Source organism: Mytilus edulis, chromosome 8 (genome assembly GCF_963676685.1).
Source record: "Mytilus edulis chromosome 8, xbMytEdul2.2, whole genome shotgun sequence".
NCBI lineage: Eukaryota > Metazoa > Mollusca > Bivalvia > Mytilida > Mytilidae > Mytilus > Mytilus edulis.
The window spans coordinates 24952896-25097074 of record NC_092351.1 but is presented as its reverse complement, the minus strand read 5'-3'; the positions used below and the strand labels follow the sequence as shown (position 1 = coordinate 25097074).

The 144179-nt window shown below is 32.3% G+C and overlaps 2 protein-coding genes and 1 long non-coding RNA gene across 6 annotated transcripts; all 3 read left to right on the top strand.

Moving 5' to 3' along the window:
* The first annotated feature begins 36921 nt into the window (after positions 1-36921).
* LOC139485165 (lactadherin-like) lies at positions 36922-111258 on the top strand. Of its 4 annotated transcripts, none has more exons than XM_071269392.1 (5): positions 36925-37208; positions 40175-40285; positions 44009-44045; positions 106124-106215; positions 111195-111253. In XM_071269392.1, coding segments are annotated over exons 1-5 (318 nt in total). In that variant the 5' UTR covers positions 36925-37132; the 3' UTR covers positions 111197-111253. The 4 variants fall into 4 exon arrangements, 2 of the variants coding, with proteins under 2 accessions (XP_071125493.1, XP_071125494.1); XR_011655266.1 differs by lacking the exons at positions 106124-106215; positions 111195-111253 and adding exons at positions 47627-47718; positions 52450-53518 and having other exon boundaries at positions 36955-37208; XM_071269393.1 differs by lacking the exons at positions 36925-37208; positions 40175-40285; positions 44009-44045 and adding exons at positions 95060-95216; positions 100004-100111; positions 102796-102835 and having other exon boundaries at positions 111195-111258.
* Positions 72542-82898, top strand: LOC139485166 (uncharacterized). Its single transcript, XR_011655268.1, has 4 exons — positions 72542-72622; positions 80210-80240; positions 81754-81852; positions 82688-82898. It is a non-coding gene; the product is annotated as an uncharacterized lncRNA (long non-coding RNA).
* A 1365-nt stretch (positions 111259-112623) lies between the features above and the next one.
* LOC139484012 (golgin subfamily A member 6-like protein 7) lies at positions 112624-113577 on the top strand. Its single transcript, XM_071267734.1, has one exon. The coding sequence runs from the start codon at positions 112624-112626 to the stop codon at positions 113575-113577; it is 954 nt and encodes a 317-aa protein (XP_071123835.1).
* Positions 113578-144179: the final 30602 nt, after the last annotated feature.

The following is a 144179-nucleotide window of genomic DNA, read 5'->3' as shown; positions in this document are numbered from 1 at the left end:
TTTTAACTAATCATTTTCCTAGAAATGTATAGGAGGTAAGATAAAAGGAGTCCCATTTACCATGATATATCATCTAGCCACGTCTCATTCATTACGGCTGAACAGAAATGCTGTAACCCGCTATCTACGATTAGAGTTAACTGATACATGAATCAAAGACTTACTACTTTCGATGACAGAAACAAATCCAACACAGTACAGACTACGTTAGGCTTTATCCGCTCAAATACTCGCGTCAACATACACTCCAAATCCCAGTATGGATGGGAGAGTGTTATGCCGACTGGCTGTATCCTAGGTGTTAGATAATGGACCTCCATTTCACTGTCTCACGACTCTGGTCCTGATAATGCTTCCCGTCATCATTATTACTACGTCCAAGACTCGTCGGCCACTTGTCTTTGTATTTTTTGTATTTTATCCATCTGAAGAGTTAAGCCTTTTCAACTGATTTTTATAGTTCGTTCTTATGTTGCGCTGTTATGCCACCATCTCAGGTTAGGGAGAGGGTTGGGATCTCGCTAATATGTTTAACCCGCCACATACTGTATGTATGGACCTGTCCCAAGTCAGGGGTCTGTACTTCACATGCTGTCGTTAGTTTCTGTGTCACATATTTGTTTTGTTTTCTTTCTTTGTACATAAAATTAATAGGCCGTAAGTTTTCATGTTTGAATTGTTTTACATTGTCATTTCGGGGCCTTTCATTGCTGACTATGCGGTATGAGCTTTGCTCATTGTTGGAGGTAGTCCGGTGACCTATAGTTGTTAATTTCTGTGTCTCTTTGTCTCTTTTGGAGTGTTGTCTCATTGGAAATCATACCACATCTATTATATATATATTTTTTTAAATACTATCACAGAACTCATCAAGACGAGATTTAAAAACAATATTTTAAAAAGAGACTTTCGTATGACCTATGTTGAGTTCAATTCACAAAAATGTGTTATTATGAAAAATTTTGTATGAACGGGAATGTTATTTTTTCGATGAATTTTTGTTGTTGGCAAAAGACATTGACAGTGAAAGAGCATAAAATCTGTTTCTCTACAAATATAAAACTTTTTTTTAAATATCGGCATTGCAATTGTTCGATGTTCGATTTGTACTATTCAAAATTTAGAATGGAAATGGGGAATGTGTCAAAGAGATAACAACCCGACCAAAGAGCAGGCAATAGCCGAAGGACACCAATGGGTATTTAATGCAGCGAGACAATTTGTATGAAATGAATTTTAAATATGTACCTTCTTTTTATATGCAACAGTGACCGACGCGTTATTGCTATTGAATCATAGGTACAAAGTTCAAAAGTGTTGTAAAAAATATAACCAGCTAAATCGTACAATGTATGCTGCATTCAGATCCAAATAAAAACGTTTTGTATAATAAACAAAAACTTAGAATACTTTATTAAACGTATCATCAGAGACAAGAAATTTATCTTATAAAACATGTACTGATATTTCTCTACATATACATGCATGGACATTAAAATACCAGTCGTATCAATTCTAGTCAGTACACGCATCACCTTGTTCCTTAAAGCACACAACATAAGCCGCTTAATAGGAGATTGCTTCGTCTACCTCACAAATGGTTGGACATTAAAAAAACTTATAACACGCATGGAAGACCAGTTACCATAAAAGCTGTGCTGAAATACGAGATTAGTGTTAAAAGTTGGGATGCTGTAGTCTACATAATTTATTTTGCTTTATTTTCATTGTTTTATAAAATTGATGGAGGACCAATACCAGGTGAGATATTTTATAATTAAGTAAGATATTTACCTTTTTTTTTATTACCACTTCTTAATTATTTGCACATAGTGCACTACTTACACAGAATTTGTACAAATATAATACGAAATTCTATTTAATATTATATTTTAAATTACTTGTCCTATCACGAAATGTCTACAGTACGTGCAATAATAAAAATCTAAATTTATTTTCGGAGACATTTCAGCGTGTGCACGGTTGTTTTTACAATAGAAACGTTCCCATCATTAATAGAGATAACAAGAATAAGAGCTTAGATAGTATTCAAAAGAGACTTTTCATAATTACTCTAAAACACAGTCTTTGATTGGATAATAAACATATTCCTCTGATATCAGTCGTGGTAACCATGATTGGTAATAATAACCTTTTTGCTCAAATGAAAGATTGGATAAAGCAAAAGTTAGCGCTAATGCACTGCAATGCGCTACAGCCAAATATTGATTGGAAACCATATACTTTAACCTATCTAATCATTTTGATCATTTACCTTATTTTTCTGTGAAAAGATTCATTTTATTGAATTTCTCAAGTTTTGGGAACCATGATTAGTTAGTAGATGTGCATGTATTAATAAGATTTTTTTCCCCATCATCAAATAGTTGAAAAATAATCAAGTAGAAAAAATATTCGAAAGAAAAAAATGAATTCTAAAAAATATAATTTCTTAGAATAACCAATCAAAACATGTACAATGTTCTTCTTTTAGAAAATTATTTGACGATAATTATACAACTTTAACTATTATAGATTTTTGGACAGTTCAATAATATTTTGTGTTGAAGGTCGTACTTTGATCTATTATACTAATGGATTACCTGTTACACGTTGTGACTTAGATGTAGAGTTGTCTCATGACGCTCATATTACATCTTCATATCTATATTGACAACGCCATGGCTAAAAAAAAGATTGATAGACAAACACCAGTACAAGCACCTGAACACTATTCACAACACAAAAAAACAACAACAAACAAACAAACCCCAAAAGCTAAGGGTGATCACAGGTGCTCTGAAAGGATAAACATATCCTGCTCCACATGTTTTAAATTACTCATACTGATAAAAACACACATATATAAATAAAATATGCATGAATATATACTTTTTTTGTTACATGATACTAGATTTAACATTGGGACTGTTTCGTTTTGTCAGCAGCAATAAAAAGTTCTAAGAATTTATACCAAACACAAACGACACTCATCTCAAAGAAGTGAGATACACACATCAAACATGCTTTTTAAGATGGACATTATATTGATGTGGTTTGTATCATATCAAATTTGGCAAAATTCAAATTAGGTTTCATTACAGTAACTGTTTAGCTATCTGGGCCCAGTTTCACGAAGCTGTCTTAGGACTAAGACATGTCTTAGGATGGTCTTACGACATATCTTAGTCCTAAGTGGGTTTCACAAAGCGGTCCTAAATTAGGACATCTCTTAAAGTTGGTCATAAAGTTAGGACAACGCGAGAGGTGTCTTATGATGGTCTTAGGATAGTTATACGTTTAGTTATATAAATTACACTCATTTTTTATATTAATTTTGAAAAAAAATATCTTATTATTATCTAATTATCTATTCTCCTGTTCCTGCTTAAAACATATATACATTGACGGATTATCAGGATTTGTCAACAATGAAAATTCGATGTATTGATATAAAAATTGCACGATTTTATCTCTTAACCTTTTATAACCAATAAAGTCGAAATTGAATTCAACTCACTTGTACCAAAACAATGTCATAATTTTATATTCTTTTTTTTTAATTTTGCATTGAAAATTTCATATTTATATTGATGTATTGTTTAAAGATAATTTATATATAAATTACTTTTATTTTTTTATATTCATTTTGCAAATTATGTCATTATATTAATCAATACGTTTAGAATAATTTATGGTAAGACATACTACATTTACATGATTTTTTCCGTAGATCATATTTTTATTTGAAAATTTAAAGAACTTGCGACAGGTTTAGGATGTCTTAGCTAAGATCATCCTAAGACAGCTTCGAGACGAAGTCTGAGATATGTCCTAGGATAGTCATAAGAGGATCATAAGACATGTCCTAAGATATGTCTTATGACATGTCTTAGGATAGCTTCGTGAAACCGGCCCCTGGTGTATGCCGAGAATTATAAACATAAGCCTTAGAACCCCATACCCTTTGTAAGCTTTGAAAGACACTATGGTAACTAAATGCCAAACAAACCAAAAGCAGAGTACCATCAACCTGAATTTAATAATAGAAATAAACGAAAAAGTTATGCCTGAACGATAACCAATTTTTCTGATAGACGGGAGATAATTCAATTTGATTCATTATCGCAGAATTTGTACGTGTAATATGTAGCATGGTGTCATTTCAAGTGGGTTGACGTAATTAGAGATGAATTCATAACAGGAGGCGCCTACCTTCTTGACGTAACCAATCACGCTCCATGGACGTCAAGTTGGTTAATTATTCCCTATTCCCTATTCGTTACCTATTCCCTATTCCCTATTCGTTACCTATTCGTTACTTATTCCCTATCGTTACTTATTCCCTATTCCTTATTCGTGACTTATTCGATTTTTAATATCCTTCCCCCTTTTTAATTGTTTATACTCTTATATCTGGTAATAGTTCTAAATTTGTTGAGGTAAAATGATCTTTTTATGACCTATTTATGTGTGTTTGTGCTCAACCGATCCTTTTACTTTATGTTCGATACTCATTTGTTCCTTCTTTGATTTTTATACGTTCTACCTTTTAACTGCTTTATGTCCGTATGTTTGAAGATGGATCTTGGTTCGAAGCGATGAAATCACCGTGTTAGCGCTTGTTTAAAAAAAGAAGATGTGGTATGATTGCCAATAAGACAACACCCCACAATAGACCAAAATGACACAGAAATTATCAACTATAGGTCACTGTACGGCTTTCAACAATGAGCATAGCCAAACCGTGTAGTCACCTATAAAAGGTCCAGACATGACAATCTCAAACAATTCAAACAACAAAACTAACGGCCGTATTTCATATACAAAAAAATAAACGGAAAACAAATATGTTACACAAAAACAAACGATAACTACTTAATTTCAGGCTTTTGTCTAGGGACAGGCACATACTAACATAATGTGGTGGGGTCAAACATGTTAGCAGGGTGTACATCGTTTCGGAGCATGCTATTACCTTGTTTAATTCGTTCCATCACTCGCTTATAATTCGCTAATAATACGTGTATCATACGTTGCACCTTTTAAAACACGATTTTCAATTGTTTTGTTTTCTCTGGTGGTAGATTTGGGTTCTTAGAGGTGATATAACTCTATTATCGCGTATGTACCCGTTCCAGCGCTCGGATAATACCCTGTTACTTATAGGTTCCTTATTCGCTTTTAATGCGCGGGGTATACGTTGCACCTTGAAATAAATCGTTTTTTAATTGTGTTCATGTCTCTGGTGGTAACAATGTGTTCTTAGAGATGAAATGACCCTATTAGAGCGCATGTACCCGTTCCAGCGCTCGGTTAATACCCTGTTACCTATTCGTTACCTATTCACTTATCATACGTTTGTTGTACGTTGCACCTTTTAGAAAAGGATTTTCAATTGTGTCCATGTCTCTGATGGTAACAATGTGTTCTTAGAGATGAAAAGACCCTATTAGAGCGCATGTACCCGTTCCAGCGCTCGGTTAATACCCTGTTACCTATTCGTTACCTATTCACTTATCATACGTTTGTTTTACGTTGCACCTTTTAGAAAAGGATTTTCAATTGTGTCTATGTCTCTGGTGGTAACAATGTGTTCTTAGAGATGAAATGACCCTATTAGAGCGCATGTACCCGTTCCAGCGCTCGGTTAATACCCTGTTACCTATTCGTTACCTATTCACTTATCATACGTTTGTTGTACGTTGCACCTTTTTGAAAAGGATTTTCAATTATGTCCATGTCTCTGGAGGTAACAATGTGATCTTATAGATGAAATGACCCTATTAGAGCGCATGTACCCGGTCCAGCGCTCGGTTAATTCCCTGTTACCTATTCGTTACCTATTCGTTACCTATTCACTTATCATACGTTTGTTGTACGTTGCACCTTTTAGAAAAGGATTTTCAATTGTGTCCATGTCTCTGGTGGTAACAATGTGTTCTTAGAGATGAAATGACCCTATTAGAGCGCATGTACCCGTTCCAGCGCTCGGTTAATACCCTGTTACCTATTCGTATCTATTCGTTACCTATTCACTTATCATACGTTTGTTGTACGTTGCACCTTTAAGAACAGGATTTTCAATTATGTCCATGTCTCTGGTGGTAACAATGTGTTCTTAGAGATGAAATGACCCTATTAGAGCGCATGTACCCGTTCCAGCGCTCGGTTAATACCCTGTTACCTATTCGTTACCTATTCGTTACCTATTCACTTATCATACGTTTGTTGTACGTTGCACCTTTTAGAACAGGATTTTCAATTATGTCCATGTCTCTGGTGGTACATGTAACAATGTGTTCTTAGAGATAAAATGACCCTATTAGCGCTCATGTACCCGTTCCAGCGCTCGATTAATACCCTGTTACCTATTCGTTACCTATTCGTTACCTATTCACTTATCATACGTTTGTTGTACGTTGCACCTTTTAGAACAGGATTTTCAATTATGTCCATGTCTCTGGTGGTAACAATGTGTTCTTAGAGATGAAACGACCCTATTAGAGCGCATATACCCGTTCCAGCGCTCGGTTAATACCCTGTTACCTATTCGTTACATATTCACGTATCATACGTTTGTTGTACGTTGCACCTTTTAGAAAAGGATTTTCAATTTTGTCCATGTCTCTGGTGGTAACAATGTGTTCTTAGAGATGAAACGACCCTATTAGAGCGCATGTACCCGTTCCAGCGCTCGGTTAATACCCTGTTACCTATTCGTTACCTATTCGTTACCTTTTCGTTACCTATTCACTTATCATACGTTTGTTGTACGTTGCACCTTTTAGAAAGGGATTTCAATTATGTCCATGTCTCTGGTGGTAACAATGTGTTGTTAGAGATGAAATGACCCTATTAGCGCGCATGTACCCGTTCCAGCGCTCGGTTAATACCCTGTACCCTATTCGTTACCTATTCACTTATCATACGTTTGTTGTACGTTGCACCGTTTATAAAAGGATTTTCAATTGTGTCCATGTCTCTGGTGGTAACAATGTGTTCTTAGAGATGAAATTACCCTATTAGCGCGCATGTACCCGTTCCAGCGCTCGGTTATTGCCCTGTTACCTATTCGTTACCTATTCACTTATCATATGTTTGTTGTATGTTGCACCTTTTAGAAAAGGATTTTCAATTGTGTCCATGTCTCTGGTGGTAACAATGTGTTCTTAGAGATGAACTGACCCTATTAGCGCGTATGTACCCGTTCCAGCGCTCGGATAATACCCTGTTACTTATTCGTTCCTTACTCGCTTTTAATGCGAAGGGTATACGTTGCACCTTAAAATAAATCGTTTTTTAATTGTGTGCATGTCTCTGGTGGTAACTATGTGTTCTTAGAGATGAAATAACCCTATTAGCGCGTATGTACCCGTTCCAGCCAAACATATTTCTTACTTAAAGTGCAACGCATAACACACGTTTTAAAAGCGAGTAAGGAACGAATAAGTAACAGGGTATCACTGAGTCGAGCGCTGAAACGGGAAGATATGTTCTATTAGAGTTATTTCACCTCTAAGAACCGACAGTTACCACCAGAGACACACACATATTTCTTTTTTTAAAGTGCAACGCATAACACACGTTTTATAAGCGAATAAGAAACTAATAAGTAACAGGGTATCAGTGTTGCGCTGAAACGGGTACATATGCGCTAATAGGGGGTTTTCACTTCAGAGAACACACAATTACCGCCAGAGACATGAAAGCAATTAAAAATCGATTTAGTCCAAGGTGCAACGTATACCACGCGTATTTAAAGCGAATAACGAACGAATAAGTAACAGGGTATCAGTGTAGCGCTGGAACGGGTACATGCGCGCTAATAGGGTCATTTAATCTCTAAGAACACATTGCTACCACCAGAGACATGAACACAATTAAAAAACGATTTATTTCAAGGTGCAACGTATACCCCGCGCATTAAAAGCGAATAAGGAACGAATAAGTAACAGGGTATTATCCGAGCGCTGGAACGAGTACATACGCGCTAATAGGGGTATTTCATCTATAAGAACACATTATTACCACCAGAGATATGAACTTAATTATAAATCTTTTTCTAAAAGGTGCAACGTACAACAAACGTATTATAAGTGAATAGGTAACGAATAGGTAACAGGGTATAAACCGAGCGCTGGAACGGGTACATGCGCGCTAATAGGGTCATTTCATCTCTAAGAACACATAGTTACCACCAGAGACATGGACACAATTGAAAATCCTTTTCTAAAAGGTGCAACGTACAACAAACGTATGATAAGTGAATAGGTAACAAATAGGTAACGAATAGGTAACAGGGTATTAACCGAGCGCTGGAACGGGTACATGCGCGCTAATAGGGTCATTTAATCTCTAAGAACACATTGTTACCACCAGAGTCATGGACACAATTGAAAATCCTTTTCTAAAAGGTGCAACGTACAACAAACGTATGATAAGTGAATAGGTAACGAATAGGTAACGAATAGGTAAAAGGGTATTAACCGAGCGCTGGAACGGGTACATGCGCTCTGATAGGGTCATTTCATCTCTAAGAACACATTGTTACCGCCAGAGACATGGACACAATTGAAAATCCCTTTCTAAAAGGTGCAACGTACAACAAACGTATGATAATTGAATAGGTAACGAATAGGTAACGAATAGGTAACAGGGTATTAACCGAGCGCTGGAACGGGTACATGCGCGCTAATAGGGTAATTTCATCTCTAAGAACACATTGTTACCACCAGAGACATGGACACAATTGAAAATTCTTTTCTAAAAGGTGCAACGTACAACAAACGTATGATAAGTGAATAGGTAACGAAAAGGTAACGAATAAGTAACAGGGTATTAAGCGAGCGCTGGAACGGGTACATGCGCTCTAATAGGGTCATTTCATCTCTAAGAACACATTGTTACCACCAGAGACATGAACACAATTGAAAATCCTTTTCTAAAAGGTGCAACGTACAACAAACGTATGATAAGTGAATAGGTAACGAATAGGTAACGAATAGGTAACGAATAGGTAACAGTGTATTAACCGAGCGCTGGAACGGGTACATGCGCGCTAATAGGGTCATTTCATCTCTAAGAACACATTGTTACCACCAGAGACATGGACATAATTGAAAATCCTGTTCTAAAAGGTGCAACGTACAAAAAACGTATTATAAGTGAATAGGTAACGAATAGGTAACAGGGTATAAACCGAGCGCTGGAACGGGTACATGCGCGCTCATAGGGTCATTTCATCTCTAAGAACACATAGTTACCACCAGAGACATGGACATAATTGAAAATCCTTTTTTAAAAGGTGCAACGTACAACAAGCGTAACTATGATAAGTGAATAGGTAACGAATAGGTAACAGGGTATTAACCGAGCGCTGGATCGGGTAAATGCGCTCTAATAGGGTCATTTCATCTCTAAGAACACATTGTTACCACCAGAGACATGGACACAATTGAAAATCCTTTTCTAAAAGGTGCAACGTACAACAAACGTGTGATAAGTGAAAAGGTAACGAATAGGTAACAAATAGGTAACAGGGTATCAACCGAGCGCTGGAACGGGTACATTCGCTGTAATAGGATCATTTCATCTCTAAGAACACATTATTACCACCAGAGATATGAACTTAATTATAAATCCTTTTCTAAAAGGTGCAACGTACAACAAACGTATTATAAGTAAATAGGTAACGAATAGGTAACAGGGTATTAACCGAGCGCTGGAACGGGTACATGCGCGCTAATAGGGTCATTTCATCTCTAAGAACACATTGTTACCACCAGAGACATGGTCACAATTGAAAATCCTTTTCTTAAAGGTGCAACGGACAACAAACGTATGATAAGTGAATAGGTAACGAATAGGTAACGTATAGGTAACAGGGTATTAAACTAGCGCTGGAACGGGTACATGCGCGCTAATAGGGTCATTTCATCTCTAAGAACACATTGTTACCACCAGAGACATGGACACAATTGAAAATCCTTTTCTAAAAGGTCCAACGTACAACAAACGTATGATAAGTGAATAGGTAACGAAAAGGTAACGAATAGGTAACAGGGTATTAACCGAGCGCTGGAACGGGTACATGCGCGCTAATAGGGTAATTTCATCTCTAAGAACACATTGTTACCACCAGAGACATGGACACAATTGAAAATCCTTTTCTAAAAAGTGCAACGTACAACAAACGTATGATAAGTGAATAGGTAACGAATAGGTAACAGGGTATTAACCGAGCGCTGGAACGGGTACATGCGCTCTAATAGGGTCATTTCATCTCTAAGAACACATTGTTACCACCAGAGACATGGACACAATTGAAAATCCTTTTCTAAAAGGTGCAACGTACAACAAACGTATGATAAGTGAATAGGTAACGAATAAGTAAAGAAAAGGTAACAGGGTATTTACCGAGCGCTGGAACGGGTACATGCGCTTTAAAATGGGTCATTTCATCTCTAAGAACACATTGTTACCACCAGAGACATGGACACAATTGAAATTCCTTTTCTAAAAGGTGCAACGTACAACAAACGTATTAAAAGCGAATAAGTAACGAATAGGTAACGAATAGGTAACAGGGTATTAACCGAGCGCTGGAACGGGTACATGCGCGCTAATAGGGTAATTTCATCTCTAAGAACACATTGTTACCACCAGAGACATGGACACAATTGAAAATCCTTTTCTAAAAGGTGCAACGTACAACAAACGTATGATAAGTGAATAGGTAACGAATAGGTAACGAATAGGTAACAGGGTATTAACCGAGCGCTGGAACAGGTACATGCGCTCTAATAGGGTCATTTCATCTCTAAGAACACATTGTTACCACCAGAGACATGGACACAATTGAAAATCCTGTTCTAAAAGGTGCAACGTACAACAAACGTATGATAAGTGAATAGGTAACGAATAGGTAACGAATAAGTAACAGGGTATTAACCGAGCGCTGGAACGGGTACATGCGCTCTAATAGGGTCATTTCATCTCTAAGAACACATTGTTACCACCAGAGACATGGACACAATTGAAAATCCTTTTCTAAAAGGTGCAACGTACAACAAACGTATGATAAGTGAATAGGTAACGAATAGGTAACGAATAGGTAACGAATAGGTAACAGTGTATTAACCGAGCGCTGGAACGGGTACATGCGCGCTAATAGGGTCATTTCATCTCTAAGGACACATTGTTACCACCAGAGACATGGACATAATTGAAAATCCTGTTCTAAAAGGTGCAACGTACAAAAAACGTATTATAAGTGAATAGGTAACGAATAGGTAACAGGGTATAAACCGAGCGCTGGAACGGGTACATGCGCGCTCATAGGGTCATTTCATCTCTAAGAACACATAGTTACCACCAGAGACATGGACATAATTGAAAATCCTTTTTTAAAAGGTGCAACGTACAACAAGCGTAACTATGATAAGTGAATAGGTAACGAATAGGTAACGAATAGGTAACAGGGTATTAACCGAGCGCTGGATCGGGTAAATGCGCTCTAATAGGGTCATTTCATCTCTAAGAACACATTGTTACCACCAGAGACATGGACACAATTGAAAATCCTTTTCTAAAAGGTGCAACGTACAACAAACGTGTGATAAGTGAAAAGGTAACGAATAGGTAACAAATAGGTAACAGGGTATCAACCGAGCGCTGGAACGGGTACATTCGCTGTAATAGGATCATTTCATCTCTAAGAACACATTATTACCACCAGAGATATGAACTTAATTATAAATCCTTTTCTAAAAGGTGCAACGTACAACAAACGTATTATAAGTAAATAGGTAACGAATAGGTAACAGGGTATTAACCGAGCGCTGGAACGGGTACATGCGCGCTAATAGGGTCATTTCATCTCTAAGAACACATTGTTACCACCAGAGACATGGTCACAATTGAAAATCCTTTTCTTAAAGGTGCAACGGACAACAAACGTATGATAAGTGAATAGGTAACGAATAGGTAACGTATAGGTAACAGGGTATTAAACTAGCGCTGGAACGGGTACATGCGCGCTAATAGGGTCATTTTATCTCTAAGAACACATTGTTACCACCAGAGACATGGACACAATTGAAAATCCTTTTCTAAAAGGTCCAACGTACAACAAACGTATGATAAGTGAATAGGTAACGAAAAGGTAACGAATAGGTAACAGGGTATTAACCGAGCGCTGGAACGGGTACATGCGCGCTAATAGGGTAATTTCATCTCTAAGAACACATTGTTACCACCAGAGACATGGACACAATTGAAAATCCTTTTCTAAAAAGTGCAACGTACAACAAACGTATGATAAGTGAATAGGTAACGAATAGGTAACAGGGTATTAACCGAGCGCTGGAACGGGTACATGCGCTCTAATAGGGTCATTTCATCTCTAAGAACACATTGTTACCACCAGAGACATGGACACAATTGAAAATCCTTTTCTAAAAGGTGCAACGTACAACAAACGTATGATAAGTGAATAGGTAACGAATAAGTAAAGAAAAGGTAACAGGGTATTTACCGAGCGCTGGAACGGGTACATGCGCTCTAAAATGGGTCATTTCATCTCTAAGAACACATTGTTACCACCAGAGACATGGACACAATTGAAATTCCTTTTCTAAAAGGTGCAACGTACAACAAACGTATTAAAAGCGAATAAGTAACGAATAGGTAACGAATAGGTAACAGGGTATTAACCGAGCGCTGGAACGGGTACATGCGCGCTAATAGGGTAATTTCATCTCTAAGAACACATTGTTACCACCAGAGACATGGACACAATTGAAAATCCTTTTCTAAAAGGTGCAACGTACAACAAACGTATGATAAGTGAATAGGTAACGAATAGGTAACGAATAGGTAACAGGGTATTAACCGAGCGCTGGAACGGGTACATGCGCTCTAATAGGGTCATTTCATCTCTAAGAACACATTGTTACCACCAGAGACATGGACATAATTGAAAATCCTGTTCTAAAAGGTGCATCGTACAACAAACGTATGATAAGTGAATAGGTAACGAATAGGTAACGAATAGGTTACAGGGTATTAACCGAGCGCTGGAACGGGTACATGCGCTCTAATAGGGTAATTTTATCTCTAAGAACACATTGTTACCACCAGAGACATGGACACAATTGAAAATCCTTTTCTAAAAGGTGCAACGTACAACAAACGTATGATAAGTGAATAGATAACGAATATGTAACGAATAGGTAACAGGGTATAAACCGAGCGATGTAACGGGTACATGCGCTCTAATAGGGTCATTTCATCTCTAAGATAACCTTGTTACCACCAGAGACATGGACACAATTGAAAATCCTTTTCTAAAAGGTGCAACGTACAACAAACGTATGATAAGTGAATAGGTAACGAATAGGTAACGAATAGGTAACAGGGTATTAACCGAGCGCTGGAACGGGTACATGCGCTCTAATAGAGTCATTTCATCTCTAAGAACACATTGTTACCACCAGAGACATGGACACAATTGAAAATCCTTTTCTAAAAGGTACAACGTACAACAAACGTATGATAAGTGAATAGGTAACGAATAGGTAACGAATAGGTAACGAATAGGTAACAGTGTATTAACCGAGCGCTGGAACGGGTACATGCGCGCTAATAGGGTCATTTCATCTCTAAGAACACATTGTTACCACCAGAGACATGAACACAATTAAAAAACGATTTATTTCAAGGTGCAACGTATACCCCGCGCATTAAAAGCGAATAAGGAACCTATAAGTAACAGGGTATTATCCGAGCGCTGGAACGGGTATATACGCGATAATAGAGTTATATCACCTCTAAGAACCCAAATCTACCACCAGAAACAACAAAACAATTGAAAATCATGTTTTAAAAGGTGCAACGTATGATACACGTATTATAAGCGAATTATAAGCGAGTGATGGAACGAATTAAACAAGGTAATAGCATGCTCCGAAACGATGTACACCCTGCTAACATGTTTAACCCCGCCACATTATGTTAATATGTGCCTGTCCCTAGACAAGAGCCTGAAATTAAGTAGTTATCGTTTGATTTTGTGTTACATATTTGTTTTCCGTTTATTTTGTTGTATATGAAATACGGTCGTTAGTTTTGTTGTTTGAATTGTTTGAGATTGTCATGTCTGGACCTTTTATAGGTGACTACACGGTTTGGCTATGCTCATTGTTGAAAGCCGTACAGTGACCTATAGTTGATAATTTCTGTGTCATTTTGGTCTATTGTGGGGTGTTGTCTTATTGGCAATCATACCACATCTTCTTTTTTTAAACAAGCGCTAACACGGTGATTTCATCGCTTCGAACCAAGATCCATCTTCAAACATACGGACATAAAGCAGTTAAAAGGTAGAACGTATAAAATCAAAGAAGGAACAAATGAGTATCGAACATAAAGTAAAAGGATCGGTTGAGCACAAACACATATAAATAGGTCATAAAAAGATCATTTAACCTCAACAAATTTAGAACTATTACCAGATATAAGAGTATAAACAATTAAAAAGGGGGAAGGATATTAAAAATCGAATAAGTAACGAATAAGGAATAGGGAATAAGTAACGAATAGGTAACGATAGGGAATAGGGAATAAGTAACGAATAGGTAACGAATAGGGAATAGGGAATATGTAACGAATAGGTTACGAATAGGGAATAGGGAATAGGTAACGAATAGGTAACGAATAGGGAATAGGGAATAGGTAACGAATAGGTAACGAATAGGGAAGAGGGAATAGGTAACGAATAGGTAACGAATAGGGAAGAGGGAATAGGTAACGAATAGGTAACGAATAGGGAATAGGGAATAGGTAACGAATAGGTAACGAATAGGGAATAGGGAATAGGTAACGAATAGGTAACGAATAAGGAATAGGGAATAGGTAACGAATAGGTAACGAATAGGGAATAAGTAACCAAATTGATGTCCATTCACGCTCCGTGTATTTCCAGACTCCGCTATCATATTTTAGTATTGCTATTTCGAGCGGTAAAGTTAATTGTACAATGTCATGTATATTAATTCATATAATATGAAAAAGAAGAGGTGGTATGATTGCCAATGAAACAACTGTCCACAAGAGACCAAAATGACACAGACATTAACAACTATACATGTAGATCACTGTACGGACTTCAACAATGAGCAAAGCCAATACCGCATAGTCAGCCATAAAAGGCCCCGATATGACAATGTAAAACAATTCCTACGAGAAATACTGTTTATTAGGACCGAAAACATGAATATTGTAAATAACTATGATAACTGTATAAAATGATAAATGTATCTATTCATTAACAGTTAAGGTTGAAGAGGAAGGTTTGTCAAAAGGGTAAGAATACTTTATATAGACGTACATAATTGTAAAACAGTGTGTATATTGTAGTATTAAGAAAGTATAACACTCTCCATGAAAGTCTCTATTAGTAAAAGTAAACCATAACAGGTCAAAGGACGACCTTTAACATGAAGTCGTGGATCGCAACGAACAGCAAGTTAAAAAGGGCTCCACACATGACTAGTATAAACCCATTCAAACAAGAAAACCAACGGTCTAATATAAAAATGAGAAACGAGAACAACATCAACAAACGACTATCACTGAACATCAGGTTCATGACTAAGGACAGTACAAACAAATCCAGTCGCGTGTGATACGGTGCTTTTTGTCCGCGATTTGCTTTTTGTCCGCTTTTGCTTTTTGTCCGATTATTTTGCTTTTTGTCCGATACTTTTGCTTTTTGTCCGTTGCTTTTTGTCCGTTTTGCTTTTTGTCCGATAATTTTGCTTTTTGTCCGATACTTTTGCTTTTTGTCCGTTGCATTTTGTCCGTTTTGCTTTTTGTCCGATAATTTTGCTTTTTGTCCGACACTTTTGCTTTTTGTCCGTTGCTTTTTGTCCGTTTTGCTTTTTAGCTCACCTGGACCATAGGACTAAGTGAGCTTTTCTCATTTTCTCATTATTCGTCGTCGTCATTAATTTTTACAAAAATCTTCTCTTCTGAAACTACTGGCAAAATTAAAGCAAACATGGCCAAAATCATCCTTAGGGTATTTAGTTTCAAAAAAGTATCCGATGACCCCGCCCAATAATTAAGATGGCCGCAATGTCTAAAAGAAGAGCATCGCATAAAATGTAGATTTTGGCTTATATATCTGAAACAAAACCATAGAGACAATCTAACAAGGGATAAGAACATTTCGCCTCATAAAATAATGTGGACCAGTCAGAACTTTTCATGTGGGACAATATGAGCTCTTAATTTAAAAAAAAGTGGGACAATCGGGAATAAGCCCTACAGACTTGAGCAATTCTAAAATAAACACTGTTGATGTATCTCTTTTAAATTTTCTATTAAAAAGTGTTTTACATTTACGAATGCACTATATTGTATCTGTATCTAAAATATTAAACGCATTTATTTCGTGATAGAAATTAAGTAAATGCTTAAGTAACCATTTTATTACTTTTCCCCCTCTTTTCGAGTTTTTCAAACAAAAATAAACTACTTTGTTGAAAATGCTGTTGTGTTAACCAAAGTTTCCTTAATCTTATTACTTGAATAACCTCGAACTTCCTCGTCATTTGGATATAGTTGCTAAATAATTCCGAAATGTATGGATTAATACAGTTTATCTAAATAAATAGCTACACATGTATTACGTAAACTTTGTGATAGTGTTCCAAAAATGAAGTTTGTTTGTTTGTTATAGTTGTTGGAAATAGGACGAAAATATTACCAGACTTAAACAAGTTTTTTTTTAACTGAAATGTTGCAAAATATTTTGGAGCGACTGTCAATCGGCCATTCGCATATAAGTGCAAATGGTGACTATATATTATTAGCGGGAAGAAGAAACTGTGCGTTTACGCAATAACATGTCGTAAATGTGTGCACTTCCACATGTAGCAAACGCCGACACCATTTAACATAATGATAAAACTATTCAAACGAGAAAACCATTGATTTACAAAACACTATACGACAAACAAATACAGAAACAAACAACAACTATTGAATTACAGATTGAAACTCCGTTCCTGACTTATTCGTATGATTATCATATATAATATTTAGCGCGGTTAAACATCAATTTAGAATTTCAATAACGAAACCATCACTCAAGGATTATTTGATTTGATAAATTTCTAAACTATTCTAAAGTTTCGAGCATATAAAAAAGAAGATGTGGTATGATTGCCAATGAGACAACTATCCACAAAAGACCAAAATGACACAAACATTAACAACTATAGGTCACCGTACGACCTTCAACAATGAGCAAAGCCCATACCGCATAGTCAGCTATAAAGGCCCCGATAAGACAATGAAAAACAATTCAAACGAGAAAACTAACGGCCTTATTTAAGTAAAAAAATGAACGAAAAACAAATATGTAACACATAAACAAACGACAACCACTGAATTACAGGCTCCTGACTTGGGACAGGCACAGATTTAAATAATGTGCCGGAGTTAAACATATTAGCGGGATCCCAACCCTCCCCCTAGCTAGGACAGTGGTATAAAAGTACAACATAAGAACGAACTATAAAAATCAGTTGAAAAAGGCTTAACTCATCAGATAGACACAAATACAAGTGGACGTGGCCGGGTACTTAATACATCCTGACACAAAAAGTCACAATGAATAGATCTGAGAGTACTTGCAGTTATCTGACAACTATTTCAAAGCCACTAACAACTAATAAAAAGTCATGCCTCTGAGACTTAACGTTCGTTTAAGTCTTTGAATATCCCATGTATTCTACAAATTGGTGTACGTACACCATTGCTCACACGTTTGAGGATGACAGACTAACTTACGACCAGAATGAATAAGAATTAGTCTATATAACAAGATCTAAAATATTTCTAGTGTAAAAGACTTTAACCTCGCCACATTATTTATGTATGTGCCTGTACCAAGTCAGGAGCCTGTATATTCAGTGGTTGTCGTTTGTTTATGTGTTACATATTTGTTTTTTCATTTATTTTTTTGACATAAATAAGGCCGTTAGTTTTCTCGTTTGAATTGTTTTACATTGTCTTATCGGGGCCTTTTATAGCTGACTATGCTGTATGGGCTTTCCTCATTGTTGAAGGCCGTATGGTGACCTAATGCTGTTAATGTCTGTGTCATTTTGGTCTTTTGTGGATAGTTGTCTCATTTGCAATAATACCACATCTTCTTTTTTATAAGAATGCCAACTCCTCACACGTACAATTATTACTTCATTTTCTTTTTTTCACTCATCTAATTATTATATCTATTTTAATTCAATATTGTATCCATATAAATGTATATGAACGCTTACATATATATAATTATTGCGATATCATATATAAGAGAGAGGCAAAGTGTACCAAAGGATAATCACACTAAAAAGGGTTGAAACAAACCAACAAAGCCGCAGCTGAATGAAAAACAACAAGATACACAACAGTCCACAAAACAAATGGTCCGAGAACACAATTAATTCGTAGTGCATTTCTTTTAGAACATAAATGAAAATTAAAAAAATCCCACCTGCGCTTTCTCAATGAAACTTTTACAGTGTGTTGTACTAATTTTGGGACAAATTATATCAAAATTATAGAAAACTTCATCGCGTCTAACTCAAAATATGGACAATTTTGTGTTTAGGGTGTCTTGAAATCTTTTGACAGCTTCCGAAGTGCTAATTTTTAACCTTTTTCAGCTGGACCAAATCACTACTTTCCTGTAAAATTCTGGACCCAAATTTTTTTACAGTGTAATTTCACCCCCCCCCCCCACCCTACTTACAATGTGAGGCATTAAACAAGGAGAAATAAATTTGGAAGGGGTATAAAAATTATTGGCAAGTAACCCACTGTTATCACTAGGGACTAATAACGAAAATCAAGGGACGACAATTGTGGTCTCGGACGAAATCATTGAAATTTAAAATCTGAGCAACAAGAACCAATGCAACTGTGATGATGTATGGTTAACTGGAAGAGTAAGATAATCCTGCTCCGTCCATTAAGTTTTAAAAAGTCATGTATTAAACTCAAACTCTCGAACACGTTGTCTTGGAAGATCTTTATTCCAAGGGGGTCCTTAATAGTTGCTTTTTGATAATCCTATAAGGAGTTTATAATTTAACTCCTTGCGAACACTTTCATAAGGAACGAAAATTCCCATCTGCATCTTTTTGAAAAGATTGCAAATATTGTTTAAATTAAATAGGGTATCCCATTTCAAACCCAGCGTCTCGGAAAATCTCATTTTAGGGCACTAGACAATGATTAAATGTAGTAATTCGATAATAATACATGGATTTCTCGCGAAAACATCGTTAAGGCGAAATTTAAAGTTTGTCTTGGCTGATTGAAGAAATTTCACAATAAAAACTGAAACGCAAAAACGCAAAAACGCATAAAGATGTTTATTTAGGACAATAACTTATATAAAACAACAGCAGAAATACATATATTGTATCACCAATGGAGGTTGTAAAATACTGTAGGTGATACTTAAACGTAATGTTCTATTTATTTTATTTTTTTTGCCGTTAAGGGGACTGGAGGGTATTAATTCATTATTTTTTAAATATACATGTAGGATTTTGCTTGTTTTTCTATAGATGAACTTTTATCATATACTAAATAGAAAAATCAAATAAAAACATGGGTTATCGTTCACTTAAGCTCACAGTCTGCCCTCGAAAGAAGCAACCATTTTTATTAAGGTATTTTTTTAAGTTGAACTAATAGGAGAAATAGAGAGATATATATATCGAAATAAAAAAAGAACTAAATTACAGAAATCGATTTAATTTTACAACATTTTTTGTAATTCTTTAGTTTTATATTCATAAAGTCATTGTCTAATTATTATGTGTCATTTTATTACTGTCCTTTTAGAAAAAGAATGTCCAATGACACTACATGCCCGCCAATGATCTGACTAACAATTTGTTCAGACACAGACCCATTACAGACTTAACCTTAAGATCATATCAAATTAATTTTTACATTCTCATCCCCATCCGTTCCAACCAATTAGGTGGTTTATATTTTTTATGTATTTTTACAAAGTTCTTTGGAATCTGTAATGAAAATACGTAAAAATAAAATATAAGAGTCCAACTCAACCCAATATTTTCAATTTAGGTGGATGAGAATCTATCAATTAACTTGATCTGGCCTTACCCTAACTTTGGGTCTTTAGCATTGACTTTTTATTACAAAAGACAAAGTCAATGAGTCTTGACTTTACGACCCAAGCATCAACTTTGCATCAAACAATCCACATCATAAGCTATCTATGTACAAAGCTGCTTGATGATATCATAATTCTTATATCAAAAACTTAAACCTGAAACTTAACCTGGTTTTTCAACATTGAAATTCTATTAAGAAAGACAAAGTCAACGTGTACCTTAACCTTGCAAGGACAGACGCATAGACAGAAGAACTTTACGCCCAGTTTGCCTTGCAGGCATAGATATATAGTTCAAAGAAAACATGACACTATTTTAACCAACAAGATTGTGTATGGCCTTTGTTTCTACTGCCGATTTTATCCAATTTTAATGGCATATACATTGCCCAGTAATAATATTATAATGTTTTATGTCCAATACCATTTTAATTCTTTCAACTTTACTTATCACAAGATTAAAATGTACTATCTCCAAACTTGAAATATGAAATTGCCGAAATAATATATACTTTATCAGATTTCTGTAAAGGACAATTTAATCAGATGTGTTGGAACTAGTATTACGCATACTTTTTGCATAGCTCTTGTTTTATATGACTGGATATCAGACTGTCCAACTTTAAATGCCATTTTCTCAGTTTTAGAAAGAGTAGACATAAAACATTATAATATTAACACGACGACATGTAGATTAAAATGATACACATGTAGATGAAAATCTGAATGGTTTTTCACTAGTAATTTTTAGGGCACTTTATAGCTTGCTGTTCGGTGTGAGCCAAGGCTCTGTGTTGAAGACCGTACTTTGACCTATAAAGGTTTACTTTTATAAATTGTGATTTGGATGGAGAGTTGTCTCATTGTCACTCATACCACATCTTTTTATATTCATTAAAGGCTTGAAACTTGATAAGCTGAGTTTACAGTGACCTTGATGATGAGATCATGACCAGATTATCGCTTTCGCAGCACTATCAACAAAACAGACGATCTCGTCTTCATAGATCTGTACATCATCAAACCATTAACATATTTTTCATACATCCCTTTCCCTTCCCTCTCACACGGATAGCAATGAAAGCTAAAAAAAAATTGTGATTTGGATGGACGAACGAACAAACAAACAAACAAAAAACCAACGAAGAATGGATATAAAAAAAGTAAATTAATTACAATGATTCAAATTGGAACAATATAACAATTTATTGTGGCTTAGATATCAGTATACATATAAATGTGAATTTTATAGAAATCACCAATTATGTTTAAATTTCATATTTACTAGAAATTTCGAAACTTAATTTAGTAAATCAGAAATTTATATAAAACATTATATTTGTAAACATAAAATTCAATTCACAGTGAAATGTTTAAATCAGAAAATTAAAGAAATTAGTGTATGCTTTAAATTTCTAATTTAACTAAATTTACTTAATAAATTTTCCGCTATTTCAAATATTTATTTTAAAGACATTTCCGGCAATTATTTTCTTTTTAGATTCAAACAAAATTAAAGTCTACTTTATTGGTAAAATAAAATCTAGAGTAAATGAGGTCTAAATTAGATATCTACACATTGTTTAAACTAATGCAAAAATTTTGAAATTTTAAAATTATATTACTTTAAATATGGATTTAATTTACACCGGATGATTTCATGCATCGTCATTAAATTTTGTTAGTTCCAAATTCTAGCACCATGAAAACCACGGGTGATCCTTTTAAATTAGTTTGAAGGTGAGAATTTTCTGTCATATTGAACAAGTTAATGGGCGATGATATAATATTCGTGTTCGCATAAAAAGAAACACTTGTTCGTAAGACTATTAAAAACAAATAAACCTTGCAAGAAACATTTAACTTGGAATTTTCCATGTGAAATGGCTTAGATAAAAAAAAACATCAAATAAACTTTTTTTGCATGACAGTTATTTTAGTATTTGTTTGCGTTGGTTATAAAGGTATATCGTCAAGCGTACATATTATTACACCACTTAGTACCTTAGTGTCCTTAGTAAACCTTGTAAATGACAATTCAATAAATTATTCTACAAACTTCTTTTTAATAATATTTAATCGCTAACTTAATAATTACCCAAGGCAACATTATACAATTATCGACTTTTGATGAGGTGGATACTATACATTTATTTCCCGTGCCTGAGGGAGATGTGAAGAATTTTTCACCCAAGAAAAATCATATTTCACTAGGGCATCGCCCGAGGGAAATTTGACTTTTTGAGGGTGAACAAATTCATATCTCCCTAAACTAAGGGAAAGTAATGTTTTATTCCACTGCCTATACTTTTGTTTTATTTCTGAACACAAGATATTAGTTTACATTTTTTTCTTATCCGTTTGTTTTTATACGCCCGTCAAAATTTGACGGGACGTATTATGGTATACAAATGTCCGGTGTCCGTCCGTCCGTCCGTCCGTCCGTCCGTCTGTCTGTCTGTCCGTCCGTCTGTCTGTCCGGCGTAAACATGTCGCACCGTAACTTGAGAACGACTTATCAAAATTTCATGAAACTTAACATAGTGGTTTCTTATGATGGTCAAATGATCTGTATACTTTTTGGTGAAAATAAGATTAAAACTTTTTGAGTTACGGCACTTTGTAACTAAAACAGGGGTGTGTTTTTTTCACATGTCGCACCGTATCTCAAAAACGATTCTTGATTATGGCTTAAAACTTTAAACACTTCTTAGTTATATTAATCTTAATATCTGTATACTTTTTGGTGATGATTCAAAATTTTATTTTTGAGTTATTGAGTATTTTGTAAAAAAGGGGGAGGTTTTTTTTACATGTCGCACCATATCTCAAAAACCATTTCTGATTATTACTTCAAACTTTACACATGTCTTTGTTATATTAATCTTAAGATCTGTATACTTTTTGGTGATGATTCAAAATTTGGTTTTTGAGTTATTAAGTATTTTGTAAAAAAGGGGGAGGTTTTTTTTACATCTTGTGCCGTATCTCAAAAACAATTTATGATTATTGCTTAAAACTTTACACACTTCTTTGTTATATTAATCTAAAGATCTGTATACTTTTTGGTTTTGATTCAAAATTTTATTTTAGTGATATTTAGTTTTTTGTAAAAAAAAAACAGTGTTGGGGTTTCACATGTCCCGCCGTGTCTCAAAAACAATATATGGTTATTGCTTAAAACTTTCTCAGAAACTATTTATGATTATTGCATAAAACTTCCACACAAGACGTCGGGCGTATCATGCGCTCATGGCGCAGCTGTTTATTATAACTAAACAGAACATGGCAATGAAAATGATCATTACCGATTAAAAGTTAATTATTCATTCTTTTCTGTTTTTTTTTAAGATCTGAAATAATTTTTAGAAACCAAATAACTATACTATCTTAATAAAAACGATCGAAACGTTTTAAAACATTAACCGAGGGTAACGTCACACAAGGCAATCCCGATGTTCAGAGGGGGAATCTGATACTCAAAGGGGAATATGAAGTTTTGTTCGACGTCACGTGGGATAGTTTCAACCAATCAAATATTGATTTCGCTATCAAAATCAACATGCAGTGGAATAAAATGATTTGTCATCCTCAGAGATATGATATTCACCGAGTCCAACGGCCGAGGGTGAATGTCATATATCTGAGGTTGATAAATCATTGTATCAACTGAAATCAAAAGTCAACAATTGTTTTATAAGATGACTTTTTATCCCTCTCCAATTTTCTAGTATTTGCTCAAGATACCTTTGAAATTGTTCCCTGTTTTTATACTTGATATATCATCTGACTTTAATAAGTTGGAATACTGAATAAAGTTTACTAAAAAAATACACCGAAAACAAGAAGAAAAGAAAAAAAAATGAGAATTTGCATGACGAAGTTGCCTTGGAATATCTATGGTTAGGGACACGTTTGCTGTTCCAAATTTTATACTAATCTCTCTAATTTTTCCGCGTTGAACATAATGCTTTATCAGATAAGTCTCCGTATGCTTTGAGTCAATGAGAAAAAAGATTTTTTAAGTCATATAATAACACTTAAGGTGGTATGGGAGTATAAATTAAAAATGATAGAATTTGTTCATACTTTGCCAAAACGTAGTATATATTGTGATATGTTCAACAATATAATCAAAATGATAGGTCACCGAGCTTTTTCTCAAGCTGCATGTTGTAAAAAAAATGACACATTTTGAAATGGATTATACAAGAAAAAATAATACTACATGTATGTATCGTCTACAGTGTAAATGTTATACACAGTATGTTTTTAAGTCAGAACAGCCATTTTACAAACGTATGAACAGTCATTGTAGTGACTATGCATGTAAGCCAAACCTTGAAAGTTCCTCTCAGTCCTCAATTGAGACCCCTGACAAGTATTATCAAAAGATACCAGGCTTATGATTTTGAATGCCAGACGACTCAACATTTAATCTCGAATCAAAAACATCATAATGCTAAAAAAGTACGAAATTAAAGAGCATAAATGTGCAGCAACTTGCAGTTTAATTTTCCCTGAATGCAAATTGTAGAGGACGTCTTCATAGCTTTATATCAAAATATTTATTACTAGTACCCTCCAAACACAATTGTTCTGTCGAAAAAGATATGTCTCTATCCTAAGACATAAGACATAAGACATAAAGCTTTATTTAGAGTCGGTATAAGCAAGCAATTACAAACATAAGCTCTGAAGAGCTTTTAAAACCGACATAACAACAAATAAAACAAAACATACATATCGAGTCATGCACACAACATTAAACATATAAAGCAAGAGTTCAATCAGTATATAAACATGCAGCACAAAAGTTCTTTAAGCATCTTACAAGTTTAACACATACTGGTACATGCAATTATGAGATAAAAACACAAAAGCACAAATGAAATGGTTTGCACATAAAAAGCATAAAAGCACATTAAGTTTCTAAAATTAGCACAAAAGCAGCAGAAGCACTATAGTAAAGATATTAGAATAAATTTGCCATGCTGAAAATAAAGCAACAAAACAAAAAAAAAATAAGCAGAGATTAACTGGTTTTGCAGGCAAAGCATTGGCATGAGCTGCCAGACCAAGAATTTATCAAGTTCTTGAATGGATTTAAAGATGATTGCTTACGAAGCTCATCTGGCAGCTCATTCCAAAGCCTAGCACCTGCATACCTGAAAGATTGTAGGCCATATGCAGTTGTTCTTACATGTGGTAGATCTGCTGTATTCTGGTATCTGAAAGAGTAAGTGTTTTCCTTTAAGTGAATCAAATCATGGAGATAAACAGGACAATCTTTATTTATAATTTTGAAAACTTCAATCGCCAAAGATCGCATTCTTCTTACTTTTAAAGATGGTAATTTTGATTTGCAGAGTAGATCTTCATAACTTGCTGAATGGTCTTCGTAGATAAACCTTAGTGCTCTCTCTTGGATTTTCTCTATCTTTTTTGTATTTACCTCCCCACAAAAGTGCCAAACTAGTGGGCAGTAATTAAAGTTGGACATTATGAAAGAATAATAAATTGTTAATTTTCCGAGTTTAGTCAGGTGTTTACCTATTCTTTTTAATACATTTAATTGTTTGGATGCTTTTTTACATATTATAGAGACATGTTCATTGAAATTTAGTTTAAAATCTATTGTTACACCTAGCAGTTTAACGTTATCTTCACACTCTATTTCATTACCTTCTAATTTAAATTTTAGGTTTTTGTCTTTAGTTTTTTTACCTACAGCTATTGCCTGAAATTTTTCTGGATTTGCTTTCATTTTATTTATTGAGAACCAGTTTATCAAAATTTTACTTTCTTCTTCTAAAGTTTTAATTAATTTATCTAAATCGTTATCTGCGTATGAAAGGGTGTTGTCATCTGCATAATTATAGAGTTCACTTTTATGAATAAAATAGAAAATGTCATTTAAAAAAATATTAAATAATGTTGGCCCTAATATTGACCCTTGTGGCACCCCTTTAAACATTGTTTGCCAATAGCTTGAATTAGTACCTACTTTAACACACTGTTTTCTATTAGTTAAATAGCTTTCCAAAAGTTTAAGAGATGTGGCAGACACACCATAAGATTTTAATTTTAGTAGGAGGAGGTCATGGGGTAGGCAGTCAAAAGCCTTGGACAAGTCCATTAATATAGCTGCTACATATTTATTCTGATCTAAAGCCTTTTTCCAATCTTCAATTATTTTTAATAAAGCGGTTTGGCATCCATATCCTTTTCGAAAAGCTGACAGAAAAATGTGGAAAAATGAATTAAAATATTCAACAAGTTGATTTTCTATAGACCTCTCAAAATTTTTTGAAATCATGGGCAATATACTTACAGGTCTATAGTTTCCTTTATCAAGAGTGTTTGATTTTTTATGCAGGGGTATTACTTGTGCTTCTTTTAATTTATCTGGGAAAACAGCTGATTCAAATGATTTATTTATTATTTTAGAAATTGGATTGGATATTTCAGATTCGGATAATTTTAGTATTTTTGAAGATATTCCATCTTTTCCTGTTGCCTTTTTGATGTTAATTTTATTGATTTGTTTTTTAACAAACTCTGGATCTACTGGGCTAAAATTTAGTTCTTCTTTTTCTGGTTTATTTTCTTTTATAATTTTAATACTTGGATGATGTTCATCTATTACAGTATCTATTGAGCCGATATCTTTGGCAACATTTATAAAAAAATTATTAAATAATTCAGCTACTTCATTTTGATTGTTAATTATCTTATTTTCTTCACAAAGGATTAGGTCTTTTGAAAAATGTGAACCTTTGTTTGTTAGGAAAGGCTTGATTGTTGGCCAAAAATCTTTGCTGTTAGGTCCTCCTATGCATCTTTCCATGAAATAGTTTCTGATGGATTTCTTTTTAATTTTATTTACTAGATTTCTTTGTTTTCTGTAGCATTCCCAATTTGTTTTATTTTTAAAATTTTGAAATTTGTTGTATGCCATTCTTTTTTTTATATATTTCCCTTCGTAAAGTTTGATTCATGAATGGTGCTGGTTTGTTGATGGCTTTCTTTTTTTTCATAGGTATGTGTTTGTCTATAACCTCCATGAAAGTAGTTTCGAATGTTTCATATGCTTTATTTACATCTGCTGATTTTTCTATTATATCAGTTAAGTTTTTTCCATTTAAATCTGTCAAAAAAAGTTCATGATCAAAGTGTTTGAAACTTCTGTAATTTATGAAACCTTTATTAATTTTTGGTAGTTTGCCTTTAATTTGAGTGGAAATAATGTTATGAACATCACTCAGACCACAGTTGAAATTTAAAACATTTTGACAATAAGTTGTTTGGTTTGTAAGAATAACATCATTTAATGTGGCAGGGGCATGTTTTGTGAAACAAGTTGGTTTTTTTACCAAATTTGTGAAATCAAAAATATCACAGATGTCAATTAAGGGGGTACATTTTTGCTGTGAGAGCATGTTATAATTTAAGTCACCAAGTAGAAGAAAATTATCATACATAGTTGATAATTTATCACATGTACATATAAATTCATTTTTAAAAGTATCATCTTTTATTGAAGGAGGTCTATAAAGTCCTGCAATTAACCATTTTCTATTATTAATATGCATTTCTACCATAATCGATTCAGTAAATTTAAGTTCAAATTTGTCTTTTCTGTCGCATGCTATGTCAGATCTAACATACATAACTAGTCCACCGCCATGAGATGTTCGGTCTTTCCTCCAGAAGTGGAAATTGTCGACTTTAAATAAAGCGTCTGGAAAAGAGTCATCTATTTTTGTTTCTGCTATAATTAGCATATCTACGGTATTTTTACATAGAAGTTCTTTAATGGAACAGAATTTGTACCTTAGGCTGTTGATATTAAGGTATGCACACGAAAATGTATCAGGGTGTTTCCTTCGTGCCTCATTAAGTTCTGAAAAGATATCATACTGATGTTCATCTCCCGAGTCACTGTTTACAATATTTATTGTCCCATTTTGTGAACTCCCGGATAGGTTAAAACTGGTACTACAGCTCTGGCTAAAGGTGTCATTAAAAATCCTTGTTCCCGGTACACTGTCACGAGATATAGTTGTGTAATTATGTGTATTATACTGAATATTGCGATCGGGAACCAGTCAAACATGTCACCAGTCAGGAGCCTTTTATTCAGTGGTTGCTGTTTGATGCTGTATATCATATCTGTGTTTGTTTTATTGTTTTTACATTAATCTCGTGTGTATTGTTTTACATTTTATAGTTTTGTATTCGGTATGAGTTTTGCTCATTGTCGAAGGCCGTACGAGGAACCTATAGTTGCTAATCTTCTACTGCATTTGGTCTTTGGTGGAGAAGTGTCACATTGGCGATCATATGACATCTACTTATTTTTGTTTTGTTTACTGTATGTCTAAAACATTCCGAGGAAGCGTAAAACCAACGTTGTCATTTCACCATTATACGCGATGTTCTGTCATGCGTTTTAGTTGTATAAAAATAGATTTGACCATGCATTGGATGTTATACGACATTTTTTAACATGATCATGAGTCTGTTTAATTTTCAAATTTTAAATGTGAGGCTTTCCGAGCTTATAATACTTAAAATGTAACTGCCGAGAGTGGAGAAATGTCTTATTTCACGAAATTAAAAGACATTTTTGCAAGCAATATCTTTTTTTTCAATGAATTATTCTTTCAAAGTGACTTCAGCAGACATGGTCGCCTTTTTTCATCAAAGAAGAGCAAGAACATTTGACGTCATAATTGAATTTTGACCAATGAAGAACTGATACACTTTCGTTTGGTCATGAAAAAATCCCCCGTTGGTAAAAATATGAATCGGGTATAGAAAAATTCTTAAAAATTAACGTCCATGAGACATTTAGATTTCTTATAACCTTTGACAAGTGACCTCTAGATAACAAACCTGGATAGTCACTATATAATGCCTTGTAGCATCACAAATGTTGTAACGGCTACCAGAGGTCTTAATGAATAGAAATAACAATGCAATGGTTTTCTCTTTCACAAAAGAGCAGTTTCTAGTACGTAAAACATTGAGATAATAAAATGTAATCTTTCTGCTAACTTTTAATTAACTATTAAGAAAGTATCACCAATGTAATACGTCAATTCAATTCCAGAATCAGTAATACTAGAAGCCCGAAGACTATATCCATTCAATACGTTATCAGGGTCATACATGTATCCATGGACATTAACTTAACAAGGTGAATATATGACCATAATGACCATGGCGGGTCACAATTTTAATATATAAATATGTACTATATATTAGTGTTACGAATTTACAGTTAAGAAGATTATAATATTTCTACAGTTGTATATTTTTCGAAACCTCTTTGAATTTCCCATTTGATCTCTTTATCATTGAAAACGGCATTAAAAATCATCCCTTTATCCTTGGTTGCTATCAAACGCTTTACCTGTATAATTGTTGCTAGGGTGCTCTCTTCGAGGTCCGCGTTCGAAGTATAAATAGTGGGTAGCTATTCAGTTCAAATCGTCATTTGTACCAAAGACAGCAGACAATGAACATCGGAAAGGAAGTGGTTTGTAGCAGGCAGAAGGTTTAGTTTAAGTGAAGTGAAGGTTTGGAACCTGCGGACAGAATTTAGAAAGGGCTGAGACTGTTGATTCGGTACAGGTTGTCCAAACAGGGCTTGTGCTAAGGTTTTGCGTCTCACATCTCTCACTATTACAGTGAGTGTTTGCTGACATACCATGCCTTAGTGCTTCTCTGTTGATCAGACAGTTATAGACATGTTTATTTAATAAAGTTTCATACGAAAAATTAAACCATACTGGCAGTTCCAAACATTTAGGTGTCAGACTAGTTCCAAACATTTAGGTTGCAGACCAGTTCCAAACATTTAGGTTGCAGACCAGTTCCAAACATTTCGGTTTCAGACTGGCAGTTCCAAACATTTAGGTCTCAGACTAGTTCCAAACATTTAGGTTTCAGACAATAGTTCCAAACCGTCAGACCAGTTTCATACATTTGGGTTTCAGACCCGTTCCATACATTTATGTTTCAGACCAGTTTCATACATTTATGTTTCAAACCAGTTCCATACATTAAGTTTCAGACTATAGTTTCAAACAGTTGGTTTTAAACAGTATTGGACTGAAAGGGTTTTCAACAGTTTTAATTCAACAAGTTCGGGTTAGGTTGATAGGTGTTGAAATTCGTTTTATGTAGTATAGTATTTGTTTCATTTTTGATAGTGATAGTGTAAACTTTTTATTGACTTTAGAACTTTTGAATTGCTTTTCAAATCCCAGGAAACTGGTACGAACCCGAGGATTACAATATCTAAACGTCTCCGCCCGGTTACACGTCACATTAGTTAATATTATATAAAAATGGGTACATTGTTTTAGAGAAACATAGCACCACACCCCTACCAAAAAAAAATCGAAGTTAACCCCTCAACCCAGATTAAATTTGATAATTCCAAGATTAAAGTTGGAAATAGCAAGATTAAAGTTGACAATTTGAAAAAAAAAAAATAAAAAAAAAGGATGACCTTAATACGCTTTCGTAATAAATGAAATTACATGAGTAAATGCCAAAAGTATCATCCTTCGTCAATCATAGACCGAAACTCCCAAATAACATAAAGAAAAATCGTCAAAAACTTAACACGAATGTTATTGATATAACAACATAAAATTATCAGAATTTGATAAACGATACACAAAATCTGTCTTTTGTATATACATATTTTAATAACTAGATTCTTCCGTTGGAAAACTAGGTTATTATAAGAGATTTGTTGTTGTTTGCTTAACCTCCAGTGTTAAATATTTCATGCATATTTAATCTTTACGAAAAAGCGATGATTTCCATTTTTCCATTGGGAACGTTCCATTTCAGTGAAGCGACTTTCCAGCTGTAGTAGTATAGGGCTCGGGTTTCCTTTCCTATTTTCGTGATAGAGGGTTTCTACTTGCAAGGACGCTGTGTTACCAAGGGTTTCAAATGGTAAAGTTGGATGTATCCCTATGAAGGTGTGACGGACCCTTTGTCTTGTTTCAATTGGTTCGTGTTCTTAACAAACTTTCTAAAATAGCTTTCAGTAGTATATTAAAGTGTAAAGTGCAATCTTTTTTGGCTTTCGTAAGAGCGGGGAATCATGATAAATTAATACAGGATTTTTTAGTTTTGAATTTTGAATTTTGAATTTTGAATTTTGAATTTTGAATTTTGAATTTTGAATTTTGAATTTTGAATGATCCTTCTCGGCTTTCGTAAGATCGAAAGAAGAAGACAAATCACAAATAGTTAAAATTGTACTGGATTACTTATCTATCCATTTAAATGTGTGACCTGTATCATTAAAATCAATACGATATTAACAAGTAAAGCGATGCAATTTACATATTGAAGAACTTAACCACAGTCCTAATTTAGAACTGTTGCTGTATATAAATCGGAGTGAATTAGTCTTAAAAATGTAGTTATAGATTATTAAAATGAATTTTACTAAAGTGTTACTAGCTTTGAAATCTAATAAATTCTTATGCAATAGAAAACATGTAATAATATTATGACATATATCACTGTATTAGTTTGTTGAAAATATATTAATAAAACGGTTACATTTGATTTTTTATGGTTTTTGTGTTGTGGGGCTGATGTCTCTCTATTGACATATACCTCGAATCCAACGTTCTACTATATATGAAATATGCTAGATACAGAGTAATAGCAATACGTTATTATAGCAAAAATACCAAACTCCAAAGACAATTCCACACGAAAATTCCTTACAACAAGGCAAAATCAAAATCGGAAACACATCGAACGAATGAAAATAATTCTGTATTATTGTGGTTGTCGTTTGTTGCTGTACATTTTAAATATTTTTGTACTGTACTATTATATTGTGTTTGTATATAAGGCAGCCTATTACATTTTTCGATTGAACTGTTAAAGATTTGACATGTCTGGGCCTTTTTGTATACATATTAGCTGACTGTGCACTTTTTATTTTGCTCCTTGTTGAAGTATTGGTGTGAGAAAAAGTATTTTTAAAAGATAATTCTAATTGAATATAATAAAATTTGGAATGGATATGCGGAATGTGTCAAAGAGACAAAAAATTGACCGAAGAGCAGAAAACAGCCAAAGGCCACCAATTGGTCTTTAACACAGCGAGAAAATCCCTCACCCAGAGGCGTTCTTCAGCTGGCCCCTGAATAAAAATGTTTACTAGTTCAGTGATAGTTGACGTCAAACTCAACTCTGAGTTATATAAATAAACTAAACTTAAAAATCATACAAGATTAACAAAGGTCAGAGGCTCCTGACTTGGGACTGGCGCAAAAATGCGTCTAGTTAAAACATGTTTTGTGAGATCTCGTGCTATGCTAAAAAAACACACACACAGCAATACGCACAGTTAATATCAGTTTAAAAAAAAGTCTTAGTCAAATATCAGAATAGGTAACACAAGAAACTAAGCAAAATGACAATGATACGTAAATTAACAAACTTTTTAATGTTTATAAGCAATTAATGACATGTCAGCTCCACACTTCAATTAAACTGATTGAGAGATAATGACATTATCATGTCCAAATCAAACACAATTCCTCTCGTTAGCTGTTGCAAGTTATCTTTTTTTTGTTACATTGCTGTAGTTTGCGCTTTGTTAAACATACCGTCAACCTATAAAAACGATCGTTTACTATTTGAGACCCACAAACTAAGGATAGTTAACTGCGTTCCGAATACACCACTGACACAATATACCGTATTTGTTAAATCAACAATTAATTTTTTGAAAAGTTTTTTTCTTCAATCTACAAACTAGTTTTGTCCTGTTATACCCAAGTCCTACCTTCCTAACCTTTTAAAGAATAATACCAATTTCTAGCAGATAATTTGTTTCTTATACATTCTAAAAATATAAATATAGTGATACCATTCAATTTAAAACATATTTTTTAATATTTGAAATTGTCGGTATTAGTTTTTGTCATTTTATCTCATTTAATATGATTATTTTTCAAATGCTGACAGCATAAAGATTCAGTTAACAACGTCTGAAATTTTCACAAAACGACATTCGTATTGCTTTTCAATCTGAAATCATTCCGCATGCATTAACATTAACTTTTCAAAAGATGTAATTAAAAACCATATCTGTAATGACAATTACAAAAGGAATTAAAATATTTTTTTTAATATACTAGATGGTTATTTAATTAAGCGTCTGTCGTATTTATCTGTCTTCTGTGAGTCAATAATTATACTATGCGTCATGGGAGAGCGAATAGTTAAAATGTTTAAATTCAAGAATTTGCCTTGGGACCGGCAAAAGAAGAAAGAATAAGGCGGTATTAAGAGCAAGAAGTGCAGCGATTAAAAAAGAAGATAAAGTTTTAGTTAAAAAAGTTGCTTTCGATGAGAAACATAAATTTGCTGAGGACGAACCATATATAATTATTTCAGAACTAAATTTAGAAATACAAGATTTCTTTAAAAAAAAAAGAAAATGGAGAAGGCAGATTAAGAACACTCAATTGAAATCTACTCTACCTATTGTCCTTCTGCCATTGTGACAAAATAATCATAAATTCTCTACCGCTACCTGCAATATAGAGTGAGGATAACCAAACGCTGTTATACTTATAAGAACACATCATTTGACATAAATACCTTCCATGTTGGAATTTGAAGAATAAATTAATTCTAACGAACAATCAGTTATTTTCTTTGCAATATAGTATGACTTTGTCTGCTTTTGTTAGTACTCAATACTCAATGTCTCAATACTGTCCTTCTTTTACAAATTGCCTGAAACTGAACAGGCAATTTGTATAATTTTTTAAAAACATTCAGTCATTTTGCAAAGATGATTAGTATTTTCAATAATTTTGTATAATAACTTTCAAGGTTATGCATTTTATAAATTGCCTGAAAAAAATCGGTCATTTTACAAAATGCTGAAATTTAGAAAATGCCTATATATGTAACTAAAGGAGATTATTTCGTTTAAGACATAAAAGTTGTTAATTCAAATAAAGGACAATAGCATCCCATTTTACAAGAAATAAATTTGAAAAAAGGTCCTCATTTCATGTAAGATGCTTTCAAAAAAACAACCAAAAAACAAATACGTGAAAAAGAGATCTCCAACATAAAATTAAAGTTGTTTGAATGTTGGAGAAATTAACATTTTGCATTTGATTATTTAAGTATGAATCCGTTGATATGTCTAATTTGGTATGTCACATACGGGGAAGGGAATCTGATGTTTGCTTTAATCTAGAACTCTATAATTTTACTACAGAAATTGACCAACATAAATTAAGTTTCACTTATATACATGCGAAAAACAAATCGTTCGCCTGTTGCTAGTTTTTTGCTATTTCTTGAAGAGGATGTTCTTTTGGCCACTTCTTACGATTTATATTTTTTCATTACTTGTTCGTTATTCTTGTCGTTTTAGATTGTAGTTAACTTATTCTATCAATACGTGTGTCTGGTTAGTCAGCATTTTCTGAATTCTTTCAATAATACAACTTTAACTTAACTGTACCTGTAGAATGCTTAAAAGAGAACAACCAAATCCTCATTGATACGGTAATTCTGTTGATGATATTTTAAATTTAAATACGTTACCTAATCTCTGAATACCAAAGGATAATACATAAATATGTCAAAACTAAAAAGATCTACACTTACACTGACAATATTTGAAGTCAGTTTGTAATCGGTATTAATTTTCATTTTATATTCAATGACCTAAAACATACTGCTTATGTAAATATGAACTGTTATAATTTAGAAAACTTTTAAGGTAAAATTATTGACCCCGATCTATATGTATTAGTTATTAGTTTTAATAATTAATTTTATCTATCTTTTAATGACTGCATCGCTCTATATCGGTGCCCTCTGTGTATTGTTTTAGTTGTGTTTATGTTTGTTTAACCGATCTTTTCAGTAAAATCATTCATTACTAATTTTTGACAATTTGATTTGATATACATTTTTTTCTTATATTTGGGATGGGTTGAGTGGTATAAAAATGATTTACTCCACCTGATCCTTTTTTGTTGGTCCCAAATGAAGAGCATGAATTCAATGGGTTTTGTTTTCATTTTCCCGTAATGCAGAGTATAATTATTGACCGAAGAAGACAGATAAATACATAGAAATGAACTACTACTAGTATTTGTTAAAGAAGAATACAATTTTTTTTAATTTAAATTCAATTTGAACATGCAATTACGTTTACACATATGGTGTTCTATGACATCTTTTGAAAGGTTAACCTAACGGAAAAGATAAAATCACAAAGCAAAAACATACGACAATACGAATAAAGTATTCTAGACTGTTGAGAGCGACGGGTAATTACTGTGTAATTTGTGAACATAATAAAATGGTAATGAGACGAAATAACTAAAATCACTACTGATAACGTTATGTATTTAAATAGGATTTATAGAATAGACTGGTGTCACTAGATTTATATCACTCAACAATAATGCGTAAAGATATTGGTAGGATTCATCCAATGCTGGGTAGTAAGCCCTAGAGTATTGGAAATAAAAGTTTGAAAGTTAAAAACAACTTTCGAAAAATAGGATGTTGATTTAATAAAAAAAAAGCTTAATTGTTCCATAATGTGAGCGGAATGTGGTTTATTCGTGTTAGTTTCTGTTGTATATTCATTTTAATGACCTGTTTTTTTTTTTTACACATAACCGGATCATGCTAATAGTTAAACTGAATATTGTTTAGCAAATTAAGCATTTTTTGTATTATTTTATTGGCATTGATATTTTCGTTGGTTAAATAATGAAAAAGCAATTCAATATTTAGACAATTGTATTGTGTTATCCCCTTCACCCTAAAGGTTGCATTTCTGTAAATATTGACAATGCAATTTCCCATAGGAACTCCTTTTACGGCTAAAAATGTACCACTTTTACTATGAAGTTTTGAAAAAAATCTTATCCTAGAATTTAAAGTTTATATGCACCACAATTTTTTTCAAAGGTCAAAATATAGGGTTGTGCGGCATATTTTCAACGTTTATATGCCCTGAACTTCGCAGAGTTTAAACTAACACTAATTTTCTTAACTATCCCTACATCGAATGAAAGGTTACCACAGATTTCAATGTAAACAATATGCACATGTTTATTTACTGGTAATATTCCCAAGTTATGTCTCTGTGAGATGGAACACAGAGAGCATAACTGGGAACCAGTATGCAAACAAAATTAATTTTCTATGAATATTCAAGATCTCCCCAAAAGAGGCGTGTTTTGAAAAAACATCTGTATTTACAAAGTGTAACCTATACGCTAACTTAGTCCAATGAGAGCCTTGGTTAGTATTACAAAATAAAATTGTAAGGTCAAGATAAATCATCCCTCAAATGGGTCACACGTATGATTCGTCAAGCTTTCTGACCTTTCGTTAAATTTAAAAAAAAACGCTCTTAGCTATCAAAAATTTTAATTTTATTAATGATTTTGACAAAATGGACACCTCAGTGTATACCTATTGGTAATTGGTGCTAATTTGATAAAAGATACTGTTTTTAAACTGAAGTGTATTAACAGATACATAATATAATTTGAGTGATATGATTACTATTTTTATATATATATATATTTGTAATGTGACCGATCTATTAATGAAATTTAAAAAACAACCGTTCTGCCTTGTTTAAACATGTAGGCATTATCATTAAAAACTGGTTTTCTAACGTAACAAAGTTTAGTGGAGACCAATGAACAAGAAGGATTATGCATGATCAATTATAGTTCCAAAATACATAGGCGTGTGTAAAAGTGGACTTGTCGATTGTTAATATAAATGTTCATTAATATTACTGTGCATTAATATAACAGTGCATTTATATAACCGTGCAAAGTTGGGATGTATAACATGTACATTTTATATTTTGTCTTATGTTCAGTTCATTTGAGAATGGCTGGAGGCGGTGCACCAGCTGGTAAGATATTTAAAACAAATATTTCCTATTGCAATAAGTTTTTTTGTTTTTGGTAAGTATTTACACATATTAACATCATTAACATTCTATGTGTTTATATCGTTAACATATAAATCATTTAGTTTTTGAAAAGACACAAATGAAATCATTCTTCAAAATAAATAATTCTGATCAAAAACAGAATATTTAATGTAAAAAAAAGGGATTCCTAGTTTTTTTTTCTAGTGGAGGTCAAAACAAAAACAAAAAGCCCCATCTATTTATTGAATATCAATCTTATTTTGGCACACAATTGATTTTTTTTATGTTATTAAGAATACATTCAAAGATTATAGCTTACACAGAGAACAAACTTACAGGCAAAAGGATTGGAAGTGTGTAAAGCTAAAACACAAAAACATGATATCTTAACTAATAGATATTACAACAAAACGTAGGCATATCCAACATGACCTTACTCAAATCACACATAAAATGGAACCCGCCTCAGGAAAATTGTAAGATTTTGAATAACTTGAACGTATTATATGCAAATCTACAGATAACAATATTTATGTCGAATGTAGAGTAAAACAGATTTGCATAAACACTGTATTAAAAAAAATACAAATATGACCATTTTTCATATTAGTTTTACAGATGGTTGTAATATATTTTGCGCTGTTAGATGTGTACAATGGCCAAGGTTAATTGAAATATCAAACTCTTAATCCAACCATGACACACCGTAAGTAATTCTGTATGTGCAAACACTAGAGTGTTAGTCGTCTGTTGCTGTCCGCCATTTTTGTTTTTCAGTCATTATTGACGTATAGATCAGACCGTAGTTTTTGTGATACATCGCTTCTATACAATATTGATTTTGCCCAGTCCAAACGACCATACGCGTCAATACTTGTCAAATGATATTTGGCTAAAAGTTGGCTCGGTTCACATTATATCTCGTCTCCTGTATACATATACACATGTGAAAAATGTTGTCTAAAATTTCTCTATTGTAATTCATTTACTGTTCCGTTACACCGTGAATATTTATCAAAGGTACCAGGCTTATAATTTGATACGCCTGACGCGCGTTTCGTCAGTATAATTCCAGCGTCACACATTGGCGTATAGACCGAAGTGCGACGTATAGAGAAAATTGTGCACCAGACATTTAGAAAAAATTGACTAAGTCCGTAAACATTAGGTGAACGCACGAGGAACGCTAAGCAATCGTTAGACGCGCGTTGCAAAAGTTGAAAGTTAGTCGAAATGCAGAGGTATACGCTTGGTGAACTCCAGTACATTTTTATGCAGCATAAAACTTGTCATCTAGTTCTAGCGTCTGTCAAGCCTCCTTGCTACACAATCGTACTACATAAGTTGCAAGCAAAACGCTACAGATACGTTTGAGACACGTTTATGGCACTTTGCATACGCCTCAAGATCGTTCGACTTTTACTTGGAGTTTTACTTAGACGTATGCGGGGCATGGTTGTAACATACACCTGTCGTAGTTTCAGCGCTCCGTAAACGTATAAAACGCACCCGTGGCGCATAAAAAACGTATTGTGACATTCAAGGAAATGTGCTGTGACATTTCAAGATAAAGGCATATGTCCGTAAATTTACAAGACCATGCTATCCAGAAGTAGTTCAAACACCACATAAATACGCGTCCAGGAGACGCCGAAAGCACGGATAATCGTCCCAGGTACGCGTCTCATATACGTTAAAGGGACGTTTTTCTTCCGTCGCGTGCATTTATCTGGGTTAGACAAATGCCAGACAAACGCCAGCAACATAGCTTTAACACCCGATAAACGCTTCTCGTATGCTTTACGTTTAAAGCTCGTTGTTCACACGATACTGATATAACTGACAAATTGACCGCGTCCAAAATAACTAGCATATTGGCAGTGTACACGGTTTTTGACCACACTTGGCGTACGTCGGTGTTAAATGCTGATGTGTGACGCCGGTATAAGACTCATCAGTAACACTAAGATTAAAACAGTTAGAAAGCCAAAACAATTATAAAGTGGAGAAGCAATGTGGACCCAAAATACTATTAAGTTGTGACAACTACGACTACGGTAATCTATTAATATTCTTAGTATTTCGAATAATTCATCCTTTTACAAATAGTTAGTTTATATGACCATATAATTGATATCCATGTCAACATTGACTACTTATATGGTATTTTTCATTTAGTTACACTCCAAATACTATAAGAATTTAATTTTAATAACAAGTGAAACTGGGGTGTAAACAGTATAACTATTATCTTATTACTTCTTGCTATCGTAACACATAGTTCGGTTGATAGCGTTTTCATTTGTGAAATGTTATTTCTATACATTGAACTTTTGATAGCACAAAATCTCTTTCATTAATGAAGTGTGCGATATCAGTAGCGAAAACATCTATATATGAAGTATAAAGAGTTGAACAAATGGCATCCTTTAATTGAATTAAGATGACAGTTAAAGGTACAGCCAATGATACTAATCATTGTCAATAGCTAAAAAAAAGAATTTAAACTCGTTTCAAAATAAATCAAGAAGGTCTTTCGTGCTGGAGTGAAACATGCCAGTTAATTCTGCTATCTTATTTGCTACCGAAACATGGGATATGAGTCTATGTCCCCTGATATGGAATACAAAGATAAAAAGTGTAATTAGCAATTAAAATACTAGTAGAAAAATCCAGATTGACAGTGTATAATATATTTGTTTAATCGGAGTTCGCAGGAGATCTGGGGTCATATGCCCTGTAAGTTCCGTATCTCCGGAGATATCAACACTGATAGAAAACATGAGCCGATATCCCCTTTCAAGATCCTAAATAAAATTATATATATGTTTCGGTTTATATCTGGTTAGTGTTTATCAAGAGTGATGTTGTGTCCAAATCTTTAGGGAAATAAACCAGAGATCTTTCCTGTGTCGTAGCTTCTTAAATGGTATACATTATTTCAGATCCATGTTCTCCCAATCCCTGCCTTAACGGTGGTACATGTACTGGAGTGACGTCCTCGTCATATACATGCGCATGCGCTACGGGGTATACAGGTTCAATATGTAACACAGGTAAGTTATGACTTTGTTAATTTTTGGCTGAAAAATCATACAAAATGCAGGTAGTTTTAATATTTGGCATTGAGTTTTTTTTATGCCCCACTTACGATAGTAGAGAGGCATTATGTTTTCTGGTCTGTGCATCCGTTCGTTCGTCCGTCTGTCCCGCTTCAGGTTAAAGTTTTGGTCAAGGTAGTTTATGATAAAGTTGAATTTCAATCAATTTGAAACTTAGTACACATGTGCTCTATGATAGGATTTTTCTAATTTTAATGCCAAATTAGAGTTTTTACCCTAATTTCATGGTTCACTGAACATATAAAAAGGAGGGTGCAAAATTCAGGTTGAAGTTTTTGATCAAGGTAGTTTTTGATGAAGTTAAAGTCCAATCATCTTGAAACTTAGTATACATGTTCCCTATGTTATGATCTTTATAAATTAAATGCCAAATTCGAGTTTTAACCCCAAATTCATTGTCCACTAAACATAGAAAATGATAGTGCGAGTTGGGCATCCGTGTACTAAGGACACATTCTTGTTTGAGTTGGTTTAAAAAAGAGGGACAAAAGATACCAGTCAAACTCAAAGTTGAAAATAAACTGACAACGCCATGGCTAAATATAAAAAGGCAAACAGATAAATAATAGTACTGAAGACACAACATAGAAAAACTAAGCAACACGAACCCCACTAAAAACTGGGTCACCGGATCTAAGTCTTGTTCAACTGATTTTTTTTTATAGCTGTTACATTAATGTTAGAGATTAGGGGTTTTGGAGTGCTAAAAAACATATTTGATCACGCCATATGCTTAATGCGCTGTTCTTAGCTCAGAGTTTGTCGTTGGTTCATGTTTGTAATATTTGCTTTGTTGTTAATAGTCTTGTTATAGATGACGCCGTTATTTTCGCGATTGAATTGTTCTCATTTGTACGGGGCCTTTTATAGTCGACTAAACGGTATTGGTTTTCTGTTTGATGAAAGCCGTATAGTTGTTGATAATTACGTACATCCACTTCATTTCAAATTTAGTGGATAATATCTAATGGACGATCACACTAAATCTCCTCCTTTCCTACTTTGAATTAAGATCTTGATGAAGCAACCTAAGTCGCATTCTTCTTGCCATATTCTTAAATATTTAACTTCTCTGTCTATTACACTTAGTCTAGTACTTCGCATTATAATATTAAGACATATTGAACATTTAACAGGCTATTATTTGAACTTGGAATTATTTTTAATTATGGAATTTGCATAATTTCTTGTGTTTAAAATTTTTAATAAATTCATTGTTTATTTGGTATTATGATCTTTTGAGCGGTTAATAACACTTTCCATACAATGTATTTTGGTTAGATAGTGTTGTGCGCGGCACAGTACAGTCTATTGAAAATATACTATTTTCTTTGTTATAGAAAGTGTTGTGCGAAGCACAGAACATTTCAGTACAGAATCAGCATGGAATTTATTAAAATAACAAGAAATCAATCAAATTCCGTAATTAAAAATAATTCCAAGTTCAAATAATAGCCTGTTATTTGTTGTAATTTTGTAGCTAAAATTCCGTACCCGTTTCTAATCCTAAGGATTAAAATTATTACTCGGTTTGTTCTAACTGCAGTAATATATGGAGCAGGTTCTGCTGACGCATCTGGAGCACCTTATATCAACCTACAGATTCAGGTGTAGTTCGTGTTGCTCAGTCTTTAGTTTTATATGTTATGTTTTGTTTACTATTGTTTGTTTGTAAGTCTTTTTTCCCCTTTTTAGACATGGAGTTGTCAGTTAATTTTTGACTCATGAGTATAAATATCTTTCTGACATCTTTCGCTTCTATTTGTAAGAATTTATCAGTTTTTGTTTTGTTTCACTGAAAGAATGGCCAACGTTGTCACAATAATCTTTCTTATGAAAAGTACTAATCATATTTTGTAAACTCCGATTAATAGGAAATAACATATGAAACTAGTACCATCAACATGATATTCCTCTATTGCACCAACTAAGAAAGCATATTTCAATACATTACAAACACAATAACAGAAGAACCAAGTTTTGTGAATGTTATCGGCAGGAAATTAATCTTAAACAAATATCTTTTCCGCCGTTATGTATTTTGTTTGTCAAATGTTGTGAATATCAGGTCAAATACGACTTTGCTGTTTATTTTTCAAAATGACAGGTTTGGATGCGAAACAAGTTACGAGTGTGAACTGATTCGGATTTTAATTGTGTTCCGCTTAAAGTAATTTATAATAGATTTGTGTTTCCTATTTGTTTTCATGACATTGTCAGTTTGATATTCGAATAGATTATCTTACAATGTGAACCTTACTAATTTGGTGATGCGTTTCATTAGTTAATCAAATTTCGGAAAAAAATGTACGAGGTAGTGACTGCGACATATATCAATGGCCATAGATGTCACAAAATGTTAAGTATTGATCAATCAAACCTTATCACAAATTTAATGAAATATTTTAACTTACTGATAAACTCAACAATGACGAAATGACAAACAACAAAACAAATTTATACATTTTAAAACGGAAATTGAGCAACAAAAACAACATCAACAATTACATACTTATTAACGCCAATTCTATGAAAACGGGGTATAATAATGCATAATGATGGTAAAATGAAGAAAACGGCGAAACGACAAATAACAGTGCACGTAAACCTATAGATAGAGGAACACAAACGGGCTACCAAAAAGGTGAAAACTCATGTGTTCTAAAAATAGTCAGCAGATCTTACTTTATTTGTGATTCCCGTCTTGTCAAGTTCGGTGATAACACAGACTGTTCAATGAAGGGATTAGTATAAAAAATTATAAACGTTGTATATATACTGCTGTTCAAAAGTCATCAATCGATTGACAAAATCCGGGTAACCAACATTTAACCAATGGAAACACATCAACTATTACAGAATAACAACACATCAAAATAAATACTGAAGTGCAAACATACACGGAAACTTTATTTTTGAAAACATCTGCGATATTCCTGACTTCGTACTTGCCTTTTTAAGAAAAATATTTGGGTTGAATATTGTTTTGTGGTTAGACAAACCTACGGCTCCTATGACAATGTTACAAATACCGATAACAAACTACGTGACAGGAATACAGTAAAAACAAACGGAAGAACACATAGCACAGAGAAACGCATATATCATATAATAATACATTACAACATGTAAACCGCAGAAAAGCAATATTTGTCTTCTTTTCAAGACAGGACAGGACACCACTTACAGTGACATATTTTTGTGACGTATACTCATTCTTAAATTACATACAAGTATATGAAACGAGAAAAAGTTCATAAGTATTCTCACCAAACTACATCAAAATAATTATCATTATTATGAAGGGTCTTGAAAGGATATTTTTAAGATTCAGGCTATAATTCTTCATAATTATTTGGACTGTGACCACGTCATAATCAATTGAACTAAAACTAAAACAATTCTTAAGCGGATCTCCAAAGGAAACATCATAATTAAATACATATTTTGTTTTCAATTTAATATTATTATTTCTTTTTCTGTTATTCCGTACTATCATGTTTAGAATGTTTTGTTAACCTTATTCTACATGTATTCCTTGAATTGTACGATACTGTAACAATAGGCATGCTATATTTTATGATATCAATCAATGTACAATAACTATGTCAATGTTACACTATTACAATTATCTTATATTTTTGTTTAATGAAACAGTGCAAATGAGTGAGGAAGATACAGGTCTATCCAATGGGTAAGAAAAATTGATATTCACATGAAAGGTTATAATTTTGTGTTAAGAATTTATTTGATAACTATTCTTTATATAAGAATAATATATCAAATGAATTCTTTGTTTATAGTACTATATAGGTATACAGAGGCATTAAGATTTGAAACAAGCTGTCGAGAAATTTAAGTTGTTGGGAAAAAAAATAAGTTTAATTATAGACTCTTAATGTTAGATGGGAGTATTAATGGCAGTACAATTCATTTGTTTGGTTTTGCGAAAAGTATACATTTGCAGTAACGACTGACAGTCATTAACAAAACTCACGTGCCATATGTAAACTAGAAGCTCTAAAGAACCTATATCGTCCACATAGGTCCCAAAGCCTCCTCAATTATGGACACTCAATTGTGGACTCGAAAAGAAGTCCTGAAAGAAAAAGCGTTTTTGATGATATTGTTTTTCTGATAATTTTTAATTTTAAATGTTTCTCTCTATCTGAATCGTATAGGAAAAATCACAAAAAGGGTAAAATTCGTCATTTAATTTTTGTTCTTTCTGGAATTCTGTATATTTGTGACTCTAATATTTCAAGGTGAAAATTTATTAATTTGTAGATATTATCTAGTGAAACATGATTGCTATTAAAGTGTGTCTGCAGCTTTTATAGTTTTCAAATCATTGGCAAATTTAAAACACTAAAAATGTGACAATCTCATCTATAAAAAAACATTTTTCAATTAAGATCTTGACTTGTTTATATCTATATATATTAATTTCAAGATAACTAGCAAAACTGAAACAATTTTCTTATAGAACAATTACTCCTTTACAATAAACTATTGAGCCATGAGTTCAAAGTTGTAAAATTACCAAGGTCAACACGAGGTGGTTGACGATTATGTTATATCCGTTTTACAAACGAATACGGATATGTTCAAATTATTGTTATCACAATACCGTCCTCTCTTCCTCGAATATGAATTACCGAATACGAATTATCATTGAGTTTGTACAAACGTCAACAACATTACGGGTGTCACATATAAATTAGGATCTTCTAACTACTTTGGAATACGTCGCCTCTCCTCTATAAGATGTCTGACAGTTTTGGTAGCACTTTTGACTAGGTGGGCTTATAATATTTCTCAAGGGAATAATTTATAAGGCTACAAATCTGATCCATTCGAATGCCCTTAATTTTGCCACTGCATGTTAAGCAATCTGATTTTTTTTATTCTTTTGTTTCATTAGTTAGAATTGTCAAGTTGGTCTGTCCTGAACTTGCTAGTCACATTGCCTTCTAGCTTTGTGCAATTAATGGTTCGATTTATGTATAGTTTGTATATTCCTAACAAAGCTACGTTCCAATATTAGCACGATTACCAATTTGTTAACAAACAAGTGGCTACTAGGTGTTTTAGTATTTAGGTTTATTAACCACATTTGAATTTGTTTAAAGCTACGTTCTAATATCAACACTTAATAATTTATGTATTTAGTTATGAAGTTTTATTTGTAATTCTAGTCGGATATTGTTTGTGTCGGATCGTTTGTAGTTGTGATTCCTTTTTTTTATAGCTTACCTGGCCCGAAGAGCCAAGTGAGCTTTTCTCATAACTTGGCGTCCGTCGTCCGTCGTCTGGCGTTGTCCGTCGTACGGCGTCGTCCGTCGTCGTCGTTGTCGTTAACTTTTTACATTTTGAACTTCTTCTAGAGAACCACTGAATGGAATAAAACTAAACATGGCATGAATGTTCCTTATGAGGTGCTGACCAAGTGTTGTTACTTTGTAGCCGATCCATCATCCAAGATGGCCGCCAGCAGGGTTCTTAGTTTAACATAGGACCCTATTGGAAATGCATTCAAATGACTTCTTTTTGAGAACCACTGAAAAGAATGAAATCAAACATGGCATGAATGTTCCTTATGATATATTGACCAAGTGTTGTTAATTTGTAGCCGATCCATCATCCAAGATGGCCGCCAGCGGGGGACTTAGTTTAACATGAGACCCAATGGGAAATACATACAAATGTCTTCTTTTAGAGAACCACTGAAAGGAATGAAATCAAACATGGCATGAATGTTCTTTATGAGATATTGACCAAATGTTGTTACTTTGTAGCCAATCCATCATTCAAGATGGCTTCCAGCAGGGGACTTGGTTAAACATAGAACCACTGAATTGAATGAAAGCAAACATAGCATAAATGTTCCTTTCTTAATAAGGTGCTGGCCAAGTGTTGTTACTTTGTAGCCAAATTTTTTTTTTTTTTGTGATTTCAAAATCCAAGTAGAATCAGGTGAGCGATACAGGCTCACGAGAGCCTCTAGTTTTATGTTGTATTCGTATGATACAGTAAAGATGATTAATCACCAAGTTCATTTGTATGATTTAAGTTAAAAGTAATTATGTGCACTGGATTTTAATTTTTTAAACAGTTTGATTTTGGAAGAAAGGTCGATAGAGTTAGTTGCACTATTATTAACACAATTCTATATTAATATTCATGTACTTGTTATAAAATACATCATACTACATAATTATAAACCTATTCTTGATTAATATCCATTTTTGTAAAATTTACCTGTGACGTTATTTTTTGTAGCTTTCATATTTCGTGTGAATACAATACGTGATTCTATTAATTTTTTGTGTACTGTCCTCAATTAATTTTAGTTTTTCGTTGTTGTTCTGTGGTTAGCATGTCGAAGGGTATTATTATATTATTTATTTAAGTGTTTGTCTGTCTTGGGTGTTCTTGCATTTATCAGTACTATATTCCCGTCATGTAATGTTTTTATTTTAGCTGTATATTTAACATTGCCATAAAGCGCAGAGGTTTGGCTATCCATAAATTCAGGTTCCAGCCACCATTTCTTTCTTAAAAATACCATATTCCAAGTCAGAAATATGACAATTGTTATCTAATAATTCGTATAGTGCATTGTCGTTTGTTTTTTTGTTGCACCTCAGTGTTCTGTAGTTTCGTTGTTTTCGTCTTTTAGTTGATGTGTTTTCTGCGGGTTTAGTCTTTAATCCGGATTTGTTTTTCTCTCAATCGATTGATGACTTTTGAAAACCGGTATACTTCTGTTGCTTTCATTAATAATTTTTAACAAGCATGTGGCTACAAGGTTTTTTAGTATTTAGGTTTAATTAACCATATTTAAATTTGTTTTATGTTTAACTGAATTGTTTTCATTCTACAGAACTCTAAACACGCCACCAAACTCGTTTGTTCTAGAATATGCTCATAGTTTAATGCCGTACAATGACCTGTTCTTGCTAGCTTCTACGCTACGACATTTGGTCTTTGTTGAAAAGTTGTCTCCCTGTCAATTTTTGTTATATGTATAGCAGATATATGACATCGAATCAATTTGTTTAAAGATAAAATTAAATAATCAAAATCAAGATACAAAATAAAAATCCATATTATAAATTAAACACAAGAAATTGCTTTTATAAATATACTTCAGCTTGATAGATATTTCGTTCCCTTATATGTATATATATATCGCATTTGTGGTGATTGTACCTGAGAAATATTTAGTAACTGAGTGATTATTGTTTACAAACCTATATTTTCATTTTGTAGAGAAATTGCTTGAATAGTAGTTGGAAGCATTGCCGGTGTTGCTTTAATTGCAGTCGGTGGTATAATTATTTGGAAATGCCTTTTGAAAAAATGTAAGCATATATAAATTAATAAGATATGGTTTGATTGCAAACGAGACTACTCTCAACAAAAAATCAGATGATTTAGAAATCAACAACTTCATTTCAACGTACGACCTTCAACAATGAGTAAAAACAATGAGTAAAAACCAAGATTATAGTCAGCTATAAAAGGCTCCAAGATGGCAATTGTAAAAAAAATCAAACGAGAAAACGAACAGTCTGATTTATACATAACACTGTGAACGAAAAACGAAAATGATACACAGCACCACACGACAACCATTATTACAGACCCATGACTTGGGAAAGGCAAATACAGCGTGTGACGGAGTTATTAGATCGATCCAAAGCAGAAATATATCTGACAAAAACACAGAGTAGACGTAGCAGGGTACTGATACATCCCCACAATATAAATACTACAAGTACATGTCTGCGACTTATCGCAGTCACTGACAGGTAGTTGAAAGCCCAAAACAGCTGATAAATAAATCATGCATTCAAGACTAAGATACACATACATGACGATATAAAGTCTATTTTGCTATTTTAAATACAGTAAACACTTTGCTGCAACGACTTTGGATATCTAAAAAGCATATTTCACGAAAAACATGTTTTGGAATGAAAGATCGATCAATGATTTCATACGCAATCGAATAAATTGAAAAATAAAATAAAATCTACGAAAGAGCGCAAATACATACATCATTGAATCCCATGCAGCTTAGATTAACATTACACGTTTCATCATCCCCTTGACCTAACGCACTTAAATAACACGCATATTAAGTTTCTAAAAAAGATATTAAAGGTATCAAAATCTGCCTAATATATGTTTATGAAGTAATTTAATTGTATATAAATACTTTTGACACAGTGATTTCAAATTTTTCCAAATTCATTTCGACATAATTTTGTCAAAAGGAAAATGGAATCACCCAAAGTGTTTAAATTAATGTGCAAACCCATGGCCATCAGATAACAGCATTGCTTTATAAAGTTGCATACATTTTCCTGAACCTCCTATATTTTGTTTTATGTCTAGAGACGGATAACGTTTATTATAATTAGTCCTAAAAATAAATTGTCGATAAAGGAACATGTACCACACTAGCATATTTCAAATTCAATCCAAAGTAAAATCTCAAAAATACTGAACTCTGAGGAAAATTCAAAACGGAAAGTCCCTTATCAATGTCTGAACTTCGTACACATTTTACGAAAGAGTCAAACAACTGAAAAAGTAACAACATAAAGTGAGTGCGTGACATTCATTATAAATGTTATGCTCATACATTATATAGATATAGGGAGATGTGGTGTGAGTGCCAATGAGACAACTCTCCATCCAAATAACAATTCATAAAAGTAAACCATAATAGGCTTACTTGTTTGTTCGTTGAATTACAATCGAAAAGAAATAGTTCGAATGAGGTCCAATTATTAAATTAAATTTAAAAGTAACTTTGATGTTTCTATTGTACAATTGAAACCGAAAATCTTAAAAGTGATAACATTTTAATCAATATATAATATATATAATCATTACATATGGTGGATACATCTTTTTTTCTAAAAAAAACCCCAAGAATTATACAACTCTATTATTAAAACTTATACTGTTTGCCTATTTCAATAACAGTAATATACACTTTTTTCAATATTTTTTACTGTCAATTTGCAAATATATATACATTTTTTAAACTTTAAACTGATGGTACTCTTATCTTATCGATATTAAATGTTTCCTCGATTGTGAAAACAAAATTGATCAAACATTTTAAAATTGTATGCGTATGGCTTTACCCTTATCAGATGCCCTCGTTGCGAAAATTAGAAAACAAGGATGTATATGATCCAAAATAGTTTAAGAGATATATGACCAACAAGGGACTAAAAATGTGCAATTATATTAATTAAGGTGAACTTATTATGAAGGAGTTGGAATTCAATTTTATAATAACAATTCATAGATTCATTAATGTATAGATCAATGCTTTGTATACATCATTTCGGCACCAAATTACTAAGTTGATACCACTTATGGGGACTGGTAGTCTATCAGCAGCGGTAAACGTTATAATAATCATCTGACGTCGAAAAAATATATTGAGTTACTTATTCGATTAAGAATATTTCCAAATATAAGTGGCTGCCAGTAAGCAATAAAAAACGTGTATTATAACGAGTATATATTAAAATACTATTATGCGTGTGTAGTTCGATAATATTACTGGATCTTCCATCACTGTATTGGATACCTAAACTACATAAGTGTCCTTACAAACAACGGTATATTGCTGGGTCTTCCAAGTGCTCCACGAAACCTCTTTCTAAATTATTAACATCTATTTTATCAGCAATCAAAGACGGGCTTCAAAGTTATTGTGAAACTGCCTATTCTAGAGGTGGCGTAAATCAGATGTGGATACTTAAAAATTCAAAAGATCTTTTAGAGTACATACAATCTAGCTCTCTTTCATCTTGTAACAGTATTAAAACATTTGACTTTTCTACTCTGTACACAAGTATTCAACATTCCAAACTAAAAGACAAATTGTAAGAGTTGGTATTACTTTGCTTCATAAAAAAGAATGGCCAACGTAGATACAAGTATCTTGTCTTAGGGAGGGATAAACCCTATTTGTAAAGAATCACTCTGATTCAAACAAAAAATTCTCTGAAACTGATATTATCAAGATGCTTGATTTCTTGATTGACAACATATTTGTTACGTTCGGAGGACGTGTTTTTCAACAGACTGTCGGCATTCCAATGGGAACAAACTGTGCCCCTCTACTCGCCGACTTGTTTCTTTATTATTATGAGGCTGACTTCATGCAGGAACTTCTTAGGAAGAAAGATAAGAAGTTAGCAATATCCTTTAACTCTACTTTCCGCTATATAGATGATGTTCTTTCACTAAACAATTCAAAATTTGGTGACTATGTGGAACGCATCTATCCAATCGAACTAGAGATATAGGATACTACAGATACAGTTAAGTCGGCTTCATATCTTGACTTACATCTAGAAATTGACAATGAGGGTGGGTTGAAAACAAAACTTAAACGACAAAAGAGATGATTTCAGCTTTCCAATTGTGAACTTTCCATTTCTAAGTAGCAACATTCCAGCAGCACCTGCATACGGGGTATATATCTCCCAATTGATACGATATTCCCGTGCTTGCATTTCCTATCATGATTTTCTTGATAGAGGTTTGCTGCTCACAAGGAAGCTATTAAACCAAGAGTTCCAAATGGTGAAGTTGAAATCATCCCTTCGTAAATTTTACGGACGTCATCACGAGTTGGTTGACCGTTATGGAATAACCGTTTCACAAATGATATCGGATATGTTCCTTACGTCGTAACTACAATCCCCTTCCCTTTCATGAATTTGACCTACCGAATTAGACTATTTACCGGATTTGTAATCACATAAGCAACACGACGGGTGCCACATGTGGAGCAGGATCTGCTTACCCTTCCGGAGCACCTGAGATCACCCCTAGTTTTTGGTGGGGTTCGTGTTGTTTATTCTTTAGTTTTCTATGTTGTGTCGTGTGTACTATTGTTTTTCTGTTTGTCTTTTTCATTTTTAGCCATGGCGTTGTCAGTTTGTTTTAGATTTATGAGTTTGACTGTCCCTTTGGTATCTTTCGTCCCTCTTTTATAACAAATTACATCAATGGAGGATAATTTATAAGCAAGCTTTTTTGCTAAATATAAAATAGAAGATGTGGTGTGATTGCCAATGAGAAAACTATCCACAAAAGACTAAATGACAAATAAATTAACAACTATAGGTCGTTGTACGGCCTTCAACAAAGTCCATACCGCATAGTCAGCTATAAGAGGCCCTAAAATGACAAATGTAAAACAATTCAAACGAGAAAATTAACGGCCTAAAATGTGTACAAAAAAGAACAAAAAACAAAGTTGTTACAAATCAAAACAAATTAAAACAAACGGCAAGTACAGATCTGAGAATATTCGCAGTTACTGACAGCTAGTTCAAAGACACTACTAACAATTAAAAACAATCATGCATCTAAGACGAAATTATCAATCATGTACAAATTCAAAATCCAATGAATTTAGTGTAAAGACGTCGTAAACTGTCAGAGAAAAACATGACATTGTGCAATGCCAAGATATAGGTATCGACAGATTGTAGATCCATGAATGTGTATGTCTATATAACAATAATATTTAATTTGTTTGTATTCACTGTTAACAAAATCAATGATAATAATAATGAAAACAATGTTCAATGATCTAATTACAGTGTAGAATTTATTTCCTTTTATAATACATTTGATGTGTTTGAGCTTTTGATTTTGCCATTTGATTAGGGACTTTCTATTTTCCTCGGAGAGTTCAGTTTTTTGTGGTTTTACAATTTTTTCCAGGATCGTTTCTACATTTACGGACACGGCAAACAACATCATTTAGTTGGCATGTGCACGAAACAATAACAGTTACTGTACAAATTAAGGAATGCTCAAACGTTTTGCAAATCAGATATTACACTGAAACACACATTTTGGAAATAATCTACGTAAAAGCGTTATAAACAGTATGCGAAACTTTTAAACAAATGTATTTAGAAAAATATTTCAAATAAATCAACATTTATACATACAAATACTTTTGAGTGTATCAAAATTGGTATAAGTTAACAAAACAAAAAAGTAAATATAAATAACAATATTGTTTTTCTTTATTTCAGAATCAACACAACCAAATTGAAATGAACAGCAGATATCAACAGATATATATGTGACAACTATATATATATATATATATCTTCCCATAATGTATATATTTCCAAAGTTGTTCATTTTGTTTCTTCTTTTCCCCTTATGGTATATATACATTTGTGATCACTTATAATGTTGTTTATATTTACATGTCTCATGGTACCTGAATTATTTAAGAAATAATTCATGGGGGCTTGAATATATCGTGATTTCACCACGGGTTGGCCCTTTATGACAAATATTTTACCCCTGAGCGATAGCGAGGGGTAAAATATCGGCATAAAGGGACAACCCGTGGTAAAATCTAGATATATTCAAGCCCCCATGTATTATTTCGATTCTGATAGGACACATACGGCAATTCTTTTGGATCGAAGCGCTCTAGGTGTAGGCAAATATTTGCCGTTCCCATAAATAAACGCACTAAAAAACTAGCGTAAAAGAACGGAGCAAACTGCATTAGTGACATGCTTAAACTATTTAAAATAATGTATTTAGACATTTTTTGATGAATTTGAATGATAATTTATTTATATGTCTTATATGATGTACAATAAAGGGCTTTTGCCACATTTTAGCATCATTTGTGTATGTTTCCTTGTGATGATTTTCGGATTCACAAGCGTGTATTTTCCCGTAAAATGCTTACATTCTAACGTCATTGTTCTATGACGTCGGGTATCTCGTTCATAAAAAAGCATATGACGTGGGAGTACAATCGGAACAGCACTGGCAATATATTCATATTTTACCACGGGTGTGTACTCAAAGCGTTTGAAGGACGTCATGTTAGAATGACAATTAACTACTAACACACTTTTATATAATATTTTGTTTTATAATAAACACTACAGATATTTATTTGTTTGCATGTGTTCATGACTTGCATGCAATAATCGAATGTAGTTCAACTATTTTGAAAACAGATGTTTACTAATGATGTATACCTTGCACATGTAATGTAGAGAGAGCTTTATACTTGTTATCTATTGTTCAATCCCTTTCATATCATAATGAATAAAATATATTAAAAATTAAGTCTTCATCTTTGAAAACATATATTCCATAACGGTAATCCAACTCATGGTGCGTTCCTTTCATAAATGAAGTCTGAAATATATCCATAATAAATGCACCGTATCAAAGGCATATAAGAGAACACCTACTTATAAACTGTTACGCGTCGCTCACTATGTATAGAGACATGCATAATAAATCTAAATTAAAAAAAAAGGAATTATTAAAGCTTACTTTGATAAATTTTAAACTAACTTCATTTCAACAAGAGTAAATCACATGTTCTAAAATAGAGCTACAAAAAAAAAAAAAAAAAAAATGCCCTGCTCTGTAGATTTTCTTTCATAAATGGAGTCTGAAACATATCAATAATAAATGCACCGTATAAACTGTTACGCGTCGCATACTTTGTTTAGAGACATGCATGCTAAATCTAAATTAAAAGACAAATTGAAAAAAAAAAGGAATTCTTAAAAAACTTAATTTGACAAATTTTAAACTAACTTCGTTTCAACAAGTTTAAATTACATGTTCTAAAATAGAGCTAAGAATTGTTTGTATTTTAGTAAATTTAATTCTTTGAAATTTTATACAAATACGCTATTGAGCATTACTAAGAGCCAATATGTACAATAATTTTGTATTTTATAAATTAGTGCCTTCAATAAATAAAAGTCGTCATAGAACAGTCTCATTTTCATACCGATATTCGAAATGACTCGTTTCGTTGCCATTACCAAAAATATTTCATAATAACAGTGTACGTAACTATGGGAGCCAAGGGCAAAAAGGGGAAAAATCTATGCCCGCTCCCATTTTTAGACAAAAATTAAAACTAAAAAATGAAAATGAAAGAGAACAATCACTTAATTTAAGATTATTACACTACATAGAAAATAGGTTTTTTTTCTTGTCACTTTCAGAAGTTTGCCTCCCCCCTTTTACACACACAAACTTTTTTCAAACTTATTCATTCTTATAAATGGCATATTTCTATACGAAGGTATACACAGACAGACGTGCCGCCGGAATAATCTCAGATATACAGCGGAGGGGGCATTAATTGTAACGCTTGTCCGTCTGTACGTCCATACGTTTACAATTTGGAAGTTTCCACAATTCAACTTTATTTTGCCTCAAACAAATACTATGAAACTTATACACAATGCTAATTACCACCAAACTGAGATCAAGTTAAAATTTGGCTGGCATCACTTTCACCGTTCAAGCCCATTTATAAATGGAAAAAATGTTAAATTTGTCGTGTACGCGCTCTAACTTTATTTGCCTCAACCAAATGTTATGAAAGTTACATACAATGCTTATTACCAATTCAACAATGAGCAACCCCATACCACATAGCAAATCATATAAAACCCCGATGTCATTATATGAGAAAGAAGACTGCTTCAAATTCCATCAGCACCACTGAAGCAAATTGTACATATGATACATATGCGGATAATCAGCATGTTCCAGAGAGGTAAACAGCCGGTAAAAACATAAATTAAATCTGGTACTCCAGGAATATATTCGCATAGGAGTATTTTCACCTAATTTGACACAATGCTTCTTCTTTTTATCTTTATTATACACAAAGTTTCTGTAGCCTGTTGTACTCGTCGTTTAATTGCTATTTTCATGATTTTAAAAGGGAAATGATAACTTTATTTGGAAATGTTATTTTTAGTGCAAATCTTTTTTTTTGTTACTACCAGAAAGTTTTCTTGTGAATTTTTAACTTACTTAGTGTCTTTGCTAAAACAGAACCAACATTGAAAGATCAAGTTTTCAGTGTTTACTTAAAAGGTAATATTTTGACACTAGATTACCAATGACAGCAATGAAAAAATCCGAAAACCCTTGGTAAAATTGATATCCAGGAACATTGCAAAACATTTTCACTAGTTTCAAAGGCTGTTTCGGGTTAAAGAAATAACAGAAATAAATTAATAAATAATCATTTAAAAAAAACAGTTGAAATTTTATATAACAATCGAATATAGTATGTCAAAACTAGGTAAGCATCTTCTACAATGAAAGAAAATTTGTCTTTTCGAACACAATGCGAAATGCTTAATTTCTTACAGCATAAAACTCTCAAGGTGTTCCCTGTGTGGATAAACAAAAACCTACGCTATGATCTCCATTCTTCGCCTGCCTATTCTCTAATTTTACACCTGACAATAATTCTAATTCACTACACCGAAAAGTGGACGATGTTTTGTGTTGTATAAATGAGGATGGTGCACATTCTGTATGTGCCTGTCCCTAGACTATTTCGGAGTCATTTCAGTCTCTTGTGGAGAGTTGTCTTATTGGCAATCATACCGCATCTTCTTATTTTTATATTATGAAAGATTCGCAAGTCATGAAAAGAAGAAGAACAAAAATCGAATAAGGATTGAAGTGACACTCGATATCTCTCTCTCCCTGAGTAAAAGTGATAACAAGTAATGTTTCACTTGTCTGACATAATGTCGGCACATATCCTTTGAAAAGTATTATAATGTTTGTCTGTGCACTATTATATTATTAATCTAGGGTATATTTTATCAGATCAGTTGATCAGATTATTAATAAGATAATATTTATTAGGTCTTTCCACCTTTCCGTGTGGAAAAACCTATCGATTTTGTTCTGTTCTTCCGCCTAATTTTTTTCTTGCGGTGTAAAATTTTTCAAAAGATGTCGCTTAGTTTTTTTGTATATGATATCATACAGTTTATACGCTTATGAAACTGACCCTGTTTAACCGAAAATTTTTCTTTGTAAGAGTTATCTTCCCAAACACTGTTTTTCTTGTTATCAGATCTGCTCCGCAACCGTAAAAGAAAGCGACAAATTTATTTTCCAAATTGCTCGTTATATCCTCAGGATATTGGTTTTATTTTGACCGAAGCTTTACGAAGACTCCATATGAGAGTTATTTCCCCTTTTATGTTGAAATAAATGAAATAAATTTGTAACTGGAAAACCATAAGTGATAGAGGTCTAGGGTCTATTGATTTGAGGTCCTTGGTCCAAAAAAATGAAAATGAGGTCAAGGTCAAAGGTCATGATTAAAGTTTTGATTTTGGCTTGTTGCAACTAAAATTTTCAATTACAAACGCGTTTTGCAGGATCTCGATATTGACGACTTCAAGTCTAAACCTCCTGATTGCACTTGTGCTAGTTCCCAATTCACATATAATCCCGCTGGCCACGTTATTACCGGTGACCTTAACATTGTTAATAACACTTCTCTACGAAACGTGTTATCGAAAGGTCCGAAGTATCGTGAGCCTAAATCCATCAATTGGAAATACAACTTTAAAATTTTGATGGATTCAGTCGAGGATTATGCCAGGCAATGGGCTAAGCGCGAGAAGGAAGACGTAGACACTCTATCCGAATGGATAAAGGCAGTGAGGTCCTTAATACAAATCAGAATTAAGAAACTGAATGGGTCCATCAATGCCCATGCTACGTCAATTTTTAAAGACCCAAATGTTGCTAAACACCTATCCGACCTACATGATAAATATGTTGTTGTCCCCGCAGACAAAGCCCCAAATAACATCGTTTTTGTCTGTAAAAGTCATTACATTAATTGCTTGATAAACGAATTAGGTATAGACAATTCACTTGGAAACTCAACATATACCCTCACGACACTTACCAAAGAGGAAATCCTGGATAATCATAGGTCTGTTCTTTGTTCCTTTGGTATTTCAACCAAAGATGAAGAACTGGATCTTCCATCACTGTATTGGATACCTAAACTACATAAGTGTCCTTACAAACAGCGGTATATTGCTGGGTCTTCCAAGTGCTCCACAAAACCTCTTTCTAAATTATTAACATCCATTTTATCAGCAATCAAAGACGGGCTTCAAAGTTATTGTGAAACTGCCTATTCTAGAGGTGGCGTGAATCAGATGTGGATACTTAAAAATTCCAAAGATCTTTTAGAGTACATACAATCTAACTCTCTTTCATCTTGTAACAGTATTAAAACATTTGACTTCTCTACTCTTTACACAAGTATTCCACATTCCAAACTTAAAGACAAATTAAAAGAGTTGGTATTACTTTGCTTCATAAAAAAGAATGGCCAACGTAGATACAAGTATCTTGTCTTAGGGAGGGATAAATCCTACTTTGTAAAGAATCACTCTGATTCAAACAAAAAATTCTCTGAAACCGATATTATCAAGATGCTTGATTTCTTGATTGACAACATATTTGTTACGTTCGGAGGACGTGTTTTTCAACAGACTGTCGGCATACCAATGGGAACAAACTGTGCCCCTCTACTTGCTGACTTGTTTCTTTATTATTATGAGGCTGACTTCATGCAGGAACTTCTTAGGAAGAAAGATAAGAAGTTAGCAATATCCTTTAACTCTACTTTCCGCTATATAGATGACGTTCTTTCACTAAACAATTCAAAATTTGGTGACTATGTGGAACGCATCTATCCCATTGAACTGGAGATAAAGGATACTACAGATACAGTTAAGTCAGCTTCATATCTTGACTTACATCTAGAAATTGACAATGAGGGTCGGTTGAAGACAAAACTTTACGACAAAAGAGATGATTTCAGCTTTCCAATTGTGAACTTTCCATTTCTTAGTAGCAACATTCCAGCAGCACCTGCATACGGGGTATATATCTCTCAATTGATACGATATTCCCGTGCTTGCATTTCCTATCATGATTTTCTTGATAGAGGGTTACTGCTCACAAGGAAGCTATTAAATCAAGAGTTCCAAATGGTGAAGTTGAAATCATCCCTTCGTAAATTTTACGGACGCCATCACGAGTTGGTTGACCGTTATGGAATAACCATTTCACAAATGATATCGGATATGTTCCTCACGTCGTAACTACAATCCCCTTCCCTTTCATGAATTTGACCTACCGAATTAGACTATTTACCGGATTTGTAATCACATAAGCAACACGACGGGTGCCGCATGTGGAGCAGGATCTGCTTACCCTTCCGGAGCACCTGAGATCACCCCTAGTTTTTGGTGGGGTTCGTGTTGTTTATTCTTTAGTTTTCTATGTTGTGTCATGTGTACTATTGTTTTTCTGTTTGTCTTTTTCATTTTTAGCCATGGCGTTGTCAGTTTGTTTTAGATTTATGAGTTTGACTGTCCCTTTGGTATCTTTCGTCCCTCTTTTATCTACTATTTTCAGAAATCATATAAGATATCGACAAAATATTTTCACAAAATTGTTAGTTACGACATGTCGTAACACATAAATCTTAGTCGAAAGGGTACTTAGTCATTTGACGCGAGTTTTCCCCCTTTTTATATCTAATATCATACGCATGGCAATATATATAACTCATTAACAATATAAAGTAGAGGACTAGAGTCTTTTGATTTGAGGTCCTTGGTTTTATGACCTTGAAATTGAGCTCAAGGTGATATGCTTATTTAACGTTCTAGATTTTGTCCTTTGCTTTTACCTCATATGTTCACATGATAAAGCCATGGGACTTTTTGCTATAGGTTGTAAGCAATGTGACCTTTAAAAAGACAACCGGAAGTGACATTTTGTAAACCGGAAGTAGCTATTTTTTGTACTAAATCAATGTAAAAGTATATAAAACCATATATTTTTGAAATCAGTGTCAAGTAAACTATCAAACAATACCGGAAGTAAACTTTTTGAACCGGAAGTAAAAGATTATCTCCCTTTTTTATATAGAAACCATATATTTTTGAAATCAGCGTACAATAAGCTGTCATTTGACGCTGAAACTGACATTTAAAATCAAATTTTAATATTTTCATTTTTAAATAGATTCTTACTGGTGGAAAGACCTTTGATTGTTCTCTGAACAATTGGTTTTTAATTGTGTTTGGATTGCAACTGCAATAAAACATGATTTTGCGAGTTTTGAATTCAGAATTATGAATGATCCTTCTCTGCTTTCGTAAATTTCGGCCATCAATCATTTCAGATAAAATTCTGTACAAATTTAAAGCCATGTTTTAACTTTTAACAAAGAATAAGTCTGTTATCAATATTGCCATTTCCTTTTATTTTGAAAAGTTTGAATTCAGTTTCACCATAAACTAGTAAATTACCACGAGATCATTCTTCCTTAGGGAACGACCAATTGATACTCTGAGGAGGGTATGGGTTAAGAGGTTTTCTTTGCGGATTGGCCTTTCATTTTCATCTGTTGCAATGCATGCTTTTTTTTTAGGCGGCTTGGCCACCTGAATATATATTTCACTTTTAATACTTGCATAAATGCACTATTACCCTGCATTTTGTGTTGCAGAGTATCAATAACACCTCCCCCCAGCACCCATGAAAATCAAACGGTTGTCCCATTATTGTTTGAATAATATATAAATGATTCATTTTTAAACATGATTTGATAGATATGTGCCATGTGTATATGATTTGTAATTTGTTATTTGTTTTGCCTTATTATTTGTTGTGTCCTATTATTTGTTTAATATCAGACAAGATCATTGCACATGACTTCTGGATTTGGATTATATTGGTGGTTACATAAATAGCATTGATCTGTAAATTTTGCATGGCCCTAATTGAACAGAACTACGAAGGAGATTTACGAAAATATAAAAACAATACTCTAATCGAGTTCGCAATTTTTTTTTGTCGTACAAATTGGAGAGGAGATTAGAATTTAAATAAAGAAATAGCACAACATATTTTCTGATCTGTTCTTTTCGGATGCGAATCCAACTTTACTACACTATATATTTATTTTGAAAACATATTGGGCAGTGTATTTTTTTCATTTTTTGTTGTTGTTGTTGTTGTTGCTCTCTTTGCTTTTGCTATTGTGTTGCATACAACTACATATTATATTCTGTTTTACTGATGAGAGAAAAAAAAATGTTGATCAGAACGTGAGCATATCAAATATGTAACACCTTTTACATATAACTAATTGGAATGTGATTTGTTAAAGTAGAACCAAATTAAATGTATTTACGTTATTATTACTACATGCATGAGGGTGTATGGAATAATTTCTCGTGTCTTTCTCATGTAAATACAAAAAAGTAATTATTTCAGAGTTTTAGATTTAGGAGATAACTGTATTGTATTTTAAGCTCCGACGGCATCAATTGGGGATTTGATGGTCGCAAATAAAGTTTACTGGCGACGCGTTAGCGGAGACAGTAAACGGGTATTTGCGACCATCAAATCCCCAATTGATGCCGTCGGAGCTTAAAATACAATATTGTTATCTCTATTCTAATGAAACTGACAGAAAACAACGTTAAAACATGTATTTAAAATCTGTCATATGCCGTCTGCGCTTGCGCGTACGTCCCATATCATCAATTGTCAATTGATGCCATGTAAGAAAGTGACGTTATCCAATCAAAATGAACGTTACAATCGTTGTTGCATTAGAATGCAAAATATACTTCTGGCGTATTGGAACTATGGTGCAGTTGTGCAGCTCGAGGGTGATGTTTATCGTTGTAATTTGAGTGATCTTGTTTGCTCATTCTCGTTCTTGTGACAGTGGTGATGTAGCATTTTTTGTATATTATTTTAGGTGCATGATCCTTAGTCTTCTGGTTAATCAAATTGCTTTGCAGCGACTTTGTGTCGGTATCTTTTTAAAGGTGAATATAAAATATGTGTAATAAAATGCAGCTTTTATTTGACATGTTAGTGGAGGGAAACAATAACGAATAATGACTTAAAGACATGTGAGGTGGAAAGATCAACATGATACACATGTAGATTAAAATGATACACATGTAGATGAAAATCTGAATGGTTTTTCACTAGTAATTTTTAGGGCACTTTATAGCTTGCTGTTCGGTGTGAGCCAAGGCTCTGTGTTGAAGACCGTACTTTGACCTATAAAAGTTTACTTTTATAAATTGTGATTTGGATGGAGAGTTGTCTAATTGTCACTCATACCACATTTTTTTATATTTATTAAAGGCTTGAAACTTTATAAGATGAGTTTACAGCGACCTTGATGATGAGATCATGTCCAGATTGTCGCTTTCGCAGCACTATCAACAAAACAGACAATCTCGTCTTCATAGATCTGTACATCATCAAACCATTAACATATTTTTCATACATCCTTTTCCCTTCCCTCTCACACGGATAGCAATGAAAGCTAAAAACAAAAAAAACAAAAAAAAACAAAAAAACTAACTAACGAACGAACAAACAAACAAACAAAAAACCAACGAAGAATGGATATAAAAAAAGTAAGTTAATTACAATGATTCAAATTGGAACAATATAACAATTTATTGTGGCTTAGATATCAGTATACATATAAATGTGATTTTTTTAGAAATCACCAATGTTTAAATTTCAAATTTACTAAAAATTTCGAAACTTAATTTAGTAAATCAGAAATTAATATAAAATCTAAAGTAAATGAAGTCTAAATTAGATATCTACACATTGTTTAAACTAATGCAAAATTTTGAAATTTTAAAATTATATTACTTTAAATATGGATTTAATTTCCTATTAAATACACCGGATGATTTCATGCATCGTCATTAAATTTTGTTACTTCCAAATTCTAGCACCATGAAAACCACGGGTGATCCTTTTAAATTAGTTTGAAGGTGAAAATTTTCTGTCATATTGAACAAGTTAATGGGCGATGATATAATATTCGTGTTCGCATAAAAAGAAACACTTGGTCGTAAGACTATTAAAAACAAATAAATCTTGCAAAAAACATTTAACTTGGAATTTTCCATGTGAAATGGCTTAGATAAAAAAACATCAAATAAACTTTCTTTGCATGATAGTTATGTTAGTATTTGTTTGCGTTGGTTATAAAGGTATATCGTCAAGCGTACAGAATATATTATTACACCACTTAGTACCTTAGTGTCCTTAGTAAACCTTGTAAATGACAAATCAATAAATTATTCTACAAACTTCTTTTTAATAATATTAATCGCTAACTTAATAATTACCCAAGGCAACATTATACAATTATCGACTTTTGATGAGGTGGATACTATACATTTATTTCCCGTGCCTGAGGGAGATGTGAAGAATTTTTCACCCAAGAAAAATCATATTTCACAAGGGCATCGCCCGAGGGAAATTTGGCTTTTTGAGGGTGAACAAATCTTCATATCTCCCTAAGCCAAGGGAAAGTAATGTTTTATTCCACTGCCTATACTTTTGTTTTATTTCTGAACACAAGATATTAGTTTACATTTTTTTCTTATCCGTTTGTTTTTATACGCCCGTCAAAATTTGACGGGACGTATTATGGTATACAAATGTCCGGTGTCCGTCCGTCCGCCCGTCCGTCTGTCTGTCCGGCGTAAACATGTCGCACCGTAACTTGAGAACGACTTATCCAAATTTCATGAAACTTAACATAGTTGTTTCTTATGATGGTCAAATGATCTGTATACTTTTTGGTGAAAATAAGATTAAAACTTTTTGAGTTACGGCACTTTGTAACTAAAACAGGGGTGTGTTTTTTTCACATGTCTCACCGTATCTCAAAAACGATTCTTGATTATGGCTTAAAACTTTAAACACTTCTTAGTTATATTAATCTTAATATCTGTATACTTTTTGGTGATGATTCAAAATTTTATTTTTGAGTTGTTGGGTATTTTGTAAAAAAAGGGGGAGGGTTTTTTTACATGTCGCACCATATCTCAAAAACGATTTCTGATTATTGCTTCAAACTTTACACATGTCTTTGTTATATTAATTTTAAGATCTGTATACGTTTTGGTGATGATTCAAAATTTGATTTTTGAGTTATTGAGTATCTTGTAAAAAAGGGGGAGGTTTTTTTTACATGTTGTGCCGTATCTCAAAAACAATTTATGATTATTGCTTAAAACTTTACATACTTCTTTGTTATATTAATCTAAAGATCTGTATACTTTTTGGGTTTGATTCAAAATTTTATTTTAGTGATATTTAGTTTTTTGTAAAAAAAAAACAGGGTTGGGGGTTTCATATGTCCCGCCGTGTCTCAAAAACAATATATGGTTATTGCTTAAATGTTTCTCAGAAACTATTTATGATTATTGCATAAAACTTCCACACAAGATGTCGGGCGTATCATGCGCTCATGGCGCAGCTGTTTAGTATAACTAAACAGAACATGGCAATGATAATCAGTACCGATTAAAAGTTAATAATTCATTCTTTTCAGGGTTTTCTTAAGATCTGAAATAATTTTTAGAAACCAAATAACTATAGTATCTAAATAAAAACGATCGAAACGTTTTAAAACATTAACCGCGGGTAACGTCACACAAGGCAATCCCGATGTTCAGAGGGGGAATCTGAAGTTTTGTTCGACGTCACGTGGGATAGTTTCAACCAATCAAATATTGATTTCGCTATCAAAATCAACATTCAGTGGAATAAAATGATTTGTCATCCTCAGAGATATGATATTCACCGAGTCCAACGGCCGAGGGTGAATGTCATATATCTGAGGTTGATAAATCATTGTATCAACTGAAATCAAAAGTCAACAATTGTTTTATAAGATGACTTTTTATCCCTCTCCAATTTTCTAGTATTTGCTCAAAGATACCTTTGAAATTGTTCCCTGTTTTTATACTTGATATATCATCTGACTTTAATAAGTTGGAATACTGAATAAAGTTTACTAAAAAAAATACACCGAAAACAAGAAGAAAAGAAAAAAAAACCGAGAATTTGCATGACGAAGTTGCCTTGGAATATCTATGGTTAGGGACACGTTAGCTGTTCCAAATTTTATACTAATCTCTCTAATTTTTCCGCGTTGAACATAATGCTTTATCAGATAAGTCTCCGTATGCTTTGAGTCAATGAGAAAAAAGATTTTTAAGTCATATAATAACACTTAAGGTGGTATGGGAGTATAAATTAAAAATGATAGAATTTGTTCATACTTTGCCAAAACGTAGTATATATTGTGATATGTTCAACAATATAATCAAAATGATAGGTCACCGAGCTTTTTCTCAAGCTGCATGTTGTGAAAAAAATGACACATTTTGAAATGGATTATACAAGAAAAAATAATACTACATGTATGTATCGTCTACAGTGTAAATGTTATACACAGTATGTTTTTAAGTCAGAACAGTCATTTTACAAACGTATGAACAGTCATTGTAGTGACTATGCATGTAAGCCAAACCTTCCTCTCAGTCGTCAATTGAGACCCCTGACAAGTATTATCAAAATATACCAGGCTTATGATTTTGAATGCCAGACGACTCAACATTTAATCTCGAATCAAAAATATCATAATGCTAAAAAAGTACGAAATTAAAGAGCATAAATGTGCAGCAACTTGCAGTTTAATTTTCCCTGAATGCAAATTGTAGAGGACGTCTTCATAGCTTTATATCAAAATATTTATTACTAGTACCCTCCAAACACAATTGTTCTGTCGAAAAAGACATGTCTCTATCCTTGTTCCCGGTACACTGTCACGAGATATAGTTGTGTAATTATGTTTAATATACTGAATATTGCGATCGGGTACCAGTCAAACATGTCACCAGTCAGGAGCCTTTTATTCAGTGGTTGTCGTTTGATGCTGTATATCATATCTGTGTTTGTTTTATTGTTTTTACATTAATCTCGTTTGTATTGTTTTACATTTTATAGTTTGGTATTCGGTATGAGTTTTGCTCATTGTCGAAGGCCGTACGAGGAACCTATAGATGCTAATCTTCTACTTCATTTTGTCTTTGGTGGAGAAGTGTCACATTGGCGATCATATGACATCTACTTATTTTTGTTTTGTTTACTGTATGTCTAAAACATTCCGATGACAAGGAAGCGTAAAACCAACGTTGTCATTTCACCATTATACGCGATGTTCTGTCATGCGTTTTAGTTGTATAAAAATAGATTTGGCCATGCATTGGATGTTATACGACATTTTTCAACATGATCATGAGTCTGTTTAATTTTCAAATTTTAAATGTGAGGCTTTCCGAGCTTATAATATTTAAAATGTAACTGCCGAGAGTGGAGAAATGTCTTATTTCACGAAATTGAAATACATTTTTGCAAGCAATATCTTTTTTTTCAATGAATTATTCTTTCAAAGTGACTTCAGCAGACATGGTCGCCTTTTTCATCAAAGAAGAGCAAGAACATTTGACGTCATAATTGAATTTTGATCACTGAAGAACTGATACACTTTCGTTTGGTCATGAAAAAATCCCCCGTTGGCCGGTAAAAATATGAATCGGGTATAGAAAAATTCTTAAAAATTAACGTCCATGAGACATTTAGATTTCTTATAACCTTTGACAAGTGACCTCTAGATTACAAACCTGGATAGCCACTATATAATGCCTTGTAGCATCACAAATGTTATAACGGCTACCAGGGGTCTTAATGAATAGAAATAACAATGCAATGGTTTTCTTTTTCACAAAAGAGCAGTTTCTAGTACGTAAAACATTGAGATAATAAAATGTAATCTTTCTGCTAACTTTTAATTAACTATTAAGAAAGTATCACCAATGTAATGCGTCAATTCAATTCCAGAATCAGTAATACTAGAAGCCCGAAGACTTTATATTCATTCAATACGTTATCAGGGTCATACATGTATCCATGGACATTAACTTAACAAGGTGAATATATGACCATAATGACCATGGCGGGTCACAATTTGAATATATAAATATGTACTATATATTAGTTAATATTATATAAAAATGGGTACATTGTTTTAGAGAAACATAGCACCACACCCCTACCAAAAAAAAATCGAAGTTAACCCCTCCACCCAGATTAAATTTGATAATTCCAAGATTAAAGTTGGAAATTGCAAGATTAAAGTTGATAATTTCAAGGTTAAAGTCGACAATTTGAAAAAAAAAAAAAATGAAAAAAAAGGATGACCTTAATACGCTTTCGTAATAAATGAAATTACATGAGTAAATGCCAAAAGTATCATTCTTCGTCAATCATAGACCGTAACTCCCAAATAACATAAAGAAAAATCGTCAAAAACTTAACACGAATTTTGTTGATATAACAACATAAAATTATCAGAATTTGATAAACGATACACAAAATCTGTCTTTTGTATATACATATTGTAATAACTAGATTCTTCCGTTGGAAAACTAGGTTATTATAAGAGATTTGTTGTTGTTTGCTTAACCTCCAGTGGTAAATATTTCATGCATATTTAATCTTTACGAAAAAGCGATGATTTCAATTTTTCCATTGTGAACGTTCCATTTCAGTGAAGCGACTTTCCAGCTGTAGTAGTATAGGGCTCGGGTTTCCTTTCCTATTTTCGTGATAGAGGGTTACTACTTGCAAGGACGCTGTGTTACCAAGGGTTTCAAATGGTAAAGTTGGATGTATCCCTATGAAGGTGTAACGGACCCTTTGTCTTGTTTCAATGGGTTCGTGTTCTTAACAAACTTTCTAAAATAGTTTCAGTAGTATATTAAAGTGTAAAGTGTGATCTTTTTTGGCTTTCGTAAGCGCGGGGAATCATGATAAATTAATATAGGATTTTTGAGTTTTGAATTTTGAATTTTGAATTTTGAATTTTGAATGATCCTTCTCGGCTTTCGTACGAAAGCCGGAAAGGATCATTCAAAATTCAAAATTCAAAATTACGAAAGCCGGGAAGGATCATTCAAAATTCAAAATTCAAAATTACGAAAGCCGGGAAGGATCATTCAAAATTCAAAATTCAAAATTCAAAAAGTCATGATTCCCCGCGCTTACGAAAGCCAAAAAAGATCGCACTTTCTTTACACTTTAATATACTGCTGAAAGCTATTTTAGAAAGCTTGTTAAGAACACGAACCAATTGAAACAAGGCGAAGGGTTCGTTACACCTTCATATGGATACAACCAACTTTACCATTTGAAACCCTTGGTAACACAGAGTCCTTGCAAGTAGCAACCCTCTATCAAGAAAATAGGAAAGGAAACCCGAGCCCTATACTACTACAGCTGGAAAGTCGCTTCACTGATATGGAACGTTCACAAATTGAAATCATCGCTTTTTCGTAAAGTTTAAATATCCATGAAATATTTGCCACTGGAGGTTAAACAAACAACAACAAATCTCTTATTATTGTTATTTGGGAGTTACGGTCTATGATTGACGAAAGATGATACTTTTGGCATTTACTTATGCAATTCCATTTATTACGAAAGCGTAATAGGGTCATCCTTTTTCATTTCATTGTCGACTTTAATCTTGGAATTATCAACTTTAATCTTGCAGTTTCCAACTTTAATCTTGGAATTATCAGTTTTAATCAGGGTGGAGGGGTTAACTTCGATTTTTTTTTTGGTAGGGTTGTGCTATGTTTGTCTAAAACAATGTACCCATTTTCATATAATAACAACTAATATATATATGTCGTATATATATTTATATATAAAAATTGTGACCCGCCATGACACTTCCAGGCTTATGGAGGTAGAACGTCATTGTTAGAAAAATTATAAACATGATAAATATCGAGATTCAATAAAATACGTATGGCTTCTTTTTTGCGGACGCCGAACTATACGTTATATATAAGTTTTGAAGAAGTTTTACTTTATCGTTTGAAGTGGAAAATATTTGAATCTACATTTTAAATTGATACACAAAAAATCCAAATTCTCTGCTCTATAGATTTTATTTCATAAATGGAGTCTGCAATATATCCACCACAAATGCACCGTATTAAATTTATATATCAAAACACTTAGTTACAAACTGTTACGCGTCGCATACTATGTATAGAGACATGCATAATAAATCTCAAATAAAAGAAGGAATTCTTAAAGCTTATTTTGACAAATTTTAAACTAACTTCATTTCAACATGTTCTAAAATAGAGCTACAAAAAAAAATAAATAAAAAAATGCTCTGCTCTATAGATTTTCTTTCATAAATAGAATCTCAAATATATCCATAATAAATGCACCGTATCAAATACATATATGAGAACACCAAGACTAATAAACTGTTACGCGTCGCATACATTGTTTAGAGAAATGCATAATGAATCTAAATTAAAAGACAAATTTTATTCAAATACGCTACTGAACATTACTAAGAGCAAATAAATACAATAATTTTGTATTTGAAAAATTAGTGCCTTCAATAAATAAAAGTCGTCATAGAACAGTCTCATTAATTTTCATACCGGTTTTCGAAATGACTCGTTTCATTGCAATTACAAAAAATATGTCATAATAACAGTGTACGTATAGGAGGCAGGGGCAATAGGGGACAAAACTATGTCCCCTCCCATTTTAGGACACAAATTGACTCTAAAAAATTAAAATGAACAATTACTAAATTTAAGATTATTACACTACATAGAAAATATATTTTTTTTCTTGTCACTTTCAGAAGTTTGCCTCCCCATTTTCCACACACAAACTTTTTTCAAACTTATTCATTCTTATAAATAGCATATTTCTATACGAAGGTATACACAGACAGACGTGCCGCCGGAATAATTTCAGCTACGGCGGAGGGGGCATAAATTTTAACGTTTGTTCGTCTGTACGTCCGTACGTATTCATGGGAAAATTTACAACTTGGAAGTTTCCGCAATTTAACTTTATTTTGCCTCAAACAAATACTATGAAACTTATACACAATGCTAATTACCACCAAACTGAGATCAAGTTAAAACTTGGCTGGCATTACTTTCACCGTTCAAGCCCATTTATAAATGGAAAAAAATGTTAAGTTTGTCGTCTACGCGCTCAAACTTTATTTGCCTCAACCAAATGTTATGAAAGTTACATACAATGCTTAGTACCACTTCAACAATGAGCAAACCCCATACCACATAGCAAATCATATAAAACCCCGATATCATTATATGAAAAAGAGGACTGCTTCAAATGCCATCAGCACCACTGAACCAAAATGTACGTTTAGTCTTAGTTGCATGATTTTTTTTATTAATTGTTAGTGGCTTTGGACTAGCTGCAAGATAACTGCGAGTACTCTCAGATCTGTTCATTGTGTCTTTTTGTGTCGAGATGTATAAGTACCGGGCCACGTCCACTTGTATTTTTGTCCATCTGATGAGTTAAGCCTTTTTCAACTGATTTTTAAAGTTCGTTCTTATGTTGTACTGTTATACCACTGTCCCAGGTTAGGGGGAGGTTTGGGATCCCGCTAACATGTTTAACCCCGCCATATTATTTATGTATGTGCCTGTCCCAAGTCAGGAGCCTGTAATTCAGTGGTGCCGCAATGATTATTAGACAAAATATCCATTCCATTCTTCAAAATTGGCTATTTCTTAATTTTCACGCGTATTTTGGCATCTAGGTCCTCCATAGCCCCTCTAATTGTCATTGCGGCACATACTGTTTATAACCATTTTGTTCCTCTATTAATAGGCTTTCAAATGACGTATAAAGTTTTCCTTAATTATGGGTCGCAGCAGTCCATTCCATTTTTCAAAATAAGCTATTTCTTAATGTTCACGCGTTTTTCAAAAAAAGTATTTAGGTCCTTCGTCACTACTCTTATATGCGTTAGTTTAAACAGTATTTATTAATGAAAAATTACAAGAATGAAATATTACAATGTTACATGAAGTTCAAATATGGGATTCGGAAACAAGTTTGGAAAAAAATATATAAATCCGTCTCCCATTTATTATGGCAATTAGGTCCTTCTTAACCCATCTAATGGTCATTGCGGCACAATCGACATGTTATATATAATCTGGTGATGAGGAACAGCAAAGGTAAAGTGAAAATAAAAAAGGACAACATAAAGCATTTTATTATTTTATATAGATATAGGAAGTTGTGGTATGAGTGCCATATATATGTTTTGGTATTCAGGTCGTCCTTACATTCAACCAAGGATGTTTTGTTAAAGATAGTTGGAGAAACCCACTAGTTTACCCTCCAAAAGTAAATAAATAAATAAAGTTAAAAAATTCAAAGAGTGTTTTGATTTTTTTCTGATATTAATTTGAATATTAATTTTGTTAGATAACACCAGAATGACGAATTCAGAAATACGGGATATAGTATCACAGTATCACAATATTACATTATTCACTTTTTAACTTGAAAACTGAAACATAAACTATTTCATAATTCATTATTCATCACTTAACATTGCATAGTTAATAATGAACTATTTCATTATTCATTATTGAATTTTGAATAATGGAAAGTGAATAATGGACGTACTTAAGCGCGGTGACAATTCAGAGTGTGCACGGTTGTTTTTACAATAAATACGTTCCCATCAGTAACAGAGATAACAAGAATAAGAGCTTAGATAGAATTCAAAAGAGACTTTTGATAATGACTCTAAAACACAGTTTTTGATTGCTTATAAACATATTCCTCTGATATCAGTCGTGGTAACCATAATGAAAGCACTATACACTATACAAGATGTCAATAAGAGGCTTTTCATTATAATGCTAAATATAAAGGTGTCATACCACCAATTAAAAGTCCCTATCTGTTTAACCAATTTTTACAATTTTCACAGCTTTCTAAATATTTTACCTTAAGTTTACCTTCATAGAAACCAGGTATAATATCCCGAATCGTACATGTATCAGCTTTCTACATGCCAATTTTCAACAGATGTTTAAAATCATATAAAAAAGAAAAGGTCTTTCGAATAGAGGTACCACTTAAAATAACCCCTGGTTTTCTGGAAATCTTAAATTAGTATACTATGGAGTGCATTAATCCTCAATTTTGAATGCAAACTCATAAACAAGTAAATTTTAGCTCAAAATGGTCTTAATATATTTCTCTTTCACCAAAAGTTTCATTTCTGCCAATTTGTTGGTTAGTTTAAGTAAACAATGACATCAAATGCACTATTTTTTGTCCGAGTAGGCCTACTTTATACGTTCTAAATTTGCGGGAGTAATTGGTGGTATAACACCTAAACAAACGAGATCACAAAACGTAAAAGGCAGCACTGTCCCTCTGGTATCTTTCGTCTTTCTTTTACACTAAAGTAAAACCAAGAGGTTGTTTGACACAAGATATGTAAGCAATGCCTTGGATTTACGCATGTATACTAAATAGAGTCTTATTTACAATGTCGCAATGAGTATTTTATTTTTTCTCCATTTTATGCTACCTGTTAAAGCCCCAGTCACACTGTCACGTTTTACTACGTTTTAAAATGCTATGTTTCAACTACTTTTTGAATAAAAATGTCCCGTTGTTTTAAAAGCTAGGTTTATTAGGTTTGTGCTACGTTCTTATCACATTTTGATACATTTGTACGTGTAGACATACGTTTCCACCGCGCATTGATACGCTTCGATACGTAGTAAGCACGTTGTGTTACATTCCGCTAAGCTTTGATACGTATTTACTAGGTTTCTACTTCTTTTCAATTTTCGCTACGTTTGTTGTTGAATTTTCAAAACATACGGGGCAGGTCCCGTTTCAAACAAGGGATCACTACGTTTCGTTACATTTCGTTACATATATTCCCGTTTTGCTATGCTTTCAAAACGTAGTAAAACGTAGCTCCTGAAACGTGACAGTGTGGCTTGGGCTTAAAATGACGTAATGAAATATAACATTTTGGCTCAAATGAAAAATTGGATCTAGCAAAAATTTGTGCCTATGCACTGCAATGCGCAACAGCCAAATATTGACTGGAATCCATGTACTTTAATCTCTCTAACCATTTTGTGTTCATTTACCTTATTTTTCTGAGTAATAGTAATAGTTAATACATGTAATAATAATAACAAAAATCTTATCAATGAATAGTTGAAAAATAATCAAATAGAATAAATATTCGAAAGAAAAAGAAACGAATTCTAAAGAATTTATAATTTCTTAGAAGAACGAATCAAAACATTCATGTACAATGTTCTTCTTTTGATCTATTATTTGACGATATCTATAGAACTTTATATAGACTTTTGGACAGTTCAATAATATTTGTAAAACAAAGTCTAACATTCTTATTTAACACGGGTTAATTTCAGCAATATAGTCATATTAAAAATCTCTCAATTATAATAGGTCCATGTTTCGCCACGCCCTTCCAAAATGGTGGCTCTTGTACGGAACCGACATCATCGACATACACGTGTTCCTGTGATTCAGGGTATACCGGTACAAATTGTGAAACAGGTGAGCTATAATTAATTTATTCATATTTTCATTTTTTGCTTTTCTTCGTGTGTTGTGATTTCTAGTTGTTTTCGTTGTTGAAATGACATGTTTTCCAACAGAATTTAAGATACGAAAATTGATGGAAGAAAATACTGAATACCACCAAGTCTGGATTCCTGACTCCATATTCTCAAAATCGTAAGTGGACTTCCAATCCGAACGTAGTAAAGTGAAGCTTGTAAAAACGAAAATGATTTACCATTTAGAATACCACCGTCAAATATATTGAAAAAACTAAAGAACGATATCTTTTGTTATCAAATGGGATTAACTTTGAATATTATGTTTTTATTTAAATAGAGTATAGTCGTTCAAGCTGACAGATTTTGATACATTCAAACTGTCATTTATTGAACATAAAGAAGTTCTATATATATCTTTATACTGCCAAACCCACAGGCACTAGTACGTGTTTCCATCCATGGGAAGTCGATCTTCCTATGGAAAGAAACAAGTGCCAGAAGTCAAACCTTTGCAGTCGAAATGGTATACAGCTGGAAGTGCATGACATCAATAAATTCAGACATACATACAGATCAAAATATGTGTACTACCCAGGTTTTACTGACTGTATTTAGACAGTAGCGGAATGTTGTAAAATGTCGCTATTTAAGAAACAAAAGTGTTTGATTGAGTGCTGTTTGCCTATCTTCTACAATGTAGTTGTAAATATTTATAGCATTTGAAAATCGTATAACATAAGTAATATGACAGGTGTAGAATTTCCTTTTCAAACAAAATTAAGTCAGGTCGGAGTAAAAATGGAATAAAATGGTCCAGAGTTATTCAGATTCTCAAACGGCGAAAAAAAACCCCGATGCATTCTAATTCAAGAAGACATTTATACAAAATCATGATTTAAATAAAGATCATACTTCATTTAATCAAGGATTGTGTTGTGTACGTCAACTCAAGTAAGAAAACTACAAATGTGCTTTGTATCTTTTGCCTGTTTTTTTTAAACTTTAACTTGACCTTAAGAAGTACCTTAAAGATATTCAAGTAAAACGCATGTTCAGAAAGGAATAGCAATATGGTGTTAATAAGGCTAAAATCATCAACAACACAAAATACCTATAAAAAAAAGAATTATCACATCCCTTTAAGGAACTTTTGAAAATTCTAATGTCATGCTTTGTTGTTATTTATTTTTTTATCTGGTTTCAAGCATCAGGAAACACAGCTACCGTAGTCGTAAACATTTCATGTTCACTCACTATCGTCCAGGTTTTGCCAACTTGTGCAACACACATTTAAAAAGAGGCGAAAGATATCACAGGGACATTCAAACTTATCAGTCGAAAACAAACTGTTCAGGAGCCTGCTGTACAGGAGTGAGGCCCCTTATGGGGGGGGGGGGGGTCCTAGTAATCACATAATCACCATTTTTTTGCCAATATAATCACATAATCATTAAATATTTGCTTATCTTTAGTAATCAAATAATCATAAACTAAAAATACAGTCCTAGGTAATCAAATAATCATGAAATATTTGGCTTAATAATCAAATAATCATTAAAAAAACGGCCAAGTAATCACATAATCAAAAACCCCATGAGGGCCCTCAGGAGTTGTCGTTTGTTAGTAGAGTTCGTCAATGTTTCTCGTTTCTTGTTTTTATATAGATTAGAACGTTAGTTAGTCTGTTAGAATTGTTTTTATAACAAAAGTAATTTTGGGGCCCTTCATAGCTTGCTGTTCTGTGGGAGCCAAGTCTTCGTATTGAAGGTCGTACTTTGATCTCTTATACTTATTGCTTACAGTTAACACATTGTGACTTGGATGTAAAGTTGTCTCATTGACGCTCATATTACATCTTCATATCTATATTTGAAAACGCAATTGCTAACAGACAAGCACCAGTACAAGGAGCAGTACACAAATCACAAAAAAAAAAAAAAAAACAACCCAAAAAGCTTAGAGTGATTTCAGATGTTCTGAAAAGATATGCCAATCCTGTTCTACATGTTTTAATTTACTTACACTGATAATAAAGAACACAAATATAAATAAAATTTGCGTTGCCTCATCTAGCATTAATATTTGATATATACATTTTTTTGATACATGATACAAGATTTAACATTGGGACTGCTTCGTTTTGTAAGCAGCAATAAAAAATTCTTAGAATTTATACCAAACACAAACTTACTCATCTCAAAGAAGTGAGATACACACATCAAACATGCTTTTAAAATGGACATTATTGATGTGGTTTGTATCAAGAGACATATCAAATTTGGTTAAATACAAATTAGGTTTCATTACTGTTTAGCTAATTGGCTTGTGCCGAGAATTAAAAACATAAAAAAGCCTTAGAACCCCATTCCCTTTGTAAGCTTTGGAAGACACAGTGGTAACTTAATGCGAAACAAATCAAATTCAGAGAACCATTAAACTGAATACATAACACATTAACGAATAATCTATGACTGAACGATAACCAATTTTTTCTGATTGACGGGAGATAATCCAATTTGATTCATTATCCAAACCAGGAGGCAAAGTTAACCTTGAATGGGTTTTGCTATTATCTTATGTCCTTTTTGAATATAAAACTTTTCACATGTTTCGGGTCTTATACATCCTTGGCCATTGTTTTATTTGGCTTTCAGCCTTCACATTAAGGGAAATTCTAAAACAGTTTTGGACACTGACAATTTACCGTTTTATTGTCATTTTCCGTAAAAATGAAGCTGCAAGTCAGGAGCCTCTGGCCTTTGTTAGTCTTGTGCTATTTTTAATTTTAGATTCTTGTGTACAATTTGAGGTTTAGTATGGCGTTCATTATCACTGACATAGTATATATATATATATTTGTTTAGGGGCCAGCTGAAGGACGCATCCGGGTGCGGGAATTTCTCGCTGCATTGATGACCTGTTGGTGACCTTCTGCTTTTGTCTGTTCTATGGTTGGGTTGTTGTGTCTTTGACACATTCTCCATTTTCATTCTCAATTTTATTATATGTATGCCTTCTTGGATCGATCCGTTAGAAAAGTATGGCATAGTGTCGAATGCACAGACATTTTTTATGAGAAGGAAGAATACTGATGATGGATACAAGGCGAACTACACTTGTACAGAGGCAGAAGACAATATGTAAAGAAACAAATCACACATCACGAGTTTAAAAATCCTCTTCATTGAAACTGTGCAAAAACAAAAAGTGAGGAAAATAAACAGCTTATGAAATACACAAAAGAAAACTAAAGACTGAGCCCCCTCCCAAAAAAAAAAAATAAATAAAAAACAACTAAACAAACAAAAAACAAACTAAAAACAAAATCAAATTCTGAGATAAAAATCATATTCACGGGAGATGTCTCAATTGAGATAAAGAGGGCGGAATTATAACTAAGACTATTGTTGTAAGTCGAACGTCATCTGTGAAACATCTTTTCCGTAAGGGTCAAGCTCCTCCTGGTTGTTTCTACGTTTTAAAAAGCTCATAACATTTGCGCGCTTTTGAAATAATTGTTTTTATATTTGCGCGCATTTATTATAGGTAATACAGGTTAATATAATAGATAATTCGTACAAATATGTCTTTAGTTGTTGTCTTGAACATTTTCATCGTTTTCAATATACATATATTTTATATTAATTACTAAAAGAAATACTTATTAAGCAAAAATTAGAAACCACTTAATTTCTCAAGGCAGACATATTTCTTCTCCGTAGTGAGAAGGTGACTTCGACTAAAACAAGGGATCGTAGTTTAAACGTTACGTTTGTTACGCTTTAATGTTATGGTAATGGCGGAAATGAAATTCGCCGGTTTAAAAGAGGAAATGATGGAACTGAAATAACCAGAATTGGACATATTAGATTAGGTTTTTTTATGGGTAAACTTCCCCTTATATGCATGCATTACACTTTCTGAAGATCCATATAGTTGTGCCAAATGCGGTACAAAAAATTAGGCCAACGATAGATTTTCAAATGTTATAATGCCTTTTTGAATAAATGAAGCAAGAAACAAAAAACTTCAAGGGAATAAAGTAAAATCGAATAGTTTGTGTATTTTACCACAAAGGAATCAGTATTAATTCTACCTACCCAAATCTACCTAAGTGTTTCCAAACGCAGGAGATCAGCTTGCTCCTCTATATTTGGCTCTATTTCACTGTCACTATCACTGTTGATTACTGTGCTACCTCCGATCGTGAAGCTGTAATCTACTGTGTAGTCATAAATCATAGGAGCCTCTGGCCTTTGTTAGTCTTGTACTATTTTTAATTTTAGATTCTTGTGTACAATTTGAGGTTTAGTATGGCGTTCATTATCACTGACATAGTATATATATATATTTGTTTAGGGGCCAGCTGAAGGACGCATCCGGGTGCGGGAATTTCTCGCTGCATTGATGACCTGTTGGTGACCTTCTGCTTTTTTCTGTTCTATGGTTGGGTTGTTGTCTCTTTGACACATTCTCCATTTTCATTCTCAATTTTATTATATGTATGCCTTCTTGGTTCGATCCGTTAGAAAAGTATGGCATAGTGTCGAATGCACAGACATCTTTAATGAGAAGGAAGAATATTGATAATGGATACGAGGCGAACTACATTTGTACAGAGGCAGAAGACAATATTTAAAGGAAAAAATCACACATCATGAGTTTAAAAATCCTCTACATTGAAACTGTGCAAAAACAAAAAGTTAGGAAAATAAACAGCTTATGAAATACACAAAAGAAAACTAAAGACTGAGCCCCCTCCCAAAAAAAAACCAAAAAACAAAAACAACTAAACAAACAAAAAACAAACAACAACAAAATCAAATTCTGAGATAAATTTCATATTCACGGGAGATGTCTCAATTGAGATAAAGAGGGCGAAATTATAACTAAGACTATTGTTGTAAGTCGAACGTCATCTGTGAAACATCTTTTCCGTAAGGGTCAAGCTCCTCCTGGTTGTTTCTGCGTTTAAAAAGCTCATAACATTTGCGCGCTTTTGAAATAAATGTTTTTATGTTTGCGCGCATTTATTATAGGTTATACAGGTTAATATAATAGATAATTCGTACAAATATGTCTTTAGTTGTTGTCTTGAACATTTTCATCGTTTTCAATATATATATATTTTATATTAATTACTAAAAGAAATACTTATTAAGCAAAAATTAGAAACCACTTAATTTCTCAAGGCAGACATATTTCTTCTCCGTAGTGAGAAGGTGACTTCGACTAAAACAAGGGATCGTAGTTTAAACGTAACGTTTGTTACGCTTTAATGTTATGGTAATGGCGGAAATGAAATTCGCCGGTTTAAAAGAGGAAATGATGGAACTGAAATAACCAGAATTGGACATATTAGATTAGGTTTTTTTATGGGTAAACTTCCCCTTATATGCATGCATTACACTTTCTGAAGATCCATATAGTTGTGCCAAATGCGGTACAAAAAATTAGGCCAACGATAGATTTTCAAATGTTATAATGCCTTTTTGAATAAATGAAGCAAGAAACAAAAAACTTCAAGGGAATAAAGTGAAATCGAATAGTTTGTGTATTTTACCACAAAGGAATCAGTATTAATTCTACCTACCCAAATCTACCTAAGTGTTTCCAAACGCAGGAAATCAGCTTGCTCCTCTATATTTGGCTCTATTTCACTGTCACTATCACTGTTGATTACTGTGCTACCTCCGATCGTGAAGTTGTAATCTACTGTGTAGTCATAAATCATAGGATGTTCTTTCCAATATTTATTTAGTCTTCGTTCGGGTGTTTTAACGTTTTTGGCAGTTACAAATGTCTCAGGAAAACTGTGTCAGACTTCCACTACTCTGTTGGTAAAATAATACTTTCTAACATCCAGCCTACTCCTGTTCTTGACTAACTTCAATGAATGCCCTTTTGTTGTTGAACTACTTAATGTGAAAATACCACCTTGATGCCCTTTCATCATAGATGTAATTGAGAATCTTGTACTTCTCGATCATCTCGCCTCGTAGTCTACGATATCTAAGTAATGGTAATTTCAAGAGTTTTAATCTGTCTTCGTATGATAGATCATTCAAGTTTGGAAGCATTTTTGTAGCCCGTCTTTGTACGTTTTCAACTGATTCAATATCCTTTTTCTTATACGGACTCTAAACACTGCCATTTCTCACATTATGCCATTGTGAGTAATTTCCATTAACTTGTACTCTTTTCTTTCTACCATGTAAGAAGCTCTAGACCCAGTTACATGCTTGGTTACTAATTCCATTAGATCTAAGCTTGTTAATTAAACGCTTATATGGAACCTTATCGAAGGCCTTCATAAAATCAGTGTAGATAGCATCAATAGATCCTCCATTATCTAGAATTTCAGTCTAATGGTCTAGTACTTTTAATAGTTGTAATCCTGTTGATCGTACCCCGATAAATCCAAATTGTTTATCACTAAATAGGCCATATTTGTTCATATGGTCAACAATTCTCTTTCTTATTAATTTTTCCATGATCTTGCATATAATACTTGTAAGGCTAACTGGTCTGTAGTTCGACGCAAGTTTTATCTCCCTTTTAAACAACGCTGTTATCTGACCAATTTTCCAACCTTCTGGTACAATACCGGATGAAAATGAACTACTGAAAATGATACAAAGTGGAATGTCAATTATATCTGCAAGTTCATATAAAACTTTAGGATGTACCTGCATGGTCAGGCCCTGGTGACTTTGACGTATTTAAGTTTTTTAGTAATTTGTTAATTTTCTTTGGTTTAAAGACTTCATCACTAGACGGTTCATCGTATCTTTTTAAAAAGTTTCATCCTCATCATCTTCTTAAGTAAATACACTTGTGAAAAATTTAGCAAGTATTTCAGCCTATCAGTATCATTGCTTGCAATAAACGTTTTGCCATCTCTTTTATCGTGAAGTTCAGAAATACCACTTTTCGACTTTCTCTTTGAGGTAATATTTGACCAAAAAGTTTTACAATTTGTCTTTGCTGATTCAGCAATGTCTGTTTCACGGTTTTTACGTTCTCTAATTACAGTTGATTTTGCCTTGTTCTTAGCTTTAGTATACTCCCTATAACTATCATTGTCTCTCTTATTTGAATACTTTTCCCATGCTATGTTTTTTCCTTATTACTCTTTTAGCTTCTACACTTACAGGTTCTTTATTATACTGCTTTTTCTATATTTTCGTTTTAAGAATATAGTTGTTCATTGCTATTTGTAATCTAAAGGACACCTGTTTTCGTTGTATTCAATCTTTATGCATACCAGAAGATAATTATAGTTATTTGACCTGTTTACCGATGGTGCCCTATTTCTAGGGTGTCATTTCAAGTGGGTTTACGTAATTACAGATAAATGCATTACCTTAGGCTCTTACCTTCTTGACGTACCCAGTCGCGCTCCGTTCATTTCCAGCCTCTGTTATCATATTTACGTATTGATATTGCTAGCGTTTAATTGTACAATGTCATAAATATTGATACAAATAAAACTTTTTGTTGGAACCGACGATCATGAATTTTGTAAATTACTATGATTACATTATAAAATGTTCATTTACATCTATCTATTCATTAACAGTTAAAGTTGAAGAGGAAGGTTTGTCAAAAGGGTAAGCATACGAAAGAATAACACTCTCCACCCAAGTCAAATTTTTGTAAAAGTAAACCATTATAGGTCAAAGGACGACCTTCAACACGGAGCCGTGGATCACACCGGATAGTAAGCTATAAAGGGCACCACAAATGACTAATGTAAAACCATTCAAACAGGAAAACCAACGGTCTAAAGTATATAAAAACGAGAAACGAGAACCACATCAACAAGCGACAACCATTAAACACCAAGTTCGTGACTTGGGATAGTAGCAAACAAATACATCGGATTTGAAGGTTTTATATGGCGCCAATCTTCACCTTAACTTAAGACAGTTGTGTAACAATACGGCTTAAAGTGTCACGGAATAGAAGTTCCTTCATAATAGAAGTTCCAAAAGAAAAACATATTATGGCAAATTATTTCCACAGGAACAAAAATTACAGTATATGTTCCTAACGGAATAAATGGTATATATAATATTTGTTCCAACAGGAACTGATATAATGACATATTTTATTACAAAGTTTCCATTTGAACTTCTGTTAGGCGGAACAAATACAAATAATTGTAAAGGCTCAACTCATCAAAGTACTAACAGATTTTAGACAAAAGATGGACCATGAAAACCAAATTACCAAATAGATAAATTATAAACCACAAAAACATATGATCAAAGCCAAAACCCAAATGAAATAATTATGCAAAACAACCGATCACTTATAACCACTCAGAAAGAGCTTGTTGAGAAGGATATTTAACGTGCAAACAGCGTGGTACTCGCTGAAAACGGGAGCTCGGAGTCCAGAATCTAAAGTTTAACATGGGTATGAACTCCTACCATGGCAGCACAATTCATACGATCTAGAATCTGGTTGGTTATGTGGGTGTATAAAAGCGTCAGATTTTGAAATGGGAATTAAAACCACACAAGAAAAACAAATCCGTTTTGGGTGGGTAATGTATCTAAAGCTACATCAAACACCTCTCAATTGTCCTGGAATATTTTACATATCTACGTTTACGAGACCGAACAAATAAGAAAATTGAAATCAAGATGACAACTAATTCGCTAAAAGATAAATATATGCAGGCATTATTACCAATGTTATTTCAACTGATCGGGCGGAGCTTATGTTTTAATTTGAATAAGGACAGTCTATTTGAAGATGTGTGTGATAAGAATGATTGCTGTTATAATTATTACTGATTTCTAATCACCTTTCACTGTCATGAAAGAAATTTACAAAACAATGACTGGACTTTATTGATGAGTTTATTCTAAAACACCTATCTGTAGATGGACTGGTTTATTGTGAGCGAATCGGTTAAACTCCGCCCAGTCAAGTGAAATAAATCGAGTAGTACTTGTTCAGTTTTCTTGTGCTTTTTATATACTATCAACTTAAACGATATACGTTTTTATTGTTGCAAAATATCTCCAAACCTGCAATACGTGTCTTACTTGTTAGGACATGACCAACATTGAGAGTGATAAACATCCACAAGCCTTAAGCTTCTATTTGTAGAGAAATAGCTGGGATTGTTGTTGGATGCGTTGCCGGCTTTGCTCTAATTGCAGTTGTCAGCATAATTGTTATTTGGAAATGCTCTGGCAAAAAAAGAAGGTAGTAATTTCTATAAATACTGCAATAAAATCAACAATGGTATATAATTGCACAATTTAGTCCCCTTTTATCTTTTATAACAATTGTTTTGGAAGTGGTCTGAGAAATTCGTGTGATTTCACAAAGCACACAGGTGCTTATGAAAGGACAGTCAATTATTAACTCAAACAATAATGAATTAAAATAAGAATGCTATTGAACTTAGGCGAATAGCTGTCTCATTGGCAACCATGAACAAAACCAAAACAAGATATTCCAATTTCCTATCTAAAAATAACTCTCACATACAAAAAAAACAAAAAAAAAAAAAAAAAAACCACACACACACACAACGGTTTATACGTTGTTGACTTGTCTTGTGTATGATTTAAACGGGAAACAATTATAAATTAATTTGTAATATTATTAAATACCACTACATATGTATAATTAAAAGAATATTGACATGTTGCAACTATATTTTCAGTTAGAACCTCTACCTTTTGTCCTTCGAAATTTGACGCCATTTCGATTTTCTTCTGTCGGAATCTTCTCTGTAAAACTCACCTTGATTTGACACCACTTAAGAAGTTTTCTCCGCAATATTAATAAATCTTGTCTTTTTCGGTCTACGCTAATTACGAGTAGAATAAATCGCGACTTGAATGTGTTTATATAATTGATGTAGTATCTGTCAAAACAAGTCACTATTATGGTTTGAAACAGTTTAAAACTGTCAAAGTACTCTAACATCAATACATGTTATTGCATTTGTAAAAACCAGTGCAAACATGCATTACACAGATCATACCAATAAACATCAACTATCAAATGGATTTGATTTCGTTTTCTTCAGCGACAACATAACCGGAATAAAGTAGTGCATGATGTACGTTACACAGCAATCATTTGAAGAATTAACCGAAGATCGACAGAAGAAGACAAATCACAAATAGTTAAAATTGTACTGGATTACTTATTTATCAGTTTATCAATTGACCTGTATCATTAAAATCAGTACGATTCTAATAAGTAAAATTATACAAATTTACAAAATAACTATACCACAGCCCTGATTTTAAACTCTTTCTGTATATAAAACGGATAGAATTAGTTAAAAATGTAGTTATAGATTCTATAAAATGTATATTGTACTTAATTGTAAATCATTTTAAATTTAATAACTTAGACTTCTCATGCAATAGAAAACATGTAATAATACTATGATGTATATCACTGTATCAGTTTGCAGCTCGAAAATATATCAATAAAACGGTGACATTTGATGTTTTATGCTTTTCCTATTGTAGGGCTATCAAACAAATGGAAAATAATTCTGTATTACTGTGGATTTATTTATTTTCGTGGTTACCAATTTTCGTTGATTGAGAAAAACTTGCATTTTCGTGAATATTTGATTTCGTGGTTTTGCTAAAATCTGCATACAAGCTTATAGAAAAATTGAAATTCGTTGAACATTTGAATTCGTGGTTCACCTGTATCAACGAAATTCACGAAAATTGGTATCCCACGAATGATAGTGAATCCACAGTATTGTGGTTGTCGTCCGTTGCTGTACATTTTTTTGGTACTATAATATTGTTTTTATAAAACAGGCCATTACTTTTTTCTATTGAACTGTTTAAAATTTGTCATGTCGGGGCCTTTAACATTTTTGTATACAATATAGCTGACTGTGCAAAATCGATTTTGCTCTTTGTTGAACACCGACCATGCAAGGGCTGTATAGCCAGTCAAGGTCGTTAAAAACTTCCATTTGTGTCTTTGTTGAAGTATTGTTGTGAGAAAAAGTATTTTTGAAGTTTTTTGTTAATTGAATATAATAAAATTGAGAATGGAAATAAATGCGGAATGTATCAAAAATATAACAACCCTACCAAAGAGCAGAAAACAGCCAAAGGCTAACAATGGGTCTTCAACAGATCAAGACAATCCCGTATCCTGAGGGGTTTTTCAGCTGGCCCCTCAATAAATTTGATTATTAGTTCAGTAATAGCGGACGTCAAACTCAACTCTGAATTATATAAATAAACTAAAATTAAAAATCATACAAGATTTACAAAGGCCAGTGGCTCCTGACTTGGGACAGGCGCAAAACAAAATTCTGTCTAGTTTAAGTCTGTTTTGTGAGATCTCATGCTATGCTAAAAAACACACAGCAATACACACGGTTAATCTCAATTTAAAAGAAGTGCGAGTCCAATGTCAGAATAGGTAACACAGGAAACTAAGCAAAATGACAATGATACATAAATTAACAAAGGTCTATTAGCAGTTAACGACATGACAGCTCCAGACTTCAATTAATCTGATTGAAAGAATTATGTCATTAAGCATAATTCCTCTAGCAAACAATCATAAAACATATAAAAAGAACATCACCCGTATTATCTATATTTAAGATATTCAGTCAATCTGTCATTATTTTTGTCCCGCTGATTTAAGTTATCCTTTTTTTGTTGCATTGCTTTAGTTTGTACTTGGTTAAATATACCGCCAACCTATAAAAACGATCATTTACTATTTGAGACCAACAACTAAGACGAGTTTACCGCGTTCCGAATACACCAATGACACAAATTGAATATACCGTGTTTTTTAAATCAACAATTAATGTTTTGAAAAGTTTGTTTTTCAACCTACTAACTTGTTTTGTCCTTTAATCAAGTGCTATCTTCCTAAGCTTTTGATGACTTTTAATGCAATAGAAGACATGTAATAATACTATGCCATATATACATGTATCCCTGTTTCAGTTTGTAGCTAGTAAATATATTTATAAAACTGTTACATTTGATGTTTAATGGTTTTCGTATTGTAGGGCTGATATCTCTCTATTGACATATACCTCGAACATAACGTTTTATTATACAAGAAATTTGTTAGATCCAGAGTAAACGTAATAGCTAAACGTGAATATAGCAAAAATTCCAAACTCTAAGGAAAATTCGAAACGGAAATTCTTTATAACAAAACAAGATCAAAGGCGGAAACACATCAAACGAATGGAAATTAATTCTGTATTATTGTGGTTGTCGTTTGTTGCTGTATATTTTATATCTTTTTGTACTATAATATTGTGTTTTGTATATAATGCAGCCCATTACATTTATCGATTGAACTGTTTAAGATTTGTCATGTCGGGGCTTTTTTACATTTTTACATACATTATAGCTGACTGTGCACTTTGGGTTTTGCTCTTTGTTGAAGTATTGGTGTGAGAAAAAGTTTTTTTTAAAAGATTTTCCAAATGAATATAATAAAATCGAGAATGGAAATGCGGAATGTGCCAAAGAGATAACAAATCGATCGAAGAGCAGAAAACAGCCAAAGGCCACTTCAACACAGCGAGAGAATCCCGCACCCTGAGGCGTTCTTCAGCTTGACCCTAAATAAAAATGAGAACTTGCTCAGCGATAGTGGACGTCAAACTCAACTCTGAATTATATAAATCAACTAAAATTAAAAATCATACAAGTCTAACAATGACCAGAGGCTCCTGAGTTGGGACAGGCGCAAAAATGCGTCTTGTTTAAACATTTTTTTGTGAGATCTCATGCTATGCTAAAAAAAATAAAAAAAAACACACACAGCAATACATACAGTTAATCTCAGTTTAAAAGAAGTCCGAGTCCAATATCAGAATAGGTAACAAAGGAAACTAAACAAAATGACAATGATACATAATATATTAGCAGTTAACGACATGACAGCTCCAGACTTCAATTAAACTGTTTGAAAGATTTAGATCTTCAGCATGCGCATATTAAGCATAAGCTCTCTAGCAAACTATCATAAAACATTAAAAAAAGAACATAACTCTTATTTTCAATATTTAAGATTTTCCGTCAATCTGTCATTATTTTCTTCCCCTGATGCCAGTTATCTTTTTTGTTGCACTGCTTCAGTTTGTACTTGGTCAAGCATACCGTTAACCTATAAAAACGATCATGTATTATTAGAGACCCAAAACTAAGACGAGTTAACCGCGTTCAGAATACACCACTGACACAAATTGAATATACCGTATTTGTTAAATCAACAATTAATGTTTTGGAAAATTTTTTTTCAACCTACTAACTTGTTTTGTCCTTTATCCAAGTGCTATCTTCCTAGGCTTTTGATGGAAAATGCCAATATTTATCTGATCATTTGTTTCTTATATATTCTAGAGATATACATCTAGTGATCTCAGTCAATTTAAAACATATTTGTTAATATTTGAAGTTGTCGGCATTAGTTTATCATTTTATCTCATTTAAATATGATTATTTTTTAAATATTGATACATGTAGCATAATGATTTAGCTGACAACGTCTCAAAATTTTACAAAACGACATTCGTATTGCTTTATAATCTAAAAATTCCAGATGCATTAACTTTTCAAAAGATGTAGTTAATAACCATATATATAATGACTAGTACACATGAAATTAAAATAATTTTGAATAAAGACGGTTCTTTAATAAGTCGTATGTCGTATTTATTTGTTTTTTTATAATTCAGTAATTATACTTTGCATCAAGGGAGAGCGATTCGTTACTTAATGATATTTCAATATGACATGATATGTTTTCGTATTGCCTTAATTGATATAGTTTTGTCATTACTTAATATTCACGGCCGACACTCGGCTAACCGAGAGATTGGTCGGTTAATCTATATTGAGTATGCGGCTATATCGGTGGTTGGTCTGTTAATCGGGTTGGCTAAAGTCTGTTAATCAGTTGTTATCGAGAAAATCATTGAAAGTCCAGCATATTTCATTGTATTACTTTCTAAATATATTTTCATCATAAAAAGTAATCATGTCTAACAAAACAATTCGATGTACTGAATTCAGTGGTGTAATTATTATTTTTCTAGCTTCGATGTACGATCTATAAAATGAAAAGACGGGTTACTCATCAATAAATTTATACACATTTTACACAAATAAAATTTACACAAAATGACACATTGGTTAAATTTTCTTGCATTCAATATTTTAAACATCGAAAAAAGAAAGGCATTATGTATGTTAACCATATTGATATCATTGTGTGAAAAATCTACACGAAAATCTGTATTTTGGTGACATAAATTAGTCTTTATTTAAAACCTGGTCTGTTAATGGGTCGGATGTATAAAACCCGGTCTGTTAATTGGTCTGTTAATTGGTCTGTTAATCAATGGCAATACAAGTATAATTTTATTGCTATATGGGGCATTATCGGACCAAATGAGTAGGCTCAAGACGAGCGGCTAACATATACGAAAACAACTCATGATCAATGAAACATAACATATACGGAAACAACACATGAAATTGAAAAATGATAAAATTGTTTCAAAAAGAGGAATATTAAAGTAATATCAATTACATCCAAGAATGATCGCATATATCATGTTGATTCTGTTTAAATGTCATGAATGACACAAATTTGTTATCTACACTGGTAACCAGTAAACGTTGTTATGAAACTAAACATCAGTAAGTAAAATATATTGGGATGACAAAATATGAAAAATAAAAGAATGAAAAATGAGTAAGAAAAATAAAATGTAGAAAAAAATGACATAACAATTTAAAGAATACAGAAATAAACAATACCCCCAATCCGGACCCTCATGGTATACACGAGAATCTGGATGGAAACGCAGAATACAGAATAATATATAAGGACAGTAGAGAGTAATACATTGCTAAAAACGAGAGAAAAATAATACTTGTTTACGAATACACACATGAAATACCGATGGCTGTTGAAACAGTAACGGATTGCGATGTACTTATATTGGTGACAAATTCTATAGCTTACATGCGGACAACTATTGTGGCAGATTAATGGCATTTTGAGTTTTAGCGCTTTAGCGTTTTCGCCTTACATATTCTATATGGCAAAAACGCGAAATTGCAAAGTCGAAAACGCGAAAACGCGAAACCGATTTCTCGTTTTCGACTTCGCGTTTTCATGTTTTTGACTTCGCGATTTCGCCTTTTCACGATTTCGCGTTTTCGCCCTATAGAATGTGAAAGGCGAAATCGCGAAAACGCGAAATGGACTAGTACTTCACCGGCCACCATAGACAACTGTAGTTCTCCTCTGCACTTATGTAGAAAGGAACTAAACGGAATAAAATGAATTGAAACTTAAAATAACCAAATGTAGCTGCATTCGCTCCTTTCCGTTTACTTCTTTAGAGTAATTTGTAAACAACATACTTATGATTAAGTAATATAAGAAAAGAACCAATTGGATGATGCTGACGAATTAAGGTTCAGTGACAAATATCATGTTCATATGTGAACGAGAACACGTTATATGTACCCGGAATTGAGAACGTGCTACTTCGAACAGACAGCAAACATTAAGGCTGATTGAAAATGTCAATAAAAAATTCATGCATATTCCAGAGGCCAATCCATATCACACTGTATTGAAGTGACACACCCTACAATAAAATGAAAAGAAAGTCAAAATAAAAATGATCTTTCTAGGATACTGTGGCACCGTATTGTCATTTTTGTTTACTCAGGAACATCTCATTCTTAAATTTTTCAAGGGGAAAATATAAAGGTAGGAAAAATTATTGTCGCGGTTGAATAACTCTTAACTGACACAATTTCAATTGTCCAACCCATTAACAGACTTTATTCCCATAATTTTCACTAAAACGTGGTATTATTCACGTTATTTTACAATTATAAAATATTTACTAATGTCAATTTATTTTTTAGAACCACAGTACTATTTTTTGTCCTTTATTGTAATGATGTTTAAATTTGTTTGCTTCGCCTTTTATGCGTATATGCATAAATACTACATACTTGCGCGACGCCTTTTAGTTTTACTGAAAACTGCACAGACTAAGAAATGTTTTTACAAGTGCAAAATGTTCTATGATAGATATCATTTTGTCAGACACTTTTCATTTTTTTTATTTGGTTCTTATAACATGCCAAAAATCTATATATTTAATAGAGTTTTAAATTAAATTAAGCGTTTTACACTTAACAAACGTATAACCAACCCGATTAACAGACCAATCGCCCATATAGCCGCATACTCAATATAGATTAAGCGACCAATCTCTCGGTAAGCCGAGTGTCGGCCGTGATGTTGTTTTGTCATAACTATTATTTAATGTGTTCGTGTCATTAGAAAATGTGGTTTAAACATTACTTGATATGTGAGTGATTTTACGTAATGTAGTTGTTTCATTACATGATGTGGTTTTGTTATTTCGTGATGATGATTTTCATATTCCTTGTATGGATTGAACATTACGTAATGATGTTTCAAAATATGACGATTTTAATTGCACTAAATGATGTGTTAGTTACAGTATTTGATGTGGGCCTGTCATTCATTGATATGGTTATCACATTACTTTATGAAGTAAAACCGCGTGAACATTTCGGTAAAAATATGTTCTATTTGTTGACCGATTTCCATATGTCGCTTGTGTAATGTGCTTTAATTAGGTAAGCATCGCTATCCATTGAGTTTAAGTTCAAATTTAAGTTAGAGTTGTTGTTCTGAGTTATTCGTATGAAAACGGGAATGTCACACAATATGGACTAGTCATTACTAAATGATATTTTGATATTACATGACATGGTTTAGTATTGCCTTAAGTGATATAGTTTTATCATTACTTAATATGGCTTTGGCACACAAGAACAAGAAAACAAGTACTAAAATATTGACAGTAATTCGGACAAAAGGGGATACCCTCAAACAATAGGTCCTGTCGTTTTTCTGAGTTCTCAAATAGAAGCAATATTATAATGAATTCTTAAAATATTCCACTGATCCCTGCGTCTCGCCTGATATTGCTGCTGTCAGTGTAAAGGCGTAATGTTGACTGTTCATTTATTGGAAACAAAAAAAAAACAAAATTCAAAAGATAACTCCTATACAAGTTTTATAACAAATCATTGCAGCTTACAAATTGATCATGTCAAACAGTTTAATTCGGTAAAACTTAATGCAAAAAAAAAACCACCTTTATATAGAAATAAAAAACTGTGGTATTATTGCCAATGAGACAAATGGGTAATATAAATTTATCGGGGTGCTTCAAAAGGGTACGCAGATTATGCTCAATGTGTGGCATCCGTCGTTTTGTTAGTGAAAATACAAATCCAGTGATTTAGTTTTATTGGTAAGTTACATTCTAGGAAAAGATGACGGGATTGAAACAACACCTTATCATGCAATGGAATATGGAATGACGGAAATATTTACCCGTACTTTACTATTTATGTTAGGAACGTTTGGACCAAATCAAAAACTAAATAGGAAATTACATGTAGGATCACTTGTTCATGTGTATAACTGTACAAAACATGAATCAACTTATCAATCACCATACCTTTTTAATGTTTGACAAAGAACCGCAATTACCCATAGATGAAGCTTTTGAACAAGTTACAGAAAAACAACAAAAACCGCAAACAAAATCTTGACAGGCATTAAGAGAAAGGTTAGTAAAGGCTTATGAATAAGCAGCTGCCTACTCTACAAATGCTTAGGCGAAACAAAAGGAAGGATATGATTTAAGAGCATGAAGTGCAGCGATTGAAAATGGAGATACAGTTTTAGTTAGAAAAGTTTGGTTTCGACGAGAAACATAAATTTGCTGAGGACGAACCATATATAATTATATCAGAACCGATCGCGAATTTAGAAATACCAGATTTCGATGTAAAAAAAGAAAAGGAGAAGGCAGATTAAGAACTCTCTATCAAAATCTACTCTATTTATTGTCCTTCTGCCGTTTTGACAAAATAATCATAAATTCTCTATCGATACCTGAAATATAGAGTGAGGATAACCAAACGTTGTTTCACTTAAAAGAACACATCATTTGACATACAAACCTCCAATGCTGCATTTCGAAAAATAAATAAATTATAAACGAACAATTAGTTATTTTCTTTGCAATATATTATGACTTTGTCCACTTTTGTCTTATGTGTCTCAATAATGTCTTTCTTCTACAAATTGCCTGAAACTGAACAGGTAATTTGTATAACCTTTTTTTACTTAATTTCAGTCATTTTCCAAACATGATAAGTATTATTTACAAAATGCTAAATTTTAGAAAATGTTTATACGTGTAAATAGTTGAGATTATATCGTTTTAGACCTACAGGTGGTTAATTTTGAAATAAACCAACAAAAGTATACCAATGCACAAAAAATAAATTTTACAAAAATCCTCATGTCGTGTAAGATGCTTTTGCGAAAAATGACATAAACAGGAGACATCTGACACAAAATGTTTTTTTTTTTTAATTTTTTTTTTTGAATATTGGAGAAATTCACATTTTGCATTTGATCATGTTAGTATGAATCCGGTGATATGCTTAATTTGGTATGTCACATACGGGGAAGGGAATCTGATGTTTGTTTTGCTTTAATCTAGAACTCTATAGTTTACTGCAGATATTTACCAACAAAAACTAAGTTTCACTTATATGCATGCGAAAATCAAGTCGTTCACCTGTTGCTAGTTTTTCCTTTTTCTTGACGATGATGTTCTTTTAGCCACTTCTTACGATTTATATTTTTTCATTACTTGTTCGTTATTCTTGTCGTTTTAGATTGCAGTAAACTAATTCTATCTATATCTGGTTAGTCAGGATAGCGTACTATAAAACATTTTCTAAATTCTTTCATAAGTACATTTTTTTATAACTTTAACTGTACCTGTAAAGAGAGAAAAATCAAAACCTCATTTATACGGTAATTATGTTGATAATATTTTAAATTTAAATACGTTAACTGATCTCTGAATTCCAAAAGGATAATAAATAAATATGTTTAAGGATGTTTGCATGTCTTTTTTTTGTGTCATATTTTCGGAATCCTCTGGTTTTATTCGTTTGAATGCCTTAAAACATTTTTAATCGTTTTTGAGAACTTAAACTTGTAAATGATAAAGCTATGAAAAGTCACGAGAGTACATTTTCTATAATTTTTTTCTTCTTTTTTGATTCCTTTATTAATCCCCTATCAATATAAACTAGTGTTTTGAAAAGTTAATTATTTTAGAACTGATAACAAAAATAATATACACTTCCACTGACGATATTTAAATTCAGTTTTTAATCGGTACTAATTTTCATTTTATATTTAATGTCATAAAACATACTACTTATGTAAATATGGTCTGCTATAATTTAGGAAACTTTTAAGTTACAATCATTGAACCCGATCTATATATCAGTTATTAGATTTAATAATTAATTTTAACTATCTTTCATGACTGCGCGCATTCTAAGTCGGTGTTTTCTGTGTATTGTTTTTATAAAAATAATAAGTTGTTGTAAGATTGTCAATGAGACAACTCTGAACAAGAGCCCAAAATGACACAGAAATTTAGTTGTTTCTTGTTTGTTTAATCGATCTTTTCAGTAAAATCATTAGTAACTAATTTTGACGATTTGTTCTTCTGATTTGCAGTAACATTTTTTTCATAGATTAGGAATGGGTTGAGGGCTATACGGTTGTGTAACTGCGCCTGATTCTTTTTTGTTGGTCCCAAATGAAGAGCATGAATTAAATGGGTTTGTTCTTGCTCTCCCGTAATGCAAAGTATAATTATTGACCAAAGAAGACAGATAAATACATAATCATGACTTAGGATGTGTTAAAGAATAACACATTTAAAAAAAATTTAAATTCAATTTTACTATTTATGTTAGGATCGTTTGGACCAAATCAAAAACTAAATAGGAAATTACATGTAGGATCACTTGTTCATGCGTATAACTGTACAAAACATGAATCAACTAATCAATCACCATACTTTTTAACGTTTGACAAAGAACCGGAATTACCTATAGATTTCGCTTTTGAATTAGTTACAGAAAAATAACGAAAACCGCAAACAAAATCTTCACAGGCATTAAGAGAAAGGTTAGCAAAGGCTTATGAATTAGCACATATGGTGTTCTATGACATCTTTTGAAAGGTTAATCGAATGGGAAATATTAGATTACAAAGCAAAAACATACGACAAAACGAATGAAGGTTTGTGAAATGTTGAGATGCTAAGGTTAATTAAATCCTTTATACTGTTCATATTTGTAAAAACGATCAAATTAAAGAGAAGACTCTACCAAAACCAATACTGACAACGTTAGGTATTTAAATATGATTTATAAAATAGACTGGTGTCATTTGATTGTTATCGCTAGAATATATACTTATAACTAATAAAACGTTAAGAAATTGATAGGATTAATCAAATGCATGGTAGGTAGCCCTGGAGTATTAGAAATATCAGTCTGAAAGTTGAAAACAAACTCATCTAAGATACTTGAATTAGACTTTATATTTTCGCCAGACGCGCGTTTCGTCTACAAAAGACTCATCAGTGAAGCTCGAATCCAACAAATTTAGAAAGGCCAAATAAAGTACGTAGCTTTATTGAACACAGTCCAGACTAACCAGATATGAGTAGAATATGTTTACTACAGTCTAAAACGACAAGAATAACGAACAAGTAACGAAAATATATAATGCGTAAGAAGTGATCAAAAGCACATCATCGTCCATAAAAAAGAAAAACTAGCAACAGGCAAACGATTTGTTTTTCACATGCATATAAGTGAAAACATCTTTCCAACAATATGATGTTGATTGAACAAATACAAAGGATAATTGTTCTATAATGTAAGCGGAATTTGGCTAGCTCGTCTTAGTTTTTGTGGCATTCGACTATATCGGAGTGTTTCGGTTCATCAACATGTATCTAAGTTCAGGTTACAGTGGTACAGAAAGGTAACTTGCATCACATAAAGAATATAAAGACAGATTGGCTGACTGTCGTCTTAGATTATAAGACATTGGAATTGCTTATATAGTGAAAATCTTTAATAGATATTTTTTTTTTATAAAGAAATCAATTTGTCTACATTTTAAATAGAAACCTCGATTAAAAACAGAGATTTTCAAAAGTATATTCTATTTTCGAATTCAGGATCATACGGAAATTTGGGGATAATGTCCATTTAATGCTCATTCAATATACTCACGAACATAATGCTGCGTTTTGAAAGTGAAAGGGTCAAAATAATTCATTTACATCATTTTCAAAATAGTCTTTTCAAAATTTCAAACGGATAAATTGCACAGACTTTTGTCGTGATTTGCAAGGTACAAGGAATAAACAAATTCATTATTTGCCCTATTTTTAAAATGTGGCAATGAACCACATTTGAAACTAGATAGATAAGTTGCAATAACTTTTTCCCCAATCCACTATTTAACAAATATGTTTAAACTATACTAGATAGAAATGGTTGACTGTGGAATATTCATTTTCAAAACCTTTTTTTTACACATAACCGGATCATGATAAAAGATAAACTGTATATTGTTTAACAAGTTAAGATGTTTTTGTTTGATCATTGGTATTTTCTTAGGTTAAATAATGGAAAGGCGATTCAACATTTGGAAAATAGTACTGAGTTGTTCCCTACACTCTAAACGCATAAAATAATATAACAAAATAGTATTGTAAGGTAAAGATAAAGTATCTCTCAAATAGGTCTCAAGTATGATTCGTAAAGTTTTCGGACCTTTCGTTATGTTATAAAAAAGAACGGTCTAAGCATTCAAACTACATATTGCGAATGGTTGTTATAAGATATTGTTATGCGTTTACTTTTCTACATTGGATAGAGGTATAGAGGGAGGGTTGAGATCTCACAAACATGTTTAACCCCGCCGCATTTTTGCGCCTGTCCCAAGTCAGGAGCCTCTGGCCTTTGTTAGTCTTGTATTATTTTAATTTTAGTTTCTTGTGTGCAATTTGGAAATTAGTATGGCGTTCATTATCACTGAACTAGTATATATTTGTTTAAGGGCCAGCTGAAGGACTTTTCTCGGGAATTTTTCGCTACATAGAAGACCTATTAGTGACCTACTGCTGTTGTTTTTTTCTATGGTCGGGTTGTTGTCTCTTTGGCACATTCCCCATTTCCATTCTCAATTTTATGTTTTAAATTGAAGTATATTAACAGATACATAAAATCGTTTGAGAGGAATGACTAATGGTATTTTGTAAAAATAGATTTGTAATCGGACCGATATTATTTAAATTTAAAATACAACCGTCCTGCCTTGTTTAAACATGTAAGCAATATCATTTACAAAACTGGTTTGTCAACATAAAAAAGTTTAGTGAGACACCAATGAACAAGATAGGTTATGCATGATTGTCAGTTCCAAAATAATAAAGAGCATGTAAAAGTTGACTTGTCGATTGTTAATATAACTGTGCACATTTGGGATGTATTCCATGTACATTTTATATTTTGCCTTATGTTCAGTGCCTTTGATACTGGCTGGAGGAGCTGTAGGTAAGATTTTTTAGGCAATTAGAAAAAAAATATATCATATTGCAATAAGTCTTTAAAAAAAAATATACATCGTATTGTATCGTTCTCACATTTGATGTTGATATCATTCACATAATCTGTGTTTATATCTTTAACATAACAATCATTTCATTTTTGAAAAGACACAAAGGAAATAATTCAGTGATACTCAACGTTTTGTTTGAAATTTATCTTAAATTTTCGATTTATTTCGTTTTTATTTGTTTTTTTTCTCCTCTTTAACATTAATTCATTTATTCCACTAAACATGCTTACTGACTTTTTCAAACCACATATATGTATATATATATATATATATTTCGAATGACTTATAAAGGATATTTTCATGTTTCAAGGTACGCCTGTTACTCAATCCTTTTCAACCTAATGAATAAAATATGTTTAAAATCAAATCAGAAATATTTCTTAAAAATGAATAATTACGATCAGAAACTGAATATTGGATGCAATAAAAACCCGGATCAGAGAATTTCTTATGGAGGTAAAAAAAAAAAAGAAATAAGAAACCCCATATTTTCCAGTTATTCATTAAATATATTTTTTTAAACAAATGGTTTCTTTAGAGGTTGTTAAGAAAATATTCAAAGAGTATAGCTTATATAGAGAACAAACGTACGGACAAAAGGATGGGAAGTGTGTGTTGCCTAAAACAACCTTTTTTCAGCTTAATAATTTAATATTTATCTAAATGAAACTACAATATTATGTCAGCATTTCCAACATGCCTTTAATGAAAGTACACATAAAATGGAATCTATTTCAGTAAAATTGTGATTTGGGATAACCTAAACGTATTATGCAAATCTACAGATAATGATATTTACGTCGAATTTAGAGTAAAACCAATTTTGAGTAAACATTGTATTAAAAATGATTATTTTTCATTTGAGTTTTACATATGGTTCTAATATATTTTGCGTTGATAAATGTGCAACAATGGCCTAGATTAATTGAAAGATTGCACGCTTAATACAAACACGAAACATTCTAAGTTATTCTGTACGAACCAGTACTAGAGTGTCTGTCATCTGTTGCTGTCCGCCATTTGTTTTCAGTCATGATGGACGATATAGATCCGACAGTTTTTTTTTTTTATACATACCTTACTATTCAATATCTATTTAATTGTGCAAAATTTAAGGACCATACACGTCAATTGTTGATATTTGGTTAAATGTTGGCTCGGTACAAATTATATCTTGTCTCCCTTATATACAAATCTGAAAAAAAATCATGTGCCATTAACAGATTTTCAGACGTAAGAAGGTCGTTTAATTTATGATTAATAAACTGGGGCCTGTTAATCGAAGCTCTGTCAGGATTAGGACGTGTCCTAAGACCAACTTAGGACATATCTTAGTCCTAAATGGGTTTATCAAGCATGTCGCAACTTAGGAAAATCCTATAAATTGTCCTAACTTTAGAATACCAATTTAGGTGTCTTAAGATGGTCTTAGGATGGTCCTAACTTTAGGATATATTTGGATGGTTATTTTATAAACAAATATGGCATGTATAGGTTCTATTTCATTTTTGGACTGGGTGGGTGGGAGTTATTAGGTTGAGGTAGGGGCTAGAATAAAGAATATTGCCATGTTTTCTTTTTGTTGTAAACTCTGTCCTTCCTCTTAATATTTTACCGTGTCCTGCCTTGTTTTTTTTAGTTTATCCTGACTTTTGTTACAAACATTGTCATTCGCCTTTTCTTTTTGCAAAGTTGCTCATCCTGGGTTTTTTATACTTTCAAACTCCGGTCCAGCTTTTTTTCAAATTTCATCCTATCCCTCCCCCTTTAAAAAACCAAAAGGTGGCTTCTTTATATGATGCATATTAGATCCCAATCCCTCTTTGCACAATCATTGGTTGCAACATTTGACAATTTACGAAAAAAGCAAAGATTCACACTTTTTACACGTCATTCAGGAGAGTTTGTAGTTTTGCATTGGTAAAATTTGAATTTCGTGTCTAGCTCATATACACATGTAATACAATAGTTTAAGTACTCAGGATTTATATGAAAGACGCACGAGATTTGCCTTTGAACTTTTAAGTATGAATTCATGACACTTCATATTCAGTTCATTCAATGCATTTAGTGATTTTACCGATTACACATTTAGTTTAAACTATTTATAATTAGTTTGTTCGTTTCAGAATTTCATATATAAAACGTAATTATATTTTTGTCATATGTATTGTTTCATAAAGTTTAAATGTACAATTATTATATAAAAAACTATGTATTTCATTTAAATTTAAATAATAAATATTTGAAGATCATTAATCTCCTTTTTATTATTATAGTATATAGTTAAATTATAGTAATTGATAAAATTTGGTACAATATTTTTATTTAAAAAAAAATTATATATGATACTTTCTTTTACGCCATACATTGTACTTAGGACAGTGGTTAGGACATCCTAGCTAAGATAATCCTAAGATAGCTTAGATGTGCATGCTAAGACGTGTCGTAAGTCGGTCCTAACGTTATCCTAACTTCTGTCCGAAAAAATTCCTAGAACCGATCTTAGGACAGTTTTGATAAACAGGCCCCTGGTTGCCAAGAGATTTCAAAGTCCACATATCATTAACTGAGAAAACTACATGAGGGCATATTTGTTTTAATACTAATAGAATGTTTGGAAAACATCAGAGTTTGATAAACGCCAAAAACTACCAAAAATAAGTTTGACAAATTAAATCCTAAATGTTTCCATCATTAGTTATATGTGTCATGTTTGAGCCTTACAAAATTTTAATTCAGTAATGTTTCTAAATCTATATCTTTATATTGATAAGATGATTATATTGAGGAAAATATGACTGTTGTTTTGAATAAAAAAAAAACGAAAAGTAAATTTTAGAATATATGCTGTGTTTTATTTATACGATATACTTCATACAATTATAATTTATGTGACAAGGTTAATGAATGAATTATCTGTCGATACTACCTATGGGTCGACAATTATTGTTGGTTGACTACTGATATGGTATTTTTCATTTAGTTAGACCCCAAATACTATAGAAATTCAATTTTAATAACAGGTGAAACTGGTGTAAACAGTATAACTATTGTAGATCTTATTACATATTGATATCGTAACACATGGTTCGGTTGATAGCGTTTTCATTTGTCAGTCATTTCTGTACATTGAACTTTAATAGTACATAATCTCTTTAATTAATATATTGTGCGATAAGATAGGAATCAGGAGCAAATACACCTATATATGAATTATAAACAGTTGAACAAATGTCATCCTTTAATTGAAAGAAGATGACAGATAAAGGCACAGCTAATGATGAGACTTAATAAAAACATTTAAATAAACAGTGAAGTCCGGTTGGAAATTGATCAACACATTAGATCGATCAAGCGAAATGAGTTTCATTATCTCTGATGCTTTCTCAAATATGCTACAAAATTATGTTACATTCCACATACATGTATACACCTTCCTGTAGCTGTCGACATTATTCACAATCCTCCCAGTTCCAGTATATCGTATTTATCTTTAATTTGACCTCTGAAATGTATTCAACAGACCATTCCATGAACGTTAAACTTACATCAAATTATTATCATGATCGTAATATTAAAAGCCTATATAGTCGGATAGATTATAAGATTTCCTATATAACATATACACTCTAACACTAAAACTTCATAGAAGAGCAGAATTTTACAAAGCATGATAAAGAATATACCTCAACTTGTACAGACACCTAAATCATTCATTGGATGTAGAATAAACATAAACTATATGAAAATCGTACAGCAAAGAATTTACGGAAATGCTATTAGATCTTGGAATTCAGACAATACAGAGATGAGCATATCGTCTTAACATATAAATAGGAATAAAGCATTTTTTTATATTCCGCTTGACCCTGCATCGGTTTATTGCAAAGACAAAGGTAAATACACAATATTAAATGATTTGATATTAAGTGCGTTGCCATTCATTTGCGTACTATTGCAAATTTGCACGGTTCTTTTTGTATGTGTTATATACATGTATAAGCTTTGTGTGTAATGTACAAACTTTTTATATAAATGTTTTACATATTTGTAGTCAAAACATTACGATCAAAATATATAATTGATATAGAATTTTCAATTATCGACATTGTCATGAATTATCAACAGCTGAAAATCAACGGTTACCGTAGTTAAGGGTTTTATGTTCCACTGATATGTTATTGCAAGGAAAAAGCAATCTTTTGAAAGAGGGATTATTCAACCACTGATACTAATCATTGTCAATAGCTAAAAATAAAAAGAATTTAAACTTGTTTCAAAATAAATCAAGAAGGTGTTTCATACTGGAGTGAAACATGCCAGTTAATCCTGCAGTCTTATTTGCAACCAAAACAAGGGATATGAGTCTATATCCCCTGATATGAAATACACAAATAAAAAGTGTAACTATAGCAATTAAAATACTAGTAGAAAAATCATGAGTGACAGTGTATAATATATTTGATTAATCGAAATTCACAGGAGATGTTGGCTCATATGCCCTGTTAGTTCTGTGTATTCGTTTGACCGGCGGCTCCGGAGATATCACCGCTGATAGAAAATAGGAGTCGAGTCGATATTTCTTACAAAGATCCTGAATAAATTGTATATATGTTTTTTGTTAGTGTTTATCAAAAGTGATATTGTTTCCAAATCTTTAGGAAAATCAACAGATATCTTTCCTGTGTCGTATGTTCTTACATGATATGTATTATTTCAGATCCATGTTCTCCCGATCCCTGCCTTAACGGTGGTACATGTTCTGCAGCGTCCTCGTCATATACATGCGCTTGCGCTTCGGGGTATACAGGTTCAACATGTAACACAGGTAAGTTATGATTTTTGGCTAAGAATTATACAACAAGCAGGTAATTTGAAAAATTTTCAGTGAATTTTTGTTTTTGCCTTGGTTTAATAAAGTCACCAGAGCTAAACCTTTTTCAATTAATTTGTATAGCTGTAAATCCATGGCAAAGGTTAGAAGTTGGTTGAGTGCTCATAAACATGTTTAATCGCGCCATATGCTTTATGCGCTGTTCTTACTTATGCGACTATAGTTCAGTGTGTGTTGTTGGTTCATGTTTATAATATTTGCTTTGTCGTTAATAGTTTTGTTATAGATTAGGCCGTTATTTTCTCAATTTAAGTGTTAGCATTTTTACAGGGTCTTTTATAGCCGACTAAACGGTATTGGTTTTTCTGTTTGATGAAGGCCGTATAGTTGTTGATAATTGTTTTCCTCCACTTCATTTGAATTTTGGTGGATTATATTTAATGGATAATTACACCAAAAAGATTCTTATAATGATTCTTACATCGAGCTTTATTTGTACTGTTTCTAAAATTGGAATGTATTTTTTTATATAGAAAAAATGTGTTTGTTACAAAACGTAGTCATCTGTCAAATTTTAGACTGTAAAAACGACACAATTCAGCATTATCAGAAGAAAAGAACACAAAAAAAAAAATCACGACAATATCACGATTGGAAAAAATTAAGAAAAAGAAACAGCAGTTAAAAAAATCCAGTGCACATAAAGCTGAAGATTGAAGAGCCCGAGCTCAACTGATACAAGAAATATTTAGAAATTCCTGCCCACCATGTTATCCGTCTTGTTTACCTTACAATGTGAACATTACTAATTTGGTGATACGTTTCATTAGTACGAGATAGTGACTGCGACATATATCAGTGACCATAGATATCCTAAATGTTTTAAAAGTATTGATCAATCAAACCTTAACACAAACTTACTGAATTATTTTAACTTACTGATAAACTCAACCATGACGAAGTGACAAACACATTACAAATAACTACCTTTAAACCCAAAGATTTAGCAACAAAAACATCATCAACAATTATATACTGTAGATTCATTTATTTTCGTGGGTACCAATTTTCGTGGTTTGAGTAAAACTTACATATTCGTTGATATTTTATTTCGTGGTCTTGGAAAAGTCTGCATGCATTCCTTCAGAAATTTGGCAATTCGTTGAATATTTAAATTTGTGGTTCCCCTGTACCCACGAAATCCACGAAAATTGGTATCCAACGAATAATGATGAATCCACGGTACGTATTAACGGTAATTCTATGAAAACGGGGTATAATGATGCATAATTATGGTAAAACAAAGAATATTACGAAACGACAAATAACAGTATACCTAAACATATAGATAGAGGAACATAAACGGGCTACCAAAAAGTGTGTGAAAACTCATGTGTTCTGAAAATAGTCAGCAGATCTTACTTTATTTGTGATTCCCGTCTTGTCTAATTCGGCGATAACATAGACTGTTCAATGAAGATCAAAAGTCATCGATCAATTGACAGAATCCGAGAAACTAGCATTTAACCGATAGAAACACATCAACTATTACAGAATAACAACACATCAAAATAAATCCTGAAGTGCAAACATACATGGAAACTTAATTTTTAATACCATCTGCCATATTCCTGACTTCGTTCTTGCCTTATTAAGAAACATATTTGGGTTGAATTTTGTTTTGTGGTTAGACAAAACTACGGCTTATATGGCAATAAAATTGAGAATGGAAATAGGGAATGTGCCAAAGTGACAACAACCCGACCATAGAAAAAAAAACCAACAGCAGAAGGTCACCAACAGGTCTTCAATGTAGCGAGAAATTCCCGCACCCGGAGGCGTCCTTCAGCTGGCCCTTAAACAAATATATACTAGTTCAGTGATAATGAACGCCATACTAATTTCCAAATTGTACACAAGAAACTAAAATTTAAATAATACAAGACTAACAAAGGCCAGAGGCTGTTGCAAATATCACTATAACAAACTACGTTACAGTAACAAATGGAAGAACAATCAGCACAGAAAAACGCATACATCATATTATAATACATTACAACATGTAAACCGCAGAAATGCAATATTTATTTTCTTTTCAAGACAGAACAGGACACTTCCAACAGTGACGTTTTTTGTGACGTATACATAATCTTCAATTCCATACAATTGTATGAAACGAAAAAAAGTTCATAATTATTTTCACAATACTAGTCCAAATAATTATCATTATTATGAAGGGTCTTGAAAGGCTATTTAAAATTAAGACAGTAACCAGGTCATAACTATTTGGACTGTGACAACGTCATAATTAATTGGACTAAAACTGAAACAATACTCAATTCACGGAAAAAGGATATTAACTCGACTATACTGACGAATATGAAATGTAACGAAAATACAGAATTTAAACCACAGGTTAAGACACAACACAATATTAAGCCGAACCACAAAAGAAACATTATAATAAAATACATATTTGGTTTTTAATTTAATAGTGTTTCTTCTTTTTCTGTTATTCCGTACTGTCATGTTTTGTTAACCTTATTCTACATGTATTCCTTGAATTGTACGACACTGTAACAATAGTCATGCTATATTTTATGATATCAACCAATGTACAATAACAATTTAAATGTTACACTATTACAATTAACTTATACTTTTGTTTAATGAAACAGCAGTGCAAATGAGTGAGGAAGATACAGGTCTGTCCAACGGGTAAGAATAATTGATCTATACTTTTGTGTTAAGAATTCATTTGATACATTAATGTTAATTTTAGAATAATGTATCAAACGAATTCTTTGTTTATAGTACCGCTATAAGTATATAGAGCCATTAAGATTTGAATCAACCTGTTGAGAAATTTAAGTTGACGGGAAAAATATATTTAATTATAGACTCCTAATGCTAGCTGGGAGAATTAATGGCAGTACAATTCATTTGTTTGGTATTGCGAAAAGTATACATATGCAGTAACGACTGGCAGTCATTAACAAAAATCACTTACCATATTTAAACTAAAAGCTCTAAAGAACCTATATCGTCCACCTAGTTCCCAAAGCCTCTTCAATAATGGACACTCAATTGTTGACTCGAAAAGAAGTCCTGAAAGAAAAAGCGTTTTTTATGATCTTGTTTTTCTGATAATTTTTAATGTTTCTATCTATCTCAATCGTATAGGAAAAACACAAAAAGGGTAAAATTCGTCACAATTTTTTTTACGGAATTTTACATATTTGTTTCTCTAATATTATAAAGTATCTTCTTAAGATTTCGCTGAAAATTTATTAATTTATAGATTTTATCTTGTGAAACACGATTGTTATTAAACTGTGTCTCAAGCTTTTATAGTTTTCAAATCATTGGCAAAACACTCAAAATGACAATCTTATCTATAAAAAGCAATTATCTATTAAGATCTTGACTTGTTTATATCTATAGATTTTAATTTGAAGATACTTAGCAAAACTGAAACAATTTAATTGTCTTATAGAACAATAACTCTTTTACAGTAAACTTTTGAACTATCAGTTTAAAGTGGTAAAGTTACCAAGGCCAACACAAGATGGTTACCGATTACGTAATATCTGTTTCTCAAAAGAAAAACGACCTCTCTTCCTCAAAAATGAATTACCGATGTGAATTATCATTGAGTTTGTACAATCATCAGCAACTTTACGAGTGTCACCTATAAAACAGGATCTTCTAACTCTTCCGGAGCACCTGAGAGTATGAATATCTTTGGAATCTCTCGCGTCTCCTTTATAAGAAGTCTGACAGTTTCGATAGCACTTTTGACTAGGTGGGCTTATAATATTTCTCAAGGAAATAATTTATAAGGCTACAAATCTGATCCATTCGAATGCCCCTTAATTTTGTCACTGCAGGTTTTTAGCAATCTGATTTTTTAATTCTTTTGTTTTATTAGTAAGTATTGTCATGTTGGTCTGTCCTGAACTTGCTAGTCACATTTGCTTTCTAGCTTTGTGCAATTAATGTATCTATTTCCATATAGTTTTAACATTTCTAACAAAGCTATGTTCCAATATTAACACGATTACTAATTTATTAACCAACAAGTGGCCACAAGGCGTTCTAGTATATAGGTTTTATTAACCACATTTGAATTTGTTTAAATCTACGTTCCAATATCAACACGATTAACAATTTATGTATTTAGTGACGAATTTTATTTGTAATTCTGATCGGATATTGTTTGTGTCTGATCGTTTGTAGGTGTGATTTCTTTTTTATGCTGTGTTTGTATGTAAAAGTAAAGATAATTAATCACCAAGTTCATCTGCATGATTTTAGTTAAAAGCAACTATGTGCTCAGGATTTAAATTTTTACACAGTGTATATAAGGCCGAGTTAGTTGCTCTATTACTAACACAATTCTAAATTGATAATCTTGTACTTGTTATAAAATACATCAAATTACATAATCATAAACATAATCTTGATTTATATCCAATTCTTTAAAATTTACCTGTGACGTAATTTTTGTAGCTTTGATACTTCGCGTGAAATTCTACTAAGTTTTTTCGAACTGTTCTAAATTAATTTTAGTTATTCGTTGTTGTTCTGTGGTTAACATGTCGAAGGATATTATTATATCATTATTTATTTATTTATTTCCCTGTCTTGGGTGTGCTGCATTTATTTGTATTATATTCCCGTTATTTATTGTTGTCATTTTAGCAGTATATTTAACATTGCCATAAACCGCAGAGTTTTGGGAAGCCGTAAATACAGGTTCAACCAACCATTGTTTTTCTTAAAATGTCCTTTTCGAAGTCAGGAATATGACAGTTGTTTTCTAATAGTTTGTTTCTATGTATGGTGCATTGTCGTTTGTTTTTTGTTGCACTTCATTGTTTTGTACATTTTGAACAGTGGTATACTACTGTTACTTTCATTTATAATATATTCAAAAGCAAGTCGCTACTAAGTGTTTTAGTATTTGTGTTTTATGAACCAAATTTGAATGTATTATATGTTTAACTGATTTGTTTTCATTCTAAAGAACTATAAACAGTCTTTGAATTGTTCGGGAATAGGCTCATAGTTTTAGGATGTACAATGACCTGTTCTTGCTAGCGTCTACGCTACGACATTAGGTCTTTATTGAACAGTTGTCTCATTGGCAATTTTTGTTATGTGTATAACAGAAATATGACATCGAATCAATTTGTTTAAGGTAGGTCATAAGTAAATGTTTTTTTGAAAAATGAAGATCTTACTACGCTTTTTTCAAAAATATAACAAAAAGTATGGGTCACCGTGCTATTTTTAGAGCTATGAGTCGTTGAAAACTGCCTAAATTTGGTTAGTTTGTTCATGAAAAAACACATAAGAGTGCATAAAAAAAGTTCTATGAGATAGAATTTTGAAATAAATTGTGAGAAGATAGTTTTCATGGTATATTTTAAGAAAATAAAAAGAAAAAATGGTGTCACCGAACTTGTTTTCTTGCCACAAGTAAAAATAAAAAATTTCCCTATTAGTCCAGGTTAAATTTTGTACTAAAAGAGTTATTTCCCCTTATATGGCTCATTTGAAAAAAAAAATTTTTTAAAAACAAAAAGCTTGATATTTGTTAAAATGTAAAATACAATACATTTACAAGTTTTCTTAATATAGATAAACAGTCTAACCATTAAATTGCAAATCTGTCTCCAAATTTATTGTTTTGGGCAAATAACTAGACCGATTTTGTACTGTAATTGTACAATCCAAGATGGCGGTATACCATGAATCTACCTTAAGGATAAAAATGAATAATGGAAATCAAGATACAAAAAAAGTCTATAAATTAAATATACGTCATTTGTTTTAAATGTTGCTTTGATAGTATAAACTTTAGCTTGATAGATATCTCGTTCCATCTGATAAAAATATCTTTCCTTATATGTATTTGCATCGCATTTGTGGTAATTGTACCAGAGAAATGTTTAGCAACTGAGTGATAATTGTTTACAGACCTATATTTTTATTTTGTAGAGAAATTGCTGGAATAGTAATTGGAAGCATTGCCGGTGTTGCTTTAATTGCAGTCGGTGGTATTATTATTTGGAAATTCCTTTTGAAAAAATGTAAGTATATATAAATTAATAAGATATGGTTTTATTGCAAATGCGACTACTCTCAACAAAAGACCAGATGATTCAGAAATTAACAACTTAATTTCAACGTACGACCTTCAACAATGAGTAAACACCCTGAGTATAGTCAGCTATAAAAGGCTCCGAAATTACAAATGTAAAAAATTCAAACGAGAAAACGAACAGTCTGATTTACGCATGGTTATACACTGTGAACGAAAAACGAATATGATATACAGCACAAAACGACGACCACAATTACAGACTCATGACTTTGGAAAGGCCAATACAGCATGTGGCAGGGTTACAAGATCAATCCAAAGCAGAAATATATCTGACAAAAACACAGAGAAGACGTAGCAGGGTACTTATACATCCCCACAACATAGATACTACCAGTACATGTCTGAGACTTATCGCAGTTATTGACAGGTAGATGAAGGCCCAAAACAACTGATAAATAAATCATGCATTTAAGACTAATTTTCATACATTTGTATACATGACATAAAAGATGATATCCATTTTTTAAAATGTTTTAAAATATAGTAATCATGGTAATCACTTTACTGAAACGAATTTGGATCTATAAAAAGCATATTTCACGAAAGCACATATGTTTGGAATAAAAGATCGATCAATGATTTTAAACACAATTGAATAAATTAAAAAATAAAATAAAATCTACGAAAGAGCGCAAATACAAACATCATTGAATCCCATGTAGCTCAGATTAATATTACAAAATTCATCACCCCCTTGACTTATGCATTTAAATCACACGAATTCATTTTCACGGATGTACTTAGGTGATCTAAGATAAAATTAATTATATACCTATATGGAGTTATTTTCTTTCAGAACGACAGGTCATTCTTTTTCAGAATCAACCCGGACGATACCATGTTTCATTGAAATATGCTCAAAGGCATAAAATAATGACCTGTGTGAGGTCATTATTTTCCTTGATAAACATGCAATCTATAATTTACTTCAAAACTTAATTCGTCTAACAGTTTTTTGTTGCCGATTTGGAAATTTATTTTTTAAAGTTCAATCGATAATAGGTGTAAAAGAAAACCGTCATTGTAGTCCCGCATTTTAATTTTAGAAACAAATAACGTGAAGTACGTGAAGTTTTGTTAATTTATCGCTACAATAAAGAAACGTTATCATATATGTCAGATAAATTTTAATGTAGACTTTCATAAAATAAATCCAGATTTAACCTATTCGTGTGTAAGATTTTGAAAATCTTATTAAGTAAAACTAAATAGGTTGATTGATTTTTGGTTGCTTGCTTAACGTCCAGTGGCAAATATTTCATGCATGTTCAGAACGATACACACTGAATAGGAAATCATACTGTGACCTACATGTATTTATATTCGTCTTCGTGTCAGTTCTTAACTTTTTAAAATTTATGTATACCTTTTACTCTATCAAATGATCAACTAATAATATAATCTTATATTCTATTCAATAACATTAACGTAACTCACGAAAGGGTCGGGTGCGGACTGGAGGGTATATAATTATATCCTGATTATCTTTTAATAAAATTGTATTGCTATTCAAAATACAATCTTTCTGAATTTTTCATTCGATTCAAGTAAAATTGTTAAAAAATATAACCACTTTTCCGAGATAGAAAAAACATAACAAATAGAAAAAAAAACATACCCATCCTCCTTTTCTATAAGCTAAGTGGTACAATAAATTACTTACAATGTGTCTTGTATTTGTCATACACCGTTATCGGAGGGTAACAATATATTTGTGTCTTACTTCATGCAGTTACAGTAATATTTTTATTGTGTATGGATAATAATTTTTAAAAGGTTTATATCTAAATTATTAAGTGAGTTTTATTTCACATTCTAAATGAGCCGCAGGGCGTATTAAAACCTGAACGCATTAGAAAGGAATATCCCACTTAAGTGTTGTCGGTAAAATAGGATACCAAATTTTACAAATCTTAATAAATTAATATTTTTTTGACGGTATATAAGTCAGATAATGCATATTTTAAGGTTTTTCTTGTCGTAGAACACACCTCGGGTAGTTAGGATTGTTCAAAGAAAGACCTCCCTCCGGTCGGTCTTTCATTTGATCAATCTTGACACCCCTCGGTGTGTTCTACGACAAGAAAAACCTTAAAATATGCATTATCTATAACATAAACCAAGAATTAAAAATTAACACTCATTTTCGAGATATTTGATTTATATATATGGCGGGAAAAGGCGGACTCGGACTTTTACCTTATATTTGCATTGGTATTATATGGGTCTCAAATCAAAAGAAACAAAATCAATCATGTGCTTAAATTTTGTCAAAGGACCTTTTATGAGCTATTAAGTCTTATGCTAAAATATTAATAGGTGTTATGGGGCAAAATATTTTGCTTTTTATCGTATGGAAAAACACCAATGAGTCCAAACAGTTGACACTTATTCAAAAACCTCACCTAAGTACATCCTTTAGTTCCTAAAAAAAACCATTAAACGTATCAAAATCTGCCTAATATTTTTTTATGAAGTTAAATAAATTGTATATAAATACTCATGACACAATTATTTCAAATTTTGCCGAATTCTTTTTCGACATAATTTTGTCAAAAGGAAAATGGAATCATTCAAAGTGTTTAAATAACTATGCAAACCCATCAGATATATAACAGCATTGCTTTAGAAAGTTGCATATATTTTCCTGAACGTCCTATAAAAAAAGAAGATTTTATGTCTAGAGACGGATATCGTATATTATACTTAGTCCTAAAAATAAATTGTCGATAAAGGAACATGTACCACACTAGCATATTTCAAATTCAATCAAAAGTGAAATCTCAAAAGTACTGAACTCCAAGGAAAATTCAAATCAGAAAGTCCCTTATCAATGTCTGAACTTCGTACACATTTTACGAAAGAGTCAAACAACTGAAAAAAGTAACAACATAAAGTGAGTGCGTGACATTCATTATAAATGTTATGCTCATACATTATATAGATATAGGGAGATGTTGTGTGAGTGCCAATGAGACAACTCTCCATCCAAATAACAATTCATAAAAGTAAACCATTATAGGCTTACTTGTTTGTTCGTTGAATTACAATCGAAAAGAAATATTTCGAATGAGGTCCAATTATTAAATTAAAATCAAAAGTAACTTTGATGTTTCTATTGTACAATTGAAACTGAAAATCTTAAAAGTGAAAACATTTTAATCAATATATCATATATATTATCATTACACATGGTGGATACATTTTTTTTCTAAAAAAAACCCAAAAATTATACAACTCTATTATTAAAACTTATACTGTTTGCCTATTTCAATAACAGTAATAGACACTTTTTGCAATATTTGTAACTGTCAATTTGCAAATATATATACATTTTTTAAACTGTAAACTGATGGTACTCTTATCTTATCGATATTTAATGTTTCCTCGATTGAAAACAAAATTGATCAAACATTTTAAAATTGTATGCGTATGGCTTTACCCTCATCAGATGCCCTCGTTGCTAAAATTAGAAAACCAAGGACGTATATGATCCAAAATAGTTTAAGAGATATATGACCAACAAGGGACTAAACATGTGCAATTACATTAATTAAGGTGAACTTATTATGAGGGAGTTGGAATTCAATTTTATAATAACAATTCATAGATTCATTAATGTATAGATCAATGCTTTGTATACATCATGTCGGCACCAAATTACTAAGTTGATACCACTTATGGGGACTGATAGTCTATCAACAGCGGTAAACGTTATAATATACATCTGACGTCGTAAAAAATATTGAGTTACTTATTCGGTTAAGAATATTATTAAAAATAAGTGGCTGCAAGTAAGCAATGTAAAAACATGGATTGAAGTACATATTAAAATATCAATAATGTGTGTGTAGTTCGATAATGGTATAACAAATTACATCAATGGAGGATAATCAAGCTTTTTGCTTAATATAAAAAAGAAAATGTGGTATGATTTCCAATGTAAAAACCCTCTACAAGAGACTAAATGACACATGAATTAATAAATTTAGGTCGTTGTAAGGCCTTCAACATTCACCAAAGTCTATACCGCATAGTCAGCTATAAAAGGCCCTAAAATGACAAATATTAAACAATTCAAACGAAAAAATTAACGGCCTAAATTGTGTACCAAAATTCAAAACAAAATTTAAACAAACGGCAAGTACAGACCTGAGAGTAGTCGCAGTTACTGACAGCTAGTTCAAAGACACTAACAACAATTAAAAACAATCATGCATCTAAGACGAAATTATCAATCATGTACAAATCCAAAATCCAATGAATTTAGTGTAAAGACGTCGTAAACTGTCAGAGAAAAAAAAAACCATGACATTGTGCAATGCCAAGATACAGGTATCGACAGACTGTAGATCTATGAATGTGTATGTGTATATAACAATAATATTTAGTTTGCTTTTAATTTACTGTTAAAAAATCAATGGTAATACCAATGAAAACAATATGCAATGATCTAATTACAGTGTTGAATTTATTTCCTTTTATAATACGTTTGATGTGTCCGGGCTTATGATTTTGCCATTTGATTAGGGACTTTCTGTTTTGAATTTTCCTCGGAGAGTTCTGATTTTTATGTGATTTTACTTTTTACCAGGATCGTTTCTACATTTCCGGACACAGTAAACAACATCAACACAACAACATCATTTAGTTGGCAGGTGCACAAAACAATAACTATTCAAATTAAGAAATGCTCAAACTTTTTGCAAATCAGATATTACAATGAAACACACATTTTCAAAATAATCTACGTCCAAGCGTCATAAACAAATACATTTAGAAAAATATTTTAAATAAATAAACATAGCTTTATACATACAAATATTGTGGGTGTATCAAAATTATTATTAGTTAACGAAACAAAAAAGTAAATATGTATAACAATATTGTTTTTCTTTATTTCAGAATCAACAAAACCAAATTAAAATGAACAGCAGATATCAACAGATACATATATCTTCCAACTATGAAATATTATCATTTTGTACTTTAAGATGAAAATAGGAATACGAGTCCATTTTACTATTAATTAGTTGTTCATGGTTTTTAAGTATATATAAATGTACAAATGGGTATATTTTGTTTTATTTTTAGTAATTAACTAATGTACAATGATCAAAACGTTACCATTTCGTTAATTGTATCTATTTCCGAAGCTGTTCATTTTGTTCTTTCTTTTCCCCTAAACAGCAATTTCAATAAGTATGCGTAGTCACTCTTCCAAACCTTGTGGTATATATACATTTGTGATGACTTATAATGTTGTTTATATCTGCATGCCCCAAGGTACCTGAATTATAGACAATTACTTGCTTCATCAAATGGGATATATATCACAAAATATTGTGTATATATAAAAGTTAGCACAAATACTTCATGAAAATTAAAAATATAACATTTTTGAAAAAATGTCATGTATCAGTTATCATTCAATATCTGCCTGATTCTTAGGTGGAACCTTACTTAACACTACATATATTTATTTGTTTGCATGTGTTCATGACTTGCATGCAATAATCGAATGTAGTTCTACTATTTTGAATACAGTTTTCTTTTTATTAATGATGTATACCTTGCACATATAATGTAGAGAGAGATTTATAGTTGTTACCTATTGTTCAATCCCTTTCGTATCATAATGAATAAAATATGTTAAAAATCAAATCGTCGTGTTTTCCATAACGGTTATCCAACTCGTAATGCGTTTATACATTTTCGAAGGGTTACATCTACAACACAAGTCATCATCTGTGAAACAGATATTCCATGACGGTCAATATTTTTTATACGGCGAGAAAGGGGGGGGGGGGGGGGGGGGGATTATCGATTGATACTTGTCCTCTGAAGAAATATTTTACACTTAAGCTAATACATAAAAATGACATATTTAATATAATTATACCATTTGTGAATTTATATTCGGAAAACTCAATTTTTTAAAAATATAATTGAATATTTTATTCATGTACCAAGATTCGTGTTAAGTAAATGTATTTGTGTTCATATACTATCAATTGAACACCGTAATGATATATTTGAATAAAGTTTAAATCAGCACCTCTTTAATTTTGATTTTGATAAATTAAATCATAACTACTTATGTTTTCTATACGTTGATTAAACCTTACGTTGTTAAGAATTTGTGCGCTTATTTGTTGGTATTGTACTAGGTCACATTTTATCAGACTATTTATATTGGTTTTCATTTTAAAAATTGTGACTTGGATAGAGAGTTGTCTCATTGGCACTCATACCACATCTTTTTATATCTGTTTATGACCTCTTTACATTAGCTGTATTTAGCAAAACGTGTAGGACACTTTTAAATTTCAAAATGGAAGGGCGAAAAGTCAATGAAGAGGTGAGAAAAGTCAATGAAAAAGTGAGAAAAGTCAATGAAAAAGTGAGAAAAGTCAATGAAGAGGTGAGAAAAGTCAATGAAGAAGTGAGAAAAGTCAATGAAGAAGTGAGAAAAGTCAATGAAGAAGTGAGAAAAGTCAATGAAAAAGTGAGAAAAGTCAATGAAGAGGTGAGAAAAGTCAATGAAGAAGTGAGAAAAGTCAATGAAAAAGTGAGAAAAGTCAATGAAAAAGTGAGAAAAGTCAATGAAGAGGTGAGAAAAGTCAATGAAAAAGTGAGAAAAGTCAATGAAAAAGTGAGAAAAGTCAATGAAAAAGTGAGAAAAGTCAATGAAGAAGTGAGAAAAGTCAATGAAGAGGTGAGAAAAGTCAATGAAGAGGTGAGAAAAGTCAATGAAGAAGTGAGAAAAGTCAATGAAGAAGTGAGAAAAGTCAATAAAGAAGTGAGAAAAGTCAATAAAGAAGTGAGAAAAGTCAATAAAGAAGTGAGAAAAGTCAATGAAGAAGTGAGAAAAGTCAATGAAGAGGTGAGAAAAGTCAATGAAGAAGTGAGAAAAGTCAATGACAAAGTGAGAAAAGTCAATGAAGAAGTGAAAAAAGTCAATAAAGAAGTGAGAAAAGTCAATGAAGAAGTGAGAAAAGTCAATGAAGAAGTGAGAAAAGTCAATGACGAAGTGAGAAAAGTCAATGAAGAAGTGAGAAAAGTCAACGAAGAAGTGAGAAAAGTCAATGAAGAAGTGAGAAAAATCAACGAAGAAGTGAGAAAAGTCAATGAAGAAGTGAGAAAAGTCAATGAAGAAGTGAGAAAAGTCAATGAAGAAGTGAGAAAAGTCAATAAAGAAGTGAGAAAAGTCAATAAAGAAGTGAGAAAATTCAATGAAGAAGTGAGAAAAGTCAATGAAGAATTTTTTTTTCAAATTTATTCTTGAATAGTATAAATCAATAAATATCCGATAAAACGCTGTCCAATTAGTAATGAATTAGAAAATTAAACAAATGCTCATACAAAGGCTAAAAGAGGGACGAAAAATACCAGAGGGACACACTAGTAGCCAGATTTAAGTCTGAAACGGTCATTTTGGTCTGATCAAGTCTTAATCGACTTAATTTATCGCTAGGAAAAAACGTTAAGACCTGTTTAGACACTCAGACTCTGTTCAGATATACCGTGTCTATTCAGATCAGTCGTGTCAAGATAAACAAGACAGATTTTTCTAACATTCAAATAGGACTTGATTAGATCACGTTCAGATCAAATAAGACCAAAGGTAAAAACTCTGTTTAGTAACTGTAAGATCGTGTTTAGTCGTGTTAAGATTTTAAATATTTTGATAGGAAATGCAAGTGCTGCTGGAATGTTGCTTTTTAGAAATAGAAAGTTCACAATTAGAAAGCTGAAATCATCTCTTTTGTCGTAAAGTTTTGTTTTCAATCGACCCTCATTGTCAATTTCTAGATGTAAGTCAAGATATGAGGCCGACTAAACTGTATCTGTTGTATCCTTTATCTCTAGTTCAATGGGATAGATGCATTCGACATAGTCACCAAATTTTGAATTATTTAGTGAAAGAACATCATCTATATAGCGGAAAGTAAAGTTAAAGGATATTGCTAACTTCTTTTCTTTCTTCCTAAGAAGTTCCTGTATGAAGTCAGTCTCATAATAATAAAGAAACAAGTCGGCAAGAAGAGGGGCACAATTCGTTCCCATTGGAATGCCGAGAGTCTGTTGAAAAACACGTCCTCCGAACGTAACAAATATGTTGTCAACCAAGAAATCAAGCATCTTGATAATGTCAGTTTCAGAGAATTTTTTGTTTGAATCAGAGTGATCCTTTACAAATTAAAGTAGGATTTATCCCTTCCCAAGACAAGATACTTGTATCTTCGTTGGCCATTCTTTTTTATGAAGCAAAGCAATATCAACTCTTTCAATTTGTCTTTTAGTTTGGAATGTGGAATACTTGTATAAAGTGTAGAAAAGTCAAATGTTTTAATACTATTACAAGATGAAAGAGAGTTAGATTGTATTTACTCTAAAAGATCTTTGGAATTTTTAAGTATCCACATCTGATTCACGCCACCTCTAAAATAGGCAGTTTCGCAATAACTTTGAAGCCCGTCTTTGGTTGCTGATTAAATAGATGTTAATAATTTAGAAAGAGGTTTCGTGCAGCACTTGGAAGACCCAGCAATATACCGTTGTTTGTAAGAACACTCATGCAGTTTAGGTATCCAATACAGTGATGGACAACAACATATTTGTCATGAAGGTAGGATAGGTGTTTTGAAACATTAGGGTCTTTACAGATTGACATAGCATGGGCATTGATAGACCCATTCAGTTTCTTAATTCTGGTTTGTATCAACGCCCTCACTGCCTTAAACCATTCGGAAAGAGTGTCTACGTTGTCCTTCTCACGCTTAGCCCATTGCCTGGCTTATCTTATGGTATATTTTTCGATAATGCATACTGTCATAGAAACGATGGAATGATCGGGCTAATTGAAATGCTGGTAAAGAATGTCGTTAGCATTGAGTTAAATGTCTCATCTATGACCGCGCATACGTTTGTTTAGCCTTCCTTTCGTTTCACCGACGTATACCAATCCGCAAAGGTTGCACTCTAATCCGTAATCGATTTTCAATTCAGATCATCGTCACTTCTGGTAAAATATGACTTCTTAGTTAAATTGCTAGTGAATTCAGCATCTGTAATTAAAATTTCACAAGTTTTGCAGCCTTTGGTCTCACATTTCGAAATGTGTTGTTCGGAGTCATCAAAATCCAAAATGTCTTTAAGGAGAACTGAACATGGCTGTTTATGTGTAATATTGCTATTTTCACTAGAACGATGATCTGAATGAGTCATGTTTGAGATATTTGTCATGTCTGGTGATAAGGGGACACCTGTTATATCAGACGACACCGTGTCCATGGGGACGTTTGTTTCGGACCTTTTTATTCTGGGCAACACCCGAGCCAGTTTCCTGTTTGATCTTCGTAAGTTTATGCAATTTAAGTTTTGACTACTGGGCGGATGATGTCCTCGGGGACAAATTGTGCACCAGCAGATTTATTGACCCGGTGGTTATAAAAGAGGGACGAAAGATACTCATCAATCGAAAATAAACTGACAACGTCATGGCTTTTACCTATCTGATAGATAACTGATTGATGTTTCTGAAAATTTATTTTGAAAGATAATATTCCTGATATGGTATCTCTGAAAACGAAACGTGATTTGCGAAAAAAAAGCAAATAAAAAATTTGCATTTCAAGGGAGAAGTTATGGTACAGACTTTTTGATAACAAAACGGAATATAGTTTTAATGCTAAAGCTATACACGAAGTAGTTTGGAAACGGACTGAGGGTCAAATGTCTAAAGAAAGATTAAAAACGTGTCATGTGCGTCGAAATATCAATTTTGAAACATAAAAAAGTAATGGATTTGTGAAAAATGTCTATCAACGTCGTAATATAAAGTTTAATACGTTAGTTTACCTCGCGGGAAGAAGAAAATTAAAAAAAAAAAAATAGAGAGCATCATCCAACTTCTATTTCTTTATAAAGTTATTTTATCAAATCCTTTTTTGTAAAACAATACCACGAGAAAGTACCACACACGTTATAGTGTTTTTCGTTGAAGTATAACTATTCCTTCATTATAATGATATGGCGTTCAACATGCTCCTAATCAAGCACTAAAGAAATAAAGTTTTATTACTGTAATTAATTAAATTTCGTTTACAATGTTCAGTACATCTTATTGTCGTTATAGCGTAGAGTGCGATTTGATTTTTTTTTAATGTTGATACTCAATGAATCACATATTTTAAATATGTATAGGTTTTAAATATAGTTGAATCGTTTCCATGTAAAAAGTAAAATCATAAAAATACTGAACTCAGAGGAAAATCTAATCGGAAAGTACATAATCACATGGCAAAATCAAATGACAAAACACAAACCAAACTTAACACAACCTGCAGACGTCTTATACATTTAGGTATTTCACATTCAATCTTGGTAATATTCTATACAAAAGCACAAAACTATCTTGATTATTGCAGCCAAAACGTTCTTCTGTTGATACGGAACAGCTTATAAAGAGAGCTATACAAACACCGGTTTGAATAATTTTGACAGAATTATTAACTGACGTTAGTTTGGTCGCTTCATGACACTTCATATATTTATAGGAAATGAACGACTGAATTTTTTAGAAAGTTTTTATGAAGTCCTGTTATATTGTTTCATGTTGTGTTGTTGTATTGTTTTTATGTTGTGCGGTAATATTATTTTTGTGTTGTGCTGTTATATTGTTTTTATGTTATTCCACTAGCCATATGCATGGGATTGAGTTTGGCGCCCACAGTCATGTTAAACCCCGCTACAGTCAACATTCGGTTGTTCAAGCTAACCAGACTGATGAAAGACTTTCCGTTTTGATTTTTCCGCGTTGTTCGGTATTTTTGTTATCTTACTTTTCATTTTGCTTTTTTTTAGGTGTACAAAACCAGGTTCAATCCACCATTTTTTTCTTAAAATGTCCTGTACCAATTCAAGTCAGATAAATGGCCATTGTTATATTATATTTAGTTTCTGTGTGTGTTACATTTTAATGTTGTGTTTCTGTTGTGTCGTAGTTCTCCTCTTATATTTGATGTGTTTCCCTCAGCTAAAGTTTGTAACCCGGATTTTTTTTTCTCAACAGATTTATGAAGTTCGAACAGCGGTATACTACTGTTGCCTTTATTTGTCTTGGTTGCAAATGAACCAATAAGTATCAGGTCAACACTATACCTTTACCTGACTGGTGTTAAAAGACATCAATTTACCTTTAATAAATATACCTATATTTCCGGAATTTAGGTGGTACAAAACCGGTAATTGATCTGGGTAATAAGGTACATCTGTCCTTTTATTCTAATTTCTTATAACAAATTTAAACAAGGGTTCCAGAGTAATCTAAAGTCCTCAAGCTTTCATTTGGTACCAATTTTGCCAAAATATTTTAATTATTGTCCAAGTTACAGCAATACAGAGGAACTAACCTCGCATCTTTTTGGGCTTGCCTATCTCAAGTCAGAAGCCTGTAATTCGGTGAATGTCCCCTGTTGTTGTATGTCATAATTGTTTTTCGTTAATTGTAATCATCCGGGCCGTCATTTTCATGTTTGCATTCTTTGACATTTATCTGTTCATGGTCTTTTATATGGCTTACTAGGGGGATTTTGCTCATCATTGAAAGATGTACGGTGACAATAGTTGTAAACTTCTATGTCATTTTGTTTTCCATTAGAGTTCTAGAGTTGCTTCAATACCATAAGTAATTTGAAATATCTTTTTCTTTTTTAGATAATCTTATATTCTTGTCTTTAATTTTTGCTCATGTGCTTTGTCTAAATGCCTTTTAGTGTAACGTCGATACATATAGTGTGGCTCTGTATTTATACATCCCGTTATTGTGCTATTTGACATATTTTATGAAACATTTTTGTATGCTTGTCTTTAATTTTTTCTATGTGCTTTTTCTATATGTATGTTTATGCTTTTTCATACATTTTATGACGTGGCTCTGTACCTTTACATCCCATCATTGTGCTATTTTACTATGTCAAATTTGTGTTTTCTTGTTTTTAATTTTTGTTGATATAATTAGTCTTTATGCTATTTTGTGCTTCTTTATTACATATTCATTTTTTTTTTGTGATAAAGATTATCAAACAATGTTGACTGTTTTACCCATATTATGTCTGTTTGTTTTGTTTACGCATCTTTTTCAATATTATGGACTTGATGCAACAGTCATAAAAAAGAAAAGTGTATTTAGCTATAAAACTGGTTCAATCCACCATTTTCCACATAAGAAAATGCCTGTATCAATGCAGGTATATGACAGTTGTTATCAATCTCGTATGATGTGTTTTAGCTGCCGAATTTTCATCGGAGTATTTTGGTGATTTAACATTTTTCTGACTAAGCAGAATTAGCAGTGATATATTTTTATGCTTGCTATAGGTTTGCTCATGGTTGAGGAACGTGCAATTTTCCATAGTTCTACGCCTTTTGATCTCATTGGCCATGATACATCATAATACATTGTACCACATATTTTTATTATATTTTAGGTAATATTTCTTTTACACTTGATCCCTATTACGTGTATATATGTTGATATCTGTATTTCTTAACTAAATGTTCGCTATTTAAAATGTGTTTACATCAACAGAAAAATATGATCGTGTGTAGGGAATGAACAATGATATCTTTATTTTTTAGATATTAAGACTATTTTGTGATTGAAGTCTTTTTTATATGTAGATCGATTTACAATTTTTGTTTTTACACAATATCTTTAAATAAATCGGTTATCTTTTCTCACAAAATCTAGTATACAACTATGAAAATTAAAGATTATGCAATAGTAGTCTATTCCAAAATACTTAGTATAGTGTACTATATAAAATATCTAGTTGAAAGTGAAAGTAAATTTGTCAATGTTTCAAAGAGGTAACTGCAAAGTTTGGATGTCTTATGTGTACATATATGTATTGGCCTTTTATTTAGTACAATGCGTAATAGATGGAGCCGATTTACCCGGTAAGATTATTATAAAAAAACATATCAGCTATTGCGATGCATTTGTTAAATTATTAGGATATGATGATATACAAGTGATTTTTGTTTTTAATAGTTATACTTGTCTTTATTATTTGTAAACGTTTTTTTTCAAATTTTCTATCAATTCAAATCGTCATAAAATATGTCAAATAGCCTTTTAAAATATCAATCACAACAACTAGAAATATCAGGTTCAATAGTTTTTACTAAGTTCGTCATGTTACAAAAATCATACTTAAGGTGGTATGGGAGTTTAAAATAAAAATGATAGAATTTGTTCATACTTTGCAAAAACGTAGTATCTATTGATATATGTTCAAATATATAATTAAAATGATAGGTCACCGTGCATTTTCTCTAGCTATAGGTGGTGACAAAATGACAGATTTTGTATGGATTATACAGAAAAAATCACCATTTTGTGATTAAAACTAAACAAAATGATAGAATTGTAAAATAAATTAGGAAAAGATTGCTTTTAGACAGTGCTTTGAGAATATCAAAAGAAAAGATGGGGTCACCGTACGTTTTTTCCAGGTAAAATACAAAATAGGAAAATTCCATGTAGAATCCTTCAGAAAATGCACTGTTTTAGAGCTACCTCCCCTTAAAATGCCACTTTGAAAAAATTTCAAAACAACCAAAAAAAATCAAGTTATATTCTTATAAATTGGTTCTTTTAAATGAAAATTCACATTAAATATCCGCATTCCTGCATCAAATTTTGCTAATTTGATGGAAAATCTGGACCTTAGGTTCTCTGTTTTTTGCAATCCAAGATGGCGGAAGACACCAATACCACCTTAAAGACTCCGAAAGAAACCTGAATCGGTCTCATCTTGAAAACATATTTAAGTCGTGATTGGAATGTTGGTTGAGAATCCTTATTCAATACGCAAAGTAAATGTGCAGGAATTCTCAGGAATAGTCTGCTCTATGGTCGGGTTGTTGTCGCCTTGACACATTCCCCATTACCTTTCTCAATTTTATACCTTAGCGGTATTTAGCAAAACTTTTAGAAATTTTTGGTCCTCAATGCTCTTCAACTTCGTATTCAATTTGGCCTTTTAAACATTTATTGATTCGAACGTCACTGATGAGTCTTTTGTAGACGAAACGCGCGTCTGGCTTAAATATATTTTTTTATCCTGGTATCTATGATGAGTTTATTTAATTGATATCAAGTTCAGTAAAAACTGGTTAGGTTGCGAAAATGTATCAAAACAAAAAACGAAGTAATTGGAAAAATTTAAAGTATTGTCAGTTTAGGTCTTGAACACCAAAACAGTCAATTGATAGTCTACGGAGGGAGAAAGGCATGATTTATTAACAAGTTACTATCTTTGAGTTGTTGTATTCAGTTATAGCTCGAATTCTATGAAAAGAAACAAACAAACTATGAAAGGGACCAGCTGAAGGAAGACTCCGGGTACGGGAGTTTCTCGCTACATTGAAGACCCATTGGTTGTCGTCGGCTGTTGTCTGCTCTATGGTCGGATTGTTGTCGCTTTGACACATTCCCCATTTCCTTTCTCAATTTTTTTTATTGCATTTATTCTTTCTTTTATATTGTTATTGAAGAGATTATCTTTTTATTGATTGTATTTTTATATACTCTTTTGCTTGATTCATACCATATGTCTTACAACATTTTAACAACGTCTTAGATGTTGGTTTAGTCTGCTAGGTACAGAACGTAACATTTTTCCGAATATGACTGGGAGGTATGGCTAGTCATAAACAAGGTTCAAACAACATTAAAATATCCAATACCAAATCAAGAATATGGCAGTTGTTATCAAATAGTTCATTTCTCAGTATGTTTGTTTTTGTAGCAGGAAAGTGTTTCTGTTCTTCCATTGTTTTTCTTTTATACTACCAATTGTTGCGTATCTCTCGGTTTTGGTTTCATGACCCGGATGGGTCTTCATTTATTCGATTCATGACTATTGAACACAGTATACTATTGTTGCTTTTATTTTACAGAATATAGATAATTAAAAAAAAATCAAAAAAATCGAAAGATATGTTTATGTTTATGTTTATAAAAGATGGGGTTGTCGGAACAGCTGATGTAATTATTTCCGTGGTTGCGACTCCCTTCGAGGGGGTCGTTGCAACAGCTGTTGTAATTTTTTCTGTGGTTGAGACGCCCTTCGAGGGGGTCGTTGGAACAGCTGAAGTTGTAATTGTTTCCGGTGTTGAGACACCCTCCGTTGTTGTAATTGGAACAGTTGTAGTCACGGTTTCTGTGGTTGTGACAACTTCTGTTGTTGTTTCTGAAGATTGTGTCGTAGGCTTTGTTTCAACACATTGTGACCTGGGAGACGTTGATGTATGCGTCAAATCAGGACATGTCCAGTCTTTTGGGGGATCTGGACAATATGTGTCTGTTATGTCCGCTGTTTAAGTAATATAAATGAATCATTAATAATACAAAATAATGGTAATACAGTAATGTAAATAGAGTTCATACACTGATGGCAAATCGATATCAATCTAGGGTTTTATGGGACTTCAAAGACTATCAAAGTTGTGGGTTTTTTTAATACAAGAAATTGCAAAATATAGAACATTTTCACTAGGATACTACATAAATGCCATGGTACTAATAATGGTAAACCTGTAATGAAAAAAACTGAGATTCCAACACAGACACCGAAACTTGGCCAGTTGAATTCCTGATAAAGAAAAGCAGAAAATCCTACGACAAAAGGACCTCGAAATTTAAAGAAACTACCGATCAATTAGAGGAAAAGCCAAAATCCTCCGACTTCAAAACGGTTAATCTAATAGTTTCCAAAGTGGAATTTTTAGCACTTATGAATCTGATCTATTGAGCTAATGTATCAAACAAACACAAAGCTGCCTGCCTGCAGAAGAAGCTTTTCTCAGTAAACATGAAAATATATATTCTTCCAATTCGAGAGCCAGTAATTTCATGGCTATTGTTGGTTCATGTCTTTCATATTCTTTTTGTAAACTGTTTTGTGATTGATTAGGTCGTTAGTATTTCTAATTAAATTGATGCATATTTAAAAAAAAAATGTTTAACTCTGACCAACATTATCATATGCTTATCCTTGTCATTATATGTTTAATTTCCTATTGTAATTGAGCTTTGCTGTTTCCATTTTATGGATATGACTTTTGCTCCATGATAAGATATTTCTGTCAATATAGGTCCAATTCTGTAGTGACAATTGTTTTTTTTCTTCAGCCACCTTTGGGTTTGCAATGTTGATTTTTTTTCGAAACATGATAATGAAATATAGGTATATAATTTCAAACACTCTTTTCGCTACAGAAATTTTCCCGTCTCAAACAACTCATGTCAATATGGGAGTCATCTTTCCGTGTATATTTTATTCGTTTTATTTATACGAAGCCGTTACATATACGTTTTTTTTTCAAAATGTAAGTTATTTTCACAGGATTAGATGTTGAATGATATGAAGTGGTCTAGCCGCATCTTATAAAGTAAAACAATATTCCATTTTAATTGGATTTTTAACATGAATGGGATGTTGGTGTAACTCATTAGTCTTGTAACTCATAACGTATTGTTGCATCTTGGAGCACAATCAAAACACCAAATGTAAAATAAAATCATAGTATCAAACAAATGTCACATTGTTTCAATTCATTAACTTTAATAACCAATATAAATACAAATACATATTCTCAAAACAGTCGAAAAGTTTAATTTAGATTTATTCTATAAAAATAAAGATAAGTTGCTAAAGAGTCATTATAACTCACGCCTTCAGTCAAAAATAAACTGATAACACCATGACAAAAATAAATGTCCTAAAAGCTAACAACAGCATACAAAATACATCATAGAAAACTGGCAACTGGACAGCAGAAACACCACCAAGAACCAGCGGTTATATCAGGTGTTGTCTCCTCTTTTTCAGTCCAGATTGTATATAGTCAATCAACATAATCACCATACTTCGAATTATTAACTGAAAGTAAAGTTTAATGCAACTACGTTTCCTATCACGCTTTCCAAGAATGACAAAAAAAATCACATCAATAGATATGCCTTTGAGAATAACACGCAATCATTTGACAAAAATCATAAGGGTGGACTACAATTAAAGTTATAAAAGATAATTCTTCCCTGCGAATTATCAAACACTAAGACAATTATATAAACACTTGAGTGTTAACAAGTATTTCTCAAAACGAATCACATTCAGGTAAACCTCGATATGCGGCACAGCCAACATGAAGAGATGGAGTGGATTTGCAAGCAGATATACTGTAAAAATCTTTGGAAATATGTCGAATAGACGTTATAAAAAAAATTAAAAATCTCCCATTGCTTATAGTAATTCAGATGGAATATGTCTCATACAGGCACACAAGACAAGATGAATTATTTCATAATACTTACATGTTCAACAAAACAAAACATTACGGTACTAAGATTTATTTCAACAATTATTATATTATTTTACTAGTAATTATTTTGAAAGTAAGTAAGACCTTTATAAGATTTGATTACACATATAAAAAGCACGACATGTTTGTCTATATACATGTAGAATACCAACGCAATGTATGCAATACAAAAATAAGAAAGTTTGTGAACTACATAAATTATATATTACCCATCAAATGATATAGTCATTGAGATCCTCTTGACAACACTACTGTGGAGATTTTCATTTTACCTTTAAACAAAGATATTTAAACCCTTGATTACGCCTACAAGACTGTCGATTACATTCATAAATAAACAAAGTATCATTTGAATGACAATAAGGTTTTTCACTTTGAAAACATTGTTAAATACGATATAAACATGTAACAGAGAAATATATGTACAAGACGAATCTAAGTAGTTCCGTACACCCTTCACAAGAATAAAGGTTATCTAGAATATACGAAAACTGGACAATTAATCCCATATTACATGTTTTATCAAGTTTAAAAATATGGTATATAAACATAGTAATAAAAAGAATTCTTCTCTATGCAATTCAAATAATATCAGCTTTTTTTTTAACCACGAACAAAATCAGTGTAAAATTTATACGTGTACTTATTATTCTAAGTAAGACATGCAAAGGATATATTCTTGTTATTAATTTCATATATCACTTGAAAGTAATGTAAGTATCATTTCTAATACTTAGTATATGTCATACAAATCACTGTTTAGAAGTGCAAAGGAAACTGTCATACACCGACGATTAGGATTACACTTACACTTACAGGTATCATTTTAATATTGGGATTTTTTAAAGTGTAAAAATAAACCGTCGATCCAAAACAATGTAACGATATATATATCATACATCTATCTACACCTTCGGTCCTTATAAATCCTTGTCCCAGAAAAGCGCTTCGGACACATACAATTTTAATATGTTGCTTACATTTTTTTTTATTTTATAGAAGACACCATTTACTATTTTGTATCTGCATTGATGGTTTGTTTTTGTATTTTGAGATGACCCCTTGTTTTTGTCACCTGTAGTCGTAATTTTAAAGTGTAATCCTAGATATAGACCTAGTTTCTGCAAATGTCTATTAGTACATTTATTAAAATTAATCGAACTTTAATTACCACATCAAGGGTGTGCGTCTCGAATGCGAGAGGTCGTGGGTTCGACCCCGTCCGTGTCAAACCATATGAATTTAAACAGGTATTTGATTATTCTCCGCAGCATTAAGGAGTAAGAGCAAAGACTGCTCGGCTCGAAGTCAAATTAATGGGACCGGGTTAGATGAAATATCCTCTTGTAGACTGTTACCTCGTTATAGGCGAGTGACATTCAGACCTAAAACATATTTTTAATGCACCTATCTAACACACAGCTATATTATATATCATTCAAAAGGAAAACATGTGTAGATTCCATTTTTCTCGGTCGTAAAAGTGAAATATGGTGCATTTTTTTAAAAATTGGGGTCAAAGGTCATTCATAAAAAATTGAAAAAATAACACTTTTGTAGTAATATTGTCTTATTTGAAGCAGCTGGTAATATCGTAAATTCAAATTTTACTTTACACAATACTATGATGACGTCTCTTTAATTCTCAGTTGCATATCGTTCATGGTTTTGCGATAATTGACGTAATTTTAATGTTTTCACTCTGCTATAGGTAAAACGGTACTTTCCACAAAAACGACGTATAATAACAAATATTTGACCTTAAATGTGTTAATATTTATTATAATTGATGGTGTGCCATGCAAAATAAAAATATATGATGACATATTTGTAAGTTGGCCAAGTAAAATGGAGAGAAAACAACGCAATACTAAAGAGAGTAAAAAGTAGACTTTTTTGTCACATCAACAGTGGAATTATTTCTCGATTTTAATTCAATTTTTACAAAAATTGCACCGTACGATTTTTTTTACGACCGACCAAAAAAGGAAGTTCAGATATTATACTATAACATATAAAAAATTCACCTGTGTGTTAGGTGGATGTATTAAAGTCACTAACTAAGCGTCTTTTCTGAAAATGTCACTCGCCTATTAGATGTCACATATAAAACAGTTCAAAGGATCGAGAAACTGACGGTTTCGGTGATGCAAAAATAACCTGCATAAAAGCATTTTTTGTGCTTTTGACGTATTCAAATTGTGATTAAACGTGATTCAGATTTAACATGTACAAAGTAATGAATTTTACCATGTTTACACAACTTGTATTTTAGATTAGTATAAATCTTTGTCACGATACGAGGAGTCACTTAGATACTTAGGCATTCAATGGGAATATTGAAATTAAAAATCTTCTATAAATTTGCATACATATTTGTCCATTTCACATCAAATTTTAGTAATTAATCATTTTAGAATCTTAAAATTAGTTAGCATGAATCAGACTTTGTTTATACATGGATACATTTACAAGTCTTGGGTACTTTATCAACGATTCATTTTTAATTGTATGTATGAGATGGATTTTGCTTGTTGTCAAGAACATCTGGATGACGCTACAGTTGAGTGGAACTCTCAATTTGAAAATTCAAGTAGAAATGTCAAGTGTATAGTTTTCCTCTTTAATAGTATTGCAATCATTATAAGAAAGATTAGACAGGTTAGATGATTTTGTACCATGAGTTTTTAAAAGAATTTTATTATGTTTGTACTACTGATTTTTGTTGTCATTCTAAGCATGTTTAGACAAACACGTAGAGACATTAACGCTGCTATGTATTTTTTTTTCCTGTTTACGATTTCTCTATATTACATTCTAATTTACGTTTTAAAAGATTTACTGGTAAAATATTTTTATCATTGTTTAAATTATTCTTTTTTTCCGAATTGTGTTTTTTTTTTTTGGTTGTTAATGTAAATATTTGGAATTATTGCTTCTTTTTTTCTTTGCTTGAATTAGCAAAAATGTATCTGAGTGCTCTTCTTGTGACATTTAAATGGCACTCATTTTGGATAGTTCAAAATATGTTTTACATTACATCAGCCTTCATGTTGAGAAATATACAACATCTTAATTAATAGTGCAATGTACTATGGTTTACTAGTTTGTGATACTTTTTGAGAAATATTTATAATGCTTCGGTGCTTTTGTTTACTGCGTCAGTATTTCAATATCATATACAACAGCAGAAATAACAGATTAAAACAAAGCACACAAAACAAATATTCGAAGATTCAATAAAGAAATGCAAAAAACATGAATCTCAAATCTAACATATCAATCAATACATATACTGTGGATAGAGTATCAACACCAAGCTTTTTTTGCTGAGGTATTTTGTAAACAAAATTAAACCAGGATCATGTGTCAGGGTTGTTATTCAAACCAATCAAAGAAAAGACGGCCAATTTTTAGACAATTAAAAAATTTAGAATACATTCAATAAATATTAAAGGTTACCAGTCGGCATAGTTTTTACAGAGTGTACTATTTTACCTCTGTATGTATGTCTGTCTGTCCGCCCTTTCGTCCGTTTGTTTCATTGCAATTTTTGGAAAACTTTAAATCAGATATTTCAGAATTTGTTTACCGTCTTCATCTGAACTAACTTTACTGGCTAGACCGTGTGAGTCTTTTTTCTGATTCATCGAACTTCATCTCTTTATCTACAAAATACAAATGGAAATATAAGAAACACTTGATGCATTTGTCCTATGAACTACAAATAAGAGCTTCCTTACATTTATAGTCAGTTCTAATGGATATTAGTCAGGCAATGTATGTTTTTAGTAATGTTACTATGTGTTTATCCAATGCTTAATCTGGGATATCATTAGTGAGCAGTAACATACAGTTTTACTGGTTTTGTATTTCTTGTAGCACTACACAGCAGTAGTTTGATTCCACTGACAGCAACACCAATGATCCAAACATTCACCTCACATCCGGGGTATGATGGACATATACACTATCCTGAAGGGTAAACAATATACATTTATGTTTTTAAAATCATGCCTTATCTCTTAGTACTTTGCATTATCAAAATAAGATAAATGAAAGTGATGTCTTGTTTACATCTGCATGAAATTGAAGTTAATTTAGAGTCAATAACGAAATGTAAAAACATGAATCCAAAACTATTATATCAATCAGTACCCATAGTAAAGGGTAAACACTATGCTTTTTTGCTAATATTTTTTGTAAACCAAATTAAAACACTATCATTTGCAAGGTTTTCATATAGTTCAAACCAATCCAAGAAAAGATAGCCAACTGTAGACAATTAAAAAATTCAGAAAACTTTCATTAAACATTAAAGTTTAGTATAGAGAGATATCTCATTGACACTCATACCACAACTTCTTATATCTTTGAAGTACAAATGTATGTGTCTTTCAGTTTCATGCCAAATGATGTTTATTTGAAAAGATATTATATTATATACTAGTATATTGTAATGTATAATGTAAAGCTGATTCTGAAATTAAAAATAAAAGACGATGTCATCAAATTGCTTAAAGATTTAAAGGTGATAATATATGTGTTTCTATTGTATTATTGCTATTTGTTCTATTTTTTTAAATCGAATATTGTTTAAACTAACATATGTGTTGTGTTATGGTTTGTTTGTTTGTTTGATTCATGAATAAATAATCGGTATTCTATTAAGTATTTATTGTGTACCTCTGCCGACTGACTTGTTGTATTTATCATTATTAGAAAACCATCTAAAAGACAGAAAGAAAAAAGCAACATGCCTTGTATTTTAACAGCCCTTTCAAATATAATCTTGATGTAATGGCAATCAACAGTTCTCATTTTAATTAGCGCGTACATTTGAGCACATATTCAAGGGAAACTGAAAACAGACAATAGAAACTACGTGAACAAGGTCTGCTTCATATCTAGATCTAGATCTTATAATCTTATAGTATTAACATTGACAGGTTACATACATGCCAGTTTAGACTATAAAGACCTTATAAATTATAACAGAGGCAAATACCGCTTCAACAGTGTTATAAGGTAGAAAAATGATTCACACATAGACTTGTTTCAACGGATAAAGTGTTCCAAATCTGCTTATTATTTTCTGTGAAATTATACCGTATCATATGGCGCTCCCTATATTAACGTTGTTTTTTTCGTCGGAAAGGAGGAGGCAAGGAACCTTACTTCTATACCCTTAATTGTCAAACTTTGAATATATAACTTTCCATTATAATACTGCATTTATGTTCATAATATACAATGTTTTTAATCTACTTTACATTGAAAATGTGTTGCTCCCCCCTAATTCCTAATACCAAAATTTCAATTTGCATACCAAAGTACCCCCCTTCTTCCATTAAAAAACAACAGATAAAAATTTATAAATTTATCGGTAATAAAAATATTGTTGTTTTTAGGAACTATACACAGGACTGGCATATAACAACAAACTGGATCAACCACACAATTAAAATACACTTTACTACTTGTTTCATAGAAAATGTAAAAGAAATCTGTTATTATGATATTCTTTACGTGTTTGATGGTAAGTTTCTGTTATGGTATTTCAGTTAAAATTGACTGTATTTTCTTTGTTGTATTCAAAATGCTATAATTTGCAACGTCTTTATAAATTAAAAAAATATATAATACAGAATGAAAAAAGGCAAGTATCCTGATCGCTTCACTCCATTTTAAGATCACACGTTTTTTTTTTAAATATATGGTTAAAAACTCATATAAAATTGTTTGAAAAATGTTTTTTACCACGTGTTAGATTGTCGTTTGTCATTACGTCGTCTAATCTTTTATTACCGAACGTGACTTTTTCCCGATTGTGACTGTTTTGCTGAGTGTTAATTCGAATTGCTATAATACGTGTCACGGTACTTTTCCATTTAAAATTCATGTATTTAGTTTTGATGTTATATTTGTTATTGTCATCGGATTTTGTCAAATGTCTTTATGTTTGTAGTTGTAAATCTTATGTTTTTCTGTTGAATTCGTGTGTTATGGTAAAGATAATTAAGCATCTAGTTCATTTATTAGATTTTAGTTTGGATCATCGAAATTTACACAACATATTTGGTTTACAGTTTGATTCAGAAGAAACACCGACATAGCTAATACAATTAATTATCTAATTACTACCACAATTTGATAATAAGTCTTGTAATTTTCACTGATATTAATTAATGTTATATAAAGCATACACATCTAATTCTTTCTTAATTTTGGGAACTCGTTTTAGAAATTCAAATGTGACGTCACTTTGTGCGTTGCACTGGCTGTGGCTAACACGGCTGTGTATTTTTGTAATGTATCCGTTTTTAAAATTCTGTAGCTAGTCACCACTTCAGTTTTATCATGTATATCTATTATTTAGTCTTTTTATAAAATTTACTGTTTGCAAAAGTATGAATTATTCTAAATAATAAGGATGTTCTTTTCCCATGCGGATACCCCTGGTCGTATTGGTCACAACTTTTTGGAACTTTTGGTCCTCAATGCTCTTCAGCTTTGTACTTGTTTCGGCTTTCGAACCTTTTTCATCTGAGCGTCACTGGTAAGTCTTGTGTGGACGAAACGCACGTCTGGCGTATCAAATTTTTAACCTGGTACTTTTTGTTGGCTATAATCGTGTCTTTCTATGTCCTATATTTTCTTCCATTTATTTGTATTGTAGTCCTGTCATGTAATGCTGTCATTTGAATGTTATATCTAACATTGCCATTAAAGCGGGAGGTTTGGCATGCCACACAACCAGGTTCATTCCTCTATTTGTTTTCTTAAAATGCCCTGTACCAAGTCAGGAAAATGGCCACTGTTATATTATAGTTCGTTCCTTGTGTGTTACATTTTATTGTTATGTTTCTGTTGTGTCGTAGTTCTCTTATATTTGATGCGTTTCTCTCAGGTTTACTTTGTAACCCGGATTTGTTTTTTCTCTATCGATTTATGGATTTCGAACAGCGGTGTACTACTGTTGCTTTTTTATAAAAAATAGATGTTTTAATTTGAATATTATACGAAACTTAAGTTTTAAAAGTGTTATACTGTAATTACACGGCAAAACTTTAATGTCATTTTAATAGAAAAGCCTAGATGTACAAAAACATGATGAATACAGTGGATATTGGTTGAGTGTTTTCAAGCCATTGTAAAATATAACATCGATAACAGGACAAAAACGTTTAAGAATAAGATGCACATGAACACTATCCTTTTTAAAATGTGCTACCGTACATCCATGAGAACAATCTACAAGAAGACATTTTACCGGGACATATTATTTAGACTTTTAGGCGACCATTTTTGCACATTTTGTTTAAATCTAAGTTCTGAGCGGGGAACCAGTCTTAACCAATGTTTGAATCTTTGGTTTAACTTGAGGGTTTAAAAACATAAATGGTAAAGGAGGGGGTCTTTTAAGAGCAATTTTTTGTCCCCTAAAAAAGTTGAGTTTATAGGGACTTTTGAATTTATTTCAATATTGTATTTATAAATAGTTATGCGGACCCTGGTTTTTAGAAGGATCTTACATGAAGGACTAAGACACATTCTTTGATAGTATGAGAACATATTTTAGTCCTATGTTATGTTTTGAAAGTGTCTTCAGTTAAGTTATAATATAAAAAATTAGGACATCAAAATAATTGTTTCATAAATGAATCTGAATTGTAATAACAGTTGTCCTTTAAACATGTTAAAGTTATTTTGATATTACATTCCGATCGCTAATAGCAGCTTATGTTTTATTCTAACCATACACGATCCCACATGCTTAGAATTGAGAATAAAAATTTATATTGTGAAACAAAATTTATGAAATTGTACATTGTATGTTTGAAGTATACCTATACAATTATCATGATAAGCCTGGAAGTTTTCAATGAATTTATATGACAGTGCTGTATTACTAAACTTCCCCACACATGGTTAATTATTTGAACCCTTAAAGTCATATGCAACGACTGGTGAAAAATAATGTTTATCCAATTCTTAAACCAAAGTATGTATACATTGAATATCATTAACTAAGTCTTCTGTGCACATCATTTATCATGTTTTACCCATCCATTTTGTAAAATTGTCAAATTTAAACTATCTCGGTCTGTTATGAGGTAAAACATGACAGCTAAATAATTTCGTGTTTTAAAGCCGTAGTTTACCAATTGTCACCTTAGTAAACACTCAACGAAGAATCGTGGATATTTAGCATGTGTTGAACATGTACGATAAGATCATAAATAAAGACAACAGTAGAAAGTAAAATCACAAAAATACTGACCTTAGAGGAAAATAAATTCGGGAAGTCCATAATCACATGGCAATATCAAATAACAAAATGCATCAAAAACGAATGGACAAGAACTGTCATATTCCTGACTTGGTACAGGCATTTTCAAATGTAGAAAATGGTGGATTAAACCTGATTTTATAGCGCTAACCCTCTAGTAGTATACCGCTGTTCGAAACTCAAACATCTATAGTGTATGTCAATGACCGATCCATGCGTATTGCGATCACCGCATTTTGACGGGAAAGGTCACGCTGAGTGCAATGCATAGGGAAAGCATATCGGCGAATTGTTTACTGGAATAAGCAATTAAAATACGAGAAAATTTCTTCTTAATTTGGACAAATTATAGAATTTTCTTGAAAAAAAAAGAATATGTTCATAAATTTGATAATAAAAACTATCCATTTAGGTAAAGGATATAAGCCGATAACAGACCATTCTGTAAAGTATTGGACAGGTCTGAGGCCGTTAGAAGCTTATATCCTTCACGATGCCGTCACAACAATTATAAATAAACATATTTTCTCGCTGCACTGAAAACCTAATGTTGAAAAAAGCATTAAGGATGACGATTGTTCTAACAAATATTGCTGTGATTGTTTCAATTTACGATATAAATTTAATTTCGTAAAACGAGATACATTTCGAATAAATGTGTGTGCAATTACTACTTGACCAGCAACAAGGTGACTCAACTGCATGTTGGCATTCCGATCCTTGGTCTTTTATGTACACCACACGTGCGTTTCACCACATGGAATGTTATTTTTTCTAATGTTAATAAACATTCCATCTACGATTGGTCTAAGATATAAACATTTCTTTTTTCCGTTAATTGAACTTAAATACAAACAATTGAAGTAAACGCACTTTTTCAATTTCAAAAAAAAATAATGTGAAATTTTATAAATGTTTCGATACAATAAAGGAATATATATGATGAGGGATGAATTTAATAACGAAACCCTGTTCTTAACACTTTTAAAACTAGGAAATTTTTACACATTCGTATGTAGGATTTTGAAAATCGTATTGATCCGCAATGTATTGGAAGTCATACTTTCACCCACATGTGTGACTGATTGTATTGCGTGTTAAATGTACATGTAACACTATTTCTTGCTTTTTTCGAACCTGTTCTTAACCTTTTACAATACCCTCCCCTTTTCACGAATATGACCTACCGAATAAGACTATTTACCGGATTTGTAATATCATGAGCAACAGGACGGGTGCCACATGTGGAGCAGGATCTGCTTACCCTACTTGAGCACCTGCGATCACCCCCAATTTTGGTGGGGTTCGTGTTGCTTAGTCTTTAGTTTTGTGTTGTGTCTTCTGTACTAGTATTTGTCTGTTTGTGTTTTTCATTTTTAGCCATGGCGTTATCAGTTTATTTTCTATCTATAAGTTAGACTCTCCCTCTGGTATCTTCCGTCCCTCTTTTACATTCTATGTATACCCTTTATTCTATCTAATGACTTAATATACTTTTTTTTTATAGAAGGACATCCATGTACAATGGGGTGGGGTAGTATACAAATAATCTCGATATCCTGTTTAACAATTTTTATTTGCCATTCGAAAGAAAATTATTCTAAAAAGTTCATTTCCTTAAATTGTTGATTAAATAAACTGCTTTTTCCTCGATAAAAATGTTAAGGAAAAAAACAAAATATTCACTTTTTATAAACTAAGTTGGTACAATACATTACCTATACATTAACTTATAAAAAAAATAAGAATGGAAATGGAAAACGTGTCAAAGAGACACAAACCCGACCATAGAGCAGACAACAGCCGAAGGCCACCAATGGGTTTTCAATGCAGTGAGAAACTTTCACACAGAGAGGCGTCCTTCAGCTGGCCCCTAAACAAATATGTATACTAGTTCAGTGATCATGGACGTCATACTAAACTCCAAATTATACACAAGAAACTAAAATTAAAAATCATACAAGAGGTTTGTTTCATACATCGGTATCGGGCGGAAACATTATCCATTGGTCTCTGGCTTCATATTCATATGTTTTGATTCTGGATAATGATTTCTAAAGATTATATCTGTCTGACTAGATTGAATATTTCATATTGTATTTCATAGGCGTATTAAGACCTGAGCGCTCCAGAAAAGAATATCCCACTTTAGTTTGGTATGTATGTTAGGATGCAATTTTTTGCCGAACATTTATATTTGTTGACGGTATATAATTCCGATATTGTATTTTGCAAGGTGTTTCTTGTCGTGTACCGTGTATTGCGTTCCTTCTTTTATAGCCATCATCTTCTCTTTATTCCCTCATTTATTACATTATCAAATCCAAATTTTATAATCTCTGACAATTTGTTTAATATCATTTCTTTAATTTTATAATACGAAAATGTTGTACAGTCCGGATCGTAAATGCATGATTTTTCCTTTGAACTGCCGTAATAATTATAGTCGTTTATTTTTAAAACAGAAAAGAAAATTAATCATTTAATTTATGAACCATTTACGCAATGCTTTGAAAATATTTGAATAATTACTAAAGTTTACAAATATACCATACCATCACTGAATTGGAATGTTTGTATTTCATGGATGTTTATGTTGGTTAAATATAACTTTAAATTGTACAATGAACGGAAGGTGGTATTGTGTTTTTAAGGGGCAAACTCCAATAGTCTTCAATTGCTGGAAACCTGCTGTGGACTATCACATAGCGCCACATTAGAAAGTTCGACTGGAGAGATGTATATTTTGTTCGAAACAGATAATACGGTAGGAGATTCTGGCTTTGAGATCGAATACTGGTCTAATGGTATCACAACGACGACTCCTTTTACATGTAAGTAATTGCATTAACAGTTGCAAGTAACCTAACAGCTTTGTATTAAATGTAGAGACATACAAATACTTTGAACTCAGTGTACATTAGTTATGTCAAATAGTTGAAAAGCAAATTTGCGAAAATGATGTAAATGCACGTTTAAATCAGTGTGTATTCTCCTTAACCATGTTAACCGTACGTGATTAACTATTTACTGTCATATATTTTTTAAGACAAAGATTTAGATACAATAAACATACTAATGTACAAACAGGCAAGAGTCAGATGTTGTTTTGCTATGTGATATAAAAAATAAAAACATAAATTAACAATAAATGGTCATTTATTCAAAATCATCAAAGGTATAAAAATACATTTTGCAAGAAACACCATTTGACATAATTTTCATGACTAAATATCAAATTATAATATGTAGCTATTACGAGATATTACCAACCTTTAAACCTATCAATTGATTGGATAGCAAAGGTGGGGTAACATGTTTCGCTCTAATAAACACTGCATCTAAAGATAAAAGTATTGAAGGTATGTTATTTGGAGTTTTACAGATTAACATGTCATAAGCTGATGATAAAGTGAAGTGACCACAACTCACTCACTTGTAAGATCATTGACATGTAAGAAAGTTGTAATCCAATCATGCAGTGGTGTTCTCCAAGCTATTTTAGGATAAAGACGTGTCATAATGTATATTAGATTTTAGCGAGAGAAATGTATGTATCACTGAAAAATTATTACACACGGTTTTTCGATATCACAAACTTACTAGATTTTATCAACGGTACATGGACATCATTCGTAAATATACCTCAACATGCAGACATCTTATACGTCCAGGTATTTCACATCCAATCTTTGATGGTATTATTCTTTACACAGCACAAAAATGTCAGTATTAACCTCAAAAGCTAACAAAACCTTTAAACAGACTTATTAAAAAGGGATATAGTTACGATGTCAGGTCATTAAAGATTGCATTTGTTGGCTTTAATATTGATTCACTTATATAGGGTATTTGCATCGAAATTAACACATTTATTTTTAAACCAGTGTTGGCATGACACTGTTTATGTTCTTATATATTTATGATGGTATAATACTAAACCCTTAACAGGAGGGATTGTACCTGATATTCATATGATGAAGACGTAACATTTTTATACGCCAATAATTGAGGTCTGGAGCTGGCATGTCAGTAACTGCTGTTGCTGTTGTTATTTATGTATTATTGTCATTTTGTTTATTTTCTTTTGTTACCTCTTATGACATCGGACTCGGACTTCTCTTAAACTGAGTTTTACTGTACGTATTGTTGTGCGTTAGAGGTATAGGGGGATGGTTGAGGTCTAAAAAAACATGTTTTATCCCGCCACATTTTTGCACCTGTCCCAAGTCAGTAGACTTTGGCCTTTGATAGTGTTGTATGATTTTTAATTTTAGTATCATGTGTATAATTCGGAGTTTAGTATGACGTCCATTATCACTGAACTAGTATACATATCTGTTTAGGGTCCAACTGAAGCACGCCTCCGGGTGCGGAGGTTTCTCGCTGCATTGATAACCATTGGTGGCCTTCAGTTGTTGTCTGCTCTATGGTCGGGCTGTTGTCTCTTTGACACCTCCCCATTACCATTCTCAATTCTATGCAATACAATAAAATATTTGTCATTGAGTTCTCTACAATTTAAAACAAAATAAATAAAGGTGTTAGAATAGTCCTATGACTATCTTAGTTAGGACTAGCCTTAGATAGCTTTGTTCTACATCATAAGATATGTCAAAGACAATCCAAAATAATGTCCTAAGGCATATACTAGGGCATAATTATCCAAGGATACTTTCATTTACACGGCCCCTGGTACCTTTGATAACTATTTAGCTCATTGTTTTTTATTCTAAACTTTAGGACACTTCTCAAAACATAATTTGTGCTGTGTTTACTGAATACCAGAGGGACAGCCAAACTCAATAATCGAAAATAAACTGACAACGCTTGGCTAAAAATGATAGAAAACAAACAGACAAACAATAGAAAACATGACACAATATAGAAAACTATAGAATAAGCAACACGAAACCCACCAAAAACTAAGGGTGATCGCAAGTGCTCCTGAAGAGTAAGCAGATCCTGCTCCGCATGTGGCACCCCTCGTGTTGCTTATATTAAAACAAATTCGGTAAATAGTCTAATTCGGAAGGTCACATTCATGAAAAGGAAGGAGATTGTAGTTACGACGTAAGGAACATATCCGATATCATTTGTGAAACGGTAATTCCATAACGGTCAACCAACTCGTGATACACAATGATATATCTATATTCTTACTTTAGAATTTTTTTTTATTATTATTTTCTATTCTACTGTTTTTTATTTTTATGTTTAATTATATTCAAATTTAACATGCTAATGAATTAAATTTCATTATGTATTTAAAATTTATATTTTATTAAATAAAATTTCATTATATCTTCCAAAACAAAACAAAAAAATTATATATAAATATACTAAATAAATAAATGATTTGGAAAATACATTGAAGGTATAAAAAGTCATGAGAATTCCGAATGCAATTAGGTTATATCCGGGCACTCTGGTTCTAAACCTTGGTTCCATCTGGGTTTTCTGGTTCTGAACCTTGGTTCTTTGGTTCGAAACCATGGTAACTGGTTCAACATCCGGGTTGTTTGGTTAAGGCAACCCAACTTCTTGGTTCCATCTGGGTTCTATTCTAGAACATTCTAATGTTCCCGTTGAACATAACAGAAGATAACCGCAAGTCTCCGAATAGAAAGGTAAAGTAGGTCAAAGACGCTAAAATTAGTTTATAACATTAAACATTTTAGCATCGACGGTAAAGGAAGCTATAAGGTACTTATCTTCTCATTTTAATTATTTTGATAAGGAAACTAGATAAAAATAAAGCATCGTATAGATTTTTAAAACAAACCGAAGTATACAGTACATCGAACATCTTTTTATTTAATTCAGTCATGCTGTTTTCTTTTTTTTCCCCTTTACTCATCCCTTATTTACGTAAATATGTCTAGACAGTGGCGGATCCAGAACTTTTCCTAAGGGGGCCCGCTTCATTCATGCTTCAATGATTCCCTATATAATCAACCAAATTTTTCCCACGAAGGACCCCCCCCCCCCACCCACCCCTGGATCCGCTCTTGGTTCCATCTTAGTTCTATTCTAGATCATTCTAATGTTCCCGTTAAACATAACAGAAGATAACCGCAAGTCTCCGAATAAAAAGGTAAAGTAGGTCAAAGACGCTAAAATTATTTTATAACATTAAACATTTTAGCATCGACGGTAAAGGAAGCTATAAGGTATTTATCTTCTCATTTTAATTATTTTGATAAGGAAACTAGATAAAAATAAAGCATCGTATAGATTTTTAAAACAAACCGAAGTATACAGTACATCGAACATCTTTTTATTTAATTCAGTCTTGCTGTTTTCTTTTTTTTTCCCTTTACTCATCCCTTATTTACGTAAATATGTCTACACAGTGGCGGATCCAGAACTTTTCCTAAGGGGGCCCGCTTCATTCATGCTTCAATGATTCCCTATATAATCAACCAAATTTCCCCCACAAAGGGTTTGGGGGACGCCCCCTGGATCCACCTATGCTAGAAGTTTTAAAACCACCCAATTAGGACATGTTGTTTATATGGCTAACGATATGTGCATCTAGCCACTTGACCAGTTGACGACTTGCATATATATTTGATTTCACATTTATTATCAAGTTCGACTGAATTTTATTTAGGTAATGGATTTTTAATAATGTCAGATTTGAAAGAAATACATGTGAAGTATATGTTAGAAATCTTTTTGTTCAAAACAGAATATTAAAAGACATATAAAGGAAAGTTATGATCAATAAGTTGGTAAGCTTTAATTAGTTGGAAAAAAAGTTATAAATATAATAAAATGTATAATTATGTACAATAAATTTGTCAAATTTGATACTCATTCAGTCGTTGTCAAGGGCATGTATATAATCATTCGGCCAAAAATAAAGAAATCAAGATTAAGATTGAATATTATTTTTATAATAAAATTAATTGTTACGTACATGTGTTAATGACAGTGCTAGTGGGATGTGTATCACCAGCACAATAGTAAGAACTTCTTGTGTTGGCGCCATGATTTAGGAACATAAAGAGTTACACTAGTCCGTCTGTCCCGAATGTCCCATAAAAACGGGTTCTGCTCTTCTTACTTTAGTTTGCCTCAATCAAATACTTCAAAACCTTAACACAATATATAAAAGGAGCATGAGTGCCAATGAGAACTCTCCACAAGAGACTAAATGACACAGAAATTAACAATTATACAATGTAGCCTAGGTCACCAACACGGTCTTCAACAATGGGCAAGGTTCATACTGCAAAGTCAGCTTTTAAAGGCACCGACATGACAATGTAAAACAATTCAAACGAGAAAACAAACGGTATAAGTTATGTACAAAAAATAAACGAAAAACAAGATAGGCACGTGCATATAAAATAAGGCGGGGTTAAAAATGTTAGCGGGATCCCAACCCTCCCCCGTATGTGGCATGAGTGCCAATAAGAACTCTCCACAAAAGACCAGATCACACAAGCACTAACAACTATGGGTCATATGCAGCTTTCAACAATGAGCAAAGTCAATACCGCATATAGTCAGCAATAAAAGGCACTGAAATGACATTGTAAAACAATATCCAAACGAGAAAATAAACGAACAAATTTATGTACAAAAAATGAACGAAAAACAAGTATGTAACACATAAAAAACGACATTCATTGAATTACAGGCTCCTGACTTACCACAAGCACATACATACCGAATAAGGCGGGTTGAACATGTAAGCGGGATCCCCACCTCAACACAAAATCAAATTTGAAATTTTTAAGTATCACTTTTACCGTTCAAGAGTTATCATGTCCCTTTAAAAAAATATAAAAAGTGCTGACTCTTTCGTTTCCTTTGTTTTAAATAAGTCTGACTCAATCAAATGTTATGAACCTTATACGCGATTCACATTACCCCATAACACAGATCTGTAAAGCTCAATATTGGGTCACGATGGCGTCACTGTTCATGTTTTTTTAGATGTTAAAAGTTGTGGTACGAGTACCAATGATACAAATGTCAACCCGGAGCCTTGAGATAGGAAAACTGCTAAATCTATTGTTTCCGTTCTTTAACTTTAATTTGCCTCCGCCAAATGTTTTGAAACTTATTCACAATGCTTATGGTCACAAAACGGTCAAAATTACGCGAATCCTGCATCTATATGTGGAAGTTTACTCATTTTTTTCACAAGCAGGGGCATCTGTGATTAATAGACATATTCTACATTTATTTCAGTAATCAGCTTATTTTCTTCCATTGAATTCTTTTTTAAATAAACTGAACTTGCACATTTTTTTTCAGGATCTCGGTGCAGTTTGGTAACAGACAGTGATATCAAGTTAAATGTGACCAACTTAACAAAGTGTTTCACTAGATTGAGCTCTCTGTCTAAGTGTACTTTAATGGTTCTTAGCATTGAGTTCAGTTTATTGATATGCGTATACCTTCTGTGTGAATTTTTATGATGTAAAAGCAGACTATCCATACCTACATGTCCATGAAATGAAATCTAAGGTAAAATGATTGAAACATTTTGCATTATCTATCACAGCTGGCAGAACATGATGCTACTGAAGCAGTAAATTTTCTTACTTGATATTCACGGAAATTAAAGGATTTAGTTTCATTTGAACCAAACATTCTAAAAAATTGAGAATGGAAATGTGGAATGTGTAAAAGAGACAGTAACAATGTCAAAAGAGCAGAAAGCAGTCAAAGGCCATTTATGAGTCCTCATAGCTGACTATGCGGTATGGGCTTTGCTCATTGTTGAAGGCCATACGGTGACCTATAGTTGTTAAAGTCTGTTTCATTTTGGTCTTTTGTGGATAGTTGTCTCATTGGCAACCATACCACATCTTCTTTTTTATATCTTCAACAAAGCGAGAAAATCCCTCTTCCAAAGTCGGGCTCTTAACAAAATGTGTACCAGTTCAAACTTCAAATTATAAAATCAACTTACAATTAAAAATATACAAGACTAACAAAAACCAGAGACTCCTGACTTGACGTCAAGGTAATCATACCAAGAGACACATCCAATATGCAAAGGTCAAGAGTCAAAAAGTCATAGTCTGGTCAAGAGATTCTTGTGAAAAAAAAAAAAGGATTTTGATAAAAGGGTCATTGTGGTACACTAAACTAACAATATATCTTATGTATCTAATATATCTTAGAAGATGTGGTACGAATGCCAATCATACAGTTAATTTTCCATTTAATTCAAACAAAATATACAAGTTTTACATTGAGGGCAAAGGTCAAGCTCACATGAAGTTTCTCGTGCCAATAGACTCATATAGAAAACCTAGGGCAGAGACAGAAACACAAGACATATAATAACTAAACTCAATTGAATGGAACTTGTATTGCAGGTCACTACAATTGCCTTCAACAAAGAATATAAACTCTCGCAACAAAGCAAGATTAACCCCGTCTTTCACTAAAGTTTGAGCAGGATTCTTTGCAACGATTATCTTAACACATATAATTGAGAATCGAGTCGTGCAGTTATGTCAAGAAATTAAAACGGTAAGATTAAACATTAAAACAGTAAAAACTAGCCTAAGGGTTTACCATTAATTTTTAACCCAACCATATGATAGTACTATGGTAAACTTATGGATACACATGATACAGTCATGAAATTGAATATTTGAAATAGTACGACCAGAACAATACAAGACAGAGTTGTAAACAAAAGAAAGTAATGATACATATCGAATTTTTAATTCCAATGCACAAATTAGGAACCGTAGTTTTCATTCAATTTATTTATCTAAAATGTACGCTTGGGTTAAACAATGGAAATTAACACTGTATATTTATATAAACGATCAATCTTGTAAATAAATAAATAAAAAACAAAAATTATATTCATACTACTTTATTTTTTTTATTATATTCATACTATTTTATATCTTATCATATTCATACTACTTTATATTTGATTAAATTCATATTCTAAACAATTTTTTTATTTTATTATATTCATATTTTATATTTTATTATATTCATATACAATGTATCATGGGGATTGAATTTATATTGGTTTTATCAAAGGGTTGGCTTAAATCACGATAATTTAGGCACACATGACTTTTTTTTTAAACATTCAAATTTCAATATATTCATATTTCTTTATATTCGTGTATTATTATATTTCTTTTTTATTTGACAATTGACGAAGAATTAGGTTTACGATTCTTATTTAGACGAATCAGGACACATATCAGTGTTAATGTACATGTTAATTGTTTAGTAGTGTTAATATGTTTGTCGGTGTTTTCTACACTGAAAAAAAAACCCGCTAGTAAACAGCCGTGCCATTAAATCAAAACAACTCTGGCACGTTATTTTAGAACAAATATTATATGTTTCCCATGAAAACACTCAAAGCAAAGCAATTTTCAAATGACCATTGAACTTAATCTGAAACAAATATTGATGCAACTCTATTATATATTTACTCTGTTGTCTTGAGAGTTAAGACAGCTCTATTATAATAACACACACAAGTTTAAATCTAAAACGTGAGTTAAAGAATATCCTCCATAATATCCAAATCTTCATAGATATACCGATATGAAATTTTGACTTCAAAAACACTACTTCGTCGATATTTTCCCGTATGCAGAGACTTTAACAACGAGACTACTCGTTATAACTTCAACCACCGCACACCATATGTGGAAGGGGAAAACTGTGACGAATGAATATATAATAACACGTGCTCCTGAAGTCAATTTGAAATAACAGATTCTTACAGAACAAATTTAATGAACAAATCATCTAACAATCCAATGTTATGGTTTACGAAGGTTAAGCAGATCCTCCTCACCATGTGGTACAAGTCATGTTACTCATGGCGAGTATAGATTCAATGCTACGTCACAGTTGTTGGTATCACAAGTTTGATACATAGGACAGGGTTGTTGGTACTACAATTATAACATATTCGTAGTCATTTAAGAACAAATCCATGGTCATTCGGAATACTGATACTCCTAACGTTAACCAGTCCTTAGTATGATTTTACGGGTATATCTGAAATTACTTATACGTTTGCTGTAACTAAATTTAATTCAAAGGATTTCTTTTATTCATTACTGTAATATTTTACATATGTTTATTTTAAATTACAGTACAGCATGTGTAACATGTTTAACATATGCAATGATAAGTATATAATCTTTTGTCATATAAATCGATGTGCAATAAATATCATAAAATTAATTGGTTTTTTTCTCTCTCTCTCTGTAACAGCCAATGTCAGTCACCAAGATACAGGTCTGACAAAAAGGTAAGAATACTTAATATGACATTTAAGGTTGGTCAGATAGTCACAGTTAGCCAGAATAAATAATGATTTTTTTTTACATATGGTATCTTGACTCCTTCCGTGGCAGCATGATTCATACGGACGGCCGTTAGTTCGAAATATATTAAAATGCACTAACGATCGATTGTAGACAGACAGTTTAAAAACATATAATATGTAAAGTATTAAAATCTTTTTTTAAAGGAAATGTTTATAAAGCTACTTATTTGATCCATCACATCATAAAACCCTCTATATTCGTCGAATTCTGTGACTACAGTTCATTTTTCAATCTGTTCCGCGGAACCTATTATCTAATATATTGTAAAATAAGTATAGCCATTAACTTGCCAGTCACACTTGCCTTTAAGCATTGTGCAATATTATGATTTTTACAATTCAAACAAATTAGAAAGCTACTTTCAAATATGGACAAGATTTAAAAGAAAGTAGCTAGAAAATATTTTGACATTAAGTTTTATTAACATATGACTTCATTGTGTGTTTTTATCAATTGTTCGGAAACACTAAACAAGTCAAAAAGCTCTTTATTGTTCGTACTTCTGTGTCATTTTGGTTTGTATATGAAAGTGTTATCATTGGCAATCATACTGCATCTTCTAAATTGTATGTCTATTACTGATTTATTTATGTCCACGAACCTTTAGTTTCTATTTGTAGAGCAGCTGCTGGAATTGTAGTTTGGTGCATTGCTGGTGTTGTGTTGATTATAGCTGCCAATGGTATTGTTATTTGGAAATGCGTTTCCAACAAATGAAGGTAAAGAATTTGTTAAAATACTTTAATAAACTAAACAACGGTACATGTACTTATTTTGTTTTGATTCTAAATTTAATGTATTGAAAAATATTACAGTTTTAGTATACTATAGTAAAGCGCACGT

What these genes read in the sequence shown, in the direction of transcription:
- LOC139485165 (XM_071269392.1), top strand. Translation starts at nt 37,133, where the DNA reads ATGTATAACATGTACATTTTATATTTTGTCTTATGTTCAGTTCATTTG. An exon ending in AGGTTCAATATGTAACACAG is followed by an intron (nt 40,286 to 44,008) that starts GTAAGTTATGAC and finishes TTAATGAAACAG; the next exon opens with TGCAAATGAGTGAGGAAGAT. An exon ending in GATACAGGTCTATCCAATGG is followed by an intron (nt 44,046 to 106,123) that starts GTAAGAAAAATT and finishes TTTATTTTGTAG; the next exon opens with AGAAATTGCTGGAATAGTAA.
- LOC139484012 (XM_071267734.1), top strand. Translation starts at nt 112,624, where the DNA reads ATGGAAGGGCGAAAAGTCAATGAAGAGGTGAGAAAAGTCAATGAAAAA.